The sequence below is a fragment of the Colossoma macropomum genome, unplaced genomic scaffold (assembly GCF_904425465.1).
Source record: "Colossoma macropomum unplaced genomic scaffold, Colossoma_macropomum, whole genome shotgun sequence".
In the NCBI taxonomy this organism is placed as follows: Eukaryota; Metazoa; Chordata; class Actinopteri; order Characiformes; family Serrasalmidae; genus Colossoma; species Colossoma macropomum.
This window is the reverse complement of record NW_023494789.1, coordinates 41,430,191-41,574,369: the sequence shown is the minus strand read 5'-3', so window position 1 is coordinate 41,574,369 and position 144,179 is coordinate 41,430,191. Positions and strand designations below refer to the sequence as shown.

The following is a 144,179-nucleotide window of genomic DNA, read 5'->3' as shown; positions in this document are numbered from 1 at the left end:
ACATGAGTGAAGATGGTGAAGCCGTTTCCTGTGTTTTCAGCAGGAGTAACACTGCTGGCCATCTTGATCACAAGCTGCTAAGCTGTTAATGACCAAAAGTAAATGAATGAAAGACTGAATGAGTACATTTTATTATATTGATTATATCTTGTGATGACGGTTGGACAAGTGGCAATAAAAGTCAATAAAATAAAAAAAAATCTATTAATCAAATCTATTCATTTAGTCTAATCTTACAATCCATTCGAAGTCTTAATCGTTGCTAAGCAAACATCTGTGAGAAGAGTAAATAATGTTTGAACAGTGCATGCAATGCACGTGAATGGAGACTTCACAAATAAAAACTTTACAACTACTAGCATGGTGATATACATACATACATACCTACATGCATACCATACTGTACAATTTGTCCCTAAGAGAATTGTATAAACCTCAACTCAGCAATTAGTGTGCTTCTGCTACTATATGTTATTAGAACAAATATAAATAAGTATGAAGACACTAAAATTAACTATTTGTTTGCATAAAAGTAGTTGATATCTTGTGGGCTAGTTAGAGTCAGTCAGATTTGGTTCTTGACTTCTCACTGCACTCTAGTCAGAAGATTCCATCTGCAGAAGATTTAATATGACATAATAAAGTATTGAAGCAGGTATTGGATGATACTTACAAATAGAAAAATAAATAATTGTACATATTTTACTTAAATTTAAAGAGAGAGAGAAAGAGAGAGAGAGAGAGAGAGAGAGTACAGTAGAAGATAAAAACGTACTTTATTTTTGATGTAAGTCAATGGAACCAGACGTTTTTCCAAGTAATTGTAAAGAGCAACCGGAATTGTCAAATTATGTCAAAAACTGAAAAACACCAAAAATGGAAATATAAGGTTTTGTTCTGACATTTCCTCCAGGTCACACCTCATGCTTTATGTCTTTTTTCTGTAATCTATATTACATGCAACAGTTGAATAATACAATTACAACTTAAAAGTTAAGTGTATAAGCATTTTCAAACCTCTCCTCAAGGAGGCCCAGTATTTTTTGTTGTTGTCATCAAGTCCATAGTTTATCAAATTAATATTTAATTTTGTTAAATGCTGCTGATGGAATTTAACAAATCCATGTGGTGGCTGGAGGCGTTCAGGAGAAATCTGGACCCAATTATTGTTCTTCAAGCTATATTACAAGCAAAACAATCCCAAACACACATACTGACAAAATAAACAGTTTTGAATAATGTGCTCGGGCGCCAAATGTTAAAATCAAACCTGAAAGAAGAGAATCAACATAAATATTTACCAGAAAATGAAAGACTTACTCTCCTAATGCTGTTAGTTCAGCGCTCGTCATCTGCAGGAAGCTGCTGGAGCTTTTGAAACTACACAACTGTTTATCTGGGGGAGGTTGTGGCTAACTGACCTAAATGCTCCATTTGTTGCCTTTTCTTTACATTTTGTTCATTATTTTACTGTTAGAGCACTTTATTCTGTTACCTTTGCCCATCACTGAACATAGAATTGCAACAATTTGAATATATTAGAATCTTGGTCAAATTTATGCCTGAATTTAAAGGTGAAGGAAAATGCAAACCAGGCCGCAAGCTGCCCAAACTTTAGTCAGTCGAGTGGAATATGTAATGAGCTGCATGTGTAATATCTCCACGCACTTTTTTGCATGATCCTCCCATTTTTTGTACAAAGCATCCATGTACAAAGTTTTAGTAATCATATTATGTCACCTATAACATTTTGCATCATGAAATAGTGCAGTTTTCATGTTTGCCTTATAAAAAGTCCATATCTTACATTTCTCTCATATTTGACAAATGTCAACTTATGACGGACTGAGCCAAAAAACTGCCGCAATATCAAGTTTAGCTCAGATTTGTCATTTTTTGCTAGATTAATATAAATATTGTTTTGTTCCAGCCAGTCTGTAAAGCATCTCACAACCCATTTTGTTTAGCAAATGGTATTGGGTTCATTTCATGCTAATTCCAGGTTGTTTAGCTGTTCTTCTGTCACAGCTGCTGACTGAAAAGCTGCTCAGTGGTAATGACAGTTTTAGAATTTAGTGTAGTCTCATCTTCAGAGTCTGACCAAATCGGCTGTCTGTCAAATGTAATCTTAAAAGTATCCATTTTCTGTTTGTGCTGAATGGTTTGAGCTTCTCCTACAGTTGTCAAGTCATTGCTTAGCGACAGCGTCTCAGTAGAGTCATACAGTGTTTGTGAAAAAAACCATGCTGTTATTTCGACATAGGTTAGAACGCTTATCAACGAATCACTTTGCCAGGCTGGAACTAACGGTTGTATAAAATTACACAATGCATATGTAAACAAGCTCTGTTCTGATTTGCAATGGATGGAGCTAAACTGCTTTATGCTAAATAATCTTTAACTGATTTGGTTCTCATGACATAAGAATGTGCTTCCTGAGGAAGATGAAGAACTTCAAACTGCCACAGTCTCTGATGATCCAGTTTAACAAAGTGCTCATCGAGTCCATTCTCACTTTACAGCCTTTGTAAAATCTTCCTAGGAGAGTGGAGGCTGTTATTGGTCCAAAAGCCATATAATGGGGCAAGGTGGTAAGTAATAGTGGGGCAAAAGGTCCCATTTCAAGGTATTCTTTTGTGTGCTTGCTTGTTTGTTTTGCAAGGCGATGCTGTTGACAGGTGCTGATTGATACAGGTTCTGCAGGTTAGTTACAAGACTTCTGCATTCAAAACTCTCTGTTAGTATAGTTTCATTACAATTTTTAAGCAGTACTTTGAATAACTCCACCTTCCATTGCTCACTCCTGCTTAAATCGTAGTATTGTGGTGATGCTCTGACATTTTGTTTTCCCTCATCTGACATAGTTGTTTATGATGTGGAAGAGCCATGTCAGTGTCTCTGATGTAACCTGGTAGCTGACGTTAGCTATTCATACCAAGTTGATGTAGGAGAAATTACAATTTTTTGATGGTTTATTGCCTGTAATATTAGCTTTTTAAAGACATGAATACAAAATCTGCTGGTAAATGTGGTGCAGAAAGCTGCTTTAGCCAAATGTTTGGCATAAAAGCTGTTGTTAGCACTGGCTGCTACCTAGCATAGCTAGTTAAATATAAACAATGTCTGTCAAATTCATACCACATATGTTAGGTCCACTTTCTCTTTAACCTTCTGGGGTCTGAGGTCGTTCTCTCAATCTGTGCTTATCTTCTTATAATATGATCCTCATATGTTTCCTATCAAAATGCTCTGTTATCTTCATCACTACTTTCCAAAACCGCTGCAGCAGCTGTAAACTCTCTGCATGCCATTTCATATGTGTCTCCGATGTGGACTGAATGAAGAGTGAAGGCTTTCCGGTGTGATGGGTCAGTCCTTAGTGATTTTCTGAGTGTCCATTGGTCAGTTTCACACAGAATGTTGACGGACACACGAATCCACCAGTTCCACATGGTGAGAGGCAGATGACGTGTATCTCAGCCCCACTTCACAGCCTCATAACTCTGGATGTGAGTCACCTATGATCTCATGATAAGATGCCATGGAAAGTGCGACTCTACAGATTCAGGAAATGTTTGCACCGTATTTCTGCACTGTATTATCACAAAGATACAGAAACATATATGGAAACATCAAATTTTATGCACAGGCGAGTTCATGGACCGCAGAGGGTTAAAATAGAAATATTACAGAAATCGCTGATATTTTGTACAAAGACACAGAGCCTGCTTGATGTGAGCAGCTGTAGCAGCAGGAAACAGGGCTACACCACACATCATAGCATTTTAGCTCTGTTTAATGTACAGGAAAACGCTAGTAACCCTAGCTAATGTTACACTGTTTGGGAAGCATCTTTCCATGAAAATGACCCACCCATAATTACATCACAGCGACCAGCAGCCATTACTCCAGGGACTCCAAAGGAGCACAGAGAAAGGAGGCGGGGCTAAAAGGCTGTTGGTGTTCTTCTTTAATTGACAACCGTTTTCTGAAGTATTTCTGAGAACATGTCACTATATTTAAAACACTAGCATGACGGATTCTCATGCAATACCGTCTGAGGGTTCAAAGGTCACGCACATTCAACAGTGGTTTCTGGTCTTGCCCTCACTGGCTGAGATTTCTCTGGATGGTAAAGTGCAGGCATTCAAATTCAAAACGTGTTGACATTTACAAAACACAATCAAGTTGGACAGGTCAAACATAAAAGTAATTTCTTTGTCAGTTAAATCAAGGTTCAAGAGAATAAACAAATCACAGATTCTTGTCTGTTGCCTTTTACAAAATGTCCTACGTTTTCCAGAAATGTGGTTTGTACAAATCTGACGAATTTCTGACATTTAAAGAAAGGTAACACTGTCTCTGTCAGTTCTTTAAGTAGGTATCACCCAGGTAAGAGGGTACCTGTGGGTATGTTCATACACATGTACATCACCTGTAACTCTAAACAGTCATGAGATATCTTACTTTGTCTTACACACCGACCAGCCAGTTCATTAATTACAACCTCAGCCTGGGCTTATATACTATCTAACAAATGACATGGACATGGTGAACAGATGTGTGAGCTCAAACTGTGGTGATGTGGAGTGCTGGAAAAAGGTTCTATTGGATGAAGTGGTTTTCAGGTGATTCCCCACTGTATCTTGGGAAATGGAGTTCTCAGCACAGTCTTTATACTAAAATTAGCCTGCAGGAGAGAGAGAACATGCAGGGAAGGCATTCTCTGTGGAAGGCGTGATGTATTTGAATTTGAATTGAGCTAGGATTAAATATGTTTTAATGCATTTAGTATGTACCCACTTAACTGTTTAATACATACTTAAGAGACTGTAAAAGAGAGTGTTACCCTCTTTTAAATCAGAAGGTCAGTAAATATGTACTTTTATTAACATAATTAAATATAGATATTACATATATTAAATATGAATTAAATATATTTTAGGAGTACTCAACTCCAATTGACTCTTTTAATATCATATTTAATCACTGTAGAAATACATCTTCTATGTCTGCAAGTCCTTTTTTGTTCCAAATTGGAGCAACTTATGTTGCAAAGAAGTTATCTTAAGCAATTTGTTAAGATACAAATTCTATTACATATATATTTTCAATGTGCACTCTTGGATATACAGACATATATGTTTGATTGCAAGTTGTGTTATATTGCAACAAAAATGCTATGGAAATTTACTGAAACATTATTTAAAATAAACTTATAAATAATACAACTTAAGGTGATGGCAATTATACACTTTACAATCGACAATATATATGCTAATATACTTTTATTTAAGTGCCACATTTTGTGTTAAAAGTAACCCAAAAATGGGTTACGTGCCTTTGAATTAAATACATGACATTTTAAAAAAATATTTTTAGTATTCTCTTTATACTTTAAGTATACTCTTGATGTACTTAAGCATGCTTTTTTCACAAGAGGAAGCAGTCACACTGCCACATTGCTCATGGAATGCAGGGGTAGCATGCATGAAAGAGCTGCTCTTAAGTGCTGTCGCTGAGATTTTGAGAGAAGAAACGTGAAAATTAGAATGACTTTAATGAATTCACAATGCTGTCTTGAAGACAATATAAACAGAGCAAACTGACCCCAGTTTTAAAAATGTACAGGGTGGTTTTACAACAAGTAAATATCATGTGTGATATGCAATATTACAAGATGATATTATTTGAGAGATCCACAGAAATAAAAGATGTTTTTCATACATCACAATGATGACTTTACTTCATACTACTTTAATTTGCTTTAATTTACTTATTTATGCCAGTAAATAATTGGAATATAGTCAGTAAACAGGAGGTTACATTTGTTGATATTGTGGGGGATTTTCTAAAGGACGGTCAGTCACGTTGGGGTTACTGACCACAAACATAACCTGGAAAAGAATAAAAAACAGGTTACAGACAAATGATCATCATCAATGATGATGTTGTGTTTACCAGTACTCCATATATTAATATTTAAAGGCAGTGTAAATCTTACCATAGGCTGACTGCTGCAGGTGGCTTTGCATCCAAAAGCTGAGATGGAGATGGAGATGCAGAATTCCAGCAGAGTGAAAATCAGGAGAATTGTGAGAAGCACATAGGATGATACCTGAAAAAATAACCCACCTCATTTTCAGTTCGGTTTAATTAAATTCATTCATTCCATTCTATTCAATTTATTAACTCATTTATTTCTGCAGTAGACTTTGTCCCTTTTTCAGATTGATCAGAGACACAAGGACTCCCTAAGGAGACACTGCCTAAGAGCATGAGGAAGAACCACTGAGAGGAACCAAAGGAAACTCTTTAAGAGCATGAGGAAGAACTACTGAGAGCAACCAAGACGCTAAAGGAGAAACTCCCCAAAAGCATAAGGAAGAACCACAGAGAGGAACCAAGACTCAAAAATAAAAATTCCTTAAGACCATGAGAAAGAACAACTTTGGTTAAATCACGTTCTTTACAAATTTGGTAATGAACAAGAGTAGGTTAAACAGCAAATAGCTGTTTTTTGTCCAAGTTTTTTGTCAAGTAAAAATTGGTCATAAAGAGCAGTCAGCTCAAGCACTGTAGACCCAATGTCCTGCTTAATTAGAAGGAAGTAAATCATTTTGAAGAAACAATAAATAGTAAATAATAAAGCATTATAAGTCAATGTCATGACACATACTTACACAATAGACAGAGGAATAGGAATAGGAATTGGAATAGTGATAGCAAATATGCCCTGTTATTAAATCTGCACTCAGAATAAAGACGGCTATTCCTGCAGTTATAGCGCTGATCACATTCATGCCCAGAGAACCTTTCACCTACCAGAGAGAGAACAGAGAAAAACAAACGACAAACACCCACCATCAATTTACACATCAACAAGTAATTTACTTTACATTGTATGAACATTTTATAATAAATGGAATGGAAACATAAATATTTTTTTGTATTAATGAAGTGAAAGTTAGCTCATCCTCTACAGGGAACAAACTTCAACTGTTTGTTTTACCAACGGTATATACAAAAGTTTGGCCACACAGACAAAATTTTGTTGAATTATTTGATTAATTCAAAAAATAGTAGAACAGTAATTTTGGGATGTCCAGCGTGTCGACACTTTAGTCTCTACTTAGTAACTTGGCAGATATGAAAGCTTGCAAATGCTTCCATGCAGAACACTTGCAGTTCTAAAATACTCTTGGGCTTTCTTGCATGCACCCTAAGCTTAACAGTTGGCAAGGTGTCTTTTCATCAAATGCTTTTCATATTTCCCCCTTAAGTTGGAGGTCAATTTAGATGTCCACAGTTGTTTCAATATCTCTGGCCTATCTAGATTTTATTTTGCATACTGTAGACATTGACATTTGTGATGAGTTTGCAGGTGAGGTTTCCATCTGATAGCTCTTTTATGTAGATCGTGTTTGTGCAAGCAATGATGCACAGTAGAATGCTCCAGCCATATGTCAGCTGAAACTTCTTGCAGGCTCTTTGGTGTCATATGGGGGTTTTGCTTTGCCACTCTGGCCAGAATATGCTCATTTCTTTCTGAGATTTCTTTTAGACTTCCACAGTTGCCGTTCCATGTTTAAGGACATTTTGGGCAGTGGAGATAAGCAGTCAAATGTACTAACAGACTAATGTCAAATGCCTTGACCCTGACAACATGTTTTATACAAACAAATAAACAAACTAACAAGCTAATAAACATTCTGAAACAATGCAGTGTATCGATACGTCTACAGCGTAGTCTGCAAATAAGTGGATAGTGATAATATGTTGGCTTTGTTTCTTAAAATAAAATATAGATGATAAATTTTAATCTGAAATTTGAGACATGGCAGAAGTTGTTTACTTTTATTTTCTTTTGGCAGTTTTTTTACAGGATGTTCAATATTTTCAGGCTACACTGCATGGAAAGATTAGAAGTCATTCTCTGATAAATGTGTTAAGACTGTAAGAACTGTTGATGATTTACATACCGTACAGGGGTTTAGCTTTTTCTCTGCTGCAACAGTCAGAGAGCCAGTGCTGATGTACTGAGAAAAGGAAGATGTAGCAGTTTTAAATGGTGATTTGTGCATGTAAGATTTTATGTTGTATGTTAATTCGATAAATGGAAAAAAGCTTACAATCAAAGCTCCCCAGAAAGCAATGCCACTGTCGACAAAAGCTGTTCTAATCACAACGAAGGCAGACAAAATTGTGAACACACCAATCATTATTTGGACAGTCTGTGGGGGAGGAGGCAAATAAATTGTCGGTGTAAGTGTTTTGGCAAGATTTGAACAATAATACAAAGTTTCATACTTCACCCAATATAGTTAACAAGCGTCATGAATTTGAGTATTTTCACTGTAATGATACAAATGTGAATTACGATCTCACTTTATTTGGATAGTCTCCTATAAGTCATCTACAGACGTTCAAAGAGTTAACAAACTATCTGTTGATTCTAAACAGTGGTGAGGTTAGGGTTAGGATTTGGACCAGGGTGAGGGTTGGGTTTAGGTTTTGAGTTGAGGTTAACGTTAGGGTTGGGGTTGGAGCCAGGCTTAGAGTTCAAGAAAATAATGGTCAATTTAGTAGATATTTAGCTGAATTTAACTGAAAAGTAAATTAAGTATCTTCAAATCATCTAAAGTGGACCATCCAAATAAAGTTTTACCTGAATTACAAGTCGAAAACACTATGTGGGTTAAATGTTTACACTCTTTTAGGCCATAAAGTCTTGCATGTTCTCCACCTACTTCGTTCCAGCATTAAGTCTTTGTAAATATGATCGCCTGCTCTGTGAATGGAAATCCAATTTTCCAATAAATGGAAAATGAAACACACAAATGTGATTTTACCCCCAGTGCTTTTGGCTCTCCTTTCAGAAACTTCACAAGAAAGCCAGGAGGGGAGCTGTTTCCAACACTGCTGACTTGTACTGGTGTGGCAGTGGAGAGTACTTGTCCAGTCACATTTTGCATCACCTGAGTGGTTGGAATGGTTTGTGTGATCACATGGGTGATGACTGGAACTGTCCCGGCTGACATTCTGTAAAAGGGATTTGCATTTAATTTCATTACATTTGCATAGAAAAGTTTAACTGTGAATTCCAGGCTTGGAAACATTTCCTCCTGTCCAGAAGGATGAGTGAGAGTATTTTAAATTCTTTTTTATGGCACAAAACTTCATAATTATGGTAAATTACTATGCAAATATAATACTAATATACAATTTATCATTTGATTTTTGTTGTTTACAGAATACTTGAAATGTTGAAGAAGCATCAAAAAATGTACTAAAAAAATAGCAAAGCATATTAAAATATGATTTCACATGTTTCAGTGTTATTGTGCTACTATAAAATAATGCACTTCTGAATTATAAACTATAAAAAAATAAATGATCATTGTATATACAACCATATTCAAAAATTTGTGCACCCTGGTTGAAGTTCCATGTTTTGTTTCTAGTGTAAATAAGTTAACATGACCTCTACAGAGAAAACTCTTCTGCACTTTCGCTGAATTGATCATATTGGGAAAAAAATAAAACACAAAATGTGGCCTGTGCAAAAGTTATGGCACATTTCATATATAATATGTTACATTTCATTTTTTTCCAACATGTAAAACTCAGCAAATACATAGAATTTGTGGACTAAAACTTGCAGAAAGATGGCATATTTGAGTGTGTCTCTGTAGAGAATGTGTTAACTTAGTTACATTTAGAAAATAAATAACGTCATTTGACCTGAAAGTGTTTAAACTTATGCATATCATCACTTTCAGAAAAAAACACTCATTTTTGTTCATCCCTTTTTTTAACCTAATTGAAAATCACCAGCTGCTCTTTACATTGTATCAAAATTTCATAATGAATGGATCAATTGAAATCCCCAAAAACTTATTTGCTATGAATTATTTCTCCATTAACTATCATTAAATATTATTTATTATTTTTTTCTTTTCAAAGAAAAAGAGAAAAACTGAAAGGAATGTAAAATGTTTACCTGAAAATACAAATAGCAGTCCTTCCTCTTGCTGGCTCTGTAGTGTGACTGTTTGTCCTATCAGTTCTAGACTGACTAACAGAGAGTTCTAAATGAAGAAGCCCTGTAATTAACCTGCAGAACCTGTATCAACCAGCACCTGTCAACAGCATCATCATGCAAAACAAACAAGCAAACAAAAGAATACCTTGTAATGAGACTTCTTGCTCCACTGTCACCTACTATCGATATGTATATTGTATATGCATACAAATATATACCCCATATCTCCTAAAAGGTAACTTAACGGAGAAAGTTATTTTGGATGGTTTCTATTAATCTATTTTTTGAACAGAGATTATTTCTGAGTTTGTTAATACACCATTAACAGTTCGCTACAGAGACACATTCAGACTGATAAACACCTCCCCTCCCATAGTATCATTCAGAGAGTATACAACTCCAATTAAACATAAATAAATAGAGTAATCATGCTTAAATGTCTGTATAAAATTAACATGACAAATAAATAAATAAATAAATAAATAAAATCAACAAGGTCCTAACACAATATATCCTATTATTTAAGTCACTAAAGTATATAAAGAATACAGGAGGAAGAAGAGAGCCAAGATATATAGGTAATACTTTGCTTGAAGGGTGTCTACATAATACATTCATAACATCTTATATAAACACTTTATAACATGTTGATGAAGGTTTAAGTCAACCTTTATAAAGTAAACACATTTCAAATTATATTAATATGGACTACTATGGGGCGGCACGGTGGCGCAGTGGGTAGCGCTGTCACCTCACAGTAAGGAGGGCCTGGGTTTGATTCCCGGCCGGGTGACCAGGGTCCTTTCTGTGTGGAGTTTGCATGTTCTCCCCGTGTCTGCGTGGGTTTCCTCCGGCTACTCTGGTTTCCTCCCACAGTCCAAAAACATGTAGTCAGGCCAATTGGACATGCTAAATTGCCCCTAGGTGTGAATGTGTATGTATGTCTGTCTGTCTATCTATCTGCCCTGTGATGGACTGGCGACCTGTCTGGGGTGTATCCTGCCTTCCGCCCAATGACAGCTGGGATAGGCTCCAGCACTCCACCGCGACCCTGAGGGATAAGTGGTTTAGATGATGATGTGTGTGTGTGTGTGTGCACTACTCTGTCATTTTATTGAGATACATTTTTCAAAATAAAAATCCTTATCTTTTATTTTGAAGAAGTAAATTTTTTTCAGTAAAACATCTCTTTTCTGGACATCCAGAATAATACCATTGGTCATTAAATGCTTTGACACTCAGGCATGTATATAAAGCTATACTTTTAAGTACTTTTTAATTGTTTGTTTTTTCTTAAGCATTTGTTGCTTTGTATGTCACTTTACTATACAGACAGTAAATCACTTCTAAATATGCTTAGGAACAATCATTTTACTGAATCTTAGTGTGGTGCTGTGCCAAATTGTTAAAGCACTTAATGACCAAAGGGGTAAAGTGAGGTCATTTTGGCTGTCCAGAAATGAGGCATTTTACTGAAAATACTATAGTTTTTCAATAAAAAATCTGAGCTTTTTTTTTTTGAAAAATGTCTCTCAGTAAAATGACATCGCATTCCATATTAATATCATGTAAAACACATATGCTTTATGAATGTTGATTTAAACATTCATGAAAATGTTATAAGGCATCTATGTAAGATGTTATAACTATGTTATGTAGTCACCCTTCAACCGAAGTGTTACTGACATATCAGTGCTCTACCAGGGTTTGTTTCTGACTCATAGTCACATAATATAAACCAACAACTTGACTCCACCATAAAATTAAAGCCTCCACATAACATAACACATATAGAAAAACGTTGCCATATCAATGTGAACTTATCAACTGAACTTATCCCCAGTATTTGTGATGACTGGGGACATTGAGGAGGAGAGATTTGGAGCCAAAAATGTTTTTTCAAACTAGCTCACAAGATATGTAACTACTTTTTATTGTGTATCTTATCTATAGATCACATTATAGTTCACATTATTATGTTAAAATCCAGTTGATTTTCAACAATGTTTAGGTCAGGGTTAGTATTAGTACTAGGGTACAGTTTAGGACCAGAGTAAGGTTTGGTTTTGAGGATGGGGCAGGGTTAGTGTTAGGAAAACTAAGGGTGAATTCAATAGATATTTACAGTGTAAAATGTAACAATTGCACTAACTTAACTTTTTTGGGTTTACTTTACTCATCTGTTATACTAATTAATGCAAATTTAGTAACACATACTATTTCTTGTATAATCCTTAGTTACTTAGGTAAAGTTAGTTCAGATCATTTAATTTGTCCTACAGACTGAAAAGTTAACACAACTGATATACTACATGGAGTAACTTAATCTGATCAATTCAAACCAAATTAAAAATGTATTGTTTACTTGATGAAAGCTTGGTCAATGCATTCTTGAGTAAAACTTGCATCATTCCTATTGGCTCTTGGTAGCATGCATATAGGCTGTGTCTTTCCACCTTCTTTAACCTACCATCTCTGTGCTGTCATTCTCCCCAGCCTACCTTCCCTTGCGAGCTCATCTAATCTCAGTCAGTACTGACTGTAGATCAGTGCTGAGTAAGCTGAGCTGCTATGACCCCACCTGCTGAGTGTGGTTCTGAACACTCCAGACTGTTTCTGCATTCTGGTCTGAATTATCAGTATTAGGCAAGATGGTCCAGAGCAGTATTAAGTTAAACTGTTTAAGGCATTCTTGTCAAAAATGTTCTGCCATTCAGTATAAATGCATAACATTTTAGCCCAGTTTAGCTTGAAAAAAAAACTGAGTTAGCTGAACTTCAGTGGCTAGAGCTGTGTAAAGACAGTAAATATAAGTTAGAATGACTTAATTGTATTGAGGTAGTACCATTATTATATACGTCCATAATACTCAATCATTTTAAGATAAAAGGAGTAAATTACTCAATTTCAAAGTGTATACAACAATAAACAAATGTGTTGTTCATACTCAGTTTAGGGGATTACTCATGCTCAAATGATTCTAATAATCTAAACTTAAATGGTTCAAGACAATCGGTTTCCTTAAACCATTTGAGTTTTAGGGACTGTCCAAATTAAATATTACCACTTTTCACTTACTTTAATGATATAAGCAAAATCACATGAATTTCCAAGATTTTAAATAATGTGCTTGTGACTTTTACACTTCTTAGTGCATGTATTCTGCTTTAATTCCTGAATAAAGTTAAATAAATTAGACACAAAACAACATACAACAATACAAACACCAACAATGCAATGAATGTTAATGTAGAAATCTTAATTATTAATAGTTAGACTTAAATATTTTCAGTACACTTTTCTGTTCTGTAACCTTTAAACTTTAGAGTGAATTTCTTACTCTATTGTCAACCCTTTACCAACCTAGCCACCATCACTTTTCAAAAACTATTGTATTAGAAGCATAATTTATGAGCATTACACCTTCATACAGGCTGCATTAGAGCAGGCCTGTAACTGGCAGTGCATTACAGCTGTTTAAACAAAATAGAAGCATGAAAAGTATTTGTGTCAGTGTCATTTGCACATGCCTTTAATTTGCATGACTATCATCTATCATTAGCCCAGGAAACAGGAAATGTTACAACGAAGGCAGTCAAAGCAGATCAAATTCATCTCAAACTCCCCCAGCTCTATGTGCTGACTATATTTACATAGTCTTTTTTTTTCTTTCTGGAATGTTGGGATCTGGTCCAAAACTCCTCTTCATATGGAAAATTGTTGCATTTACAAATTGTGTTCAATTCCAAATACCTGTGGTTGGTTCCAAAAACACCAAGCCCAAAATGGCTTTTAATGGTCTTTACAGGAAAGACTTTTACAGAAAGAAGAGTCTGTATTTTTCCATTCAGCACTGATGGCTTCAAACAGCTGAAAAACATTGCCAGATACTCTTTATAGGGTTTATTTGTGGATTTTGGGGTCTGCCTTTTATTTATTTACTTTTTTGTGTACATTTGTTTTCGAGTGTACGTTGGTTTAGCATGAATGAAATACGTTATATCAAAATAATGACTAAGTGTGATATAACTTACTTAATCTAAGCTGACGTAGCATGTTTCATTTGTGTGGAACTGATGTAAACTCAACTTTTCAATGTAGTTGCCGAAGAAATCTTAGTAGTTTCTGAAAAATATGCCTTAAAGTCTCAAAATTGAATAATAAGCCAGGAGGTTTAAGGGTTATATTCCAGTCAGGTTTAACCATTGTGTGGTGTTCAGGTTGGTGGGACCCATTTTCAGTCTTTACTAAAAGAAAGAATGATGCAATTTATTATTATTTCAACCTCAGATTCCTTGGTCTTTGCTCATTTTCTGTGAAGAACATATAAAATAACACATTTCCAATGATTTCACACTGTTCACCACACACACACACACACACATTTATATTACACGTGGTGTTGGAGGGGAATCTGCAAGGAATGAAAGTGTGGAGGTACTGTGTCCCTTCACTCTGTTCTCCTTCTATATGGCCTGCTGTTAAGGTGTGTGTGTGTGTGTGTGTGTGTCTGTGTGTGTGGGGGGGTCTGTGTGTGTATGTATTTGTATATGTGTGTGTGTGTGTGTGAGGGTGGACAACATGGACAGGCTGCTGACTGGCTACAGCTGCTAAAGGGGAACCCTACGCTGACCACTTGTAATATTTTAAACATCTGGTATTGTTATATAAATTGTTACGGCTATATTGATTACTGAAAAAAAACAAACAATAATGTGGTGGGTCCAACAGACCACTGAGTAACAAAAACAACATGTGGGTGTGGGAGAGTTTTTACCTTTGATGTCTATAAATGTTGGAGTCTTGTGTGTAAACTTGCCGACATACTTTTACAGAAAGAAGAGTCAGTATTTTTCCACTCTGCACTGACGGCTTCAAACAGCTGAAAAACATAACCAAATATTCGTAATAGGGCTTAAATCTGGACTATGATCTGCCAAACCCATCAGTAAAAACCACAAAATTTTGGGAGTGTACACTGGCTTAACATAAATGAAATTTTATACCAAGATAATTACTATGTGTGTGTACTAAATTTAATTTAAATAACTTAAATTCAGGAAGCAAATTTCATTTGTATGGAAATGATATAAAAAATATGCCTTTAAGGTTCATAACTGAATAAGAAGCCAGGAGGTTTAAGGCTTAAATATATACTGGTTAAGCTTAAATTACCATTAAAAACTCTATCAGATGCTGTAAATCCTTTAATGCAAAAACTCTTTCAGGATTTTTTTTACAAATATCACTGAGAAGGATTAAATGAAACAGGAGTGACCTGAATAATTTAGTAAAATTAGTAAAGAAGAAAAAAGCATCACCAGCGCTTCGGTTTTAGTTCACAAGAAGCTCCTCCTGCTTTGAGAGGCAAATATTGTGGCTGTGATGTGGATCAGATCATCTTGTAGAACAAAAGAGTCAAAAGAGTTTCTGTTTCTGTTATGAACTAATGTTTGTCCTCAGTATGCTTATCACAAAACACAAACAATCAGAATCATTTGCTGGTTAACATGTAAACATCATCCCTCATCTTTCATCTCATATTTCCAAAATGATAACATTTCTTCTTAATTTTACTCAGAAGGATTTTGATTATTTCTATTGACCCATTTATCATAAAATTTTGAAACAATGTAAATGGCAAATCACATTATTAAAAAAAAGATAAAAATGGAAAGACAAAGATGAAAACTTAGTGATATTTTAACATTTCTACATTTGTATTGTATACATTACTTTTGTGTCAATATTTTGGTACTACTTTATTTGAAATCTACCTACATAAGAATATCATTACACATGCATAAGCCATGAATGACATATTTATAAAGCAGTAATTTGAATATTTATGAAAAGCTTATGTCAGTAACCACAAGATGCCATAAGCCAGACTAAGAGTTCTACTGAAGTAGGACTATGTGGAACTGGTACATGATGTTTTAAATTAGACCTTCCTAGAGTTCCATTACTACTTGAAAATGATGCTTCATAATATTGTTATAAATGGAACAAATGCCCATCACTTTAGTTTAATGCCATGTATGTCAATGCAATGTCATTTACTGCATAGAACATCTCATGGCATCTTGCGGTTGCTTGAAAAAACTGGTCATATGTACTCAAATATTGCTTCCTAAATATGTTATTCAGTGCTTATACATGTGTTATATAGTCCTTCTGTAGGTAGCCTTCATATAAAGTTTTACCAATATTTTTATCATTAACTAAGCAGCTCTTTCTATGCATTCCCACTGGTGACATCCTCTCTTAATTAAAATAATGTGTGGCCACAATTTACTGACAATTTTGATGCTGTAAGAACAAAGCTGTGGACATCAAATCTCTTTATTTCTGTCCATCCTTCCACTGCCAGAAGATGACTCAGCACTGTGGGTCTGAAAGGATGTCTAGCTGTCAAGAAGTGAAAGATGAGGAGATGAAATTACAAATCCATTTCCAAAATAGTTGAGATGCTGTGCAAAATGTAAATAAAACAAAAGTGCAAATCATTTAAACCCTATAAGTCATTGAAAAGACAACATATCAAATGTTGAAACTGAGAATTTTTATTGTTTTTTGAAAAATATGTGCCCATTTTGAATTTTATGCGAACAACGCATTCCAAAAAAGTTGGGATGGGGGCATGTTTACCACTAGGGTTTCATCACTTCTTCTTTTAACAGCACTCTGTGAGCGTTTGGGAACTGAGGAGACCGACTGCTGTAGTTTTGACAGGGAAATGTTTTCCCATTCTTGTTTGATACAGGATTTCAGCTGCTCAACAGTTCAGGGTCTCATTTGTCATATTTTTTTCATTTTATAATGTGCTAAATGTTTCCAGTGGTGACAGATCTGGACTGCAAGCAGGCCAGTTTAGCACCTGGACTTTTTAAATACAGAGCCATGTTGTTGTAATATATGCAGAAGGTGGTTTGGCGTTGTCTTGCTGAAATAATCAAGGCCTTCCCTGAAAAAGATTTCATCTGGATGGCAGCATATGTTGCCAAAACATGTATATATCGCTCAGCATCAATGATGCCATCACAGATGTGCACATCACCCATGCCATGTGCACTAATGCCCCCTATACCATCATGAATACTGGCATTTGAACTGTGCACTGATAACAAGCTGAGTGGTCTTTAGCCTGGAGGACACAGTGTCAATGATTTCCACAAAGAAGTCCAAATGTTTTGTCAGACCAAAGAACATTTTTCCACTTCCCCTCAGTCCATTTTAAATGAGCTTGGGCCCAGAGAAGGTGGCAGCGTTCCTGGATCCTGTATATATATGTTTTCTTCTTTGCATTTAAGAGTTTTAACTAGCATTTGTGGATGCAGTGATTGTTCACAGACAATGGTTTTCACAAGCGTTCCTGAGTGATTTCCATTACTCATGTCTGTTAATGCAGTGCTGCCTGAGGACCCAAAAATGCCTTTAAAAGTCTAAGTGCTTGTTTTTTTTTTGGAATCTTTTTATAGATAACTTACTAAAGGTATAGATCATTGCTGTCAGAAATAAAACCTTGTGGTGAAATAAAACTTTGGTGGTGGGTCATTTTCAGCACTGCAGTAACACTGACGTGGTGGTAGAGTGTTAGTGTGTGCTGTGCTGGTACGAGTGGATCAGACACAGCAATGCTGCTGGAGTTCACTGTCCACTCTATTAGACACTTCTACCTTGTCAGTCAACCTTGGTGGACTATTCTCAGTCCAGCAGTGACACTGAGATGTTTAAAAACTCCAGCAGCACTGCTGTGTCTGATCCAGTCATACAAGCACAGCACACATTGACTCACCACTATCATGTCATTGTTACTGCAGTGCTGAGAATGATCCACCACCCAAATAGTACCTGCTCTGTGAGGGTCCATGAGGGTCCTGACCACTGAAGAAAAGGGTAAAAGGGGGCTAACAAAGTATGCAGAGAAACAGATGGACTACAGTCTGTAATTGTAGAACTACAAAGTGCACCTATATACGAAGTAGAGCTGCTAAAATGGACAATGAGCGTAGAAACAAGGATCATAATGTTATGCCTGATCGGTGTATATTGTACTTTTTATATAGCACTGTAAACAACTATTTGCCCTCTCTTGATTTCCTCTATTTTTGCTATTTTTTTACACTAATTGGTTTTAGATTCTGATAACAATTTAATTTTTAATGATCATTTTTTCACTGATGAAAAATCACAACACCTATATCACCTATGTGCCCAACTAAACTTACCTTTACAGCAAATGTATTGGGACCCCTGTCTTTCAGAAAGTTCCACTTTTAACTCATAAGTCAACAAAACATGATTCCAAAAAGCTGTGGGGTCATCAAGGTGGTTTTTGACCCATTTTGCCCAGTCCTTCCCAGTCCTGCTCTTTCTAATAGTGCAATCATGAATGCTGACCTTATCTGAGGCGAGTGAGGCCTGCAGTTCTTTTGATCTTAGTTTCTTTTGGGACTTCCTGAATGAATCATGGCTGTGCTTTTGGAGGAATTTAGTAGGCTGGCAGGTTCTGAGAAGAAGCACCATTTTTCCAAGATTTTCCTCATTTGTAGATGACGGCTCTCACTGTGGATTGTTTCAGCTGCAGAGATTTAGGAATGACTTTGCAACCTTTTTCAGGCTGATATGCTGAATAACTTAAAAATTATGGATCACTTAAAAATTATATTTGGTGTTTGCTCAGAGTGTCTTTGTCTTACATTAACATTTACTTGAAAATCTGCAAAACTAGAAAAAATAAGGAGTAACAAATATATATTTTATAACAAATATAAAAATGTCACTATAATATATGGATGTATCTTTTTTTCACAGTTCCTGCAAATACTGGTTGGGTTGGCACATCTTTTTTGTGGCATCATGATGACACTTTCCATCCCATCAGTTTCTTTCTATATTGGAGTTTATTTCTGGGGTGGTCTGACTGTAAGCTGAGATTATTTGTTATATCATACAAAAAGTATTAAATAAATCCAGAGTGTTCCAGTTTTGCTCACTGAGCATCCTGTAACTCCTTTCTGTTAAGACATTTCAGAGGATAAAACTGGTCTTTTGGATCAGTTGGGTGCTCAAATGCGCAGGGGGATTTCAGGTGTATGATTGGGATACACTGGAATTAATCATTTGAGTGTGAATATTGATTGAATATGATACATTGGAGTGTGAATATTTTCAGTTTTTTTTCATTCTTTCAGTATATCATCACTGGCTTTCTAACTGCTGCAGACAAAAGAAATAATGAACATTTGGTATGTTAACATCTTGATTCCTTACAGTGTTATTAACCATAAGAAGTTGCAGTTTTTGTGGACAAAGAGAAAGAATGTTATTACTGGCAATGCATTTTTTTAATTTTTTAATAATAGATTACTCATGGCTAAATCTATAGCCTAAATTTTTCAGCCCAAACCAAATTTGTGTCTGTATGTTAAAGATGACATGTAAATACTCAGACAGTGATTAATCCAGATTTATATACTCAAGCTGTGATCAGTCCAGGTTTAGATACTTAAACTGTGATTAATCCAAGTTTAGGCACTCAGACTGTGATTAATTCAGCTTTATATGCTTAGACTGTAGTTAATCCAGGATTGCATTCTTAAACTGAGGTTGATCCAAGTTTGGATGCTCAGACTGTGGTCAATCCAGGTTTAGATGCTCGGACTGTGATTAGTCCAGATTTAGATACTCAGGTTGTGATTAATCCAGGATTAGATACTTAAACTGTGATTAATTCAAGTTTACTTAGACTGTGATCAATCCAGGATTGGATACTTAAACTGTGACTAATCCAAGTTTAGACACTCAGACTGGGATTAATCCAGGTTTATATGCTCAGACTGTGATTAACCCAGATTTATATACCCAGGCTGTGATGAATCCAGGTTTGATAACAAAGAAGGAAAATGGTTTAAATGCCAAAGAAGGAAAAATAAATGATACTACCTAAATATGGAGAAAGTAAAACATTTGTAGCAGTCAAAAAAGCAACACTGTCACTTCTGCCACCAGGGTTAGATCAAACTATGCTTCAAATTAACTGGATTAGCAGGAAATGTTTCACAGTGAGACAGAGCTCTGGATAGAGAATGCTGAGAAGGTGATGTCATTTCAATTGCAACTTATTAGAACTCCAACTGAGCATCCATTCATCAGCAAAACGCAATTAGCCAGTTCTAAATTCACTTTATTTAGACAGCTGGTGATCATCATTGTTATTATTTAGCCTCTTATTTTACAGCACATCAGCTAGCAAGACGGAGGCCCTCAAAAACATCCTGCTTATGACCTCCAAAAGGCTAGAGCCAGTGCTGGCTTTTGGGGTGCTGTCCCTTATTGCCACTACATGTCTAAATTCCTGGACACATCACTGGACAGTGGCATTCATACATAATGCTCACTTTCACTACCTTTCAAACACAATGTTAGTTCCAGATTAGTAAAAAACAAGTTGCACAGTAAACAGCAATACAGTTAATCTGTAAATCTATTCTGCTCTACTCCTCCGTCTCCTGCAGATTTACATCTCTGTGGGAATGAATGTGCTCAGCATTGTAACTGCAGGAATAATCGTCACTCTACTGGTGGTAGATATGGCAGATAGTCTAGGATTCAGCCCTTGCAATTCCTTCTGGATTACCTCTGAATGCCGTGATTTTAAGGTATGTATTAGATTCTTGTAGTTGTTGTAAGTTTAAATGACTTTGATTTAATTTTCTTTTTATGTTCTTTTGTGTGTTCTCCTCAAAGTACTGTTACCCACAGAGCATTCAGAACCATTGATTTGGTTGGCAAGAGTTTGTAACTATTTCTCACATGCCCAATCTGAATAAAATCAAACAGGATGTCTGTGAGCCTAGGATGTTACGATTTTATGATACTCATTTCATTCTACACTCAGAAATGGGCCGAACCGACCAGGGTAGCGTTGCTGATGACATCTGCGTTTCATTTGGTCATCTCCTTCTTAATGTCAGTGGAGGGATGCAAAGCCACCTGTTTATCTGAGTCAGTGGTGAGTATCACAGAACCACAGAGAACATGAACTACTACGTTTCATAAACACCAAATTGCAGTGCCTTGTAGTGATGAGTACCATAGAACCAGACATAGTCTCTTTGGCTAATCTCTCCATTGAAATGATTTCTTTTCCTCTACCTGTAATTGGGTAATAATCCTCAGCTCTGTTGGAGACGAAATAGCTTCTAGTATCAGAGTTTTAATAGATCATTTTTTAAATGTCTTCATCCTTTTAATACCCAGTGCACCACCAAGTAATGAAAACAATACATGCAAAATATCTGATTTAGCAGAAAAACTGCCATCCTATTAACAATAATGCATTATAATGCAACATGTCTGCACACGTTTAGACATTTGAGGTAAAAAGTCCCCTTTGAGCAAAGAGACCCCCTTAGATAGATAGATAGATAGATAGATAGATAGATAGATAGATAGATCACTTTATTAATCCCAGAGGGAAAGTCATCTGTATTTACAGCAGCACAAAGTACACACACATACACATACACACACACATTCTCTAAGCTGCTTATCCTACTGGGTCACTTGTTACCTCATTCTACCTATAAAAATGAGGTAACAAGTAAATTAATTAGTTTTTGAGTCATTGTTTAGGTTGATCTGTTCTTTAAGAGCCATTCTTTACAGTGTCCTTAGTAAATATAACATCTATCAGCACAGGAGCACTGAAGATTATTACACTCTATTCTTCTGTTGTTGGGCTTCTTTAAGCCAAATCGTCAATGCTGTCACCAAAAAAACAGGATGAAATTAAACACAAGAAAGAAATGATAAACTAAATATGAATGAATTTTAGGGCCACTGTTAATAAAAATAAAAATATTAGACTGGCTCTTTCATCGAAATAAACACAGTTTCAGCCATTTCTCATACTAATAACAGTCTAGTGCTGATGTGCCAGGAGAGACAGGGAGATGAGTATATCTTTATGGGAAATTGATCTGAAAGTATAACTCAACCAAATCAGCACTCTCATTTTAACACAAGGAGGTGCTGCTTTCCGTTTGCAAAGTCTTTAGCCACAATATTGCGACCTTCCTGATATTAATTTTAATATCATAATTCTATGACTTTTTTCTCTAAACATTATGACTTTTTACTTGAAATATTATGATTTTTTCTCGAAATATTACGACTTTTTTCTCAAAGTCTACTATTTTTATTTTTATTAACAGTGGCCCTAAAATGCCATCGTCAAAACAAAAACTAGTTTGATTCAACCTAAATAAATACTTTGAATGAACGGTTCTTTTAATCAAAGAAGTTTTTGAAGTTGAATAAAACCAGTTCAATTGCTTGTTACTACATGAAGGTGGATCTGATGATAACTTGACTTGAAAAGCACTGATCTATCTATATTAATCTGTACATGAGATAATTAAACTCCATCTCTCTCGTCATTTTAAAGGTCACTGCTGTAAGTGTGGTTCCAAACCAGGCAGCATGTTCTACAGTGGTTAGTCCATTCCAAACTCACAGTGGTCAACAGGTAAGAGAGCTTATAGGCTGTAAAATAGGAGGGTCAACTTCATAAGATCCTTTTTCTGTTGAATGCAGAGATTTAGTGATGACCAGTCCAGACAGATTTATTATTTTTAACCTTGTGGTGCTGTTCTGTTATGAATAAGACTTTATTTTGACAAAATCAGTTATCATCCAGAGAAAATACGCCACTATTTCAGCTTCATCAGTCACAATGATAAGAAGTCAAAATATTGATAAAACCAGCAATGATTTTGACATAATCAGTGAAAATCTTGAGAAAACAACCAAATATAAATTGTGAAAAAAGCTTTTAATTTAACACATGAAGTCAAAATCTCAAAAAAACAAGCAATTACATAAACATGGTCAAATTCCTGAGAAAAGAAGACATACATTTCTCCTCCAGCACCTTTAGGTGCAGTGGGCTTCCAAATGAATGTGTTCTTCTCCATTTGGCCTGCCATTTTCTGGCTTAAATATGAAACATTTTCATTGACCTCCTTCTCCAATCACATTTTTGTTTCGCAGAAGGCTGATAAAATTACATGAATTGACATTTGTAAACTCGTGCTCATGCAGTCATTTCCTCTGGACATCAAATTTTCATTTAAATAAAAGCAATGCTAGGAAATGTGTACGACTGCTCCCTGTCCAATAAATGTGGGGGTAGACATTAGGCTTGGGCAATAATGTAAATTTAGACAAACGATTATCGTCTCCAGAATTATTGCGATAAACCATATTATCGTGTTAAAAATTAATTTCCAAAGAAAACTCAAGTGAGTGGGCCTTTCAGTCACTTGATCATTTTATTGCAGCCTATGTAAGTGAACTGCTGCATAGTGGGGGGAGGCTGCAGAGCGCAAAGCCCGAGCTTCGCCGAGGGTCACGAGTCTCGCAAGTGACGGCGGGAGGAGGAGGAGGACGACGGCGCCAGCCACAAGGGGCACCAGGGCAAGCCCGGGCCCAGGCCCTGCTGCCTGTTCCGCAGCGAGGCCACTTCACTACACCTCACATTCGACTCGGGCGGCCGAGCTGCAAGCTGGGGGCAGTGACGAGGAGACGGAGCAGCGAGCTCTTGGCTCGGGTGCTTTTAAAAAGAGCAGAGAGGGAACAGAAAGAGAGAGACGAGCAGCAGCAACAGAGACTGACTGAAGAGCTGGTTGGTTTTGTTGAGTTTATTTTGTGCAAATATTAAAGGAATGGCTGCTGCAAAAGTTTTTCATGCCTCCAGCGTCCTCGAGCCCGGGTTAGCGCATGACGTGCTACAAATAATTATTAATATCATTATGATTATAGTCTTTAACATCCTAGTTTGTTTCATACACAACATTATTACACATCTCAGGCGCCGCTGTCTTGCTGAAGTACTTACGGCTTGGCAGCTTGTACTGTGGATTCAAGGTCTGTATTGCCGCCTTTGATGGTGATCAGTTTTCTGATAGATGGCATGTGACACTGTTAACATCTAACGGTTCTCTGTGTTCGTCTGGTTGGAAACCAAAATATTGCCAAACGGGTGCGGTAACACCCTTCTTCTGTACAAGCTCAACCATTTTTCACCGTATAGGGAGAAGGTCACATGTAGCAGAGTGTTTCATTTGCATATACCCAGCATTCTTTGCCAGACTGAAACACTTCATTCTAATCTTTTCAAGTGCCATTTTAAAACACATATTTGTAGTTAATTAGTTGTGTTTGCGTGGTCTATACTTAAATGCCGTCTTTGCTGTTATAGCTTAGGTCTAAAATTTTAACCTACCATAGATTAGAATGCTTGTACAAAGTCAGAAATAATTCACATGGCAAGGATACATGATAAAAAATAAAACGATAATTTAATTCATATCGTCACTGGTTGAAATTATCGCGATATTCGATAATATCGTTTACCGTCCCAAGGCTAGTTGACATGCTCCACTTCCTCCATTGCTCAGGAATATTCCACAAAACACATATTCAACAGGAATTTGCATCATTTGAATTTCCTGAAGAGGCAATGAAAGGAGGAAAAATGTTGTATTTCTTTCTGCATTTTCAGTGACAACATGATATTGAGTGATGAGGTCACCTTTAAACCTACTGCTCATATTTTAGACTGAAAGTAAATTATTCATTACTATCATTATCATTATTAATAAAAAGAATTGAATAAATCTTGTAAAAATGAGATTTTATTGATTGGTTAAATTTATGTTTTCCTAGATCCAGTGTTGAAAGATGATTACAAAAATCTTTCGTTTTTATAAGTTTGTCAAATTGGCGCCTCAATCATGGAATCAACCATCTATAATTTGTTACTTAACTATATAATTAATTAAATCCAAATAATTACTCATGATTAACCAACAGCTCTCCATTTATCCTCACTTTAAAGAGGACCCAGCACACAGAGCAGAATGAATGATAAATATCTCTCTTTTCACAGGATGTGTTTCACATCACAAACACCAACACAACTCTGAACAACCCATGAACAGAAGATCCTCCAATGTACAGTGTATGTGTTGCATAAACCAAATAACTGGAAACGATGGGGAAAAATGTCTTGGAGAAGAGCTAGAAATCTGATCATGCTGTTTACAGATGCTTTAGTTTGGTATATAGTCTTCTGAAGAATTGTATAGTACTGTGTAAAAATCAGACCAACATTATGCAATTTTCAGTTAGAATGTTCATCAAATGAAAGTTATTGTTATTTTTTCAGGAGATATTTCTGTACAGAATAGATATAAGATCATTCATTTGCATTAGGAAGGAGAAAGTCAAATAAAAATAAGTGTAAAAAAGCAAAACAAAAACAGGAGTTTCTAAAACTGCAGTTTATAAATGCATAAAAGCTACAGAGAAAATGAGCCTCCTAACAACCACCTGGAAGACCTGGTCAACAGCAAAACTGTTCCCTATCAGATAAACAGCACTTAAAGCTTTCCTCATTAGAGAGAGGAGAAAATTAAGCTTCTTCAGATCTGAAAACATCCACAGGAGTTTCTGTCCATCCTTCCACTGTGAGCTGTTCTGTTATGAATAAGACTTTATTTTGACAAAATCAGTTATCATTCAGAGAAAATAAGGCATTATTTCAACTTAATCAGTCAAAATGATAACCAGCAATTATTGTGACATAATCAGGCAAAATCTTGAGAAAACAACCAAATATAAATTGTCAGAAAAGCAATTTATTTGACACATGAAGTCAAAATCTCAAGAAAACAAGCAATTACTTAAACATGATAAGTCAAATTCCTGAGAAAAGAAGACATTATTTTGACATAATCACAATCACGTTAAATAAATTATTTTGAGATGAAAAGATGAGAGGGGGAAACAAGTGATACTTTTCTCTGCCAGCTCCTTTAGGTGCAGTGGGCTTCCAAATAAATGCATTCTTCTGCATTTGGTCTACTTTATTTTGGCTTAAATATGAAACATTTTCATTGATCTCCTTCTCCAGTCACATTTTTGTTTTGCAGAAGGCTGACAAAATTACATGAAATGTTAAAACGGGAATATTCCGGAAGACACATGTTCAACAGGAATTTACATCATTCGAATTTCCGGTCCCATTTTATATTGTCTCTAATAACTGTGTAGTTACACATGAATACCAAATGCAAACAACACTGTAATTACTGATGATTTAGGCAATGTTACAGATGGATTACAGAAGTACAGCCTATGTAATTACACATGTGTATCAACTTCAGTTTTGCTTGATGTAATTACACAAGGGTATCTTCTACACAGGAACTTTCCTGTAGTGTAAAGTTACACTTTAAAATAAGTGGACAGTTCCTGTGTAGTTGTTATATAGGTACTGTGTAATAACGGAGTGGTAACATAGACATTACTTTGGGGGAAATGCAACACATTTAATTAATGTCATAAAAGTTACATTTTAAGATAAGGGGTCATCTACTGTAGCGTCACATTACAGAATGGTTTAAAGTTGAAACTGGTTACATTGTCACAGCACCAGCAACATAAATGCTAGCTAAATGTTAGGAAAGCTGGCAGATACAGTCTTAATGTATGTTATAAAATACTTCCTTTTACTGCTGTAAAAAAAACTTCTAAAACATGCTGTTCCAGTATGATTTCAGATGTACATTTGTGTTATTACACTTGTGTAATTACGTGAGAGAGAATAGGCTGTTACAAATATTAAGATACACTTGTGTAATTACATTAGATAAAACAAGCTGAAACACATGTGTAATTACATAAGATGTACTTCTGTAGTCCATCTGTAAGTCACTAAATCATTAGTAGTTACAATGTTGTTACATATATAACTACACAGTTATTAGAGACATTTAACATAAAGTGGGGCCAAATCTCCTTAAGACAATGAGAGGAAGAAAAATGTATTTCTTTCTGCATTTTCAGTTAAAATGTGATATTCAGTGATGAGGTCACCTTTAAACCTGCTACTCATATTTTAGACAGAAAGTAAATCATTCATTATTATCATTATTATTATTAATAAAAGGAATAAAATAAACCTTGTAAAAATGAGATTTTGTTAAATGGTACAATGCATGTTTTCTTAGACCCAGTGTGTTAAAGATGATTACAAAAATCTTTCGTTTTTATAAGTTTGTGAAAATGGCACCTCAAATATGGAATCAACTGTCTATAATTTGTTACTTACCTATGTAATAAATAAATCCAAATAATTACTCATGATTAACCAACGGCTCTCCATTTATCCTACCTTTAAAGAAGACCCAGCACACAGAGCAGAATGAATGATAAATATCTCTCTTTTCACAGGATGTGTTTCACATCACAAACACCAACACAACTCTGAACAACCCACCAACAGAAGATCCTCCAACATACAGTGTATGTGTTGCATAAACCAAATAACTGGAAAGAGTGGGAAAAATGTCTTGGAGAAGAGCTAGAAGTCTGATCATGCTGTTTACAGATGCTTTAGTTTGGTTTATAGTCTTCTGAAGAATTGTATAGTACTGTGTAAAAATCTGGCCAAAACTATACAATTTTCAGTTAGAATGTTCATCAAATGAAAGTTATTGTTATTTTTTCAGGAGATATTTCTGTAAAGATTAGATATAAGATCGTTCATTTGCATTAGGAAGGAGAAAGTCAATGAAAAAAAAAACGAGTTTCTAAAACTACAGTTTTAAAAGGACTAAAACCTATAGAGAAAATGTGACTCCTAACAACTACCTGAAAGACCTTGTAGACAGCAACCCTGTCCCCATCAGATAAACAGCACTTAAAGCTTTCATCTTTGAGAGAGAGGAGAAAATCAAGCTGCTTCAGATCTGAAAACATCCACAGGTTGTCCAGAGGACACTGGAACTTGTCTTTCACACTGGAAATCTGTTCTCATCCTGCTAATGTTTCAAATGAGCTGTAACCTACTTTACTGTTTTCAGTAGAAATGTTACATTATGGCTAAAAGAGAAACAATACTGGTCTCACACTTGATAGTCTCACATTGATACACTTGTATTTTATTTTATTTGTACTTGTATTGTACATACGTATCTTTGCATTGCACATTATATTTTATGGTTGTTGTATATTTTATTTTATATCTTTACTTTTTCTATTTATGCATTTGTAAATAGTGTATGGCAATATTTTTGCTGTGGTTTTCTTTTCTTTGCTCTTGTTTTGCTCTTTACTGTACTTTGTGCTGCTGTGATGAACATATAAATGAAGTGATCTGTCTCTCTACCTGTTTTCTTTTTTCTTTATCATTTTAACTTCTAAAAAGCCTCCTTTGGGCAGGTGTTGTAAATGTGCCCTGTGATATTTCCCGATAAACACTAAACACAGTGCATCTGGTACTTGAGCATAATTGTATGTTGCTGTTTCCAAAGTTAGAGTTATGTCCATGTCAAGTAAATAAACTATGAATTCTAAACTATATCAGAAAATGAGTTAATGCTATGTAGAATGGGTCAAATTCCAAATATCTGATCTCCAAATATCTCTCATACCTTACATGTAGGTTTTGTTTCAGAGTAGGTTGATTTAATTGACATGATTCACTTTTTTTATACTCCCATGAAAAAAAAAAAAGGGCCAAAAATGGCTTATAACAATAACAATAAAATTTTATTGGTCTTCACAGTAAATCATTTAACAGATAGATGCAGTATGTGAGTGTGGGAGAGTTTTTCCCTTTGATTTCTTTAAATGTTGGAGTCTTGTCTGTAAACTAGCAGACAGACTTTTACAGAAAGAAGAGTTAATATTGCTCCACTCAGCACTGACGGCTTCAAACAGCTGGAAACCAATGCCGAGCTAGTTTGTGTTAAATGTGAGACCAAATATTCTCTACAGGGTTTAAATCTGGACTCTGACCAGCCACAACCATAAATAAGTCAATATATTTTGGGCTTGGCCTACTTGTTTATGCATGGGAGTGTACGTTGGCTTAAAATAAATGAAATAAGTTATATCTACATAACTACTATGTTTACGTACTTATTTAATTTAAAGTGATGTAGCATGGCTTACTTGTGTGGAACCAATAGGCACATTTGAATCAACTTCTTTTTCAGTGTAGTTGCTGAATAAATCCAGTAGTTGCTCAATAATATGCCTTAAAGTCTCATAACTGAATAAGAAGAGGGAGGTTTAAGGGTTAAATATACACAGATCTGGTTTAAATGATCATTTGAAACTCTAAGAGATGCTGTAAGTTCTTTCAATGCAACAACACCTTCAGGAAACTATCAGAAAAATCCAGTTTTGAGATGGACTACATGAAATTAGACTTTCATAATGTATGACCTGCTGATTTGTATTAGTAAAAAAGAAAAAAAAACATCACTAGTGCTTCTGTTGTAGTTCACAAGAAGCTCCTCCTGCTTTGAGGGGCAAATGTGGAGCAGATACTCTTATAGAACAGGTCATAAGGGTTTTCTGTTATAAACTAATGTTTGTCCTCACTAAACAAATATTTATCACAAAACAATCAGAACAATTTGCTGGTAAACATGTAAAGAGTTTTTATCATTTTGTCCCTCATATTTCTCCACATCGTTCTCATATATTTCTTTATTTTTAATATAACTTAATGGAAAAACATTTAACTCGGTGGGATTTTAATCATTTTTATTGATCTATTTATCATGACATTTTGACACAATGCAAATGGCAGATCACATTATTAAAGAGGACAACAATGGAGAGACTTTTGTTTTTACTTTTATGTCAATAGTTTGGTAACACTATTTGAAAGCTGCCTATATATAGATGTCATAACGCATGCATAAGCACTGAATAACCTATAACCTAAAATATCTAAAAAAGCAGTAATTTGAACATTTATGAATTGTTTACATGAGTAATCACGCAATGCCATAAGCTGGAATAAGAATCATTGTATTAACATAAGTGTTGTACTGTAACTCATGTAGAACTACATTGAACTGATATATGGTGTTCTAAACTAAATCTTCCAAGTTCCATTACTTCAAAATGATGCTTCATAACACTGTTATAAATGGAGCAAATGCCCATCACTTTAGTTTAAGATCACTTATGTCAATATAATGTCATTTACTTTATAGAACATCTTATGTCAATGTGCAGTTACTATAATAAGCTGGTCATAAATACACAAATATTGCTTACTAAATATGTTATTCAGTGCTTATCCATGTGTTATGTAGTCTTTATATAGGTAGCCTTCAAATAAAGTATTACCAATATTTTTACCTTTAACTAAGCAGCTCATTCTATGCATTCCCACTGGAGCATCCTTTTTAAAATAATGCATGGCCACAGCTTACCAACAAGTTTGACTTTATAAGTTTGAAATAAAACCTCTCTGAATGGCTTTGTTTCTGTCTATCCTTCCACTGTGAGGAGACAACTCAGCGGTATGGGTCTGAAAGGATATGTAGCTGCCAAGAAGCCCAAGCATGCAGAATCTGGACATCTGAGATGTGGAGGAAGGTTTTATAGACTGATTAGTCAAAATCTGACTTGTGAGGAGCCAAAAATACAACCACCTTTTACGACTCTTTCAGTCTTAAAAACTTTCAGAGTTTTCAGATTATTATTACTGTCCAAAATGTTAATTTTACAGGAAAAGGAAACAATATTCTAAACTTGTGCTGAAAGCTAATGTAAAAAGATGTTTTTCCAAGTATTTTTGGACGATTTCTGTTGGCCTGGTTATCATGACATTTTAACACAGTTTTCAAATTATGCAAAAAAGGACAGACAATATTTTTGTGCAACAGATAGGATAGACATGTACATACAGGAAATGCATGCATGATTACTGTCAGGTGTGTTTCAAACCTTTACATTATGATTCCAAAGGTCACCAAAATCTTGGAGCTTTAAAAAGAGGCCAAGAGAATGAAAGAAGATAAAACACTGAGCTACTCCTGAGGATCTTTACTAAGAGGAACAGTGAATTCCATTTCAGGTAAGGAAAAGGACAAAATATTTTACTTATTTAAACCTTCATCTCAATGACTGGCTTTTATGTTTTGCTATATTTGTTTGCTGTAGAAGTGGATGTACATGATTAAATGTTTACTAGTTTCATAAAAGCACATTAACCATGATCTTAGGCTGATAAGATCATGATTAACATGCTGTCTGTTTTTGTGCGTTATAACAGATCAGCTAATGACGTCATACTTCGTCAAGATTCTTTAAATGCTATAAAACTGAACTAAACTTTACAGTTGCTGGGTCTACTTTTGCTCACTCTTCTGTTGCAGTACTTGTTAAATTGCTGTCATTACAGACATTATTTTATTTTGATAGCAAATTAGATTTATAAAAACCTGTTTTGTTTTATTATTAGCTTTGTCTATTAGCAACATTTTGTCCTGACAGTGAGGTGAAACACACCATTAAGGATGTCCCATGCTACCATAATGGGCAATTACCCACAAAATGACTTCATGGTGGTGACCCATGGGATCCCACTAGCTACAACAGGGCAGAATGGTGCAGAGGCTAGGCCAGGGGTCCTGACTTTTGAGGCCCCATCATGGAGATATCAGAGAGCAAATCCAATGGGAGTGGGGGTAAGACCTTTCATTCAATCAAATGTGGTATCAAAAAGAGTCATTTTAAATCCCTGTTTTTTGGTCTGTAAATGTAATGCCTGTAAAATTGAACAAAAAATGAACAGTAAAGGGATAGTTTAAGAAAGACTATAATGGTATATAATGATATAACCATTGTATATAACCATAAAAATGACTATAATGATAATGGTAATTAACACATCACTAAAGCCATCAGTTCTAATGTTTTTTTGTACTCTGAAAGCTTGTTGTATAACAAATGTAGTAATGAATGAGGAAATCAGGCCACATTCTTTCTTAAGCTGCAATAAAGACTTAATGAGTTCATTGCAGATTAACAGAGAATTCAAAGAAGGCTACCAAAGGTATAGTAAGATAAACAGAAGAAAAGTTAAATAATAATAATAATAATAATAATAATAATAATAATAATATATGAAGACAAAGAGAATGTGAAGCAACATAAAATACTGCTTTTAAATGATCAATTCATGTATTGAAAGAAAAAATTGCAACAGCTAGGTCAGCCCTGTGCCCACCTTAACCCTTAAAAACCCACCCTTAGCAACAGCTAAGTGCTTCCTATAACTGAAGATCAGTCTTACAGATCTCTGTGGAGGAATTCTGGCCCAATCTTCCTCTCAGGATTGCTGTCCTTCAGCCAGAAAGAAGAGCTGTTGAGTTTGATCTGATCATTTAAGATCCTGCCATAGCATCTCAATGGAGATCAAGTTTGTTCTTTGGATCGTTGTCTTGCTGAATGACAAATATAAGATTCATGTCCCTGATGACCTGACATTCCTGCATGATTTTCTGGTCGAGTGCAGATTTCAAGGTTCTGAGAATTATGGTGAGTCATCCTGGCCCTGAAACAGCAACACACCCCCACACCATCGCACTACCACCACCATGTTTCACTGATGGCATGACATTATTATGGTGGAATGCTGTGTTAGCTTCACCGCAGATGTAACGGGACCCCTGTCTATCAAAAAGTTCCATTCTTGACTCATTAGTCCTCAGAACATTATTCCAAAAGGCTTTAGGGTCATCAAGGTTGTTTTTGGCCCATTTTGCCCAGTCCTGCCCAGTCCTGCCTTTTCTAAATGTAGGATCATGAAAGCTGACCTTATCTGAGGTGAGCGAGGCCTGCAGTTCCTTAAATCTTCATCTGGGTTCTTTTGGGACTTCCTGAAGGAGTCATCACCATGCTTTTGGAGGAGTTTAGTAGGCTGGGCACTTAGGAAGCACCTCTGTTCCAAGTCTTTCCTCATTTGAAGATAATGGCTTTCGCTGTGGTTCATTTGAGCCACAAAGCCTTAGGAATGGCTTTTGTAACGTTTTTAAGGCTGATATGCTGAATAACTTTTTTTCTTTCAATAAATAAAAACTTAAAAACTGTATTTTGTGTTTCCCCAGGTTGTTTTGTCTTACATTAACATTAAATGATCTGAAAGAACTAAGAGTGACTATCACACAAAATTACAGGAAATCAGGAGGAAGCAAATCCAAAAATGTTAGTATAATATCTGGATGTATCTTTTTTCACAGGTGTTGCAAATACTTTTTGGATTCATACATTTTGTGTGTGGCATTGTGATGACAGCTTCCATCACAGACGTTTCTTTCTACACTGGAATTTATCTCTGGGGCGCTCTGACTGTAAGATGAGATTAATTGTAATATTATGCAAAAAAGTTTTAAATAAATTCAGTGTTTTACATTTCAGCTCACTGAGCGGCCTGTAACTCATCTTTGTTAAGCCATTGAGCCTAAACCTAGTCTGTTGGATCAGGTGGGCCCGAAAATGAGCAGGGCAGCGGGATTCTAGGTGCATGTTTGGAATACATGGAAATGCATAATTTCCTGAGTCTAAATATTTTCAGTTAATTATATTTTTTTTCACTCTTTCAGTACATCATCACTGGCTATCTAAATGTTGCAGCACACAACAGCAGTAATCGACTTTTGGTATGTTAACATCTCTACTTCTTACAGTGTTACTAACCATTGAAAATTGCAGTTAATGTGGACAAATAAGAGATTGTCATCACTGTCATCACTACATTTTCCTGTGATTTATTTAATATTAGATTACTCACAACTAAATCAATACTCTAAATTTTCAGCCCATATCCAAATTCTGTTTGTGTATTAAGGGGGTGTGTTATTAAGGTTTGAATTTGACCAAATACATCAGATACATAGTCGTGTGGAAAGAGTGGTTGTTTACATGGTTTGTCTTTTTTATTTAATTATTTATTGAAATAGAAACAAAGTGCAGACTTGAATCTGTTGATTCAGAATATAAATGGAAAGTAAATGTGATTAATTTGGTGATTCACTTTGTAATTAATTACAAAGTCATATTTGAATGGATATTTGAATGAATACAGCAACACAAATGTTATGACTCAACATCTAAAGGTTAAGCTGATCTTTTATTATTTAGAAATACATGACTATGGTAGGGGTGTGGCTACATGGGTGGCATAAGGCAGCACCCTTAAAAACCCTTGCCACCCTAACCACTCTGATCTCAATATAAATCTTATAATGTTGCCGGTTAATTACATAAAGTTACTATTGAAACAAAACCTTGTATGTCCATTTGACAATGCTTTAGACAAAATTTTGTGATGATTGGATGAAAAAAAAAAAAGATATAAAAAATGTTCTGCTCCTTGTTTTCCTTCTCTCAGAAAGTTACCATATTAGAGGTTCAAAGTTTTCATAAAGCATTTTCATAAAGCAAACTCACTAAAATATTGTGCTGCGAACTGTAGACTACATTTTTCACTTCATTGTAAAAGATCATGATCATTTTCATAATATAGGCTATGAATTCAGTAGTGTTCTTTCATCAATAATTTGCATGTCATCAAATTAAATAATACCAACACGGCCATGATTATTAACATTAATGTTAAATTTGTCCAAGAAAATGCTGGATATCATTCACACAGATAAGGATATTTCTGTGGCTAGATAGCTTTATTATACCAAAACATTGAACGAGTAGATAGACACCTAACCAACATTTGCTCTGAGGGGACAATAGATATTTAGGTTGTGATCAATCCACATTTAGATACTCATACTATGATTAATCCAGGTTTAGATACCTAGACTGTGATTAATCCACATTTCAATACTAAGGTTGTGATTACTCCAGGTTTAGATACTCAGAATGTGATTAATCCAGGTTTACATATTCAGATTGTGATTAATCCAAGTTTAGATACTCAGACTGTGATTAATCCAGGTTTAGACACTCATACTGTGATCAATTCAGGTTTACATACTCAGACTGTGATTAATTCAGGTTTAGATTTTCAGGCTGTGATTAACCCAGGTTTAGATACTCAGACTGTAATTAATTCAGGTTCAGATACTCAGACTGTGATTAATCCAAGTTTCAATACTCAGACTGTGTTTAATTCAAGTTAAGATACTCAGACTGTGATTAATCAAGGTTAAGATATTCAGACTTTGATTAATCCAGGTTTAGACACCTAGACTGTGATTAATCCAGGTTTAGATACTCAGATTTTGATTAATCCAAGTTTAGATACTCAGGCTGTGATTAATCAGGGTTAAGATACTCAGACTGTGATTAATCCAGGTTTTTATACCCAGGCTGTGATTAATCCAGGTTTAGATACTCAGACTGAGATTAATCAAGGTTTACATACTCAGACTGTGAATAATCCAGGTTTATATGCTCAGGCTGTGATTAATCCATCTTTAGATACTCAGACTGTGATAAATCAGAGTTAAGATACTCAGATTGTGATTACTCCAAGTTTAGATACTCAGACTGTGATTAATCAGAGTTAAGATACTCAGACTGTGATTAATCTAGGTTTTTATACTCAGGCTGTGATTATTCCAGGTTTAGATACTCAGACTGTGCTTAATCCAAGTTACGATACTCAGACTGTGATTAATCAAGGTTTACATACTCACACTGTGAATAATCCAGGTTTATATGCTCAGGCTGTGATTAATCCAGCTTTAGATACTCAGACTGTGATAATCAGAGTTAAGATACTCAGATTGTGATTACTCCAAGTTTAGATACTCAGACTGTGATTAATCAGAGTTAAGATACTCAGACTATGATTAATCTAGGTTTTTATACTCAGGCTGTGATTATTCCAGGTTTAGATACTCAGACTGTGCTTAATCCAAGTTACGATACTCAGACTGTGATTAATCAAGGTTTACATACTCACACTGTGAATAATCCAGGTTTATATGCTCAGGCTGTGATTAATCCAGCTTTAGATACTCAGACTGTGATAAATCAGAGTTAAGATACTCAGACTGTGCTTAATCCAAGTTACGATACTCAGACTGTGATTAATCAAGGTTAAAATACTCAGACTGTGATTAATCCAGATTCAGATATTCAGACTGTGATCCATCCAGGTTTTGATACTCAGACTGTGTTCAATTTAGGTTTAGATAAAAAGATTGTGATTAATTCAAAGTTAGATACTCAGACTGTGATTAATCTAGGTTTAGATTCCTGGACACATCACTGGAAAATGAGATTTATGCACAATAGTTACTCAATACCTTTCAAACACAATATCATTTCCAAATTAATAGAGAAAACCTTGTGCAGTAAACAGCGATGCAGTTATTCTGTAAATCTGTTCTGCTCTACTCCTCTGTCTCCTGCAGATATACATCTCTGTGGGAATGAACATTCTCAGCTTCGTAACTGCAGGAATAATTGTCATTCTACTGGCGGTAGATATGGCAGAAGGTCTAGGATTCAGCCCTTGCAATTTCTTCTGGATTTCCTCTCAATGCCGTGATTTTAGGGTATGTATTAGATTCTGGTAATTATAAGTCTAAATTACTTTAATTGAATTTTCTTTTTATATATTTTTGCGTGTTTTCCTCCAAGAAACATTGTTTTTGTTGACAAAAGGGTTTATAGCAATTTCTCACATCCCCAGTCTCAATAAAATCAGGACAATTATGTAATGATGCTATGAAATTCTTGATTTTTTATATTTATCTATATTTTATTTTACACTCAGAAATGGGGCGAACCGATCAGGGGAGTGTTGATGGGAATGTCTACATTTCTTTTGGTCATCTCCATCTTTATGTCAGTATTAGGATGCAAAGCCACTTGTTTCACTGAACCAACTGTGAGTATCATAGTACCATAGAGACCATGAACATCACTGCTACATTTCATTAACACCAAATTGCACTGTCTTGTAGTGATAAGATAGAATCATTTAAAGTATTTTGGTTAATAAGGTGTGTGCATGTGAAGAGTTTTTTTGAAGTTTAAAGAACCTGTATGTTATAGAAATGTTCTATATGCTCTTCTTTCTATCAGCCACTAAGGAAAGCAAATTCAAGGAACATTTCTTTGTTGTCAGATCACCTCTGTTTTTCTATTTTTTTACAAACCAGCAGGCTGTTTACACTTTGTTAAAAGTTCATGATGAATGGACCAACAGTTAATGCTCCAAAACATTGGTCCACTGACTTCCATTCAAATTGAGCAATGTTTTCTACTCCTCACTTAGAAAATTAACAAAGCATGTCATTTGGCTGTGCATGTTTTTTGGATATAACTGTACCTTTTACTTGCACATTTATCTTGACTAATTTATCCTTTAAAATGATTTCTGTTACTTATTATTGAATAATAATCATCAGCTTTGTTGGAGATGAAATAGCATCTCATATTAGTTATAATAAATTGTTAGAATAGATTAGTTTTTAAAAGTCTTCATCCTTTTAATACCCAGTACGCCACCAAGTAACCAAAATAATACATGCAAAATACATGTTTTTGCAGAAAAAACTGCCATCCTCATCTTTTCTTGCCTTCTGAAACTTTATTAATGATAATGCATTATAATGCAACATGTCTGCACAAAAAGTCCACCCAGACAGGTAGCAAAAAGACCCCTTTAGCATACTGCCACAAAAATACACTGTAAAAAGTGGTTCGTCAGATCTACCTAAAAAAATTACTTCATGTGGTAACAAGTAACTGAACTAGTTTTATTCAACTCAAAAACTACAACCCTACATTTCCAAAAAAGTTGGGATGTGCTGCAAAATGTAAACAAAAAAAAAATGCAATGATGTGCAAATCATTTAAACCCTATATTTAATTGAAAATAATACAAAGATAACATATCAAATGTTGAAACTGAGAAATTGTATTATTTTTTTAAAATATATGCTCCTTTGAATTTGATGCCAACAACACATTCCAAAAAAGTTGGGGCAGGGCAACAAAAGACTGGTAAAGTTGTGTAATGCTTAAAAAAAAAACACCTGGTGGTTAATTGGCAACAGGTCAGTAACATGATTGGGTATAAAAAAGTATCCCAACGAGGCTGAATCTTTCAGAAGTACAGATGAGGAGGGGTTCACCACTCTGTGAAAGACTGCATGAGCAAATAGTGCAACAATTCACGAATAAAGTTTCTCAACATAAAATAGCAAAGAACTTTTGCTTTTCATCATTTACAAAACATAATAACATAAAAGATTCAGAGAATCTGGAGAAATCTCTGTATGCAAGTGACAAGGCTGAAAGCCAGTATTTGCTGGCCATGATCTTTGAGCCCTCAGACGGCACTGCATTAAAAACAGACACGATTCTGTAGTGGAAATCACTACATGGGCTCAGAAAAACCTCTGAAAATCACTGTCTGAGAAAACAGTTTGTCGCTGTATCCACAAATACTAGTTAAAACTTTAAAATGCAATCAAGAAATCGTATATATAAACAGAATCCAGGAATGCTGACACCTTCTCTGGGCCCGAGCTCATTTAAAATGGACTGAGGGGAAGTGGAAAAGTGTCCTGTGGTCTGATAAATCAACATTTGAAATTCTTTTTGGAAATCGTGGACACTGTGTCCTCCAGGCTAAAGACCACGCAATTGCCACATGAAATAATTAGGTAGATTAGGTAGATCTGACAATCCACTTTTTACAGTGTGGCACAAAACCATTAATTGGAGTTTCACTGACCAGCTCACGTTAAGCATTACACAAATTAGGCCTTATTTTAGCTGTTTAGCTGGAGAAGAGTTTGGCTGGTGGTTTTGCAAGTCAGTACACTATAAAATGTGGCTCATCAGATCTACCTAAAAAAACACTTCATGTGGTAACAAGTAAATAAACTTTTACTCAATTTAAATTTTATATAACCTAAATAAATACTAGAATGAACATTTCTTTCAATCAAAGCAATTTTTTGAGTTTATTTAAACTAGTTCAATTGTTTGTTGCTACATGAAGTAATTTTTAGGTAGATCTGATGAGACACTTTTTACAGTGTATATTCATCTGTATGTGAGATAGTGGTGCTGTTTGAAACTCCATCTTTCTTGACATTTTAAAGGTCATTGCTGTAAGGGTGGTTCCAAGCCAAACAGCATGTTCTACAATGGTTACTCCATTCCAAACTCACAGTGGTCAACAGGTAAGAGAGTCTGTAGGCTGTTAAAAGGAGGGTCGACTTCATAACGTCATGAGATCTTTTTTTCTGTTGAATGCAAATCAAATGTAAATGCCATTTACTTTACATCTAACATCAGCCTCGAGATCACAAAAAAGCTTTTTATATCTTTTTTCTTTATTATCAGTGATGATGTGATATTGAGTGATGAGAACAATATCGATAAATACATTTTATTGATATAGCAAATACATTTTATTGATATAACAAGCTTTTCATAGCAACATCAAGTAAACTCAAAGTGCTTTACAGAAAGATGAACAAAACCAAATTCATAAAAACACATCTAAAAAGAAGTCTTACTATTTTTCTTAAGAAAAGTGATCCAGTATTTTACATTTTAGATTGAAAGTAAATCATAAATTAATAAAAATAAAAGAAACCTTGTAAAAATGAGATTTTGTTCAGGATACCTTGTTTTGAATGGTTAAATGCATGTTTTCCTAGATCCAATATTAAAAAAGTTGCAAAACAAGTTAAATTTTTGTACGTTTGGCTAAATGGCACCCCAATCATTGAATCAATGATTTACAATTTGTTACTTAACTATGTAATTAATTCAATTCAAATAACCACTCATGATTAACCAACAGCTCTCAATTTATCCTACCTTTAAAGAAGACCCAGCACACAGAGCAGAATGAATGATAAATATCTCTCTTTTCACAGGATGTGTTTTACATCACAAACACCAACACAACTCTGAACAACCCACCAACAGAAGATCCTCCAGCGTACAGTACGTGTGTTGCATAAAGCATATAACTGAGAACGATGGGGGAAAATGTCTCGGAGAAGAGCTAGAAGTTCTAACTTGCTGTTTAAAGATGCTTTATTTATTTTATCTTCTGAATAACTGTATAGTACTGTGCAATCATCCAGTGTAATTTCCAGTTAAAACATTGATTAAGTAAAATTGATTCTTTTTGCAGGAGATATTTCGGTAACACTTTACTGTACGGTGCTGTTCATAAGGCTACATGACACCTACATAAGGTTGTCATTACAACTGACATAACCCTACATAACTGTTTATAAATGCTAATTAGAGCAGGCATCATCTGTCATAAAGGCTATTTTAGCTGGCCTTGATCAAAATTGGCAACTGTAACCTTTATAGCAAATGACGCTTATTGGAACAAGCATTTATAAGCAGTTATGTAGGGTTATGTCAGTTGCAATGACAACCTTATGTAGGTGTCATGTAGCCTCATGAACAGCACGCTACAGTAAAGTGTTACCAATATTTCTTTAGAGAGTAGACATAGTTTCTAGAACTACAGTTTAAAAAGGACTAAAAGGTCTAGGAGGAGAGAGGAACAGTAACTAGAGGATGGAGGAGCACAATAAAGGGGTACAGAGACCAGTGTAAAGCAGCTAAAGTTTAGCAGTTTTATTACACAGACAAATAAACAACACACACACACATGTTAAGCTACAAATAACAGGGTACTGTAGTAAAGTTGTTACAGTGCCAAGCAGCATGGCTAAAAGAGAAACAATATTGTCCTCACACTTAATATTCTCTTATCGATGGACAAGCTGGGCAATCTACCCAGACAGTACCAAAGGAAAGAAATAAACAAAAAGTAACTATTCTAAACTAAGAGCTAAACAGCTCTAGCTACCACCCTATGCTAAGCTAATAAGACATACAGGAGGTGGTACCTGCCTCTAATCTAGTGTGTTTAAACAATCATATACCTACTGATGTGAATGTAGGTGCACACACAGTCTAACCTGCCCTCCCTCTCAGGAGAAAAGCACCAGTTTAAAAGACTTTAAAGCTAGTACACTCGGACAAACAACAAAAGCTAACAAATGCTAGCAAAGCTAAATCTAATAAGCAGAGGCTAAAGCAAGCTAGCTTTACTAAAGAGAGCCAAGACCACAGCAAGCCAGGAACCAAACAAATGGGCCAAATGCTGAGACATAGGTCACATGATGCCCAGGGCAGATGACAAACTCTTGCACACTGCTTTTAAAGTCCAAGCTCCAACTCCTTGGGCTCAAATCTGCAGGCTGAAGAGCAACAGAGAGGGGAGAAAAAACAAACACACACATGCACAGGCACTGACACGTAACAGCTACAGAGAAAATGGGACTCCTAACAAGCACCTGGAAGACCTGTTAGACACCAAAACTGTCCCCATCAGATAAACAGCACTTAAAGCTTCCATCTTTGAGAGAGAGGAGAAAATCAAGCTGCTTCAGGTCTGAAACAATCCACAAGTGTCTCTGTTCATCCTTCCACTGTGAGAAGACAACTCAGCGCTATGGGTCTGAAAGGATGTGTAGCTGTTCAAGAAGCCTCACTGAGAAAAGGAGACGGACACATCAAACAAAGAAGCTGAACAATGGACTGACCACCCCAGAGTCCAGACCTCAACATCACTGGATGTGTTTGGATTACTTCAGAAAATGATCAACCAACTTCTAAGACTGAACTTTGGAGGTGTGTCTGGAAGCCTGGGTGTGAAGTGGAGTTTTGGCTCAGATAGTGGCATTCCCAATAGAAAAAAAAAAAACAAAAACCACATTATGCAAATATAGTCTAGAGATAGTGGAATTTAAGAAGAATTTGATCTGCTTTCACTGTACACTGTAGAAAGTGGCTTGTCAGATCTACCTAAAGTTTTTTTTCAACTCAAAAAATGACTTTGATTGAAAGAATCGTTCATTTAAAGTTTTTATTTAGGTTGAATAAAACTAGTTAATTTACTTTTTACCACAAAGTAATTTTTTATGTAGATCTGACGAGCCACTTGATGGATGATAGCCATGCAAATTCAAGACATGTGCAAATGACACTGACACAAATACCTTTCATGTTTAGACCAATTCTAATGCAGTGCCAGTTCAAGGCCAGCTCTAATGTAGCCTATATGAAAGTGTAGTGGTAATATATTGTTTTTTAGTATATCTGTTGTGAAAATTGATGGTGTCTTGATTGGTAAAGGGTGGAATTTTTGAAAATATGTGAAGAAAGCCATGTTTAAGGTCTAAAGAAGTGAAAAAGTCATGATTAAATTGTTTAAAGTCAAGAATTTATGTGATTTTGCTTGTAAAAACCCCATGTGCAGCCTGACTTTACTGTTTTCAATAGAGGTATTAAATCATGGCTAAAAGACAAACAATGCTGCTCTCACACTTAATATTCTCCCATTGACACACTTGTATTTTATTGTATCTGTAAAGTATCTCTTGTTATGTTTTTTATGTATATATATTTAAAAAGTCTCTCATGGGCAGGTGTTGTAAATTAGCTTTTGGCTATAAACACTAAACACAATGTATCCGGTGCTTGAGCACAATTGTATGTTGCTGTTCCAATGCTACTTTCATGTCCATATCAAATAAATAAATTATAAACTATATCAGAAAAGGGGTCAATTTCATGTTGTAGAATTCACAAATTAAATGGGTTAAATTTCAAACATCTGTGGTTTCTCATAATTACATAACTTAAATGTTGGTTTGGTCCACTCAGCATTAATGGCTACAAATGGCTGAAAAATGCTGCTGAGCTAGTTTGAGTTAAATGTGAGATGAAATATACTCTATAGGGTTTAAATCTGGACTCTGACCAGCCCAAAACCATCAGTAAAACTCAATGAATTTTAGACATGGGAGTATACATTGGCATAACATGAGTGAAATGTTATATCAATGTAATTACCATGTTTACCTACTTCATTTAACTTGCTTAATTCAAAGTGATGTAGCAGGTTTCACTTGTGTGGAACTGATGTGCACATTTGAATCACCTTTTTTTAGTGTAGTTGCTGAATAAATTTAGTAGTTGCTCAGTAATATACCTTAAAGTCTCATAACTGAATAATAAGCCAGGAGGTTTGAGGGTTAAATATTCAATGGTCCGGTTAAATGATCTGTCCCACTTTATATTGTGTCTCTAATAAATGTGTAGTTACACATGAATAACATATGCAACAATAGTGTAACTATCGATGATTTAGTTAGTGTTACAGATAGATTACAGAGGAACAGCCTATGTAATTACACACGTTTCAACATCAGTTTTGCCTCATACACTACAGATCAGAAGTCTTTTCCAGCAGTAAAAGGAAGTATGTTTTACATAACATTAAATTTATGTTTTGCATAATTACTGTGGTATAACTTTGTTGTAACATGGTGTCCTAATCACATCACATTGATTAATACCATTCTGTTATTACACTGTACCTACATAACAACTACACAGGAACTTTCCTGCATTGTAGTGTTAAAGTAACACTTTAAAATAAGTGGACAGGTCCTGTGTAGTTGGTATATAAGTACTGTGTAATAATGGAGGGGTGATATAGACGTTGTGTTGGGGGTAATGCAACATATTTAACTGATCACATTTAAATGATAAGAGGTCATCTGCTGTACTGTCACATGTACAGAATAGTTTAAAGTGGAAACTGGCTACAATGTCACAGCACTAGCAACATAAATGCTAGCCAAATGTTAGGAAAGCTGGCAGATACAGTGCAAATAATGTCTTAATGTAAGTTATTACATACTTATTTTAACTGCTGAAAAAAAAAAACTTCTTAAAAAAGAACCACTGTTCCAGTATGATTACAAATTTAATTACATTTGTTATTACCCTACGTAATTACATGAGAGAGAATAGGTTGTTACAACTTTTAAGATTCACTTGTGTAATTACATGAGGCCAAACTGAAGTTGATACATGTGTAATTACATAAGATGTACTACTGTAATCCATCTGTAAAAGTGACTAAATCATTAGTAGTTACAGTGTTGTTGCATATGTTATTCACATTTAACTGCACAGTTATTAGAGACACTTAATATAAAGTGGGACCAAATTATAATTTGAACATCTTAACAGATGCTGTAAGGTTTTTTAACACCACAACACCTTGTCAGAAATATCTAATTTTGAGAAGGATTACTTGAAATTAGGCTTTTATAATATATGACCTGCATCATTTATATTAGTAAAGAAGAAAAAAAACATCACCAGTGCTTCTGTTTTCATTCATAAATAGCTCCTCCTGCTTTGAGAGGTAAATATATTGTGGCTGTGATGTGGAGCAGATGCTCTCATAGAACAGATCATTTTCTGTTTCTGTTATGAACTAATGTCTGTCCTTTCTATATATATATTTTTAAACAATAAAATTTTCCTTTTACTTGGTGTGATCTTGATTATTTGTATTCATTTGTAATGAAAATCTGATACAATGCAGAACATTATTAAAAAAATGACAAAAATCGAGAAACAGTGATAAAAACAAAGCAAAAATTTAGCACTTTAACATTTGTATTGTGTACATTACTTCTTTATCAATATTTTGTTAACACTTTATTTGAAAGCTACCTACACAAGGATGCCATAACACATGCATAAGAATTGAATAATGCATCTATAAAGCAGTAATTTGAATTTTTATGAACAGCTTGTGTCAGTAATCATAAGATGCCATAAGTCGGAGTAATAACATGAGTTTTGTACTGTACTCATGTAGAATTATGTCAACTCTACATAGAACTACATCAAGTCTATGTTCATCAATGTTCTCAATTCCAGTACTTAAAAATGATGCTTCATAATACTGTTATAAATGGAACAAGTGCCCATTACTTTAATTTAAGGTTACTTATGTCATTGTAATCTCATTTACTTCCTCAAACATCGTATGTCATCTTACTAGAAAAGGCTGGTCATAAATATTCTTTCTAAATATGTTATTCAGTGTTAATGCCTGTGTTATGTGGTCCTTATGTAGGAAGCCTTCAAATAAAGTATTACTAATATTTTTAACATTAACTAAGCAGCTCGTTCTATGCTTTCCCACTGGTGAGATCCTTTCTAAATTAATGTGGAGCCACAGTTTACTGACAAGCTTAACTCTGTAAGCTTTACTAGAATGAAGCTTTTGAAATAACACCACAACAAATGACTTTGTTTCTGTCCATCCTTCTACTGTGAGGAGACAACTCAGTGCTATGGTTCTGAAAGCATGTGTAGCTGCCAAGAAGCCCAAGAATGCAGAATCTGGACATCTGAGATGTGGAGGTTTTATAGATTGTGAGGAGCCAAAAATACAAGCAAAAAAAAAAAAATATTTCTAAATCGTAATGAAAGCTAATGTAAAAAAAAAAAAAGTATTTTTGGACAATTTCAATTGGCTCAGTTTTTTAATTATCCAAAAAAAAGGACACACAAGATTTTTGTGTGACAGATAAGATAAACATGTACACACAGTAAATGCATGCAAGATTATTGTCAACCTTTCCATTATGATTCCAAAGATCACCATAATTTGTGCAATTTAAAACAGGGCCAAGAGAATGAAGCAAGATAAAACACTGAGCTATTCCTGAGGATCTTCACCAAGAGGAACAGTGAATTCCTTTTCAGGTAAAAAAAAAAAAAAGGAAAAAATATTTTACTTATTTAAACCTTTATCTTTTATGTTTTTTATGCTTTTATGTTTTGCTAAATGTGTTTGCTGTAGAAGCTGCTGTTTAAAAGTTTCAAAAAAGCACATTAACCATGATCCTAGGCTTATAAGATCATGATTAACATGCTGTCTGTTTATATGCGTTATAACAGATCACTTAATGACTTTATACTTCATCAAGATTCTTTAAATGCTATAAAACTGAACTAAACTTTACTGTTGCTGGGTCTACTTTTGTTCACTCGCTGAATTCCTGTTAAACTACTGTCATTTCAGACATTACTTTGATATTTTCTTTCATACAAACTATTTTGTTTTATTATTAGCTTTGTTTATTAGTAGCATTTTGTCCTGACAGTGAGGTAAAACCGATGGTTTCACGCAGGTGAATACATCTCCATTAAGGATGTCCAGCGCTACCGTAATGGACAATTACCCAAGAAATGACTTTATGGTGGTGACCCATGGGATCCCACCAGCTATAACAGGGCAAAATGGTGCAGGGGCTGGGCCAGGGGTCCTGACTCTTGAGGCCCCATCATGGAGATTTGAGAGAGCAGAGTCAAAGGCACTGGGGGTAAGACCTTTCATTCAATCAAATGTGGCATCAAAAAGATTCATTTTAAATCCCTGTTTTTGGCCTGTAAATGTTGTACTTGCTGTAGCTGTAAAACTGACTTAACAATGAATGATCAGTAAAATGACAAATTAAGAAGACTCTAGGAGGGATAATGGTGATTAAAACATAACTAAAGCCATCAGTTCAATTTTTTTTTTGTGCTCTAAAACCTTGTTGTATAACAAATGTAGTAATAACTAAGGAAATGAGGCCACAGTCTTTCTTAAGCTGCCATGAAGATTTTATGAGTTTATTGCAGATTAACAGAGAATTCAAAGACCAGTCTTATACATCTCTGTGGAGGAATTCTGGCCCTCTCAGGATTGCTTTCTTTCAGCCACATAGGAGAGCTGTTGAGCATGAACTACCTATTTGAGATCCTGCCAAAGCATCTTAATGGAGATCAAGTCAGGCTTTGACCAGTCCACCCCATTGGACTTTTGAGACATGCAGTTGTTCTTGTGCTTTGGATCATTGTCCTACTGCATGACACAAATGAGATTCACATCTCTGGTGACCTGACATTCAGGCAGTATTTTCTAGTCGACTGCAGAATTCAAGGTTCTGAGGTTCTTATGGCGAGTCCCTGCAGGCCCTGAAACAAAAAAGCATCCCCACACCATCACACTACCACCACCATGTTTTACTGTTGGCATGATGTTCTTATTCTGAAATGCTGTGTGAGCTTCACTGCACATGTAACAGGACCCATGTAAGCCAAAACGTTCCATTCTTGACTTATCAGTCCACAAAACATTATTCCAAAAGGGGTCATCAAGGTGGTTTTTGGCCCATCATGAATGCTGACCTTATTTGAGGTGAGCGAGGCCTGCAGTTCCTTAGATCTTCATCTAGGTTCTTTCGGGACTTCCTGGATGAGTCATCCCTGTGCTAAATAGGAATTTAGCAGGCTGGCCACTTCTAAAAAGAAGCATCACTGTTCCAAGGTTTTACTCAATTGGAGATAATGGCTCTCACTCAGGTTCACTGGAACCACAGAGCTTAGGATTTGTATCTATTTTTAGACTGAGATGCTGGATAACCTGTCTCCTTCAATATGTGTTTTGTGTTGGCTCAAGTTGCCCTTTGTTATACTAAAAATTTCTTAAAGATCTGAATTTATGCAGAACTAGAAGAAGTCAGGAGGAGGCAAATACAAAAATGTCCCTATAACATCTGGATGTATCTTTTTTTTCCACAGTCCATGCAAATAGTGATTGGATTCATATATTTTGTGTGTGGCATTGTGATGGCAGCTTCCACCTCACCAATTTCTTTCTATATTGGAGTTTACTTCTGGGGCGCTCTGACTGTAAGCAGAGATTATTTGTTACATTATGCAAAAACAATTAAATAAATCCATTATTTTCCAGTTCTGCTCACTAAGTGTCCTGTAACTCCTTTCCATAAAGACATTCCAGAGGTTAAAATGGTCTGTTGGATCAGGCGGGCACTAAAATGAGCAGGGCAGGGGGATTTCAGGTGCACGATTGGGATATATTGGAATGGATAATTTCCTGACCGCAAATATTTCCAGTTATTTATAGTGTTTTCACTTTTTCAGTACATCATCACTGGCTCTCTGACTGTTACAGCAAACAACAGCAGTAATCGGTGTTTGGTACGTTAACATTTTTATTACTCACAGTGTTATTACCCATTGGAAGATACAGTTATTGTGGCCAAAACTAGAGAATGTTATTACTGTTAATATATTTTTATATTTTTTATTTATTTTTAGGTAATTCATAAATAAGTCTAAATTTTTAGTCTGTACCAAATTTGTGTTTGTTTATTAAAGAGGAGATGTGTTCTTAAGGTTTGAATTTGATGTAATACATGACACACAGTGTTTTTGTGCAAGGAGGAGCTATTGTTTACATTTTTCATTTTTTTAACAAAGTTTATGTACTTATTTACATAATCATATTTGAAAGATACAGCAAAATAAAGGTTATAACTTCAACATCTAAGGGTAAAATTGATTATTTTGAAATGTATGACTGTGGTAGGGGTGTGGCTACATGGGTGGTATGCAGTTGCAGCTGCAACCCTTGCAAAAAGCTTTGCCACCCCACCCATTCAAAATAATTAATACAATAAAAACTTACATTGGTGTAGGTTGATTAAATACCATTGCTATAGAAACAAAGCCTTGTATCTACATTGGACCATGTGTTTGACAAAATGTCATGATGAATACATCACTAAAATTGATGACTTCAAATCCTAGTTTAAAAATTTAGGTTGTAATTAATCCAGCTTTAGACAACCAGCCTGAGAATATTTCAGGTTTAGATACTCAGGCTGTGCTTAAACCAGGTTTACATACTCAGGCTGTGATTAATCCAGGTTTACATACTCAAACTGAGATTATTCTAGGTTTACGTAATCAAGTTGAGATTATTCCTGGTTTACATACTCAGATTGTTATTAATCCAGGTTTACATACTCAGGTTTAGATACCCAGGCTGAGATTATTATATCAGGCTGTAAGCAATTCACAGTCACCTGATTAAAAATATTTATAATTATGCAGCGTGAGGTCATCATTGTGATTAGTTTTGCTCTAATTTTACAGCACATGAGCTAGCAAGATGGACGCCCCTCAAAAAATCTTACTTAGGTCATCTGAAAGGCCATAGCTGGCCCTGGCCATTAGTGTGCTGCTTTTTGTCACACATGTCCAAATGGACACATCACTTGATGATGGAATTCGTTTACAACAGTTACTTACTTTCAATGCTTTTCAAACTTAAAATCATCTCCAAATTAGCACTTTAGCATTTGTATTGTGTACATTACTTCTTTATCAATATTTTGGTAATACTTTATTTGAAAGCTACCTACACAAGGATGTCATAACACATGGATAAAAATATATGAATAATGCATCTATAAAGCAGTAATTTGAATTTTTATGAACAGCTTGTGTCAGTAATCACAAGATGCCATAAGTCAGAGGATTTGTGTCTATTTTTAGACTGAAATGCTGGATAACCTGTCTCCTTCAATAAAAGAAATGCTCATGAAATTGTGTTTTGTGTTGACTCAAGTTGCCCTTTGTTATACTAAAAATTTCTTAAAGATCTGAGTTTAGCAAGAGTGACAAGTATGCAGAACTAGAAGAAGTCAGGAGGAGGCAAATACAAAAATGTCCCTATAACATCTGGATGTATCTTTTTTTTCCACAGTCCATGCAAATAGTAGAGGAAGAAATTGTGCAGTAAACAGCAACACAGTTATCCATTCTGCTCTACTCCTCCATCTCCTGCAGGTGAACAGCTCTGTGGGAATGAACGTGCTCAGCGTTGTAACTGCGGGAATCATCGTCACTCTGCTGGCGGTGGATATTGCAGATGGTCTAGGATTCAAATCATGCCATAACATCTGGAACTCTCAATGCTTTAATTTTAAGGTATGATGGATTCCTTCCATTTCTGTAGTTAACTGGTATAGTTTCTATAGTTAAGTATAGTTACAAATTTAAATGACTTTGACTAGATTTCAACTTTCATATGTTCTCCTCAAGTAAAACTGCTGTTGCCCACAGAGCATTAGGAAACATAATGTTTTTGTTGCAGCCATTTCTCACATCCACACTGGTCTCAATAAAATCAATCAGATTCTAGGACTGTAATATTTTGACATTGTTTCTTTTACGATTTTTCAGATTTGTTTATATTTTATTTTACACAGCACAACGCGATTAGGTTACTGTTGCTGGGAGTATCTGCATTTCAGTTGATCGTCTCCATCACAATGTCAGTGTTTGGATGCAAAGCCGCTTGTTTCACTGAACCAGTGGTGAGTATAAATTCCACCATACCATGCTGAACATGAACATCACTGTTACTTTACATGAACACTTCTGTCCACCCAAGCTGAGGTGCCTTATAGTGATGGGACAGAACCATGTTTAACCATTTTGGTTGATGAAATGTGTGCAGTGTTGTAAATGCTCTTCTTGCTATCTGCTACTAAGGAAAGCAAGTAAAAGGATATTTCATCATTGTCAGAACATCTCTGTTTATCCATATTTCTATTTTTTTTAAGAATGTTGAAAACACCAGCTGCCCGTTTACACTGTTTTAAAATTTCATGATGAATGGACCAACAGTTAATGCTCCAAAATGTTGTTTCGTTGACTTTCATTGAAAGTGAATAATTTTTCCTTTGCCTGAAAAGTGACCACTATGGAGATACAAGGTCTCAACTTGCATACAGTCCCCGGTCAAATTACATCTTTTACTGATTTTCTAAAAGAAAATAAATTAACACATCCTCTACAGAGAACACACTTACCAAGAAAATAAATTAACACATCCTCTACAGAGAACACAATTTTTAATGCAAAATTACTGGTTATTTACTGAATTTAACATATAGCAGGAAAAAAAACATAACTTGTGACCTGTGCAAAAGTTATGGAACATTTTATACTTTCTGTTTTATGCATTTTCCAATATGCTAAATTCAGCAAATAAGTAAAAATTGTGCACTAAAGTTTGCAGCAAAAATATTTTAGTTTGTTTTCTGTAGAACAAAGGTGCTCAAACCCGGTCCAAGAGATCTACCACCCTGAAGAGTTTAGCTCCAACCAGCATTGTCCATTTTATCAGCTCCACTGACCACATAGGGGCACTTTGTAGTTCTACAGTTACAGACTGTAGTCCATCTGTTTCTCTGCATACTTTTCCCTGTTCTTTTTTATGGTGTTTTTATGCATTAATGTCAAACATAAGGTTGGGCTCAATATTTAGGTCTCCAATGCAAAATCAACACTATACTGAAGATAAAATGACAGAAATAGATCATTTACTTTGAAGACACGTCTTTCACCAAGTTTTGAGTGTCCTATTTGAATTCTCTTTTAACGTACATGCAAACATCAGACTAATCCAGTCAGGGAAGGGGTCTGAAGCACAACCCACCTTACAAAGTGTTCTTCCACATGTTGCATGCAGTTACCCATTTCTACCAGAGAGGTCTCCAAATCCTCAAAATGTACAGAGGGCAGCTTTTTTTTTTCTTTAGCTATGAAAACAAATAAATTATGTTGGTCCAAAACTAGAGCGCTAACGTTTTTCTACAGAACTGTGAACAGTTGAACTTCTTAGTCCATGAAAAGCACTGATCTATGTTAAACATCTGTATGTGAGATAATGCTGTTGTTTGAAACTCCATCTCTCTCCATTTTAAAGGTCACTGCTGTAAGTGTGGTTCCAAGCCAGGCAGCATGTTCTACAGTGGTTAGTCCATTCCTAGCTCACAGTAGTCAACAGGTAAGAGAGTCTGTAGGCTGTTAAAAGGAGGTTTGACTTTATAAATTTATGAGATCCAATTTATTTTAAAAAGATGGTTCTTTATTAAAGGCAGTGGTTCTATAAAGAAACAAAAACACTCAAAGAATCATTTGCATGCTTGGTGAAATTCATGCAAAGATTGATGGAGAATGTGTTATTTATAGTTCTATACAGAACCTTTTTGAAAACTGTTCTATAAAGCACCAAAAAAAAAGTGTTCTGCCACTAAAAGAAGAACCCTTTTTGGTGCCATATAGGACCATTTACAACACATTCTCCACCAATCTGCAGCACCATTTGAATATGTAAAGAATCATTTATTCATGCAGATTGTTCTTTGAGTGTTCATCGTTCTATATAGAACCGTTGTCTTTACCAAAGAACCCTTAAAGCATCATCTTTTTTAAGAGTGTGCATGGCTGGAATAGGCCTTAAATGTATGTATGTATCTGTGTTGTGGGGCAACTGCTTGAACATCACAGCAAAATTTGAGGCATTTTCACTGATTTCCTTCTCAAGTAACAATTTAGTTTTGCAACATTAATAAAATTACATAAAAATCGAAATTTGTAAACTGTAAAAGTGAAAGAGAAGACACATTTGATTTGTCCACCTCTAATTAGAGTGGGCATGCTGCACTGCCCAGATGCCTAAGATCTGAAACACTGCACAAGTCACATGTTCAACAGGAATTTGCATCACCTCAATTTCTTGATCATGGGAAAAAGAAAAGTACATTTTGTAATGTCTTTTTTTTCTTTATTCTTACTGATTTTATGATATTGACTCATGAAGTCTACTTAAAAGTTCAAACCTGTCACTCAAATTTTAGTTTGAAAAGAAATATATTCAAATTAAAAACTGCATGGTAACCACATATTTTGTAATTGCTGAATCTGTGTTAAAATAATAATAATAATAAAAAAAAATGTCCTGTTACTTATTTAAACCACTGTCAGCAAAGAAACCTCATAAAAATGAAATATTGTTCTGGACATTTTTTGAATGGTTAAATGCTTTTTTTTTTAGATTCCGTGTTGAAGAATGATAAAAGTAGACTTTTTTATTTAAGTTACAAGGGCTAAATGGCACCTCGGTCATGGAATCATTCATATAAAATTCAATACAAACGCTATGATTAACAAGCAACACTATACTAACTCAGCACTTTATACTAATACCAAAGAAGACCCAGCACACAGAGCAGAATCAGTGATTAATATCTCTCTCTTTTCACAGGATGTGTTTTACATCACAAACACCGACACAAACCTGAACTGCCCACCAACAGAAGATCCTCCAGCGTACAGCGTGTGTGTTACACAAAGCAAATGACTGAGAGCGAAGTGAGAAAACGACCTGGAAAAGAACTAGAAGTCCTAACATGCTGTTTAAGATTGCTTTGTTTTAATATACTGTCTTTTCAATAATTGTATAGTAGAGTGCAAAAATCAGGCCACCCCTCCTTTATTTAATATACAGCCATTAAGTACAAGGTATTTATATGTCAGGAGATATTCCTGAGGAGATCAGACAAAAGATAATCCACTTGCACAAGGAAGCAGAAAGTCAACCACCTGGAAGACCTGGTAGATGACCAACACTGTCCTAATCAGATAAACAGCACCCAAAGCTTTCATATTTGTGAGAGAGGTGAAAATCAAGCTGCTTGAGATCTGAAAACCTTATTGAAAGTGTTTGGGATTACTTGGACTGTGAGAAGAAGAAACTTCAACCAACTTCTTAGACTGTACTTTGGTTCAAATGAAGGGTGGCCTTTGACATTTTCCCAGTACTCTCTATTTGTACTTTTACTGTCATTTATTGTCACTGTCGCATCAATACTTTGGCTCCTTTTTTTTAAATTGTGGTTACCTAATGACAAATGGACCAATAGAAATGCTTCAGAAGTAGTTGGAATAAAATCTTTCTACATTAACGTTAAGAACATCTATTCTTCTTATCTGAAGTCCCTCCTCAATTTTTTTATTATGAAGTTTTGCTACAACAATAAAGTTATATTCCATGTTTACATATACAGTGTTATGTAAACATTTGAACCCCTTCTGTTCAAATGAGATTTTTTATTGTTTTTCTTACACATCCTCTACAGGGAACAAACATAAATGTGGCACTTTTTCAGCAAATTTTCAGCAATTTCTGTTTATTTACTGGAAAACATAAAAGGTAGCATTATGTGGTAATGAGCAGGACAGTATTGTAATAATGAAAGTCTGTGAAATTAAGGTGATTGGTTTTAAAAGAGGAAGAAAAATAGTTGTTAAATAGTTTTCAACTGTCCAGGCTAATTTGCTCAGTTTAGGCTTACTGCAAACTCCAAGGATTTCTTACAGCTCAGTTAGTGGGAGATTCTTTTCTTGTGTAATTCCTAAACTCTGCAATAGCGTTCCAGGGAATATTAGGAATGTAAGCTTGATAGGTATTTAATCCACATTAAAAACAGATTTACTTAAGATGACATATGGCAGTGTAATGAACGAAATTATATTTTAGTTTTTTTCTTCTTTTGTTTATGTTATACTTTTTTTTTCATATCTTACCATCTACCTTGAATTTTCATTGCTACCAAATTGAAAATGCTTTCATATCAAAATATTTCATATCAAATTTGATTACTAAACCAAATTAAACCATGCTGTTGCTAAATGATGCAGGTTGTCTGTTTTTCCTCCCTGAGATTAGCACTTCCAGAAACATTTCGCAGACTTTTTGAGGCAACTTTCATAAAATGATACACTCAGAAAATGTTTTATTGTCAACCTGTTATTGATGGCCACTACTGTGTTAAAAAACACATAAAACAGGAAAGTGTGAGTTTTTCTCACAGGATTAAGAAAAATAAATCACACAAAATAAATTAAAGAGGCTTGTGCATTTCAGCATTTGATTCACTAACACCATATATCAATACCTACATTTAATATTGAGTATATTCTGAATAATATGCTTGGAGGTTTAGGGGTTACATGTATAATGTTAAGGTTGAAATGACTACAAAAGTTTGTTTTTAGGCAAATATGTCAAATGTATAAAATTTTGATATGGATTTTGAGTCTGTTGTAAAATTTTATTTTTATATTTGATATATATGTATATATATATATATATATATATATATATATATATATATATATATATATATATATATATATATACATTTTGAGTGCAATTTATAAAAACAGTAGTCAAAAACATCATAAACATTGTGTATATTAACATGCTTGCATACCTGTTATGGTCCACAAATAGCACCTCCTGCTTTGGACTGTGATGTGGGTGCACCTTCCTAAATGCACTAAACATATACCGTCACATGTTCAAACGCCCCTGGTCAAATTCCATGCAGTGTTGATTTTTTAAACGTAAAAAAGTTAACACATCCTCCACAATGAACAAATATTTCTGCTATGTTCTGAAATTTTTAATTTATTGAAATCAACAAAGCATGAAATTTGGCTGGGGCTGTTCAAACTTTTGCATACCAAAAAAGCTGCAGGATCTCCACATATCCATCTAAAAGCTGATGGTTCAACATATTTGATCTAAAAGCTTCATATATTCACCTAAAATCTGCTGGAACTCTATGTTTCATATAAAAGCTGCTCATTTTCCATATTACCCAAACTAAATTATCCAAAAGTTGCTGGATCGCCATATATCTGCCTAAAAGCTGCTGGATCTCCATATATACATCCAAAAGCTGCTTGATCACCATATATCCACCTAAAAGCTACTGGGTCTTCATATATCTACTTAAAAGCTGTTGGATCTTCATATGTCCACCTATAAGCTGCTGGATCTCTAAACTTAAATCTAAAAGCCTATTGATCTCCACATATTAGCTAAAAGCTGCTGAATATGCATAGTTCCAACTAAATGCTGTTGGATGTTCATCTCATTTAAAAGTTGCTGGATGTCTGTATCTCATTTAAAACCTGCTGGATGTCCATTTATGGCATTAATGGCAATAAAACAGGCTGAATTAGACTTTTACTAGGCTTCAATATAGATATCACATGACTATTGTCAGGTGTGTTTGCAATCCATTTATCATCACTTTCTTTATGATTCCAAAGGTCGCACAAACCAAAGAAGTTAAAAAGGGGCCAGGTGAATGAAACAGACGATAAAACGCCAAACGTTCATTTGGATCTACACGAAGCAAGCTGAATTCCACTTCAGGTAAAAAATGAAAATACCTTTCCTTAATGACTGGCTTTTGTGATTTGCCAAATGTTTTAGTTGTCAAACTGCAGTTAAGATTGTTTTAAATACAATTTTAACCAAAGCGTGCTGGTCCATGGTTTTAGTAGAAAACATATCATCACTGTCCAAAGAAAACAAGTGTCTCTAAAATGGCGATTTTACAGGAGAAGACAAAAATGTTCCATCTTTCAATGTAAGTTACGTTAAAGAGATTTTATCCCAAGTAATTTGGAGCATTTCTTTTTGTGCATTCGTCATGGAGCTTCCACCCAATGTAGTCATTTTCTCAAATTATTTTTAAAAAGTTAAAAAATTGAGAGACTGTTTTTTTTTTTTGACATCGATAGTATTTAACAGTAAATTACACACACATAAGATACATATAGATAAATCACTTGGGGTGTGAAAAGCAGAAAAAGCAACCCGCTTCTAAGACTGAACTTTGCAGCTATTTGGTTTGGCTGTGCTACTCATATGTTTTATTGTTTTTTTGTTATTGATGTGTTTTTAAGATGTGTTTTTTAAACCCTGTTAAACTTTAAGGGTCAGTATTTTGACCCACATTTCAGTTTCTGTGTCTCATAACTCCAAAACACATTAGTTTCCTAATAGATTTATGATAGTTATTGAAACATTTACAGTAACTGAATGATATAAGACACGATGCCTGCATTAAACGGGTTAATCTGAAAAAAAGGACTCTCATCACAGATATGCTGAGAGTAAGGTGAAAATTCTGGTTTCTCGCAGGTGAACACATCTCCATTAAGGATGTCCACTGCTGCCATACCAGACAATAACCCAAGAAATGGCTTCATGGTGGTGACCCAACTGATCCCAACAGGGCAAAATGCAGTTGGGGCTGGACCAGGGGTCTCTGCCGTTGGAGTCCCTGTTGTCACACCTGTCAATAACATCAACACAGTAACATCTGGTCCAGGCCCACTTCAGAAATTTCTGAAATCCCAGCCACAAGCTCTCGGGGTAAGAGATTCCATTCATAATGGTACATTCTTTTGTTTGGTCTATAAATGTAGTGCTTCTTATTTGCTGTTAAATTGACTTAAAACAGCAGGACTATGAAATGGATAGTTGTAGCTAGCAGGTCACAGAAACTATTAGATTTGTTGTTGCTCTGAAAGCTTTAATTCATTGTTAGGAACATATGATACATATATACATATATACATCAGCATTTGTGGACGATATATATATATATATCTATATATATATATATATATATATAGATATACATACATATATATATATATATATATATATATATATATATATATATATATATATATATATATGTCTAATATATATATATCGTCCACAAATGCTGATGCTATTAAAGCTAGTTTTATTGACAGATGTGTGTGTGTGTGTTTGTGTCTGTGTGTATGTGTCAGTCATTGTGCAAGGCAGTATCAGTGAATTTCGTACCAGTACAGTAATAAACAAAGTAATAAATGCCTGTAATGAGGAAATGAAACAGTTTCCGCTAAGCAATCTCAAGCGACTTGTCATATTCTGACATCAGAGGCTGAGCAGTGGGGCTCTTGGGTGTGTGTGTGTGTGTTAGGGTAGTTGCCCTAGGCCTGCCCTTGACATAATCAGAAGTAGACATTAGTAGTAAAATATGTAAAACATTCTTATCAGAATTCTAATACAGGGATATACAGTCCTATGCAAAAGTTGTGGCACCCCCGACAAATGATGTTTTGTTGATTTTCTGACTGAAAATAAGAGAATACTTCTGCACATTTTAATGCACAGTTACTGTTTATTTTTTGCTGAATTCAACATAAAATCAAAAAGTAAAACAAAATATGGCCTTTGCAAAAGTTACATTTTTTTCGAACATGGTACATGCAGAAAACAAATAGAAATTACGCATTGTTCCCTTTATAAACGTGTCCTCTATAGAGGATGTGCTAACTTATTTTCACTTAGAAAATCAACAAAAACATGTCATTTTAATGGGGGGTGTTCAAAGTTTTGCTTGAATGACTGTAAATGGGTCATTCTCACAAAACCACCACAAACCATCTCCATAAATATTTGAATGTCATAAGCATCATGTAGATAAAAAAATATTCATTTAATTTACAAAAAGTACATCATTTTTCTATCAAAGTTTTTTGGATTTTGGCTGACAACAAGAGGGTGAGAAAAAAAGCTGATGAATGATGAAATGATGAAATGATGAAATCAATCCATCAAAACACAAAGCACAGCGAGTGTAGGCAGCAGGATGGTAGCAATCAGGGAAATCACTATCAAATATCTGTTAACACAAAATGATACCTGTTCAGCTGAAAAGTTTTGAGATTTGTTTTCACTGAGAGGGAGAAGTTTTGTTTGCTATTTTTATGTACAATGGCAGGCGGTTTGTGTAAAAACACACAAACAAAAACATCTGGAGTTGTCAATTTAGCTTATAGGTAATTTTTCATCCTCTAGAAAAAAGGCAATGCAATCCTCCTCCACACTGTTATCAATGTAGCATTTTGTCTGCATTTGTAATAAAAGTATAATCTATATAATCAAGGTAAAGACCAGATAACAGTCGTGTTATTTTCTTACTAGCTGTTCTTCAAATGTAAATGATGGCATTCCTGTCTAGTGAAAGATAGATTTAGATTTTGGAGACCCTTCTGACGGAAATATGTAATTGCAAGCAAAGAACCTTTTGTAACATGGGTTGTGTCTCAAACCCCTCTTCGAAATGGATGAATCTGATGATTGAAAGAGAATTCAAAAAGAACTCAGTTAAAACTTGGTGAAGGACACGTCTTTTGAGGATGTGAGTGAATTATCTACTCTTGTCATCATATCATCATCAGTACAAAGCTGATTTTGCATTGGAGACCTAAACATTGAGCCGGACCTTCTTTTTGAGCCAGTACATGTGACATTAATACCTAAAGACATCTGATGTTGTCTAAAAGAATACTGACCTTGACTCAGTATTAATGCTCCTTTAAAAAAAATGTAACAACGCAAATAGAGCAGCTTTAGGTGAATTATCTACTAATCATCACATCTTCATCAGTATAATGTTGATTTTGAGATCATTTGGGACCTAAACATCAAGCCGGACCTTCTTTTTGAGATGAAGACGTATGATGTGGTATGAAAATCTCCCGACCCGACGCCTCTGACCTTTACATGATTATTTCAGGCTTTAGAGGACGACTCATAGCAGCACACACTCACTATATTTTAGCCTGTTTTTAATCTTCTGGCTCAGCAATGACACTTTTAAGCTTTAATCAAAATATTACTGTATAGATAAGCAAAGAATTCAAATAATGCTATCAAAAGGTTTAGTTTCGGTACCAGTAATAATAAATTATTATTATTATTATTATCATTATTATTATTATTATTATTAGCTTATTTTACACTTTTTTTATACTTTTAACTATAAAAATGTAACCAGAATGTCTTGATGTTTGTTTTTTCCACAGACTGTCCAAATAATGATTGGAATCATAACTTTCCTGTTCGGCATCGTGTTGTCAGTCGTCGAGCCAATGATTTCCGTCTACAGTGGAGTTGTTTACTGGGGCTCTCTGTTCGTAAGTTCTGAGATTCTTTGTTATATTAAAAAGCAGCAATACTAGTTCATATTTTCCAGTCCAGCTCTGTAACTTTTCACTACTCAGCCCTTCCTGAGGTTAAAATGGGTCAGCTGGATCTGTAAACTGTGCAGGACAGGGGGATTCCAGGAACAGGACTGGGATACACTGGAATAGATCATTTCATAATTGTTCAGTTGTTTGCAAATGTTTGGGCACCCATGGTCAAATTCCATGTAGACTTGCGCACATTTGAATGCACAAAGAGGAATAAAAGTGAAATAAAACACAAAATGGCCTGTGCAAAAGTTATGGCACATTTTATGTTTTAGATTTATTGTTTTCTAAAAGAGCGGCACTGTCACCTCACACCAAGAGGGGCCTGGGTTCCATTCCCGGGCCAGGCGACCAGGGTCCTTTCTGTGTGGAGTTTGTATGTTTTCCCTATGTCTGTGTGGGTCCCCCCCCACAGTCCGAAGACATGCAGTCAGGACAATTGGAGACGCTGAATTGCCCCTAGGTGTGAATGTGTATGTCTGTGTGTCTGCCCTGAGATGAATGATGACCTGTGCAGGGTGTTTCCTGCCTTCTGCCCGATGACTGCTGGGATAGGCTGCAGCACCCTCTGCGACCCAGGAGGATAAGTGGCATAGAGTGTGTGTGTGTGTGTGTGTGTGTGCGTGCATGTGCATTTGTGTTTTCTAATATGTGTAAATTTAGCAAATAAACAAATCTTTCCCTAAAATTTACAGACAAATACCACGTTTGTTCCCTGTAGAGTGTGTAATTTGTTTACACATTTTTTTTGTTTGAACATCAGCAAAACATGTAATTTGACAAGGGGTGTTCACATTTTTGCATATGACTATAATAAATTCCAATAAACGTATCTTTTTCTTACCCTTGCAGTACATCATCACTGGCTCTCTGACTGTTGCAGCAGAGAAGAATCTTCATCCCTGTTTGGTATGTCAACGTCAGTATTTCTTAAATAGTTAACATTAGCAGTTGTAGTTATCAGTAGTAACAATAAGAGCATGTCATCATACTTATTATGATTCTAAGCTTTCCATCCAAACCACATTCGTGTTTGTAAGTAGAAGGGGAGAATTCTTTATTATTATTTGGATTTGATAAAGTTCTTCATGCAGTCTTGTTCTGTGGAAAGAGAAGCTTATTGATTCATATACATATGCACATTTTCATTATATACATATACACTCACACATTTTCATCATTTTTACCATAGAAATGAACTAAAAGAATCAAAAGTGAGCACTAACTTGGATATGATATGGAATTAATAAAATATAAAATGTCATTCATTGCATAACTGCATAATTTCAAAAACTTGTATGACTAAATAATTGTGTAAATGTGAAATGATCAAAAATAGGCACCTCAACTTCTAACAGCTAAACTTATACAAAATAATCACAGCATTTGTGCAAAATACTCTTTTGTATATTTTCAAAAGGCTAATCTCAGTTCCAGTTTAGCAGAGAAACAGTTGTGCAGTAAACAGTGATGCAGTTATTCTTTAAATCCGTTCTGCTCTAATCATCTCTGTCCTGCAGGTGAAAGGCTCTCTGGGAATGAATGTGGTCAATGCTATAATTGCAGCAACATCTTTCATTCTACTGTTAATGGATTTCATAGTATATCGATACGGCCCTTGCTACGACTACCACTACGGCTCCTATAATTGTGATGAGGTTTACAGGAGATTTTTGGTAAGTGCTGGATGATTTTTTTGTACAAGATGCTTAGTTTAAATCATTTTGACTGGATTTAAACGTGCCGTATCCAAGTGAGAAATTACATGTTTACATTATGTTTTTGATGGTCAAATCAGTGTTTGTATCTATTTCCCACTGTCAGAAGTCAGTCTTAATTAAATCAATTTACAATGCAGTGTGTGAAATGCTAATCAAAACCGGAAACTGTGACTTGTAAATCCACTTTGACCTGTAGTAACAGTACAAAAACATGATATTTGATGTATTATTGTATGAACTATGTTTTTTTTTTTCTTGAAAATACATGGTTATGTTATGAACAGTCAACATTTTAAAGAATGTCTAGTTTTTGAAATTGAGTTTTGTAAATCAAACAGACTGTGTGAAGTTGTGGGTCTAAGATATTAGTTGATTTTTTTGTTATTAACAAATGATGTCACACTGAATACCAGACTAGGACCTTTGGGATCAGTGGAGTGCTGCTGGTTTTGTCTCTGCTTCAGTTCATCATCTCCATCTTCATCTCAGCGTTTGGATGCAAAGCCACCTGCTGCACTGAACCAGTGGTGAGCATCACAGTAACACGGAACATTTTTGGATTTGAACATGTACATTTCGTAAACACTTCTGCCACCTAAATAATAATGTCAAAAGGTTCTTTTGGACCTTGTAAATGGTCCTTTTTTTGGCAATTTAATGAACTTACACAATGTAAAGTACAGTTATAGTTTGTTTCCTAGAAATGTACATTCAATATAATAATGACTAACTTCAGAGCTTAATAAAACCTAAAATTGTATTAATCTAAATAAAACATTAAAATAGAGTGAAGTTAAAAACATTAACTGACTAATTGTGGAAGGTATTCAGTTCCACAGTAGTAGCATACCAGAAAGAGGCCTCTCCACTTTTTCTGTAATTTATGGAGAGGAATTACAGAAGAGCAGTATATGCAGATCTAAGTTGGAACATGAATAGAGAGGTATTCTGTGAGATATGTAGGTGCTAGGCCATTTAGAGCTTTAGAAACAAATACAAGCACTTCAATTTCAACCCCTGGTCAGTGCAGTTTCTTCAAAAAGGGGTGATATGTGTTGTCTTTTTGCACGAGTTGTAGAAGATGTACTATTTTCATAGGAAGCCTGCTAAAAGAGCATCGTGACAATGAATTCTGTCTGAAACAAATGAATAGACAAGTTTTTCTGTATCTCTCTGAAATAGAAAATTCCAAAATTTAATAATATTTCTTAATCTACCAACTGTTTTGCAACATCCACTGAGAAATATCTGACACAATTTACAACCCCAATTCCAAAAAAGTTTAGACGCTGTGAAAACGTAAATATATGTAAATAAAAACAGAATGTAATGATTTGCAAATCTCACAGCCTCATATTTTATTAACAACAGAACATAGAACACATATCAGATGTTGAAAGTGAGCCATTTTACCATTTCATGAAAAACATTAACTCATTTAGAACTTGATGGCAGCAATGCATCTCAAAAAAGTTGGGACGGGGCCACGTCTACCATTGGGTAGCATCCCCTCTTCTTTCAAAAACAGTCTGTAAATATCAAGTCAAGTCAAGAGGCTTTTATTGTCATTCTGTCTATGTACAAGTACACAGTGGAGCAGAATTACGTTCCTCCAGGAACAACAAGGTGCAACAAGGAACAAAAGTACAAAAGTACAAAGTACAAAATTACAAAGTGTGAACGTGCAGACAGTGTGCAAACAAAATTTAAGCTAGAAACAATACAATAAATACGATAAATTAAACAGACATTAGACACAGTAAACAGACAGGACAGTGTAGCACCGACACAGCACAGATTTCTGGACATGAGGTAGTGGAATAAGGTGCAGACATATTTAACATGCTGTGACCTGTAAGTTACGTCAGATAACATGTATAAACACAGCAGTTACTGAGGTAGTAAAACAGTGTAAACACAGTATTAGCCGCAATGTTCCCGAAAGACAGTGCAAGTAGAGCATCAAAAGAGGTGTGTGTGTGTGTGTGTGTGTGTGTGTGTGTGTTGGCAGGGGGGGGATTTAGTTCAGTCCTTGTGAATTTAAAAACCTGATTGCTTGGGGGACAAAGCTGTTGCTCCGGTACCTTCTGCCAGATGGCAGCAGTGAAAAAAGTCTGTGTGAGGGACGGATGGGGTAGTTCACGATGCTGGTGGCTTTCCGGATGCAGCGTGTGGTGTAGATGTCTGTGATGGACGGGAGAGAGACCCTGATGATCTTCTCAGCTGTCCTCACTATGCTCTGTAGGGTCGGAGGCAGTGCAATTCCCAAACCAGGCGATGATGCAGCTGCTCAGAATGCCCCCTGTAGAACATGGTGAGGATGGAAGCGGGGAGATGAGCTTTCTTCAGTCTCTGTAGGAAGACTGCTGGGCTCTCTTGGCTATGGAGTTGGTGTTGAGGGACTAGGTGAGGTTCTCTGTAATGTGGACACCAAGGAACTTGGTGCTCTGGAGAATTTCCACAGCAGAGCCAGTGATGTTAACTGGGCGGTGGTCACCTTGCACTCTTCAGAAGTCAAGTATGGTGGTGCTGGAGATGTTATTACCTATCCTGACTAAGAGACCTCAGAGGGAGGTGTTCAGGCCCAGCAGGCTCAGTTTTCCAATCAGCTGCTGAGGGATGATGGTGTCGAATGCTGAACTGAAGTCTATGAACAGAATTCTGACATAAGTGTCTTTATAGTCCAGGTGGGTGAGAGCCAGGTGGAGTGTGGTGGAGATGGCGTCATCTATTGAGCGGTTGGGGCGATATGCAAATTGCAGTGGGTCCAGTGAAGGAGGAAGCTGGTCTTTAATGTGCCTCATGACAAGCCTCTCAAAGCACTTCATGATGATTGGAGTGAGTGCAATGGGATGGTAGTCATTGAGGCAGGACACTGGAGACTTTTTCAGCACAGCATGCGCACCTCTGCAGTCATCCATGGTTTCTGGTTGGGGTGAGATGTGACAGCAGTGTTTTGAAAATGTTAATGGATTTTCTTTGAGTAGGCACGCTTAGCCTCTTTGATGGCCTGGGAAAGCTTGGCTCTTGCTATCCTGAGGCTTGCTCTGTCCCTTGACTTGAAAGCCTCGTCACGGGTTCTCAGCAGCGTGCGCACCTCTGCAGTCATCCATGGTTTCTGGTTGGGGTGAGTTGTGACGAGTTTGGAGACAGTAACATCATCAATGCACTTGCTGATGTAGCCAGTCACTGATTCTGTATACTCCTCCAGATTGATGGAGTCGTCGGAGGTTGCTGCTTCTCTGAACATCTCCCAGTCAGTGTGCTCAAAACAGTCCTGAAGAGCAGAGATAGCTCTCTCTCACTTGCTTCTGGTCTGGTTTGGCACGTCTGATGAGCGGTCACAGAGATGGTCTGAGTAGCCGTAGTGGGGGGCAGGGCTCAGCCCTGTACGTAACATCTGGGAAGTGAGGAGACCAATTGCTGGAGTTTTGGGAGAGGAATGTTGTCCTATTCTTGTCTGATGTAGGATTCTAGCTGCTCAGCAGTCCTGGGTCTTCTTTGCCAGATTTTTCATTTCATGATGCGCCCAATGTTTTCTATTGGTGAAAGATCTGAACTGCAAGCAGGCCAGTTCAGCACCTGGACTCTTCTTCAGTGAAGCTATACTGTTGCAATGGATGCAGTGTGTGGTTTAGCATTGTCTTGCTGAAACATGCAAGGCTTTCCCTGAAAAAAAACGCTGTCTGGATGGGAGCATATGTTGTTCTAAGACCTCTATATACTGTTCAGCATTGATAGTGCCTTTCCAGATGTGTAAGCTGCCCACGCCATAGGCATTATTGCAACCCCATACCATCAGAGACGCAGGCTTTTCACTGTACACTGATAACAAGCTGGATGGTCTCCTCTCCTCTTGAGTCCACAGGACACGGTGTTCGTGGTTTCCAAAAAGAATTTAAAATTTTGATTCATCTGACCACAGAACAGTTTTCCATTTTGCCTCAGTCCATTTTAAATGAGCTTTGGCCCAAAGGAGACGGTGGTGTTTCAGGATTGTGTTGGCATATGGCTTCTTCTTTACATGATACAGCTTTAACTTGCATTTGTGGATTGCACAGTGAACTGTGTTCACAGACAGTGATTTCTAAAAGTGTTCTTGTGCCCATACAGTGATTTCCAGTACAGAATCATGCCTGTTTTCAATGCAGTGCTGGCTGAGGGCCCAAAGATCACAAACATCCAATACTGACCATCGGCCTTGTCCCTTGTGTACAGGGATTTCTTCAGATTCTCTGAATCTTTTGATATCATGCACTGCAGATGGTGGGATATCCAAAGTTTTTGCAATTTTAACATCAAGAAACATTTTTCTGAAACTGTTCCACAATTTTAAGATGCAGTTTTTCGCAGATTGGTGAACCTCTGCCTCTCTAAAATGCTCTTTTTATACCCAGCCATGTGAATTAGTTGCAAATTGCTCCTTCAGCTGTTTAAGCTCTTTAAATTAGTACCACTTACTTTTCCAGCCCCTGTCCAAACTTTTTTGAGATGTGTTGCTGCCATCAAGTTCTAAATGTCATTAGTAAAATATGGGTTTATGAGATTTGCAAATCATTGCATTTTTATTTACATTTATTTAGATTTTAAACAGTGTCCCAACTTTTTTGCAGTTGGGGTTGTACTTGACAGTTAACACTGTCTTGACTTTCCAAATATAGTGTCTATACCTTTATACAAATAAAGGTATAGACACTACTATATAAATGTATAGGTTTAAATTGTCAAAGCGCACATGTAAGTTAATCCCATGTTTCCTCATCACATTTACTAGAGGCAGCATGTACACTGAGAAGAACAGTGGCCCTAAAATGGAACCTTGTGGAACTCCAAAGGAAACTTTTCTTTAGATGAATGATTTTCCAATGCAAAAACAAACTGCCTATTTGTCAAATAAGCTTAACTTTACTTTGTTGTTGTCTTTAATTAATTACACTTGAATAGTATAACTGGCAGAATTGTATTGGAAATCTGTTGCTTTAGGAAATCACAATGTACCTACAATTTATATATTTTTTCTCCACAAATACTTCCAGTACTACAGGTTTCTCTTTGGTGAAAATGGTGAATTTGTCCAAGTGCAAGAACTTTTCTTCCAATCAGCTGTCTCAGAAGTTTAGTATTCGGGGAAAGCTCTGATCTGTGGTTAATAAATCTGTGAGATAGCGCTATGGAATAGAAACCTATGGTGTTAAACTCCATCCCACTCTATTTTAAAGGTCTCTGTTGTAACTGTGGCTCCGAGCTATGCAGCATGCTGTTCAATGGTCAATCCATTCCAAACTCACAGCGGTCAACAGGTAAGAGAAGCTTGTGGGCTATCAGTATAAGGGTCTACTTCACAAAAAAATATGTGGTTTTGGTTTCATATCTATTTTGTGAATGCACTGTACTATACATACATACATGGATATATACATACATATATATGAGTACACAAAATTCACAAGTTTTTGTATGTGACAAAGTAAATGGTTAATAAGGCTTAATTATATGATTAATCACAACTGAAATGGTAGCATTTATGCATGTGTAACCAGGAAATAATTATTAACCATCATTTACAAAAGTATGACATAATGATGAAGTTGTTATTTATGTGGGCCTATTATTTTACTGCAGTCTAAGTCTATGTTTACACTAGATGTTTACACTAGATATCTAATTGACTTTTGAAATCAAATAACTACTTCTAAGGGTTAATTGTCCAGAAGGACCTGATTTATATTAACACAAGCAGAAACCAAGCGTGAATAATGAATATATATTTTATTATTCATAAAATATCATTTTATTTCAGGATGTGCTTCACATCAGAAATCCTGGTGTGAATGTGAACAACCCCCCTACAGAAAATCCTCCAGCATACAGTGTGAGCTTACCAAAACCAGAAGACTGTTATTGAAATCAGAAATAGTCCTGGAGATGAGCTGCAAGTCCTAACATGCTGATTCAGGGTGCTTTATTTAGGTTATAATTTTTTTGAATAATATAAGGTAGGGTCAAAAAGTCTGAGATCATTAGTGAAAACATTTCTATTTTACATTCTATTTTTTTTAACAAATGATATTATCAGCATAACAGTTTGAGTGAAAAGTATCTATGTTCTATGTTCAATTTTGAATAAAATATGGGTTTATGAGATTTGCAAATCATTGCATTCTGTTTTTATTTACATTTATTTAGATTTTAAACAGTGTCCCAACTTTTTTGGAGTTGGGGTTGTACTTGACAGTTAACACTGTCTTGACTTTCCAAATATAGTGTCTATACCTATATACAAATAAAGGTATAGACACTACTATATAAATGTATAGGTATAAATTGTCAAAGCGCACATGTAAGTTAATTCCATGTTTCCTCATCACATTTGCTAGAGGCAGCATGTACACTGAGAAGAACAGTGGCCCTAAAATGGAACCTTGTGGAACTCCAAAGGAAACTTTTCTTTAGAAGAATGATTTTCCAATGCAAAAAAGAAACAGCCTATTTGTCAAATAAGCTTAACTTTACTTTGTTGTTGTCTCTAATTAATTACACTTGAACAGTATAACTGGCAGAATTGTATTGGAAATCTGTTGCTTTAGGAAATCACAATGTACCTACAATTTATATATTTTTTTTCTTCACAAATACTTCCAGTACTACAGGTTTCTCTTTGGTGAAAATGGTGAATTTCTTCATTTGTCTAAGCGCAAGAACTTTTCTTCCAATCAGCTGTCTCTGAAGTTTAGTATTCAGAGAAAGCTCTGACCTGTGATATATAAATCTGAGAGATAGCACTATGGAATAGGGTTAATTGTCCAGAAGGACCTGATTTATATTAACACAAGTGGAAACCAAGTGTGAATAATGAATATATATTTCATAATTCATAAAATATAAGTTTATTTCAGGATGTGTTGAGTATTGAGGTCAGGGCTCTATGCAGGCCACTGGAGTTCCACCACACCAAACTCGTCAAACAGTATCTTTATGGAGCTTGCTTTGTGCACAGGGGCTCAGGAACAGGAAAGGGTCTTCCCCAAACTGCTAATACAAAGCTGGAAGCATATAATTGTGTAAAATGTCTTTGTATGCTGCAGCATTAACATCACCCTTCACTGGAACTAAGGTGCCCAAACCCTGAAAACAACCCCAGCTCACCATCCCTCCTCCACCAAACTTTACTGTTGGCACTGTGCATTCTGGTATGTAGTGTTGTCCTGGCATTTACCAAACCCAGATTCATCCATCAAACTGCCAGATAGTGAAGCATGACTCATCACTCCAGAGCACATGTTTTCACTGCTCCAGCTTGGCAATGCGCATAGTGATCTTAGACTTAAGTGCAGCTGCTTGGCCATGGAAACTTATTCTCTGAAGCTTCTGATGCACAGTTCTTGTGCTGATGTTGCTTTCAGAGGCAGTTTGGAACTCTGTAGTGAGCTAAACATGTTTCAGCACTTGGCAGCCCTGCTTTGTTTGCGTGATCTACTGCTTCGTGGCTGAGCTGTTGTTGCTCCTACATGCTCCCATTTCACAATAATAGCACTTGACAAGGGCAGATCTAGCAAGGCAGTAAATTTCACAAACTAATATGTGGCGAAGGTGGCATCCCATAACCTTGAAATAATTGTTTGAGGATTGAGATCTCTTTAAATAGGTAGAATCAGGGGTGCTCCAGCTTAATTGGACCTGCAGCCACACCGGCCCTCTGTGGATGAAAGTGGTGACCCCTGCTCTACTGCTGATAGCCTATCGTGTCTTGTATTTGCAGCGTGTTTTCTGGATCATTTTCTACAGAAAGTCTGACATACTCACTGTACATACATCATATGCTTTGGTGGACATAGTGGATTACTATAGAACTCAATGCTGATGTGCCATTTCTTGTGAAAAAAAAATTCTCTTCTGAAAAGATGTTTTTAGAAAGCTAAGATTTATTAGTGGCAATAACAGGCTGAACTAGACTTTCACCAGGCTATTCAATAGATACTGTATATTATATGATTATTGTCAGGTGTGTTTGGAGTCCATTTGTCATCATTTGTGTTGTAATTCCAAAGAACACAGAAAATCAAGGAAGTTAAAAAGGGGCCAAGTGAATAAAACAGAAGATAAAACATCAACTGTTCCTTAAGATTCGCAGGAAGAAGCAAGCTGTATTCTACTTCAGGTAAAAAACAAAAATACTCTTCCTTAATGATTGGCTCTTGTGATTTGCCAAATGTTTTTGTTGTAAAAACGGTAGATGAGAATGTTTGCACTGTGCACACTGGTCCATGATCTTTGTAGAAAACATATTACAGCATGATTTACACATGTATAAGATAACTTTGGAAGCATGGATGCAGGTTTCTTTAAAAATTTGAAAGTGAGTCCCTGAAAAGAATGGAAGCTGTAATAAAGGTAAAGAGTGATGCACTAAACACTAAAACAATGTTATGATATCGAGTTGTTGAGGTTAAATGTTTCTTTCCTTGATACTGATGTATTAATAACTTGAGTTTAATGGCCATTTTATCTTGAAGTTAAATAAATGAAAGAGTGGTCTAACAGACAAACAAATTAATTTCCGAAACTAACTTAAATGCTATAGTACCATATAGTGTAGTAACACTATGTATGTATAATTTGTGAAAGAAAGAACTGATAGTCTTGAAGTTTAATTTGTACTATTATTGCATTTTGTTTCTATTTTTATTCACTCACTACCTGATAAATGAGTTCTACATTTTCCACTTATTATTATCATTGGTTTAAAGCAGAGCTATTTGGTTTAGTTGTGCTACTCTTATTTTCATTACTTTTTTGTTATGGATTTGTTTTAAACCACCTTATCACTAATGGTCTGTACGTTGGTCCACACTTTCAGTTTCTGAGTCTTATTACTTCAGAACATAATAGATTCATAGTAGTAATAGTAGTTACTGAAACATTTATAGTAACTGAACAACAAGCCTCAACAGTGATAACAGAACATTATGCTGTTATTAAATGGGTTAATGTGATAAAAAATGACTCTCGTTACAGATCTGCTGATAGTAAGATGAAAATTATGGTTTCTCACAGGTGAACACATCTCCATTAAGGATGTCCACCACTGCTGTACCAGACAATAACCCAAGAAATGGCTTCATGGTGGTCACCCAACTGATCCCAATAGTGGCAAAAACGGCAAAATGTAGTTGGGGCTGGGCCAGGGGTCCCTACTGTTTGAGTCCCTAATCTAGGGGTTCCTATTGTTGGGTTTCCTAATATTGGAGTCCCTAATGTAGGTGTTTCTACTGTTGGAGTTCCTAATGTAGGAGTCCCTAATGTAGGAGTTCCTAATGCAGATGGTTCTACCGTTGGAGTCCCAAATGTAGGGGTCCCTAATGTAGGAGTTCCTACTGTTGGAGTTCCTAATGTAGGGGTCCCTAATGTAGGAGTTACTACTTTTGGAGTACCTAATGTCGGTGTCCCCAGTGTTGGAGTCGAGAATGTTGTAATCCCACCTGTTACTAACATCAATACAGTATCTGCTCCAGGCCCACTTCAGAAATGTATGAAATTCCAGCCAAAAGCTCTGGGGGTAAGACATTCTGTTCATTACAGTACATATCAACTTACATTCTTTTTGTTTGGTCTATAAATGTATTGCTTCTTTATTGCTGTAAAACTGACTAAATATTACAGTAATCATTTGGCAGGACTATTTTCAGATAATGTTAGCTAGCAGGTTTGAAAAATGATCAGTTAGCTGTAATGGCAGATGTGTGCGTGTGCACTAGTTATTGTGAAATGCCTCATCAGTGAACTAGATACCAGTACAGTAATAAACAAGGTAATACATGTAATGAGGAAATAAGACAAGTTCTTGTGAGTGACGTCAAACTGCCTTCTTTGTCATAAACTGTCATCAGAGGTGGAGCCAGCAGGGGTGGGGTGGTGAGGGGATTGACTCAGGTCCTGCTCTTATGGGGGTCCAAATATATTAAATGCAACAAGTAAATAGAATGATGCATTATTCCATATTTAAGTGTGCTCTCTGTAGAGGATGTCTTTTTTCAGTTGTAAAATCAAACGTAATTTTAGTAGTGGTGTTCAAACTTTTGCAATGACTGTAAATGGGTCATTCTCACAAAACTGCCTCAAACTATCTTCTTAAATATTTGAGGGTCATAAGTATCACTTAAACATGTAGTTTAATAGGCCAGTCTTATTATTTTTTCTATTACAATGTTTTTTGGATTAAAATGTTTACCATCATTATTATCATCATTGTTTCTTCTTATATCTGTTTCTAATTACTGATAAAATTAATGTGTTTGCTTTTTTTGTTTTAAAGATTTTTATTACATTTAAAACTATTGAAGATCTGTAATTTAATATCATCCTTGCAACAACAACATAATGTCAAGAGGCGCAAGTGCAAATAAAATCAATGGTTGACAAGGTGTTGCAGTAATGAGAAAATTGCAAAATATTGTATTTTGTAAAATATATGTACAGTACATAGAGTGTGAAAAGAAAAATTGGACAAAAAACATGATTTACAGATGCATCTTCAAATCTTACTGTGTTGCAGTAATGAGAATTTGGTCACTTACATTGAAAAATGGTACTAAAGATCAATTTGAAGTGAGTCATTCAGGCTTCTTTTAATTTGCACATGGTGCCTGACCTCGATGGCAGGCTTTAGTTAATAAAAAAAATCAATCTGAAGTTGTCAAGAAGCTTTTAGGATATTTTTTTAGCCTCCTGTGTTAACAGCACACTCTGATTTCTTAGATCAGAGTAAGGTCTAGAAATCTGATTAAGAAATCTGATGAAGAGAGCTGGAGTTTGGCTCAGTAATCAGATTTCTCAGCGCATGTGAACCCTCACTCTGATTTCTTTCAGATTTCTCAGTCTCAAAACAAAGCGCTGTCCCAGAAACGGCAAGCAGTGTTTAACACAGTATCTGCGAGACGACAACAAAACACTTTAGGATGCATGACATTTGAGTTTTATAATACATTTATGTCGCATCTTCTTCTGTGGGTTTATTGGCTGGTTGCAAAGCAGAAATCTGATCACTGCCCAACTCATGTAGACCTGGAGTTTCCCCGTTATCTGATTACTCAAGTACATGTAAACATGCTGAACCAGCTACTGACAAAATCTGATTTTCTGCAGTAATCAGATTATTAAGTGCCTGTAACACACTCAATGTAAGTACAGACAAGAAAATTATTGTTTTATTTCATCACTAACTCTTATTCAAGCATGAATGATAACATTCCAGTCTAGTTAAAGATATTCATACTCATTTTCAAAAGAGACATTTGGTAAGGTGGATTGCGCTTCGCACCTCTTTCCCGAGCAGATGAATCTGATTACTGAAAGACAACTCAAGGAGAACTCAGTCAAAACTTAGTGAAGGATGTATCTTCTGATACCTCTTTCAGATTTAAAATGACAGCAACAAAAAAAATACATGGTGCAGCTTTAAATTACTGTACTGTACTGTACTGTATTACTGTACAGACTAATTAAGAATTTAAATAATGCTATCAAATGCTTAGTTTCAGTAGCAGTAATACTACTACTATTATTATTATTATTATTATTATTATTATTATTAATAATAATAATAATAATAATAATAATAATAATAATAATAATGATTCCAGCATATATTGCACTTTTTATACTTTTAACTACAAAAACATAACCACAATGTATTGATGTTTGTTTTTTTTCCACAGACTGTACAAATAATGACTGGAGTCATAACGTTCCTGTTTGGCATCGTGGTGACAGTCGTCGAGCCACCATTGTCTGTCTGCAGTGGAGTTGTTTACTGGGGCTCTCTGTTCGTAAGTTCTGAGATTCTTTGTTACATTAAACAAAAGCAATACTAGACCATATTTTCCAGTCCAGCTCTGTAACTTTTCACTACTCAGCCCTTCCTGAGGTTAAAATGGGTCAGTTGGATCTGTAAACTGTGCAGGACAGGGGGATTCCAGAAACAGGACTGGGATACACTGGAATAGATCATTTCATAATTGTTCAGTTGTTTGCAAATGTTTGGGCACCCATGGTCAAATTCCATGTTTTGTAGACTTGTAGAATTCCATGTTATTGTCTTGTAGAGGATGTGATGTACACTTAGAAAACATAAAATCTGACAAGGGCATTCAAACTAAAACAACTGCAATTATTTCCATAAATATGTCTTTCTTCCGACAGCAGCGATATGTTGCTCCAAAATGTGTATGTCTTTCAGTATTAATGGTGCCTTCACAGATGTGCAAGTTACCCACTAATACACCTCCGTACCATAACACAACAGACCCTGGCTTTTGCTTTACGCTGGTGACAAGCAGGATGTTCCTTTTCTTCTTTGGCCTTGAGAACACAACAGCCATTATTTCCATAAACAGTTTGACTTGTCAGACCACAGTACATGTTTCCACTGTGCAACAGTCTATCTCAGATAAGCTCAAGCCCAGAGAAGTCGAATGTGTTTCTGGACATTGGGCCTCATTGGCCAACTGTTCTTAAGAAGTAATTTCTTCTTAAAACCCACTCATGCAATTTTCACACAGATTCTGACATTCTTTAATGTTTTCTTATTTGGGATTTGTTCTTAGGTAAGAACATAACCAATGCACGCTCAAGAGCACAAAGCGGCAAACAATTCTGTAGTTTAAAAATGCGTCATTAATCTGGCATAGACTTTTTTTTATAGGATCGTTCTCAATGCACTGTAGAGCTTGAAATAAATACCTTGCAATTGTTTGATTAAGAACATTGTTCTTAAATTCTTAAATTATTTGCTGGCGCATAATTTGGCAAAGTTGCGAGTCTCCACCCATTGTTGCTAATAAAGACCTATCCTGGATGCTTCATTTATACATATACATGATTGCATTAGCTGTTTAAGTTGTTTATGAACATTTCACAACATTTCTAATTTCAAATTCCTACTGACCCAGCTTTTTTGAATGGTCCAGCTTTTGTGACTGATTGTATGAAACAAATTTGAGATTGCTTTTGTGGCATGGTGCATTATCATTCTGGAAGTAGCCATTAGAAGATGGTAAATTCTAGTCATGAAGGGATGCACATGGTCAGCAACAATACTAGTCTGTGGCATTCAGAGTGGTATTATCAGGCCCAAAATGTGCCAAGAAAACATTCCCCACACCATTACACCATCTCCAACAGCCGACACAAGGCCAGTTGGGTCCATTTCATGAACGCTTAACTATATGAAGTGTACTAAAGTGCATAGAGTAAATGTAAATAGCTTTTACCTACCTGCCATTTGAAGCTTGACTTGGAAAGCGCTGATCTGTAGTATATAAATCTGTGAGATAACCCCATTGAATAGAAACCTATGGTGTTAAACTCAATCCCTCTCCATTTTAATGGTCTCTGTTGTAAATGCAGCTTTAAACCATACAGCATGCTGTTCAATGGTCAATCCATTCCATACTCACAGTGGTCAAGAGGTAAGAGAAGTCTGCAATCTACCAGTATAAGGGTTTACTTCACAAGAATATATGTGGTCTCGCTTTTGTAAATGTTCCTTCTGTTCCAAAAAGATGAATGTATTGGATTAATGGTGACTCGTTTGGGCTTTACAAATAAAAATTCTCTGTTATAAATAATGTTTTTAATATTTTAATGAACTCATTTAATATAGCATATTTTACTCTAGTTGATATTAAAATACAGTTACAACATAATTGCAAAGTATTCATATTAATTATGAAATAGCAGCATGCTTAGGTTAATGATAATTTCAAATGGTAGCGTTTATATATGTGCCACCATGACCATGTAACCATAGTAACAGTCATTAACTACTACATAATGATTAAGTTGTTATTTATTAAAGCATTTATTTAAATGTGTTACCATAAATTTGAATAACTACTTCTTAGGGTTCATTGTCCAGCAGAAACTGATTTATAATAACACATATAGAAAGCAAGTATAAATAATGAATATCCATCCTTTTTTCCCCACAGGATGTGTTTTACATCACAAATCCTGCTGTAAATGTGAACAACCCACCTACAGAACATCTTCCAACATACAGCCCAAACTCAATGAAACCAGAAGGATGAAAGTCAACATTTAAGCTCTGACACAGACACAGCTCTATAGCAGAATCTTCTTTCAAATGACGGGTCAGGTAACCGAGAATGCAACGGAAGCCATGCTGGAAGCAAAGCACCACACTTCCTCATGGATGTCTCCGTTTTAAAAGCAGCTCCCCCTGGTGGTAGCTTTGTGCATCACCCCTCTGTTCTGTTATCAATACAGAAGAAGACACTCTACACACACACAAAAAAAAAAAAATAAATTGTATAGGGTCGTAACAGGCATGTGTGACCGTCCCATGTAAATACAACAGCAATTGCAATTGTAATTGACCCAAATACCACACAATTCCCCCAAATTATCCTAGGATTCTAAGGGTTTAAAAAATATCACAGACATTTTTATTACATCACTGAAGCATCTTTGCATCACAGCATTCTGCCCTATTACTTTGGGAGAAAAAAAAACAAAAAAAAACAAAAAACAAAATGAAACATCACAAAAACTGATAAAAAACATTATATACATAAAATCAAAGGCTGCACAATAAACAATAAAATCAGCAACATAGCATACATTCTGGTACTAAATAAAACATATTTAATGCTGTATAGTTATACAGTGGCATGTACACATAATGTCATTATGGTGATCATCTGGAGATTTTTGTAGTCTCAGTTATCTAGTTGGCCTCAGTGTTCTCTGGAGGACTTTCCATTGGTGGACTGGTCATGGTGGTCAATGCTTGCCAGTAAAGGGCTGTAAATATACAATACAGAACTGTAATACTTTTCAAAGAAATATAACTCTAATTGTACAGTATTTACTCTTAGACTCCAAGGCTAATTTTATATATTATTACCTGTTAATTGGTTTAAGCAGGACATCCTGCTTAGTTTGGAGCCACAGTGATGTTCACCTACAGACATACAGAGAGATTCATAAGCTGCATAGTTTATACAGTGTGAATCACTATACAAGGTCATTACAGCAGATAGAAAACATGTGTAAACCATGTTCACTGACAGTCATCTCTATGCAGTTTCCTACATGCATAGGCTGTTGGCTGCACCACTCTCAACCTAGCAAGTGATTGGTGGTATTTTCTGCCTTCATGATCCCAGTAATCCCATTTACTAATGTTGAGGTCTGGACTCTGGGGTGGTCAGTCCATTATTCAGCTTCTTTGTTTGATGTGTCTTTCTCCTTTTTCTCAGTGAGGACTTCTTGGCAGCTACACATCCTTTCAGATCCATAGCGCTGAGGTGTCTTCTCACATTGGAAGGATGGACAGAAACTCCTGTGGATGTTTTCAGATCTGAAGCAGCTTGATTTTCTCCTCTTGAAAGCTTTAAGTGCTGTTCATCTGATGGGGGCAGTTTTGGTGTCTACCAGGTCTTCCTTACTGGGAATTCTCCTCTCTACAAGTTCTCTGTTACTGCTGCTTTCATTTCATTGCTGCTAGGCTAATCTGGGGGGGTGCGGGTGTGTTTGTAACAGCGTTCCCTGATGCTGGAGCTCCTTATCCAGTATTAGCTGCATAAAGGCGTGTTGGGTTGTATGTCACCTTATTTGTCTTTGCTGAAACACCTGTATTCAGTGATTAAAGTTAGTTTCTTTTCGGCTGTTGCGAGGTATAGATATACATAAACAGATGCCGCGTTAGGTCCAGCCAGACACATCAACAGCACTGCCATTTTGGGGCGGTCAGCATTGCTGCTGGATTGCATTCAGTACCATTACAGAGCAGCAGTGTAAAGCCCTTGGGAACCTAAATCTGAGTTTTCTTTCTGATTAGTTAGTCTGGGTGCCCAGTGTAAATGTACAAAGTATGTCTTATGATTTCTTCCCAAAGTCTAATAAATGTCTGCTGTGTTTCACCAGTATTGCTCTCCCCCCAATGTAGAGTGGGCAGTGATAAAAGTAGGTTAGGCTACCATCAGCATAACCCTGACCAATCAAAAGGCTAACATGGCTCTGCCCTCAATTTGAGTTCGGGTAACTTAAAGATATCTTAGTAAGCACTTTAGTAAGCTAGCTAGCTATCCAGCTATTTGCGGGTTTGGTGCGCCTGAGGTCCATTCAGCCAGCTATGCCAGCATTCCATATATGTGCATTCCCATCCAGTTTTTTAGTTCGTCATTTGCCAGGTGACCGCTGGGATAGGCTCCAGCAACCCAGGAGGAAAAGCGCACAGATAATATGTGTGTTTGTATGTGTGAGCTTCCCTCTAGCATGCTGGCTGTATAGTGCATGAGTATTCAGTGTATTGTGAGTCACTGGCTAGAAAGTCCATTCTTTTCAAATTTACTTTTATTTTCTGTCTTCACTCCAGCCTAGGTGGGATCAAGTCGAGGTGTTGGAATTGATAATTGGGGGTAATTGTGCTGTGTTCACTAGAGTGGCAGAAATTTGCAGTGCAGTGTGTTTAGAGCTCCCCTTTGCTCTAGTTATAAACCAATTGCCAGCTACCTCAGTGGCCTCCACCTGGGAAATGGAGTCTGACACCCCAGCCTCTGGTCACTGGTCCTGACTCCCGTGAGGGAAGCATGTCTCTCGGGTTAAGGAGTTCCTCAAAGTGCTCCTTCCACCGACCAGAAATATTCTCAAAGTCAGAATTTCTCCACCCCTACTGAGTACAGCTTGAGTGAAGCCACTCCAACCGCTCCTGAGTCGCTGGACGGTTGTCCAGAAACTCCTTGAAGCCAACCAGAAGTCTTTTTCCGTGGCCTCTCCAAACTTCTCCCATGTTCTGGATTTTGCTTCTGCCACCACCACCGCTGCTGCCTTTTTTGCCCATCGGTACCTATCTGCCAAGTCAGGAGACCACCAGACCAACCAGTCCCTGAAGGCCTTCTTCTTCAGCTTGACGGCCTCCCTCACCACAGTTGTCCACCCACAGGCTTGGCTACCCAGCCACCAGGTGCTCATCGAGGAACACTATTCCCAGGCCTGGCTCCAGGGGTCGGTCCGGGTAACCCTCTCTCTGGCAGGGTTACACGATATATTGTGTTCACTCATTTTGGATCGTGTTAGTCTTCATTCCAAACCTGTTCACCTTAACAGGACCATACAAGCCCTTCCACAACATCAAGGCCCTGATCCAGGAAGGGTAAAACAGAACAATAAAGTAAAAATGCTGGAGATAAGACAGGGTGTGTGGAGTCAATACAACTTTAAAAATGTCATTTCAATGAAATATGGTGCAATTATGATCCTTAACTAAAAGTATTGAAGACATACACTTGGGCGTACCAGCCCACTGACATTAAAGTACCTTTTTTTCTGAAAGTGTACATGAAAGTCATTTCAACCACTAGTAAACTGTACAAAACTATAATTATAGCATCAGCCTATTGATTCATGTGCAAACATGTATAGGGCTTCATCGTTATTATGTACATTTTTTACTGTGCAAACCATTTAACTTCACACACACATTAAATCTTCATTTCAAGAAGTCTTGAAGTTTCCCTGTATAGAGTAATAGGCATTTTAGCATTCGGCAGCCCTAATCTGTGAGCTTGCATAATCAACCGCTTCGTTTTTGCTCCAAGATGCTTCCATTTCACTATAATAGCACTTAAAGTTAACCATGCAGATCTAGCAGGGTAGACATTTTACAAACCGACTTGTGGCATAGGTATCTTATAAGGTTTAAAATCACTGAGCTAGTTAGTATGACCCATTCTACTGCCAGTGTTTGTCTATATAGACTGAATAGCTATGTGCTTGATTGTGTACACCTGTTAACAAAGGGTGTGATTAAAACTTTAGGCCATTTAGTGTATCAACAGCATCAAGCAAAAATAAACAAGCAAACAAATAGCAAACATTTTTTTCTGTTTGTTTCTATGTCAAATAATGTGAACAATTAGCAAAAACATGGCAAAAATGCATAACAAGTTATCTCTTCTACTTATAGCAGGGAATATTTCAGTCATTTCATAAACCTTTTAAAAAATTGTCATCATATAATCATGAATAAGTTGGTATATAGCAGTGACTACTGTAGCAACTCCAGTATTACATGCACAAACATTTGTGTATGACCCATTCACAATAAATCTGGTGAAAATACATCTAGCAGGGAAGACAATTCTAGCTCTTATAAGACTAAGGGGCAGATTTACTAGGTTTAAATTTAAGACAAGTTTAAGGTTTGCCAGCACAAAAGAACCAAGAGTGATTTGCAGAAGCCTTTATGTGTGTACACACGAGGTCGCCACTGGGCTGCGTGGCACTTCACTTTCTGAATATGCATGTTAGGGAGTGATGCTGTTAAGAGCATAAAGGGAAGGAGGCTATGCAAATTAACAGCCTGTCTGGAGTGATTTACTAACAAGAACTTACTGAAAAAATGGCATCTATTAACAATAAGGAAACTGGCCAAAGACAGAAAAGAGAGAATATTCCATCAGATACCTTTTTAAACTTATTAAGCTCTTGTTTTTATTTCTTCTACACCAACCTTTAAAACTTCAAAATCATTGTTTTCAATTAAACAAAATCTAGGATTTCCTCCATCTTTCTCCATTTAGCAGTTTATTTAAATAATTTTCTTCAGCCAGGCTTTCACTTTGGGCTGAGCATTAGCACTACATTTTTATTTATTTATTAATTGTACTGTTTACTTTATGGAAAAATGTATTTTTATTATTTTCATTTTTTATTTTTATTTTTAACAAGTCCTCAATAACAGTAATATTTACAGTAAGCAAGCCAGTGTGAACACTAGATTAAGGCATTATAGAAACAAAAAAAAACAGGCTTTAGGTAGCATAAATTATCATATTTACATAAATATATATTTAAAAAATGGTGTGGCATGGAAGACAAATCAGTATTTAGATCCAACAATACAAGTGAACTTACATTTTGAAAAACATTATTTAACGTAACTAGTTAGTATGTTGTCCTGCTGAATGCTGAACGCTGAGCGTAGCATAGACTATTAGCCTGGGGGTAACATCTGGAATATACTGGAACAAGTTAACTTACCAAACCAACTTTCTTCAAAATCTTGATACTCTGATCTTGTAATGGTGAGTTTCTTAGCTGAGCTGTGCTGAGTGCTGAGATACACACACACACACATTATATGTATATATATATATATATATATATATATATATATATATATATATACACACACACACACACACACATGGCATTAACAAGCCATGGGCCCACTTCTATAACCTAAGAATAGCTCTATTAGTTTGTATTGAAGTCTCTGTAGTTACTGAATAATAAGCCATAGTATGAAATAAACCTGGATTGTTAAGAGGTTAACAGAATGCAAAACATCTTTACATTTCCTTTTCAGTTATAATTAGATGTTCTGTGAAATCCAAAGTTTAACTCCTGGATTACTTTTTTAAAAGTTAAAAAACGTATAATTTTAAAATGTGTTGCAATAGTTCAGGTGATCTTAGTATATTTGTTATGCTGCCTCTCACAGTTGCCTAGAAAACATTCTCATATCAATAAAAATGGCTTAAAAAAGAAGATAGGGTACCGTTAGGATTTTCTGGCAAGTTATTGTGCATCTGGAATGCTCTTATCAGTAGATAAGATGATAAGACAGTGAACTCAGGAAATTAATGGCTAGTGTCCTAAATTCAATCCTGATTGGAGCTTTTTACAGTGACTAAAGAGATAAGATAAGGTTTAGAGTTTGAATATTTCTGTAACACAGCTTTAGGGCTTGATGGGAATTACTGGGTCAATGTAGGACATGGAAAAGTGTCAGTTTCTCTCAGGGGAATAACATGAGAGGCTGTGGAAAACTCTATGTATTATTACATTAATACTGTGTACAGTATATATACACACAAAAATAGCCAAGCCCAAAATCTAATGGCATGTACTGATGGACTTGGCCGGTAAAAGTCCAGATTTAAAGCCAATAGAGAATATCTGGTCTCACATTAAACACAAACTAGCTCAACAATGTTTTTCAGCTGTTTGAAGCCACCGGTGCTGAGTGGAACAATATTGACTCTTCTTTCTGTAAAAATCTGTCTGCAAGTTTACACAAGACTTCAGTATTGAGAGAAATCAGAGGCCTCCACACTAATTTACTGCATCTATCTGTTTAATTAATGCTTATTTATTGACTAATGATTTGCTGTTAAGACCATTAAAAGCTTAATGTTTTGCCATGTTTGGTTTGGCCCATGTGTTTTTTTTTTCCCTCTAGGGTGTAGTATTGATATTAACTATAGTAGCTGTTCCTCCAGTGGAAAAATGAATAATATCAATAATATAATCAAATTAAATGCTTTTCTCTGCTCTTATCAGGTGAATTAGGACACTGCTATCTCTCTGTGCGTGAAATGACAGTAACAGTAAACATTCACAATATCATATGATTGTCAGGCGTGCTTAGAAAACATTGATTCCAAAGGTCACACAAGACCAAGGAACTTAAAAGAGGCCAAAAGAATAAAACAAGTGATAAAGTATTGAAGAGCTCCTCAAGATCCACATGTAGAAGAGAGAACAGAGTTCTATTTCAGGTAAAATATATATATCAGTATGAGACATTTATCTGATGATTCACTTTTGTGTTTTGCTGAATGTACTTGCTGTGAGAACTGCAGATTAGAGTGTATGCACACTTACAACAGTCCTACCAATTTATGCATTTTTAGATTTGTTTGATGCATTTTCACTTACTGTTTTCATGAATTGTAACAGATCAGCCGATCACTTAATCATGATTCTACCTCACAGGCTTGCACCAATTTGTGAGTTAAACATTTGACTGTTAAAACTCTGCCTGTCATTGCAGACTGGCTCTACTTTTACTGGCTTACTCTCTTATTACCATAAAGGGGAATTCTATCTATTTGTTCTTTAACATTTCTCCATTCTCTTAGTCATTCAGAGTGGTTTGGTGTGAAATGCTCTATTCTAGAGAAACTTACTGAGTCAGAATTGTTCACAGTGGTGGTGACAGGAACCTCAACCTCTAAAAGCTCCCTCACAGAAAGTTATCACATGAAACGGTTATGAGTACGCTACCTGATGTCCGAGACATTATTTCCTGACAGTTTTGAGAAGGCTTTGGCCTAAAACATATTTATAAAGTCTATTAATGGTGGAGAAGTACATACAGGATGTTAGAAGACCAAACAGTCCCCAAAAAGACTTTCTACTGATTTTCTACTATTTTACCATCAGCAACATTACATATAATATCAGAAGACTTGTGTAGGTTCACTGGTGGTTTTGGATAGTACATTTTAGACTCAACTACTGAATTCTCCAGAAATTAACAAATTGGTGGAATTACTCTTTAAATTAGTGTTTAATTTTACAAATCTTATTTTATCTTTATTGGCTTTTTTTTTTTTGGAGGGGTAAAGACAATATTGGTGTATAAACTGAAGTGTCACTGCAGCAGCAGGTGACACCAGCTTGCTAGTCGACAAGAACATATCAAACCTGGGGCTCAAAATAAGAAAAATAATCTTTTTTTAATGTAAAATCTCATACTTTGAACACAATAATAACAAACAAAACCTTCAATATGCTAAGACTGTCTTATGAGTTCTAGAATTTATGTTACCAGTGTTAATGAGCTGGTTGATGATTGTGCCATGTTCAGATTTAGAAAACTGCACTTGAGAAATACAGAATAGATTATTAAAATATTGTTTTGCTGTTTAAGCTAGACATCTCCAGGCATTGTTATTCTGTTACTGTGAAACATTTTGTCATTTTGTAGTATAAAATCAATAATAAATTTAGCTATGACCTTTTGATTAGTAAATCAGTCTATACTATCCTATAATGGGATTAGAAATGAACATACAAGCTGAGATTTTTGGTTCTGAATTTAGAGAAAAGCTGATTTTAAGGAAAAATGGCTTTTGGAATTGGCCTTAGAACTGCAGTGACATCTCAGAAAACGTGCAGCATCTGTGTAAATGCTGTCATTAGTACAAAGAAACCATTGGAAAATACAGTAAGACACCAATGAAGGCAAATTGAAAAACATGTTGAGTTTTGAGATTTTTGTTATGAATTTAAAACGTTAGAGAGAGACAATGTTATATATACACAAAAATGCAAAAGAATGACATTTATTTTGTCATTTCTGCCTGTAGTTTCTGGACTTAAAGGGCCCATATCTCTGGGTTTTTGAAATAAAAGAGTTTGTGTGGCACATAAACCTGGTTAAAGTTTCAAACATACTGGTCACCCCCCAATCCATATCGTCCATAAGGGTTGAGAACCCCCTGCTGCGGAAACAATTCACACCTCTTTACAAAGATGGCCATGCTGAGATAAACCAGACAACTGCAGCTTTCTACAATCAGACAATCTTGTATAATTGACACAATAAACAAACAGCATTTAATCAAAGTAAAAGCACTATAAATGTTAGCTCGCTTGCTCACCCAGAAAAAAACAAAATCCAGTTCACTTCCATTTTTGTAAATAGTATACATTTCCATGGAAATATATTCCACCATTGTTATTGAAGAAGATAGTAGTGCATAGTAGTGAAGGAGCTCCAAAACAGATGGAAATTGAATTTTATGGCTGATGTGAAAAGAGGTTAACAACGTTAACACAGTGAAGTGAGGAGTGCTTTCTAAAGGGTTAAACAGGTGATTGATTGGTTGAATTGATTTTTTATATAGACATTATTTCATAACACTTTACCTAAACTCTCTCTTATGCCAAAAACATGCCATGGCAGAAGCCGTAATTTCTGATCTGTAATATAAAAGCAACCATCACCAACAGTTGTAATATACCCATAACACCACAATGTTTGATGTCATGACATTTTATGTCGCATGCTAATTTTTGCTAAAAGTACTCATGACATACTTATCGGTAACATAATACTATTATATCATTCACAAAATTTCTAATGACAGATCATAACAGCGTATGAAATCTGCTATGAAATGTTTATGACAAGGTTATGTCAACTCTGTGTTTCAGGCATCAAGGGAAGTGTTACATATTTATTTAATAGCAAAAAAACTGTTCTTTTATTATTGACGTGTTCTCCTGATGGTGATTTAAAAGTGATGGTTTCTCACAGGTGAATATATCTCCATTAAGGATGTCCATTGCTGCCATACCGGACAATAATACAAGAAATGGCTTCATGGTGATGACCCAAGTGATCCCACCAGGGCAAAATGCAGTTGGGGCTGGGTCAGGGGTCCCTATTCTTGGAGTCCCTAATGTAGGGGTCCCTACTGTTGGAGCCCATAATGTAGGAGTTCCTACTGTTGGTGTCCCCAGTGCTGGTGTCCCTACTGTTGGAGTTCCTACTGCCGGGGTCCCCATTATCACACCAGTCAGTAATACTGACACAGTAACATCTGCTCAAGGCCGATTTCAGAGATTTCTCAGATCGCAGCCAAAAGCTCTTGGGGTAAGACATTCCAATTACGCTGTCCAACACAGAGAGTACTTTTTACATTCTCTTTATCTCTAAATCTACTGTTTTATTTGCTGTGAAACATGAATTAAATATTAAAGTGATAGTTTTAGACTCTTAAAGGGATAATGATAGCTAGCTGATCATGTAAGTCACCAACTGGAATGTTTTTTTTTGTTTTTTTTTGTGCTCTGAAAGATTTAATTGGTTTTTTTTTTGTTTGTTTTTTATGTTTTTTTATTAGCTGAACTATCCCTGTAATGACAGAGTGTGCTTGTGCACCAGTCATTATTCAAGTGGCAAGTGAGCTAGATAATAGTACAGTAATAAACAAGGTAATAAATGATAAAGAACAATTGCCAGTAAGTACATTTAGTGATCTTGAATTCTACTGATGTCATGAGCTGCCATCAACATTTTACATACTGGGTAAATTCAGAGAGTTTTGTTACAAGAAAATATATATAATATATATATATATATATATATATATATATATATATATATAATAATTTATATAATTTCTTGATTTTTCTTTTTTCACAGACCGTCCAAATAATGAATGGAGTCATAACTCTTGTGTTCGGCACCGTGTTGACAGTCATCGAGCCGCCGTTTTCTGTCTATACTGGAGTTGTTTACTGGGGCTCCATAATCGTAAGATCTAGGATTATTTGCTATATTAAGCAAAAAATATGAAATAAATCCAGTGTTTTCCGGTCCTGCGCACTGAGTGTCCTAAGCCAATCCTGAGTTTAAAACTGGTCTGTTGAATCAAGGGGCACTAAAATGTGCCGGACAGGGGGATTCCAGGTGCATGACTGGGATACACTGGAATAGATAATTTTCAAACTGTAAATATTTGCAATTAATTGTTATTTTCTCATCCTTAAGTACATCATCGCTGGCTCTCTGACTGTTTCGGCAGCAAACAGGCTTACTCCCTGTTTGGTACGTCAACATCTATATTTGTTAAGAGTTATCATTAAAGGTTGCTGTTGCTACTGGCACTATACCTTTCTCACAAATTGTTGTGCTTGTTTCTGGTTAAGATTTAATAGCATTAAATCTAGAATGTTTGATTACAAAAGTCTTGGAGTTGACTTTCCAGTGACTGAACTCGATGAAGTGGAATCCAAGCATTGATTCACAATTCTAAAAACCAAGATGTAGAGAAGGGCAAAAATATCTGATACTCTTGGCAAAAGAGTATCAGATTAATAATATATTTGACCTTGGCAAGGAAAATTGGAGAGCTAACGCTAGCTAAATTAACTTGGTTGACCAGCGGCCACTGGCTGTGTTCCTGATTCTCCTCCTCTGTCAACTCCTTCAAGTTGGTAATTGTTTTGGCACTGGCAATGTTGTTCGGTTGTAAGAAAATTTTTTCATTTTACTTTGTTGGGCAAACATGAACGTCTCTGTGCCAAATCAAGTCCAAGGCTTTGGAGACGACTCTCAATTACCTTGGAATTCCTGTGCAATCTGTTTGTTTTGGGATCAACTCCCAGCCATAGTGACCTCACCTTCTGTCCAATCAACTACGGCACAAGTGGTCTGAAGAAGTGGGTTCACGCAACTCTCTTAAAAAAGATGGTTCTTTGGTAAAGGAAATGGTTTTATTTAGAACCATGAGTTCTATATAGAATCACTTCATTCTTGAATGGTTCTTTACATGGTGAAATAGTTCTTCAGATTGATAGAGAATGTGTTGTATATGGTTCTATATAGCACCAGAAAGGGTTCTGCTATTATTACAATGTCAATCTTCTAATGAGAAAAACCTTTTTGTTGCTATATAGAACCATTTTCAAAAAGATTCTACACAGAAACATAAACAAAACATCCTCCATTAATCTTATGAACCCTTTAATGGTTCAGGGAACCATTTATGGTTCTATATAGAACCATTTTCTTTACTAAATAACCCTTGAAGAACCATCTTCTTCAAGATTGTAACATTGAAAGTATGTATCTAAACCTGGATTCATCACAGCCTGATTAAACCTGGTTATTCTCCTATCTGCAGGTGAAAGGCTCTCTAGGAATGAATGTGTCCAGCGCTGTAGCTGCAGGAATTGCTGTCTCTCTACTGGCGCTTGACTTTGTAATATCTGTAGGAGAAAATCCTTGCTACCCCATGTACAACGAAGTTTGCGAGGCTTACCTCCAGTTTTTAGTATGTATTGGATTTTTTTGCTGTTGTAAGTTGTTATAGGACATAAATTTGATTTTAAGGAACGGAAACTATATGTTTACATGTTTTTGCTGGTAAAACACAAGTTTGTAGCTATTTAACACAATAAAGGTGCTTGTATCACAAATCTTAAATCAAGCAGCTGACATTGCATCTATGATATTCATTTTATTTTTAATTATTTATGTTTACTAATAACCTCATTGTTAGTAATAAAACTTTATTTTTATATTTCAATGTTATGCTGTATACCAGGAGCAAACCCATGGAATTAGTGGAGTGCTGCTGGTTTTCTCTGTGCTTCAGCTCACTGTCTCCATCTGCCTCTCAGTGTTTGGATGCAAGGCCACCTGCTGCACTGAACCAGTGGTGAGTATCCCAGTACCACTGAAAATGACCTTTTCAATTTGGACAGTACTGTTATGTTTCATGAATACTTCGGTAAACCCCAACAATGAGGCTAATAGAGTTCTTTGATACTGTAGAACAATCATTTTTGGTTTTGCTTTCAGTTGATGGTTGTGCATTCAAGCCAAGTAGAATGTAGGAAACTTTATTTATGAATATGTCAAGTAAAAAGAGTTCAAAAAGGTCCCTAAAAGACCAGCAGTGGAACTTCTCAGTCCATCCAAGATCAGCATAGAACATTTTGTTAGTAGTTAAAAATCCACCTATCACTGGGTGTGTCAAGCAGGTATAGAATAGAAAATCAGTGTGATAAACGCCATCTCTCTATTTTAAAGGTCTCTGTTGTAACTGTGGCTCCAAACTATGCAGCATGCTGCTCAATGGTCAATCCATTCCAAGCTCACAGCGGTCAACAGGTAAGAGAAGCCTGTGGGTTATCATGTAATGTTTCTCAGGGCACACTGTGGCTCAGTACAGAACATTCATTTAAAGAAGTGTAGTAGCTGTCGGTAGTTTCGTCTTTTCTCTATGGCGTTTCAAAGCGCCATATTTTTACAACAGCTAGGTGGCTAGGAACCAATCACATACCAATTGGAAGAGGGGGTCATAGAGTTTCTGACTGTCAGTATGGCAGTAATCCAACAGCTCAGAGCATTCGTCGCTGGTACCAACAGTTCCAAGAAAAAGTTCACCAGCATCACCAGATCTCATGCCACCTGTGGGTCGTGAAGGATTCTGATATATATATATAAATATCTCCCAAACTTTTGCCACATTTTGAACACGTAAACACATGAATAGGACTATAAGATCATATGCAAAAGTTTGGATGCACATGTTCATATTTGTTGATTTTCTAAGTCACTAATAACTTAACATGTTCTCTACAGAGAACATTAAATTTGTCTGTACATTTTAGTGCACGATTTCTATTTAACAAAGAACAAAAAGTCAAATATAAAAAAATAAAATGTCAAATTTTGTACATTGCACATTTTATCCCCTCCACTGCAATATATTAAATTCAGCAAACAAACTGTCCATTAAAATGTGCAGAAGTGCGTTCTCTGTAGAGAATGTGTTCACTTATTTGTTATTCCATGAGTGTTCAAGGAGACATATAATGTGTGTATCAAGGTTTCTTTTTCAATACTGTGCATTAAAAGTGTAAGAATGCATTGATATATTATGGCACATAAGTTTGAAGGTGCCGATGCAACTACATTGATTTTGTAATAATCATTAATAAGCATTTTGTGCAGTTTTTCTTTCTTCTAACTGTATCGGTTGCTTGTGCTGCCCACTAGTTGCATTTCTATTCAGACATGGGGATAGAAAAAATCCCACATTTCACCTTTAAATGGCAAATTGAGGGTCTCAAATTGCAATAAGACCACCACTTGAAACTAGGTGGGACAAATTATTGAAAACTTCACTGACAGACTGACTGTTGACACGTCTTCTCACTACGTAATCTAAACAGCTTAAAAAAGGACATGGATATGCAACTTTTAGTGGCCATTCAGCAGACAACAGGAAGTCACTCTGCAGCTCATCAGGAGCTGGATTGACTCTGGAACCCCTTAGTCAGTGATTATGCATTAAAATGTGAAGAAGTGTGTTGTCTGTAGAGGATGTGTTAACTTAGAAAACTAACAAAACATGGAATTTGACTAAGGGCACCCAAACTTCTGTATACAGCTGTACAACAACACAGTCTGGCTCAGCACTGTAGCATTTCAAACTGAAACTGAAACTCCACACTATGTAGCTACTCTAAACAAAGTGCACTACAAGTTTCCATTAGGCTGAATTGATTTTTAGCCAGGCTCTAATTATCTCTCTTTTCACAGGATGTGTTTTACATCACAAACCCCAATGCTGATGTGAACAATCCTTTTGCACAACATCCTTCAGCATACTGCCCAAACTCACAGAAACCAGATAACTGAGAATGATGGAGGAAAATTACCTGGAGATGAGCTACAAGTCCTAACATACTTTTTGAAGATGATTTGTTTTGTGATCTTTTGAATAATTTGTGTATGAACAAACTTATATCACTGCTGTCATAGTACAACCTAATTTGCAAAAAAGTTGGGATGCTATGAAAAATAAATGCAACTATGTGCAAATCATTTAAACCTTATATTTAACTGGACATGCTTCAATGACACTATAAAATGTTGAAACTGAGAAATTATATTGTTTTTTGAAAAATATATGCCCATTTTGAATTTGATGCCTGCAACACATTCCAAAAAAGTTGGGACAGGGCAAAAAAAAAAGGCTGGTAAAGTTGTGTAATGCTACACCTGGTGGTTAATTGGCAATAGGTCAGTAACATGACTGAGTACAACAAGATCATCCCAGAGAGGCTAAGTCTTTCAGAAGTAAAGATGAGGAGGGTTCACCACTCTGTTAAAGACTGCATGATCAAATTCAAGAACAACAATTCAAGAATAAAGTTTCTTAACATAAAATAGCAAAGAACCTTTGTTTTTCATTGTCTACATAATAATGTAGTACATAATAATAACATTAAAAGATTCAGAGACTCTGGAGAAATCTCTGTACGCAAGGAACAAGGCAGAAAACCAGTATTTGCTGTCCACGATCTTTGGGCCCTCAGGTGGAACTACATTAAAAACTGACATGGTTTTGTAGAGGAAATCACTGTATGGGCTCAGGAACACTCCTGAAAACCACTGTCTGTGAAAGCAGTCACTGCATCCAACAAATGCTAATTAAAACTCTTAATTGCAAAAAAGAAACCACATATAAACAGCATCTAGAAATGCTGCCACCTTCTCTGGACTTGAGCTCATTTAAAATGGACTGAGGGGAAGCGGAAAAGTGTCCTGTGGTCCGATGAATCAACATTTGAATTTCTTTTTGGAAATGGACACTGTGTCCTCTGGGCTAAAGACCATTAGGTTGTTATCAGTGCACATTTCAAAAGCCAGTATTCATGATGGTATAGGGGTGCATTAGTGCACATGGCATGGGTGATGTGCACATCTGTGAAGGCAACATTAATGCTGAATGATATATACATGTTTTGGCAGCATATGCTGCTTTCCAGATGATGTCTTTTTCAGGGAAGGCCTTGATTATTTCAGCAAGACAATGCCAAACCACATTCTGCATGTATTAAAACAGCATGGCTCCGTATTAAAAGAGTCCGGGTGCCTGCAGTCCAGACTGTCACCCACTGAAAACATTTGGCACATAATAAAATGTAAAAATACAACAAAGGAGACCCTGTTAAGCAAAAATGGGAAACCAGTTCACTTTCAAAACTACAGCAATTGGTCTCCTCAGTTCCCAAACGCTTATTGAGTGTTGTTAAAAGAAGAGGTGATGAAACATAGTGATAAACATGTCCCTGTCCCCTGTCACTTTTTTTTGGAATGTGCTGTTGGCATCAAATTCAAAATGGGTGTATATTTTTCAAAAAACAATCAAATTTCTCAGTTTCAACATTTAATTTGTTGTCTTTGTACTATTTTCAATGAAATACAGGGTTTAAATGTTTTGCACATCATTGAATTTTGTTTTTATTTACATTTTGCACAGCATCCCAACTTTTTTTTTTTTGGAAACTTTTTATATTGACATCTTGTCTTTTACAGCGCGTAAGCATTTCATGACAACAATAGAAAGTATCACACTTTACATGTCTCTTATGAAGCTTCTGTGTCTGAGATACTATTTTTTTTTTTTGACACTGTATTTCATGGTAATATGAATGTATAGTACTCCTAATTCATCCACCATCCACCACTTAAAAGAGTCATTAGTGAATGGAAATTAGTAGCCCATTAGCATGAAGTAATTCAAGTAATGCTAACTGGTGGCTGATGTAATTTATTGTTAACGGTGTTAGTTTTTTGGACTGAATGTTAGACATATTTTCACACCAAATCTTGAGGTGGATAGGAAAGCTTTTATGTCCGAAACACTTCAAAATATAATGACTTGCCATTTATGTAACACTCAATCCACTTTAAAAATAATAATAAAACGTTTTGAAATTTTTTGATGCTACAGTTACTCAGTGCTCAGCAGGCATCTGGCTGATGGTGCTGTACAGCAGACACACCCTGCATATAGGGGGGTGGGGGGAGGTGGGAGGGGCTGGAAATTTCCATCAAAAGCACAGCACATGCCAAACTATGGGTCGAGAAGAACAGCATTTCAGGTAACATCTTTATATTTAGGTGATTGATTTTATGTTTCATGAATTTCTTTCAGCTTTATGAAATCCTCTGTTACTGCAAAAATAATTATACTTGTAATATCTACAGCCTTTGGCATGTCACTTTATGAACTTAATTAATGCTAAAATTAGTTAATCTAATAAGTAATTTACTTAAAAATAAGTAAATCTATACACATCGATACACCCTCAATGGAAGTTTTATGCCAAAAATTCCTTGAGATACAGGTTAGGGGATACAGGGGAGGGGATACAGGGGAGGACCGATCAGAATGGATAGCTTTATTAAAACATTTGGACTAGGCTTTAGTCATTTAGCAAAGATGGAAAAGGTTAATGAAAGATAATGGGTTTTAAAACATTTAATGGCAGATAATAGCGGCTATATACCTGAAAATGCCCAGATCCCCTGTTAGGGCAATAATTAAAAAGTTTAAAACAAACAGAGTGTAGTGAACCCAGTGGCGATTCTAGGATTACTTTAAGGTGGGGCTATAACGGGGCCATAGCTGCCTTCAAATTCAAAGAGCTTCATAATAATATCATGATATTTCTAATTACAATTGTGATAAAGAACATGCTTTATTAATCATCAACCACAATACAGATAAACTTGTTCCATATATGGTGTGCTTGGTTGCAGGCATAGTAAAATATCTAATCATAAGGCTGATACAATTACAATGTTCAAATACACAAAAGTTCAGAAATCAACCCTCTTTAAGGGAGCCCATAGGCTTTGTCCCCCAGAGAATATTTTATTGATTTAACATGGAAATTAAGCATTCTGGCACACTTTGAGAATTAAATACAGGGAAAGAAGTAAATACTGTTGCATGATTAAGTTTGCTGAATTCAATAACTATGCCAATACAGAGAACATGCTTTCCAGGTTTTTTGTACTTTTTACTTGCTACTGCTTACAACACCAATATCAAAAGGTCAATGAGCATGATGTTTGGCAGACATCTCCTCTTCAATAGTAACTATGAATAGAAGTTATTCTAAAAACTCATAATGCCCATAATTTGTATTCTATCCGTTAAAAGGCCTATATGGGCGCCATATGGCGTGCTTGGACCCCAGTGATCACCACTTGAAAAGTAAGCTCCTGTAGGTGCTTAGTAGAGAACACTGTATGGACAAAAGTATTGGGCCACATTACACCTACAGGAGCTTTTACGACATGCCATTCTAAATCCATAAGCATTGCACTCTTCTGGGAAGCTTTCTTTTCTCTCCAGGATTCTTTTCAAAAGTTTTGTAGTGTGCCTGTGGGGATTTCTGCCAATTCATCCAGAAGAGCGTTTGTGAGGTCAGACACCGATGTTGGACGAGAGGGCCTGGCTCGCAATCACTGTTCTAGTTCATCTCAAAGGTGTTCAATGGGGTTGAGGTCAGGGCTCTGTGAGGGCCGGTCAAGTTCTTCCACACCAAACTCACCCAGTCATGCCTTTATGGACCTTGCTTTGTGCACTGGGGCTCAGCCATGCTGGAACAGAAAAGGTCTTTCCCCAAACTGTTCCCACAAAGTTGGAAGCAGACAACTGTCCAAAATGTCTTGGTCTGGTGAAGCATTAAGATTTACTTTCACTGGAACTAAGGGTTCTAGACCAACCCCTGAAAAACAACCCCATAGCATTATCCCTCCTCCACCAAACTTTACAGTTGGCACAATGCAGTCAGGCAGGTAATGTTCTCCTGGTATTCACCAAATTCAGACTCGTTGATCAGACTGACAGATAGAGAAGCATGATTCGTCATTCCACAGAGTATGTTTCTACTGCTTCAGAGTCCAGTGGCGGCGTGCTTTACACCACTCTATCCGATGCTTGGCGTTGTGCTTGGTGATGTAAGGCTTGCATGCAGCTGCTCGGCCATGGAAACCCATGCCATGAAGCTCCCATACAGTTTTTGTGTTGATGTTAATGCCAGAAGAGGTTTGGAACTCCGCAGTTACTGAGTCAGCAGAGCATTGGTGACTTTTATACACTATGTGCCTCAACACTCGGTGACCCTGCTCTGTAACATTACATGGTCTGACACTTTGTGTCTGAGTACCTGCAGAAGACCAACCAGATAACTGGTCTACAACATCTGCAGATTAAAATACACTATAGCACTTGCAGATACAGTATAAGCTTATTATAAGACACATTATACGCTCTTTCCTGCACATGCTGCTTCATCGTATCATGTGTGGCATCGGTTGTTAAAAAATGTGTTACATTTGAGGCAGCATATTTGAGGGTGAAAGCAGATTAAAGTGCAACTGTTCTGTAATCATACTGTAAGGTTGCCTCATTAAAATTGTGAAACTTATTTATTTGTGTAATAATTACTTTTACAATATGCCTGTTTTTTTATCCTTGTAATTAACTATTGTTAGATTATAAGTTGTATCATTTGGACTCATTCAATAAGCCTATCATTCTGTATATTTTTGGTTATCATTTTTTTATACTATTAACAATATAGTAATTGCCTTAAGCAAAAGAAAACATAGGGGTGCAAAACCATTCCATTCTAATATGCTTGGCCTAATTATTGTCATCAGTTTACTGAAAATGTGCTACTCGTGCTGCTCTTTGAAACCTAAAAATGCTTTACAAAAATGTCAAAGCAAACATCTAATTTTACCTAAAGCAGCACTATGTAATATTCCTGTTTAAACTGAAAGAAGTTTCATGGCTGATTAAGAAGGAAAAAACACACTAAACATGGTCAATGTGTGCTGCTGCAAGCACTATTAAGCCTGAAATTATCATTTCAAAATCAGACATACTGGGACTCATTTGGCAGGATTTTTTCCACATCATACATCTTTATGTATTAACATCACACATACAGCCTCACAAAGAAGGTCCAGCTTGGTGTTTAGGTCTCCAAAGCAAAATCAACATTATACTAATGATGATATGATGACAATAGTAGATAATTCACTCACATCCTCAGAAAACACGTCATTCACCAAGTTTTGACCGAGTTCTCTTCGAATTCTCTTTCAATGCTCTCGCAAAAGTCAAATTAATTCATTTGTAATGGGTCCAAAGCACAACCCATGTTACAAAATGTTCTTCCACACATTGCATGCAATTACACATTTCCACCAGAGAGGTCTCCAAATCCCCAAATCTTACATAGTGTTGCTTTGAATGCAATGAGTCATTACAGGTAAGCCATTACATTTTTTCATACCCACCATTGCAATATGCTTTGGCCTACAATGGTTAGGTTTAGTTGTTAACTTTGCTGTGTCTTTCTATTTTTATCTTTGCATATATCAGCTGTCTAATTTTCTAAGTTTTCTTTTGGCTCCCCCTGTTGTGCTTTAGCCTAGGAGGATTAGGTTTTACATTTTTTAGGTTTGCTTTGTTTTTGTACATCTCAGTGGAAAGGTGATGCAGTGTTGGTTGAGTCCAGGGTTCCAGTTGAATGCTATTGTTTTGTATCATCTTACACTTTAAAAGTAATTTTTTGAGTTGAATGTTAAATTGCTTGTTACTAGAGGAAGTATTTTTCAAGTAGATCTGACGAGCCACTTTTTACAGGGTATGGTAGTTTCTCTGTGTCGCTCTGAGATAGAAAAGGCCAAACTTTAGTGACATTTCTCAAATGATAAAATGCTACTTGTGACTGTGTTTACATGCAGGATAAAACAGAGCTCAGTACTGTGGCTCATGCGCATTTGGAAATTGCATGTATCAAGTTGGTCCCCCTCCTTTTTCACAAGCCTACTCTGCCTGTGCCTCTGCTGTTATCACTGTGTGTGAGTTCATGTGAGTTTCCTTTCAACAGGCTTTCTGAGAAAAAGTAAAGGAAGGCCTGTAGGCCCTCCCTCCCAACCGCCCATGTTCCATTGAGATCTGAGCTCAAGAAGCCAGTCCCCGTGAGGGATACAGTAAGCAAAACAAGCTGCTCTCATAACAGCACAGAGTCTTAGAGAGGGTTTAGTACAGCAGGTCATTGCCTTCATACATTATATACACACCGCTTTACTGGATTTTACCCTTCACAAAAGCCCACTAAGCCGTATAGGAAGAGACATCAAATCTGAAATCCACAATAAATTTGAGACGACTGCAACTTAGAGAAGATTTAAAGAAGAAAAGTCATTCAGAAGAGGACGAAGTACATACCAAACTGCACTCCAAGGAGAAAACAACAGGAGGTAACATTATTGCAGAAGCGGTTGGTTCGATATTTGATACATTTATTTCATTAACACAAGTGTTAATCTGTTAGTCATGTTCATCTCTATATAGTTGTTTCTATGCAGGTGGCTGGTTTAAACAAAAGCAAATGAACTGAAGTGTTTGTTTACAATGACCACTTAAAAAATGGCAGATTTTGAATGTTTTATGATAATGAAGTTTTCACCTTTACAAATATAAAGGAGATATATTATTATATTATTTTCCAGTGTGTTATTTTGGGCATGCACTGTGTTTACTGTCCATGTTTCAACATTTTAGCTTAATTCTCAGTGTTTTAATTTCCTTGTTCATCTGAATAAGACAATTTTAATATAAGATGATGACACTCTGCACCGCTAATTTATTTCTTATAATTAATAACAGTTTTTTTACAGGTGAATAAATCATTTTGTTAAAGATGTCGACCACTGCTGTTCCACTCTCTAACACGGGTAATGGCTACACCATTGTGACCCACGTGATCCCCCCACCAACATCAACTGAAATTGGGGAAAATATCTCCACTGGAGGACCACTTCAGAAATTTCTGAAAGGAGAACCAAAAGCGTTAGGAGTAAGTCATGCAACCTCACGTCTGCTTAAGTCAAATATAGCCCATTTTATTCCAATTGATTTAATCTTTTTATGTTTGCTGTAGTATCAGCACTTTCCATACCCATGCATGGAAACTAAGATCAGCCCATTTTGAATTCATTGTTTTTGTGATGCCACGAAACCAGTGTATTACAATACAGTTTAGCTCTGTCCACTCATGGTGAAGTTCTAATTCCTGGCCCTTGAGATCTACCACATTGTAGTTTAGCTCCACCACTAATCTAACACACCTGATCCAGGTAATGAAGGCCTTCAGGGGCAAATGAATCTTAGAGCCAGGTGGGCTGGATCTGAACTCTCTAGAGTGGTAGATTTCCAGGACTAGGCAGATCACCAGAACAGAGGTAATTTGCATATATATTACTTAAAGGCACAGTAATAATAATAATAATAATAATAATAATATATATATATATATATATATATATATATATATATATATATATATATATATATATATAAAAATTATAGCTGTTTATTGCATAAAACCACACAAACATCATAAGTGGACAAAAACATACAATAAAATCTAGGATATGGACATTTGAATAAAATGATTAATTAATTAATTCCCCCAGAACCTGTAATGCTGCATTACACTGCTCTGGCTATGTTTCCTATTCATTTTCAATGGGAAACATTGCGTCAGTTAGACGCAATGAGTGGCATGAGGGGTCCAGCATGTCGAGTTTGGGGGATGTGGAGCATCAAAAACTTAAGTGAAGCTGAACTTTATGTAAATAAATCCGGCCTACATGATGTGTCTACCCAAACAGGAGGCGGCTGGGGCTAGCATGATTCTGCAGCTCAAAGTATCAAACATCGGTCCCACATGTAAAATGTTCCCACACAACAAGAAAGAGCATCAGCAAAAATTTAATATATTTGAACCCAACTGTTTACATACAAAATTTTACATCTGAGCAGCAAAAAGAACAAATTTTGGTTGTTTAATGTTTGGATGTTTATTTAGAATCAGAATCAAGCTTTATTGGCCAGGTATGCTTACAAGGTTGGTTTTGGTTACAGGAGCTCACAGTGCACAGTATCAGACAGACATTTACTGATGTCTGATGTTGACTGCAAGTGGTAAATCAATGACCTAAATCCTAATTTACCCAAGGTTAACTTTATTAACGTTTTGGAAATTTTGCACTAACATGAGGCCAACTGAAGGGGGAGGATGTGTTCATGTCATGTTCATGTTTAATATTCTGCATGGAATAAATTTTGTTTTATTTTTCCCTTAATATGTTACATTTAGCAAATGAACAGTAATTGTGCATTAAAATGTGCAGAAGTATGTCCTCTGCAAAGAAATTCTTAACTAAATTATGCTTAGAAAATCCACTAAATGTCATTTGAGCAGGGGCACACAAACTTTTACATATGACTGTACAAGTTAAATACACTGCAGCAGATACTAAACATTTGTAAGCCATGTTCATAAACAATACATTGTCACCTCCAGATCAAAAGGACAACATTCCAAACTATTTAAATAAATAAATAAATCAATAAGAAGCTTTCTTTAATCTAATGAAAATGACATTAGAATTTTAGGCTCATTCATGCATATTTTTATAAATATTTTGTATTTTTAATTATTTTTTATTATTTTTATGTGAAGTAATTTATTTAAGTGTGTTCACATAAGCTGCACTAGGCATCTATGACTGCACCTACACTGGGATGCTGTGCAAAATGTAAATGGAAACAAAATGCAATGTTGTGCAAATTATCAAATGCTAAAACTGAGAAATTTCATTGTTTTTTTGAAAAATGTATGTATTTGATGGCAGCAACATGTTCCAAAAAAGTTGGGACAGGGGTATGTTTACCTCTGTGTTGCATCACCTCTTCTTTTAATGACATTCTGTAAGCGTTTGGGAACTGAGGAGACCAACTGCTGTAGTTTTGAAAGGGAAATGTTTTCCTATTCTTGTTTGATATAGGATTTCAGCTGCTCAACAGTTCAGGCTCTTTTGACATATTTCTTGTTTCATAAAGTGCCATATGTTTTTAGTGGGTGACAAGTCTGGGCTGCAGACAGGTCAGTTTAGCACCCTAACTTTTTTACTACAGCCATGCTGTTGTAATATGTGCAGAATGTGGTTTTACATTGTCTTGCTGAAAAAATCAAGGCCTTACCTGAAAAAGACGTCGTCTGAATGGCCGCATATGTTTCCAAAACCTGAATGTATCATTCAGCATTAATGGTGCCTTCACAGATATGCCAGTCACCCATGCCATGTACTCTAATGCACCCCTATACCATCATGAATACTGGCTTGAACCATGCACTGATAACAAGCTGAGTGGTCTTTAGACCCGAGGACACAGTGTCCACGATTTCCAAAAAGAATTTTAAACGTTAATTCGTCAGACCACAGAACACTTTTCCACTTTGCCTCAGTCCATCTTAAATGAGCTCAGGCCCAGAGAAGGTGGCAGCATTTCAGGGTCCTGTTAATATGTGGTTTCTTCTTTTGCATATTAGAGTTTTAGTTTGCTTTTAAGGATGCAGTGATAAACTGTGATCGTGCCTAGCCTATACTGGTTTTTGGCCTTGTACCTTGCATACAGAGATTTCTCCAGGTTCTTTTAATGATATTATGTACAGTAGATGATAAAAACAGCAACAGTTCTTGGCTATTTTATGTTGAGAAATGTTATTCTTGAATTGTTGCACTATTTGCCGGCACAGTCTTAGAGTGGTAAACCCCAGAAAGATGAGGATCTTTACTTCTGAAAGGCTCAGCCTCTCTGAGATGCTCTTTTTCTACCCAGTGTTGTTACAGACCTTTTGCCAATTAACCATCAGGTGTTTTTATAAGCATTACACAACTTAACCATTTTTTTGTTGCCCCATCCGAACTTTTTTGGAATGTGTTGCTGGCATCAAATTCAAAATGGTCAAATATTTTAAAAAAAAAACAATATAATTTCTCAGTTTCAACATTTGATATTTGTCTTGTACTATTTTCAAATAAATATAGGGTTTAAATGATTTGCACATCATTGTATTTTTTTTCATTGTATTTTTTCATTGTATTTTCCATTTACATTTTGCACAGTGTCCCAACTTGTTTGGAAATGGGGTTGTACATCAAATATCTGTTTTTTTTCCACAGACCGTCCAAATAATGATTGGATTGATGACATTCATGTTTGGCATAGTGATAACAATCCATACTGATCTCGTCATCACTGTCTACAGTGGAATTGCATTTTGGGGTGCTTTGATGGTAAGCTTTGTCTTTTTGTATTCCCCCAGATAGAAATACTTACATAGTAAAAAAGATAACTGCTATTACCAGCCAGTGAACTGTTACATTATTTCTCTCATTCAGTACATCATTACTGGCTCTCTTGCTGTTGCTGCAAGTAACAAGCTTCATCGCTGTGTGGTATGTAAACACCAACTACAGTTTTAATGTTTTTATATTGTGCAGAAAGGACTTTATTCAATAACACTTCACACTGAAGGTCACACCTTTGTGTTCGGTTTCTCGTCTAGGTGAAGGGTGCTCTGGTGATGAATGTGTTGAGTTCGATAGTTGCAGGAACAGCCATCATTCTGCTTTCCCTGGATTTCGTCATATCAGCATTATTGACGCACTGCCGTTATGATTATGATGGCAGTTTTAAGTGTAACAAGGTAAGATAATTTGATTTTAATGTGTGGCATATTCAGTTGCGCACTAATTCCTTTTATTTGACCAATGTGCTGTGCAAAGGTCAGAGACCACCCTACAGTTAAAAACGATTATTATAAAAAATTATTATTATCATTTGCTCATTAAAAACAAATTATTTACTGGTTGGGAGAGATTTCAGAGGAGAAAGGATACAAGACAATCCAGTTGCATAAAGAAGAGAAAAGCCAAAGGAAAATGAGTACAAAACTGGACTTCAAAAAATGATTAAAAGCTACAGAGAAAATGGGACTATTAAGAACCACCTGGAAGACCTGGGGACACCAAAACTGTCCCCATCAGATAAACAGCACTTAAAGAAAAGCAGACAGACACAAAAGAAGAATATTTGTACTAGAACACCAAAACTAGACATCTGAGATGTGGAGGAAGGTTTTGTGGGCTAATGAATTGTAAAATTGTAACTAGGGCGGTGACGGAGGCGGAGCAACAAGCTCTCTGTTCCTCTCGGCTCAGGTGCTCATGCTGCCCTTAATGAGAACCAGCTGATGCTGATCTGGTGCTGGCAGCATGAGTACATTTAAAAAAGAGCTGTGAAAGATGGAAAATTTGTTGCTCCACCTCCTCATCACTGCCCCCGCTTCGCAGCTCGTCCGCCTGGATCAAACGTAAGGTGTAGTCTAGCAGCCTAGCTGCAGCACAAGAGGCGGGGCCTGGGTGGTGGAGTTCTGGACGTCCGTTGACGTCCTCCTCCTGCCGTCACTCACATCCCTTGGCAGTGTTTGGGATTCGTGTGGCTGTCTTCGAGGCCTATATATATATATATATATATATATTATATATATATATATATATATATATATTTCTTGCTTTTTCCTGGCATTGAAAAATGAAAAATGAATAACTGGAAATCAAATAAATGAAGGGTGATTTCTAACTTTTGCACAGTAATATAAAAGCCAAAACTGTAAAGCTACCTGCTAGTAATTTTTTGGCTTAGCATAGTTTTTTACACATTAAGAATAAACAGATGTAAATGGAATTATGTTTTTTTCAGAGCCAGACCACTGGGATCAACGCAGTGCTGCTTATTTTCTCTATAATGCAGTTCATCATTTCCATCTGCGTCTCAGCTTTTGCCTATAAATCCACCTGCAAAGCTGAACCTTCTGTGGGTATTAGAATGAATAAAGTCATTTAATACCAAATGGATCTTAGATGAAAAAATTTGTCTTTGTTTACCTTTGTTATTTAGTTTTTTGTTTTGACTATCCTCCCTATCCTCCCTGCTATCTGCTGCGATGACCTTCTGTATTGCCTCACCCTGTACAAACTTTGGAGCTAATTAAACTCCCTGTATGTCTGTAGGTGAATGTCACTGTGGTTCCAAACCGAGTAGGATGTTGTTCAGTGGTCAATCCATTCCCTGCCCACAACATACAACAGGTAAGAGAGGCTTGTACACTTTTGATAAGAGTTCCTATCCTATCCAAAACAATTGATTTTCAACATCTTTTGCATTTGGTACAACCTCATAGTCTCTAATGTAATAATAATAAACCTTATTCATTTAACATATTCACTTATCATTTTTATTTTGCTTCACAAAGTGCTTTACAAGGAGAATGAAATGAAATAATTCAAGATGTATAAATAAAAAACAGTACATTTCCAAATGTGGGGGTGACTGATATTCTAGTGGTAAGAAAGATGACCCTGCAAAGGGAACGCTGTGGGTTCAAATCCCAGGACTGACTATTCAATCTTGGCTGGACACCTAGCTGTGGGCTCGTTAAGTGGAGTACAAAATTCCTTCACAATGAGTTAGCCTGGCTAACGTCCTCAGCCTTTTTAGAAACACAATTTCCTGATGGTAAAATGCTAATCTAAACTAGTTCTTTTATTACCTTGTGTGTCAGACACTAAACACAAAAACTCATGCTTACGTTGTAAAGAACTGATGTAACTTTACAGTAAATATTTACAATAACACTACTTTCTTTAATCATTCTAAATCACACTTATTGTGCTAATACTGTGTTAATTCTGGGAGTTGAGAAGGAAATGTCCAAATGCTGAGTTTCATTTTTAGAGTTATAGTACGAATTCCAGGATCTCTAAAAGATTCCACAAAAGCAATCAGGAAAATTAAGGAACTTGGTTCAAATTCCACAGCATTCAAGCCTTCTTGAAATGAAAATTGAATGAGTATATGTAAAGTTAAATGCTTTACACAATGAACCTAATGAATGAATCTAAAATTTGCATAAATATTTATATAATAGCAATGAAGCACTGTAGATGTTTGTCAGTGAATCAGTAGGCTGATGCTATGGTTATAGTTGTATACAGTGTGAGTCGTGGCTGAGATGATTGGCATAGCAAATACTGTGATTCGTTGTAATTTTTAATTTTGATGAAATACCTTGTTTACTAAATTTGTATAATTTCTTTACACTGTCAGAAAAAACGTTCCAAACTGTGACTGGGGTGATGCCCACATGGGTATGTCCTTATTACCTTTAGTTAAGGAACATAATTGTACCATAATCCATTGAAATTATATTTTCTATATTGTATTGACTCCACACACACCTGTCTTGTCTTCAGGCTTTTTGTTTTAAAACATTAGAGTGTCCAAAGGTACAAATATAGACTTTTCACCTTGGAAAAACCTATTTAAGGTATGCAATTGGACCTCAAAACCACTGTTGTACCTTTGAAGGTACATTTACATGGTTTGTATCATGACGATCAAAAAATGTTCCTGCACAGAACCTTTTTTCTGACACTGCATCATTTACCAGTACAATTATACATTAACAACCCTCTTAAAAGAAAAAGGATTTAAAATTAAGTCTTGGTTTAGACATTTGTACCACGACTCAACTGACCAGATGCTTGCAGATAAAATTTGAAAAGAAGGCTTTACTGGTTAGAACATAATCCAAACTTGTGGTCAGAACACAGGCACATGTCAAACCCAAAACAACCAAAAAATAGGGAAAAACATAACAAACATAATTATAAAAGCAAAGGCAAATCCAAAAACACAGTCCGATACACAAAAAGGTCGTAGGTCATAGGTCAAAAGAAAGAAACAATACCTCGCAAAGATTTAACTAAAAGCCTGGGCTTTAAATACTAACTATCACAAGTCATATGACAAACAAAACAGGTGTATCGGATGAGTATTCAGGCAAGGGGGAATGACGATTGGCTGAGGATGGTGTTGTGACAGTCACCAAGGGAGTTCTGGGAATTGGGGTTCTCTAGAAAGTCAGATACGGAGGGATGTGTGACAACATCAAAAGTCTTTCTTTGGCCTGTAAAAAGGTTCTCATTGACCAAAATCTATAAAATTATATATTTTGTGGGCTGTTTGCATGGCTATCTTCAATACTTTAGATTTTAATAGTAAATTAAAAAGGGCATATCTTGGTCCCGAGGAAGACATTTCAAGGCCTGTCTGTCTGCTTTTAGCAGAGTTTATTCACTAGGCATGGATCCAAGAGGAGAAAGCACAGCTGCTTTAGACTAATCACATGTTTTAAGTTTTTCATATATTAGCCATAAAATAAACCACTAACAAATTTCTTGTATTTTCACAAAGACTGACACTTCTAAAAATGATTTGGTGGTAACAATGTACAACAACAACGTACTTATAAATCACTAAAATAAATTAGGAGGTGATAAATAAATGTTTGATCAAAAATGGCATTACATTACATTAAAATGTGTTCCAGTTCTGTACTGTATATTTACAGCACTTTACCACCAACTAAGCTGCTGGTTACTTGCTATACAGATTTTACAGTATACAGCTTTAACAATGTTTGCCTATTCTTTGCTTTACAGTATCCAATGTACGCAATCAGTGGTGCCACCATGAACAGTCCACCAATGGAAAGTCCTCCAGAGTACACAGAGATAAAATGCCAGCCAGAGAACTGAGACTACACAATTTCCATATGAAACACCACAATAGCTCTATATATGTCACTTCACTATGTACACTTCCTTGTATCTATGCTTACTGACCATTTTATCATATAGGAGCACTTTGTAGTTCTACAATTACTTTGTTACCCTATTCTTCAAAGGTCAGGACCCATTCCTCACTCTTAGTTTAATAATGCCTCAATGATTTTGCATTGGTGACCAAGTAAATACTGAACATTAAGCCTTAAAATGTGGACATACAAAGAATTTTTTAAAAAAAGGGTGATTGGAATGCTGAGAGTAAGAAAATGCAAAAGACAAACCAGTCTACCAATTGGTAGAGCGAAGATCAAGATCAACATTGTACCACTTATAATCCACCGTGTGAGCACTGGGACAGTGGTGATGAACGAGGAGTGGTGGCGCTATCAAGGGGCTCTGGAATGCCAGGAATATGAGTACTGTAAATCCCAGTGTCTGCTGCGTAAGACCCAAGGAGTAGTGTGCATACTCAGCATATGGAGAGGGCATGGCACACATAAATGGAAAAAATGTGAATACTGAGGGGAAACAGAACTGAAGGGTTTACTGCAAGACCACCTTACATAAAAAATGAAAGAAAATGAGAAATACATTTAGTGCATGTCTGATAAATACAAGTAACTGAAACTTTACAGTGTAAGGTAGAGAAAACTACATTTATTCTTTGAAAGAATCTTAGCAGAATTGTTACTTTCAGTGAGCAAATTTCTTTATTTTTGTAATTGTTGAACAATTTTTTTTTTCCTTTTTGTAATTGATGAGCAAATGTCTTCCTTTTTGTAATTGCTGAGCAGATTTCTTCCTTTTTCCAATTAAAAGTCACTAATTCATTTCACTCTTAGCCTAATTGTAATTCACTCTGTAAATGTCTGCTAAATGTTCAGCACTGGGATATAAACATTTAAAATGGTGAACCTGGTTAACTTTGGATTAGGTACTGTAAAATGTTTAAATATGATCAATTAATATTTTTATTTATTAATTACTGTATGGAGATGTCCTACTGACTACGCAGTGTAATTGACAATGTGTTAACACGTATATGACATTAAAATCCATATTCATTAATTGGTTGTGAGCCTCTAAAAATATTAACTAACAGTGAGGAGTTTGGACCTTAGTTCAGATACTGAAAAAAAACTCAGTAACTAATAAATGTATAGCTTCAACATATAGTTTGCAAGCATATATGAACCTCAGACTAATTCTGTACTAATTCTGTTACCTACTTTATGAAATTAAAAAAGGTCTAGAATTAATGAATCCTTTTTTTGATGCAGATCAGTTTTAACTTTACTCGTGAGTTTCCTCAATATTCAGTCATAACACAGACTTACTGTCACTTTATGAGACACATGAAACTTGCTGGAACACACTGTAGGTGAACAGGAGCACAGAGCCGCTCTTGATTCAGTGTAAAAGTGGCTCATCAGATCTACCTAAAAAATATCTTCATGTGGTAACAAGTAAATGAACTAGTTTTATTCAACCTAAATACATACTTTGAATGAACGATTCTTTCAAAGTATTTTTTTGAGTTGAATAAAACTAGTTCAATTACTTGTTACTACATGAAGTAATTTTGTAAGTATATCTAATGAGACACTTTGTACAGTGTTGGATATTTTTGGGTGTTGGACCCTTCTCGACCTAACAGGGACAGCGAGGCATGTAGAACCACAGCAGCACCACTGGGTTTTAAACACTTGTAGTAGCACCACACATACTACCATTTCAGTGTCTTAATGCTGTAAAAAATGGCTCATCAGATCTATTGTGGTAACAAGCAACTGAACTAGTTGTATTGAACCTAAACAACTTTGAACGAATGATTCTTTCAATCAATGTAGTTGTTTAAGTCTAATAAAATGAGTTCAATTGCTTGTTACTACATAATGTTTTTAGGTAGATCTGATGAGCCACTTTTCACAGTGAACCTTTACTTAGGAACATCTGAGTAAATGTAAGTGTCCACTTGTTCACACCTCACAGGTTTTATCATAGTTAGAATCAAGGCTGATGCTTTGTTAAGTAAGTGCAAATTCAAAGAACTAAAGCTACATTTTCTGTTTGAGGAGCCTAATAATTAGGAATTAATGGAACTTCTGCTTTCTAGAGCAAACAATGTGAATATATGTATATGACCACAAACATACATATATGCACTGTAAAAAAAAATAAAAAAAAATAAAAAATGACTTCATGTGGTAACAAGCAACTGAGCTAGTAAAAAAAAAAAATATTTATTTAGTTTGAATAAAACTAGGTAATTTACTTGTTACCAAAAGAAGTAATTTTAAGGTTGAACTGACAAGCCATTTTTTTTACAGTGTGACCACTTTTTCTTTCTTGATTTCTTTTTCCTTTCTTTCTTTCTTTCTTTCTTTTGTCTTTCTTTCCTTCTTTTTTCTGTCTTTTTTCTTATGTTCTTATAATTGATAATACATGACAATTTCTACATTTTTAATTCATCTGAAAATGTTCAAGTTTTCATTATGTATGACGTTATGTGAGGTTACATGAGTTTACTGTTAACAGGCTTTCCAGGAAAAAGCCAGAGAAATGAACCCGCCCCCGAATTCCTTTTCTATGGAAAGCTGAGCAAAAGCTGCTCCTCACTGAGGATGTCGAAAAGAAAACAAGCTGCTTTCGTCACAGCACAGGGGCTTGGGGTGAGATTTAGTAGCACAGCTCACACTGCCTTCATAGATTACATGCACGTCCTTTCCCGGATTCTATGTTTCACAAAAGAGCACAAAGCTGTTCGGTATAAGACACTGAATCTGAAATTTACCATGCATTTCAGATAACAGCAGCTTGGAAGAAAAGTCATTCAGAAGAGGACAAGAGACAGGAAACACCAAACCACACTCCACAAAGAAAACAACAGCACTTCTTTTCAGGAAACTGAGTTTGATTGTCTCCACTGGTGGGCGACTTCAGAGACTTCTGAAAGTAGAACCAAAATCATTAGGAGTAAGTAACCTGTATCAGCCATGTGTTGTACCATTTGTACCACCTTTAGCAGCAACAGCTTGAACCAGACACTTCTTATGGCTGGAGATGAGTCTTTCACATCTCTGTGGAGGAACCACACTGGAAAACTTCTGAGCATGAACTGCCCAGTTACGGTCTTGCCTCAGTAACTCAATGAGGGTTAACTTAGGACTTTCACTAGACCACTCCAAAACATTTGCTCTTGTTCTTCAGAATGTTGTCTTACTTCATAATCCAATTGCTTTAGATGGACTGATGACCAGATTTCTCTGGTAGAGAGCAGAATTCATGGTTCCGTCAAGTCCGGCAAGCCATGAATCATCATTCAATCATCATTCCCAAGCCATTACACTGCCACCACGTTTCGCTGTTGGTGAGTTGTGTGAATTGTGGAATACACACAACATTATGGCAAAAGTGTTGGGGGTAATCAGGGTGTTTTCTGGCAAATGTAAAATGAGCCTTTATGTTCCTCTTGGTTTGCAGTGGTTGTTGCATGTGAAGAGAGCTGCATTTCCTTAAGTGTTCATCTGAGTTATTTTGTGATGTCCTGAATGAGTCATCAGTGAACCCTGGGAGGGATTCTGCTAGGTTCGCCACTTCTGGAAGATTCGTCATTCTTCCAGGTTTTCTATATTTGGAGATAATGGCTCTCATTGTGGTTTAATGGAGTCTTGGAGCCTTAGGAATGTCTTCTTTTCCAGACTGATATAGTTCAATAACTTTCTTTCCTACTTCTTCCTGAATTTCTTGTCCGCGATGTAGTGTCCTGCTAGCCCGCTTTACACTGCAGGAAAGTTTCTGTTTAGGTGATGTTAAGATATTACCAGAGCCGGCAGTAATTAAGCCTCGTTGAGTCTAGTCTAAGTAATCAACTAAACTTGGTTGATTGTTTGGTTGAGAAACTAATTATTTACACAGGGCCAGTTGGTGTTGGATAACTTTCTTCCCTCATTAAATGAAATTGTCTCTTTTGTGTTTACTCAGGTGGCTTAAATTACATTTTGATTGAAGATCTAAAACAAGTATTTATATAGTATTTGCTCCCCATCTTCCAGGTTTTCCCTGGACATGTATTCTCATTAAAAGATCTCATTTGGCCCCACAACACTAAGCAACATGATGCTAGAGGGCTTTGTTTATAGAAATAATACAGCAGATGAGGTGAGGTACAGTGTGAAGTACAGTTTTTATAACTCTTGTGTCTGTACATTAAGACATAATTAATATTGCTGCTGTTGCATATACATTTTACATTTTTCATTTGATACAAATCCGTTTTTCATTGCTCTTGTCAGTGATCAGGCTTTTGTCAGTGCTAGTATATTGCAAATGATCCTCCACACAAATAATATCCCTACAAATTCTTAATAAGAGAAGCTCCCCACTTTACATTAAGAATCTTTGATAACTGTGTAGTTACACATTAACAATAATCTACTGGTGATGTATTCAGTGTTAGAGATGGATTACAGTAGTACAGCTTTTGTAAGTACACATGTACCATGACTGTTTAACAGCATAAGTTCTCCCATGTTATTAGATTCGCATAATATAAAGTGTAATTACATGTTTGTGAACATCTTTGTTCAGAATCCTTTTCTGATTGTGATCCAAGAATAGAAAATACCACTGCCTTATTCGTATTCATATGCCACAGAATGTACCACCAACAAAATTCTTGTATTTCACAAACACTTCTAAAAATGATCTTCAGTGACAACTTTTTATAGCATATATATGCAAATCACACAAACAAGGAGGTGCTGAACAAATATTTGATGAAAAACAGCATTATATTCCATTAAAATGTGCTATAGTTCTGTACTGTATATTTACACTGGCAAGCTGCCGACAACTTGCTATACAAATTTTACACTTTGCAACTTTAACAATTCGTGCATATTCTTTGCTTTACAGTATTTAATGTATGCAATCAATGGTGCCACCATGAACAGTTCACCAGTGGAAAGTCCTCCAGAGCACAGTGAGATAAAAGGCCAACCAGAGAACTGAGAAAAACACAATCTCTACCTGAAACAACACAATAACACAATATATGCACTGAGTGGAGGATGAAGGATTATTCTCAGCACTGCAGTGACACTGACGTGATGGTGGCATGTTTAGGTGTGTTGTGCTAGTGCGAGTGGATCCGACACAGCAGCGCTGCTGGAGTTCTTACGCACTCTGTCCACTCTATTAGACACTCCTACCTTGTTGGTCCACCTTGTAGATGTAAAGTCAGAGACAGTGTGTGTTGCTCATCCTTTTTCCTTCAAAAGTGGTCAATCATTCAAATAAAGGAGGACAAATGGCAGGCAGGTGCGGGAAAAAAAGGGCGTTGCTGGGAGTAAGAAAATGCAACAGACAAACCGGTCTTCAGTTGGTAGAGCGAAGATCAAGAACTCACATCGTATCACTTACTATCCACCATGTGAGCAATGGGACAGCGGTGATAAGTGAGGAGTGGTGGGGCTATCAAGGTGCTCTGGCATGCCTGGAATATGATCACTTCACTGTAAACCACAATGTCTGCTACGTAGACCCCAGGAGTGGTGCCCATTCTCAGAATATATGTACACGTATGCAAACACGCTTTTTCTTTCTTTTTTGTGGTGCTGCCTTCATGTAAACCAGGCTATGCCACCCCTTGGTTTATAGCTAGAGCAAAGGGGAGCTCTCTCCACAAGAAATTCACAAACACAGGTTTAAAAAAATTCAAAACATAGCCTTTATTTAATGTACTTGAAGTCATACAATCACAGGAGTATCAAAAATATAAATAAAAACAATAATAAAAGATTCAAAGCATCTCTGGTGATAATCAAGCATTATGAAATAATAATATAACTACCAAATATTATGATTAGTATCACTTGAGAATAAATTCTAAAAGCAGATATTGATGAAAAAAATTCCAAACAATATACACTAATCCTTTAATCATTCCAAACACACTGCACTGCAAATGTCTGCCACTTTAGTGAATACAGCACAATTACCCTCAGTTATCCATTAGACCCCAACCTCCCCTGACTTGATCCCACCTGAACTGCAGTAAACATAGAAAATAAAAATAAATAAAAAAAAAAAAAAAAAAACACAGCAAACCTATCTAGCCAGTGGCTCACAATACACTAAATACTCATTTACACCTTCACTATACAGCCAACAGGCTAGACGGAAGTTTAATACTCTCTTTAAATTTTAGAACAGCATGTCCAGTAAAATTTAAAAGCTATTATAACAGTTGTGATAGAACAGCATCTGGCACAGTGTATAAGCTGTATCAATCTATGAAAATACGAACATTTTTAACATTCACCTCATGTAACACACACAAATACACTAACTTAGTGAACTTATCACCAAATATGAACAATGTAAAGCAGAACGTACCAAATTCTCAGGAACAACTTGTTAGCATGGCTCAGGAAAATGTACTTACATCTAAAACTAGAAAGAGAAAGTTCGTGAACAAACTTTAAGTTGGCTTGAACAAGCCAGTTAATTATGTTAAAACATTAAAATGGTTAAAGACTGCTGATAGTTGTTAAAATGTTGCACAAATTTTGTTGAGCAGAAGCTGCAGAATCCGTGGTGGATGGAAATTTTTTGCTAAGTTCTACAGTGAATGAAGTTCCACCTTAAATTCTGTGCCATGTTAATTTTAGAGCTACTTTAAACTAAGTTCCACCTTAAAGTCTGTGCCACCTTAAATTTAGTGCTATGTTCATAGTGGTTCCACCTTAAATTTAATGCTATGTTAATTGAAATTCCAACTCAAATTCTGTGACACCTTAAATTCAGTGCTATGTTAATTCCAGTTCCACCTTTAATTCTGTGCCACCTTAAATTTAGTGCTATGGTAATTGCAGTTCCATCTTAAATTTATTGCCACCTTAAAAAGAGTTCCATTTTAAATTCAGTGCCACCTTAAAAGAAATTCCACCTTAAATTCTGTGCCACCTCAATTTTATTGCTATGTTAATTAAAATTCCACCTTAAGTTCAGTGCTAACATAAATGCAGTTCCACCTTAATTTCAGTGTCAGTGTAAACTCAGTGCTACCTTAAAAGAAGTTCCACCTTAAAATTAATGCTATTTTAATTGAAGTTCCACCTTAAATGCAGTGCCATGTTAAATTTAGTGCTATTGTATGCCACCTTAATTTTAGTACAATGTTAATTAAAGCTCTACGTTCATTTCTGTTCCACCTTAAATTTAGTGATATTAGCAGTTCTAGCTTAAATTGTTTGCTATGTTAATTGAAATTCCACCTTAAATTCTGTTCCACCTTAAATTTAGTGATGTTAATAGCAGTTCCACTTTAAATTTACTGCTATGTTAACTGAAGTTCCACCTTAAAAATGTTTACTGAAGTTCCACCTTAAATTCTGTGCCATCTTAAATTTAGTGCTATGTTAATACCGGTTCCACCTTAAATTTAATGCTATTTTAATTGAAATTCCACCTTAAATTCTTTGCCATCTTAAATTTTGTGCTAGTTTAATTGAAGTTCCACCTTAAATTCCCTTCCACCTTAAATTTAGTGATTACGTTAATAGCAGTTCCACCTTAAATTTAATGCTATGTTAATTGAAGTTCCACCTTAAAATAAGTCCTATGTTAATAGCAGTTCCACCTTCATTTTAATGCTAGGTTAATTGAAATTCCACCTTAAATTCTGTGTCATCTTTAGTGTTATGTTCATTGAAGTTCCACCTTAAATTTATTGTTATGCTAATTGAAGTTCCACCTTAAATTCAGTGCTAGCTAAGTGCAATTCCACCTTAAAAAATCATTATGTGTGCTGATACTGCTGAGCATTAGGCTGAGAGCATGTGAGACATTGTGCTCCGTGCGAGTTTGTGTGTGTGTGTGAGGGAGGTGGCCATTGTGACATCATGTTTGGCATGCTGCCAACAGTTCGCCCATTCATGGGAAAAAATATCGGCTTTGAACGTTAATTTTTCCGGAAACCGTACGTCGGATCGGTCCAAAAAGCACAAGCGCACTATTCTCGTATATGAGGAACGTTTGTGCAAAATTTGGTGGTTGTACGTCAAAAACTGCGGGCTGTGAAAAGTTTACAAAATTTGAGCACAGAATAATAATAATAATAATAATAATAATAATAATAATAATAATAATAATAATAAGATTACGAAGAACAGTAAGTTGGCTTTTTCAAGCCAACTTAATAAATAATTAGTCTTCTGTATAGTCCATATTAGCATATTTATTTGCAGTAAAAACAACTAGCAGCAGTGATTATAAGCAGCAATAAGGCTAGCAGTAAAAGCTGGAAGCTACATTCAAATGCTGTGTGAACCTCCACAAAGCAGCAGTGTTACTTAGCTGAATGCTAATGAAGATTAAAAAAAAAAAAATACCCACCAAAACAAAAAACAGAAGCATTTGGACAATACAAAACATACCTGGTACAGTAATACGGCGGACGATGTAAATCAGAAGCTACACTTGGTGTTTGTTCCCTCGAGAGTAGCCATGCTAGCTACTTGGCTGAATGTTAATAGAACACAAACCAACATCAAATTACTGGCCGTAGCCGAGCAAACAGAAACCATAGCAATACAGGTGGTGCTCTCGGCAGCACATCTTATCGTACTTAGTCACACTAAACAAATTAAAACGTTTAAAATGTACACCACCGCTGAGTCGCCAATCACACTAACGTTAGCTTAACTCAGCTCCAAGAGGCTACTGCTAACAGGACCCAACGCGTCTCATTGGTGCCCGTCCGCCTGTACCGCGCACTAGCCGAAAAGAAACACACTTTAATTACTGAATACTGACATAACAGCAAAGACAAAGAAGGCGACATACAACCCAACACACCTTTATGCAGCCAATGCTGGATAAGGAGCTCCAGCATCAGGGAACACTGTTATAAACACCCCCGTCCCCCGCTAGCTTAGCCTAGAAGCAATGAAACGAAACTACTCCCAGAACCCCAAGGTGGCTACACATATGCCTGCTCTTAATACCCCAGCTGGCTCAGTACGTGTCTGCTCCCCTAATGAATGACATACACCCGACAGGAAAGGTCTTGTACTGCACAGCCTACATGTCTTTTTTGCTTTCTTTCTTTATTATGTTCTTGCAATTAATGCTATATTTCAAATTTGTCCATTTTTAATTTACTTGAACTTTGTTCAAGTTATTATTGTGTATGACGTTATGTGAGGTTACTTGAGTGTAACAGGCTTTCCGGGAAAAGCCAGTAAAAGGAACACTGCCCCCGTCCTCTACGCCCTCATCCCCCGCCCTCTACATTTTCTTTGGAAAGCTGAGCACCAGCTACTCCTCACTGAGGATGCACGATGCAGTAACAGAAACAAGCTGCTTTCGTCACAGCACAGAGGCTCAGGGTAAGTTTTAGTATCAGCTCACACTGCCTTCATAGATTACATGCACGCCCCTTTCCCGGATTCTACGTTTCACAAAAGAACACAGAGCTGTTTCTGAAATTTACCATGAATTCCAGATAACCTCAGCTTGGAAGGAAAGTCATTCAGAAGAGGAAACAAAGAAAACAACAGCACTTCTTTTCAGGACACTGAGGTTGATTTTATATTTCATAAATTTCCATGAACATGTAATTTTTTTATTATTATCTATGTATCATAATAATCTACTTATAACAGGTTTGTGCTGGTTTCATGCTCATTTTGGTGTTTCACATAAGCAAAAAATAAGTTTATTTCACTGTAGCTGCCTAATATATAGCGCTTATCTGAATGTTTTATCATATTGACCGTTTTTTTACCAATCTAAATACACAGTAGATGTATTATTGGTTTATTTTTCAGTGTGACATGCCATTCACGTGTGTACTTCATGTATGCTGTTCATGTTTCATTTGTCTTAGTTTACTTAGTTTATTTTAATCTTGTTTTCAGTATTTCTGCATTAAGGACAATATTAATTTAAGATGATGTAGCTCTGTGAAACAACCATATTTGAACATTGTGAACAATTCCAGTATTTGAACAAAGATGAGAACACAACAGTAAGAGAGCAGCAGGTCCTGTTTAAAATGAACAGAAATTGAGAATTCAAATTAGGAAATTCAAAATCTTTTAACTGCTGCCAGATATCAGTGTTCTGTAGTGCTGACACTGTGAGGAATGTTTGGTTTTTCACAGGTGAATAATTCAGTTCACTGTAAAGATGTCTGACACTGCTGCTTCGCTCTCTAACACGGGGGGTGGCTACACCATTGTGACCCACGTGATCTCCCCACCAACATCAACTGAACCTGGGCAAATTGTCTCCACTGGAGGTCCGCTTCAGAAATTTCTGAAAGGAGAACCAAAAGCATTAGGAGTAAGTCATTGAAGCAAGTCATGTGCTACCCTGGGCACAAGGAGGATGCTGGAGGCAGGGTGCAGAGTTGCAGCAGGCATTTCACTATAATTCGAAGCTCAAACACAGCCACAACAATGAAACAAAACCAAAGACACTCAAGCCACTTTTCATTAGCTTCTAGCTAGATTTTTCAGTTCTTTTCTTACTCAAGCTTTTCAGCTCTTCAGTTCTCCTGGGCTTCTGCTCACCCCTGTTCTCTCGAGTTCGGGCTGGGACTGGAGGCTTGAGGGGGGTGAGACACATGTACACTGAAGGTTGCCGCTCCACCAGCAGGCTCCTGACCATCTGGTCACCACCTGATGCTCCTCAAGCTGTTTCCATCACTTTTCAGCGTCATGGAAGACAGCTTGCAGCTCCCGCCAGCTGGTCAACGTGAGGCAAAGTGAAGCAGCCTCGCTGCAGAACAGGGGGCGGGGCCCAGGCAGCCGAGTTTGGGAGTTGCTTCCCACCTTTGTGCCTCTCGTTATAAAAATACATACATGGGCGCTAGTTGAAGAGAGTAGGTCAAAAACATGTGTGAGTCAAAGCCAGTATAACAAACAGTCTGAAACAACAGTACCAAAAAGAGGAACCAAGAAACGAGAAACCAAAAAAAAAAAGATACAAAAAGGAAAATGAAGGCTCGATATGCAACAGGTAAAGCTGCAGTGTTTCGCAATATGTATGCTTAGCAACAAGTATGACAAACAAACATGTATTTGGGTCATTCTACAGAAACATCCATTTTTGTGTCCCTTGTGTTTACAGTTATAGTACTTTTGAAAAACATGTTAAGGTTCCAATTTATTTAGAACCCATTTCCAACGAAGTTGGGATGCTGCACAAAATGCAATAATATGCAAATCATTTAAACCCTATATTTCATTGAAAATAGTACAAAGACAACACATCAAATGTTGAAACTGAGAAATTTGATTGTTTTTCAAAAATATGTGCCCATTTTAAATTTGATCCCAACAACACATTTCAAAAAAGTTGGGATGGGGGCAACAAAAGGCTGGTAAGGTAAAACACCTGGTGGTTAATTGGCAACAGGTCAGTAACGTGATTGAGTATAAAATTACCTTCTCAGAGAGGCTGAGTCTTTAAGAAGTAAAAATGTAGAGGGATTCACCACCCTGTGAAAGACTGCACAGGCAAATTGTGCAACAATTCAAGAATAATGTATCTCAATGTAAACTAGCAAAGAACTTGGGGATTTATCATCTACAGTGTATAATGTCATTAAAAGGTTCAGAGAACCTGGAGAAATCTCCGTATGCAAGGGACAAGGCAAAAATACAATTAAAAAAGACATGATTCTGTAGTGTAAATTACTGCATGAGCTCAGAAACACTTCTGAAAAACCACTGTCTGTGAAAACAATTCATTACTGCATCCACAAATGCAAGTTAAAACTCTAAAACACAAAGAAGAAATCTTATATAAAAAGGATCCAGAAATGCTGCCGCCTTCTCTGGGCCCAAGCTCATTTAAAATGGACTGACAAATCAAAATGTGAAAATTTGAAAATCATGGACAATTTGTGCTCTGGGCTATAGAGCACTCAGCTTTTTATCCGTGCACAGTTCAAAAGCCAGTATTCATGTTGGTATATGGGGGGCATTATTGCACATGGCATGGGTGATGTGCACATCTGTGAAGGCACCATCAATGCTGAACAATGGATACATGTTTTGGCAACATATGCTGCCATCCAAACAATGTCTTTTTTTCAGAGAAGGCCCTGCTTATTTCAGCAAGACAATGACAAACTACATGCTGCATGTATTACAGCCTCATGGCTCCATATTAAATGAGTCTGGGTGCTAAACCTGCCTGCCTGCAGTCCAGACCTGACATCCACTGAGAACATTTTGCGCTTTATGAAATGAAAAATACTCTAAATGAGATGCTGAACTATTAAGCAGCTGAAATCCTATATCAAACAAGAACGGGAAAACATTTCACTTTTAAACCATTGCAGTTGGTCTCCTCAGTTCCCAAATGCTTGCAGATTGTTGTCAAAAGAAGAGGTGATGTAACATAGTGGTAAACATGCCCTCTTTTTTGGAACATGTTGTTGGCATCAAATTCAAAATGGGCATATATTTTTCAAAAAACAATCCAATTTCTCAGTTTCAACATTTGATATATTGTCTTTGTAGTATTTTCTTTTAAAAAATTGGTTTACATGATTTGCATATCATTGCATTCCATTTTTATTTACATTCTGCACAGTGTCCCAACTTTTGTATCTTTTAAAATAATACATTATTTTAACAATTACACCTTCTTAAGCCATCAATTTAGCAATATTGTTTTTTAAATCACTTATATAGAATTCCAAGCACAACAGAAGCGCTTGTCCTCACAGTCATATGTGCATCAAGGGTAAGTGCCATATTTTCATGATTAACAATCACAATACACAGTTTTTAATATGAAAATTTTATGTACTGAAGGAAAAAGTTTTGCAACATCCATATCACTCACCTGTTGTACCACCACTCCTGCCAATTTTATCAGCAACTGCTTCAACCAAGCACTTCTTATGACTGGAGATGGGTCTTTCATATGTCAAGACTTTCAAGCATGAATTGCCCATTTAACGTCCTGCCTCAGCAACTCAATGAGGTTCAAGTTAGCCGCTCTAAAATCTTTGCTCATTGCTGCATAGCCCAGTTGTAATTGTTCTTCACATCGTGAACTGGTTACCAGACATTGTCCTGCAGGATTTTATGGTAGAGAGCAGAATACATGGTTCCGTCAATTATGGCAAGCCACAAATCAGCAATTTATCCCCACGCCATCACACTGCCACCACCATGTTTCTCTGTTGGTATGATGTTCTCATTGTGGAATACTGTGTTAGCTTTATGCCTGATGTACTTTTTGACTTTTGACTTATCAGTCCACTGAACATTATTCCAAAAGCCTTTGTACATCTGAGTTGACCAGGACCTGTGGTTCTATAGATGTTCATTGGGGTCCTTTTGTGATTTCCTAAATGAATCTTCTTTGTGCTTTTTGGTTTGATTGGCTGGTCACTTCTGGAAGATTCACCACTCTTCCACATTGTGACGATGCAACAGAATTCAGACGCTCGTGCATGAAAAATGTGAACAGGGCTTTATTCACGTTCGACAAAGGCGTGGTCAAAAAACATGCGTGGGTCATAACCAGAAAGCAGCAAAATATCACCGAAGTGATCATAACCAAAAGCAAACAAAACCAAGGGAGTGATCAGATATCGTCGTCAAAAACCAGGCCAAAAAGTCAAAACACAGATCCAAAAACAGTCAGCAAAGGTACAAGAAGGGACAGGCAAAAATCATGGTCAGTTACACAAAACGGAGGTCATAACAGGCAGTCGCAAATAGATCATAGAAACGCTCAGCAAGTTCAAATAGAAACAATACCTCGCAACGACTAAGACTAAAGCCCGGGCTTATAAACTATACTAGATGAATCATATGACAACAAACACAGGTGCATATATTTAGTACTCAGGTGATTGTGAGCGCTGATAGGTGCGTGCATGACCATCCAAAGTCATATGATCTCCCGAGGGATTGTGGGCAATGGAGTCCGTTCTGGACTCCGCGTCCGAGGTAAGTTGCTCAGTCACATGATCTCCTAATGCACTGTGGGAAATGTAGTCTGAGTCCGCCTGAGGCGTGACACACATTTTCTCCATTTGGACATAATGGTTTTGCTTTTGGGTTAAAGGAGTCTCAAAGCCTCAGAAATGGCTGTGTAACCCTTGATGGACTGATATGTTTCAGTAACTTTCTTTCTCAATTCTTCCTAATTACTTTTTTTTTTGTGTTGTAGTGTGCTGCTGGCTTACTTCACACTGCTTGAAAGGTTCAATTTAAGTGATATTTAGATTAAACAAAGCCAGCAGTAATGAAGCCAGGGTGAGTCTATTTAAGGGGTTGGCAACTCAGATGTTAAGAAGAGCCATTCTGTCTTTTCAATAACAATCAAATCACCTTGGGAGCCACAATATTTTATGTCCGTTTTACCATATTGGCTGTAAATATGTTTCAGTATGTGCTAATGTCTTAGTATAGGCCAAAAATATTAATGAAAAAATGCTTACCTCAACTTACTTTCCTCTTTTGCGACTTTTTAGAGTTTCACAGTTTCTCGTTGCAGCTTAAACATATTAGGAAACCAACTGGAGTGATTATAAATGCAAATAAGTCCAATTGTCTCCAAATTATTAAGTGTCTTGGGTGTTTTGGGTGTTGAGCTAGAGAATACAAATTTATGTATATCCTGTTCAATGGTTTCCCACCAGTATCTGTTACCAGTAATTGTTGTGTACAAAGCTCACCAGGATGACCGTAACTAAGAGAGGAGTGAGCCCAGGTAATCAAACAGGCACGAAATTGACTAGTACATAAAGCTTATCAGGTGGACAGTTAGCAGAGACATTAACTCTTTCAAGTGTTTTAGTTATCTCATCATCAATTTCTCAACGAATGGATGAGATAGGATAGCACCAACTCTGTAAGCATGAAGTGTCTACCTCAACTATGAATGGCTTTGAAGGATCTGGGTGTTTTAGAATGGGTGAAGACTTTTTTTAGATTGTGAAAAGCTTTCTCTTCTGCTGCACCCCATGCTAACTTTTTAGATTCTCCCTTAAGAAGAACTGTGAGAGGTGCGGAGATAGAACTGAAGTTGCTTCAACTGCTTCAACTTTCTGCCCATCCATGAGAATTCCCTGTGCGCTGATTATGTTCCCTAGAAAGGAGACTCTTTCTAAATGAAATTCACATTTCTCTCCCTTGACGAACAAATCATTCTCTTGTAGGAATTGCAAACTTGATAGACTTGATGTATATAGGTGTCATAGTCGGGTGAATAGATCATGATGTCATCGATGTACGCAATGACAAATTTTCCTATCATGTCACCGAAGATGTTGTTGATGAAAGATTGAAAGACTGACGGGGCATTAGACAGACCAAAAGGCATGACTGAATACTCGTAGTGCGCCCTAAAGGTAATGAACGCACTTTTCCATTCATCCCCCTCCTTGATGCGTATCAAATTGTAGGCATTATGAATGTCTAATTTGGTGAAAAAACTGGGCACCCCGAAGTTGTTCAAGGGCGACAGGCATAAGAGGTCAGGGATAGGCAAATGTTTCAGTGATGTTGTTGAGAGCTCGATAGTCAATACAAGGCCTGAGACTTCTTGACAAAGAAGAACCCTGATGCAGCTGGGGAAGTTGATGGACAGATAAAACCTTGAGCTAACGCCTCATCAATGTACTCTCCCATACATCTCTCTTCTTCTTGCATTAGTGGGTACGCACATGGTTTAAGCAAAGTAGCACCTTCTATGATATCTATAGAGCAATCATTAGGATAGTGAGGGGTAAGTTTAGTGGTATTCTTCTTGTTGAAAACTTCAAGCAGATCATAGTAATCAGGGGGAATTTATGTAATGTGAGTGGGTTCTGGACTCTCAAGGGTGGACTGAGACCTGAAGTTGAGCCACCACATCTAAACAAAGGAAGTTTCTCTCAGTTCCAGAGTCGATTAGCGCTGTAACAACAGAGAGAGAAGAATGACGGTAGAGGATGGTAACAGAAGTGCATACTTCGAAACCAACCCCTTTGTGGGAGCACTTACCACTGGATTTTAATCCATGTAATTGCGACTGGATAATCTCCTCACTGGATAGCCTGGAAGAGTCACACTGCATGGGTTCTGGAACCGAATTGGAGCAAGCACTGGACTGGTAGCAGGAGTTGGAACTGGAGCTGAAGCTGGGACTGGAACAGGAACAACTGAGTATGGGGAAAACTTTTATGCAAGGGTCACTTTTGTAGAAGTTGATCTAAGCATATGGAAGGGTCTACGAGCTGGTCAGGAGGCAGATTGTCATCTTTACATGCTAATTCGGTCAGAACTTCAGGATTGAGTCAGTTGCTAAATGCTACAAAAAGTGCAGGTTCATTCCAGTCACTGGCGGCTAGTGTACTGCCTTGCTTTAGCTTGCACAGAAGTTCTCTGTTTGAACGTCCTTTTTGAGGATGGTTGAAAATTGTCTTAAAGTCTTTCAAAAATTGCTCATGAGATAGATCTTGCAAACGAGACTACTCTGCGGTAGCCTATTCGAATACATTTTCCGAAAGACATGAAATAACAAAAACAATTTTAGCCTGGTCAGTACTAGCAGGGGTATTACTGAAACACACAGAGCACTGTAACAAAAACCCTCTACATTTATTAGGAGATCCATCAAACTTGTTGGATTCACTCATGGGGAATGTTGGGGTCTGTCTCACAGAAACTGGCTTGTTAGTAGTGGAAACTGAGAGTAGATGCAGGAGCTGTTTTAAAAACGGTTAGATCTCACAGCTGAGCAGCGATATCATTTATTCCAGACAGGAGCTGGGGAGCTGGGTCTGCTGCTCGGCATGTTGCTGAGTCAGGTTGCTGACTGACCGAATAACATCCACCAGCACTTGCTGATGATGACCCAGGAGCTGACCTTGTTTGTTAAGGACCTTCTGCACAGCCTCCATGTCTGCTGTCTGCGTGGTGGCGAAGTATCCTGTAACGGTGGCAGATGGAACCAGGCGCTCACTTTAGAGGCTTGAGTCAAGATCTTTAATGCCGAAGTGGTTGTCCAAAATCAAAGTTGGTAAAGAGAAGCAGAAAGTCAAAAATCAGAAAACCAATATAGAACAAAAGGGTAAAGCTAGAGTCAAGATCATAAATGGAAAATGGATCATACACAGGATAGCAGTCAGGAACATGGGAGGAACGCACATCAGTATGCACATGGACATGACAATACTTCTCAATGAGGGCTTACAAAGAGACTGGTTAAATACAGAGTGACAAAAGTGTGCAATTAGAAGTCCGGAGATGAAGAACGCTGATAGGTGGATTGGTGAGAGTCCTGAGTCATGTGATGCAGCAAGGAGTTCTGGGAATTGGAGTCCCGAGCGACCTCACTGGTTGTAGTTTCAGCCAGGCCAGAGGGAGGTGTGAGAGTATATTTGCTGTTATGATCTATATTTTTCTGCATTATTTTACTGATTTGACATGGAATGACATACAGAAACATTCCAAATCCTTATTTTATTTATATATCCTACATGCGCTTAAAGTTTCATTAAAATTCACTCATTTGAGTGCTACTGAAAATGTGTTTGCATAAGCTGCAATAGAGGTCTACAGTTTTCAGTATTCAAATGCAGTAAGTACTGATATCAATCAAATATCTGTTTTTTTTTTTTTCTTCCACAGATTGTTCAAATAATGATCGGTTTGTTGACATTCTTGCTTGGTATTCTGATAACCTACTACAGACCCGCATTGTCTGCCTACAGTGGAATTGTATTTTGGGGTGCTTTGGTGGTAAGCTTTATTCATTTATTCTATCACATAGAAATACTTCTATAAATATTCCCCAATACCAGGGGTATTGCAGATGAAACATATCAGAAAACCAGCTGAGTGTTTGTAAACGCAAATATGTAAGTTTTGCTCCAAATTACCGATGTTTGTCTTAAATCTTTCTCTGTGACTTTTCATTAGCTACTAGCTAGGCCAGACTGTTGTCTGTGTTGCTAAAGTGATCAGCAGTCTGCTTGCCAACCTTCAGGATTAAAGGGTGAATTAGCAATTATATATTAACTCCAGCATTTAAGACCATTTATTGTTAAAACTGTATTAGAACAATCAGCAGAGCTTTATTTTACTACAAAGGATTATTTTATTTTTACCTAAAAATGTAATTCTGTTGTGGAGCCACAACAGGGCAGTAAAAGAGCTGCATGTTGCTGACCCCTGCTCAATACCAATTTAAATGAAAACTGTTGCATTTTTCCTCTCATTCAGTACATCAGCACTGGCTCTCTGGCTGTTTCAGCAAGTAACAAGCTTCATCACTGTGTGGTATGTAAACACTAACTACAGTTTTAGTGTTTTTATGTTCATTGCAGAAAGATGCTTTGAGACTTATTACAATATTACTTTACATTAAAACTGTACTGTGTTGTCAATGCATTATTTATTTATAATTGATAAGTGAACTATATTATCTATTACTAAGAAATAATTAGGTCCCACTTTCAAACTGTTTTTTTTTCTCATGTTGTAAAACAAGCATATTCTGGTAGTTGTAACAGCATGTTTCTTCTTATGCAATTAGACATGTGTAACAGTGTGATGGTAATCATGTTTGTATCAACTGAGGTTTAATTACCTACATTATGAGAGTATTTACATTGCATCTGCATAGGAACTGATAACATTCGTAACATTTTGCTTGTTGTATGCTTGTATATTCGGGCATGTTAACCTAATCAAAGTCTGTAATGTTTTAGAATATTAATCCTGTCTTTTTGATGGTCTGTATATAGATGCAGTAAAATTGAAGATTATTAATTCAGATATTGGTTTTAGGGTACTACAAAACAACACCTGTTTTAATGAATTCTATCGAAATGTTACTTTAACAGATATGTGCTGTTGATGTGTAAATACAGTCATAATACATGTGTTTTAAAGCCAGAGGATTGGTTCAGTTACCATGATACAACACAAACTGTACTACTGTAATTCGTCTGTGACAGTGAATACATCACCTGTAGTTACATTGTTGTTACATGATATACATGCCTTTACCTAATACACTGATAACGTACATGACTTAAGAGCAGACATCAAAACAATTATGCTAATGCATTTCAAAAGGAAAGTCTTTTTCCAGATGTGGCAACTTTAAAGGATCTAAATATGAACTTCTGTAAAATTCAGTTTGTGCTTGACAAAAAGAATTTCACATTAATCAGTTTAGTTTACATCTTTAGCATTTTAATTGTGCAGGAATTCCCCTGTAAGGAATATAAAGTTTGATTTTGAACTAATGTGATTATCAGTATAATTATTTATACTAAATAGAGTGCAAATCCATGGATTTCAACAATAGAAATAATAAAAAAAAGTTTGGCAAAATATGGTGAAAAACAAAGTGATGTATATTTAGTTCTGAGCAAATAAATTTAGGCACCTAAGCACACTTTTAAAACCATTTATCTTGGAATTAAATGTGTTTTGCTTGTACACAGTATATCATTAGAATCAGAGTAAACACCAAATACAATAAAAAGTCACATGAGTTTCCTTTTTGAATAAAGTCATTCTTGTGAGCTAGTTTGAAGGAAAACATTCTATGTTTGGCATAGAATTGTGTTGCCTTTTTAAAATAATCCTGCCTAGTTAGACTTATATGTTAAATATCCTTCTATTACAACATGCTATTAAAATAAAAAATTATTTTTTTGATAAATATTCACAGCTTCATTTGAGATGTTTGACACACAGTTGTTGCCATTATTTTTGAGGTTGGTGTATGATGCCACATATTTGAGCAGGAGGTTGTATTGTTCTGTGGAAAAAATATAAGGCAGTGCAGCTTTTTGGTGTAATTTTCAGTCACAGGATTAAAAAGAAACTACTGTTAAACCACACAGGTTTCCTGTCAATAAAAGGAAAGAGTTGGGAAACCTGGGCAACCTTGGCTGTGCCCAACTAGTTGAATAAAACTTCATTCTTATATGACTTTCTTGATTTTCCCTGAGCTCATGAGGTCATGAGGATGAAATCATGAGGATGGCAAGATGCCAGTCATGGAGTCCATGTGCAACAGATCAGCAAAAATCAAGGAAAGGAGATAAGACAGGGCGTTAAATTCCACTACTTGGATACAGAGCAAATGGCAAGACTTGTTATTTCAGACTAAATATAACTGATGTAGAGCAGAGACGCCACATATCTGTGTTTTGTTGCAGTAGATGAGTTATTGTAGTGTTCAGATGTCTTCACTGACCATCAGATCCGATTATCAGATTGGTGAAGAGAGCAATTGAGCTATACAATCTTGACTTTACAAGCTAACTTGCAGGCAGCTCAGTTGAAATTACTTGAAGTCAGCTAGTCTCAAGACTCAAGTACAGTGGATAGCATGTGCTTCCTCTCTGATCATACAATCCCACATTTTATTTAACAAATGTTATTTCAGTTGCCTGTTGTGTTTCAGAATGACTGTAATTTTGGAAATCAAAGTAGTTGAATGAGAATTTGTCTGTCCATCTTTTGCTTTTGTTTTCTGATTCTCATCTAGGTAAGGGGTGCTCTGGTAATGAATGTGTTAAGCACCATAATTGCAGGATTAGCCACCATCCTGCTTTCCCTGGATTTGATGATAGTACCACTGTTAAGTGATTGCATATATGGTTCTAGAGACCCTGATTGCATCTCTGAGGTAAGGTTTTTGGTTTTTTTGTAACATGACAATCAGTTGTGCACTGCATGCTTTTATTATTACACATCTGTGTGTGCCAAAAGTATGTGAACCTTTGCTTTCAGCATCTGGAACAGCTTCACCTCTGTTATGTTGGTGGGTTTCCTCTCATCAACTGCTTGCTTCAAGTCCTTCCACAACATTTCTATAGGATTAAGGTCAGGACTTTGACTTGGCCATACCAAACATCAACTTATTCTTCTTTATCTATTCTTTGGTAGAACGACTTATGTGGTTAGGATTGTTGTCTTGCTGCGTGACCCATGTTTTCCGAAGTTTCAGCTCACAGACAGCTGTCCTGACAGCCTTTCCTCTACAATTTGCTGGCATAATTCAGAGTTCTTTGTTCCATCAGTGATAGCAAGCCATCCTGGCCCAAATGCAGCAAAATAGACCTGAACCATGATACTACCATCACCATGTTTCACAGATGGGATAAGGATTTTATGCTTAATGCAGTGTTGTTCTTTCTCCAAATATAACTCCTCTCATTTAAACCAAAAAGATATATTTTGGTTTTATCTATCCACAATACATTCTTCCAATAGCCTTCTGGCTTGTCAGTGTAATCTTTAGCAAACTGCAGATGAGCAACAATGTTCTTTTTGGAGAGCAGTGGCTTTCTCCTTGCAGCCCTGCCATGCATACCATTTTGTTCTGTGTTCTCCTGATAGTGGACATTAAAAATAGCCACTGTGAGACAGGCTTTTAGATGCTTAGAAGTTACCCTGACTTCCTTAGTGACCTCGCAGACTATTACACACCTTGCTCTTGGTGTGATCTTTGTTGAACGACCACTCCTGGGGAGCGTAACAGTGGTCTTGAATTTCCTCCATTCGTACACAGTCTGTCTGACTGTGGATTTGGAGTCCAAACTCTTTAGAGATGGTTTTGTAACCTTTTCCAGCCTGATGAGCATCAACAACTCTTCTTCTGAGGTCCTCAGAAATCTCCTTTGTTCGTGCCATGATACACTTCCACAACCATGTGTTCTGAAGATCAGACTGTGACAGATCCCTGTTCTCTTAATAAAACAGAGTGGTCACTCACACCTAATTGCCATCCCACTGACTCTAATTTCACCTTCAAATTATCTGGTAATCCTAAAGGTTCACATCCTTTTGCCACTCACAGATATTTAATACTGGATCATTTTCTTCAATACATAAATGACCAAGTCTAAAATTTTTGTCTCATTTGTTTCATTTGGTTCTCTTTATCTACTGTTAGGACTTGTGTGAAAATCTAATGAAGTTTTAGGTCAATTTTTATTTTTTATTATTTTTTTTTTTTGCAGAAATATAATAATAAAGGATTCATAAACTGGTATGAACTGTTATCGCTGTTGTCGGAACCAAACCTTGTATATCCAAAATGACATATATGAGAAAGAAAAAACACACTTTCCTTTTAATGTAGGAAAAGTATGAAACCAGACTTTTTTTCTAAATGACTTTGAGCCATTTCTTTTGGTCTATTCATCACGGAACTTGCACACTATGCAATAGGCATTTTCAAATTATGTCCAAAACTGAAAAACAATAAAAATACAGATATAAGGTTTTGTTCCAATAGCAGCAAATGTGTGTGTTTATACCCTTTTTGCTTTTTACCTGTTGCTAAAAAATACATTTGCCATTTTGTTGAATGAAAGGTGATTTCTTTTTTTCAAAAAAAATTAAATTGTTAATGTTAATCTTGTTAATCAACCAACTAGCATTTGTTTTTGTGGCTATTCACATGGCTTTGGAAACTGCATAGTTCATAAACATTAAAAAGAACCAGATTATGATGAAATTAACTTCTTTTTTATTTTTTTAGGGTCTGACCATGAGCGTTCTTGTAGTGCTGTTGATTTTTTCCATAGTGCAGTTCTTCATCTCCATCTTCGTCTCAACCTTTGCTTGTAAAGCCACCTGCAGCGCTGAACCTTCTGTGGGTATCAGAATTAATAAAGACAATTTTAGAGATGCAATAAAATACCCAATGGGAGTATTTCCTTTTTATTGTTGTTTCTGAGGTTTTGTTGTTTACACTGCCCCCCTTTAACCATAAGATGACTGTCAGTGAACATGGTTTACACGTTTGCTATCTGCTGTAATGACCTTGTAAAGTGTCTCGTCCTATATGAACTATGCAGCTTATGAATCTCTGTATGTCTGTAGGTGAACATCACTGTGGTTTCAAACCAAGCAGGATGTCCTCCTTACACAAGTGAACAGGTACTAATATGTAAAATTAGCCTTGGAGTCTAAGAGTTAATACTGTAAAGTTACATTTAAATATGTTACAGTTCTGTATAGTATAATTACAGCCTTTTGGTAGCAACTAAGCTGCCACTAATTTGCTATATAAAGTTTACAGTCTACAGCTTTTACAATGTGTACATACTCTTTGTTTTACAGTATCCACTGAATGCAGTCAACGGTGCCACCATGAACAATCCACCTGTGGAAAGTCCTCCAGCATACAGTGAGATAAAAGGCCAAACAGATAACTGAGACTAAAAATCTCCAGATGAAACATCACAACAACACTATATATGCACTGCTACTGTAGAACTATACAGTGTTATATATGTTTTATTTATTATCAGAATATATGCTACGTTGCTTATTTTTGTTTTGCAGCCTTTGATGTTATTTATATGATGTTTGTTGTAGGACACTGTATGACATTCACAACATTTAAGAATGGTGAAACTGGTTAGCTTTAGATTAAATACTGTAAAAAGGTTAAAACAAAATCAATTAATGTTTCTTTTATATAAATTACTGTATGTCCAAACCTACATTAATGTATGTAATATAATTGATAATGTGTTAACATGTAAAATCCATATTCATTATTGGTTGTAAACATTTCGAAACATAATTAATAATGATGAGTTTCAACTTTAGTCCAGGTACTGCTAAGAAGTCAATAACTGATGAATGTATAGCTTCGACATACAGTTTGCAAGCATAATCTTATATAATCCTATAATCTTCTTACTAATTCTGAACAGTTACCTACTTTATACAATTAAAAATGTCTAAAACTAATGAATCCTTTTAACTTTACTCATGAGTTTCCTCAATATTTAGCCATAACACATATTTACTGTCACTTTATTAGACACATGTAACTTGCTGGAACACACTGTGGCAGTAGCAGTGACACTGAGGTATGTAGAACCACAACAACACTGTTGTGTATTATCTTGTCTCACATGTCTGTGAAATATCCCCTGGTATTCAGGGGCTCCCATGTTGGCTGGCTAGTTTAAATGCCACCACACACTAGATGTGCCGCATCACATTTCACAGCATCCAAAAATTTGAAACCACTGATTTAAAGAAGGTATGAACACCGTTGCGTGCCAACGCTTGATCTTGAGCACTATTCATCATCTCAGCACTCCATAGCATGCCACGTAGGCCTTTGCTACATTAAATTAAAGCCATATTGAGATCACAGAAAGTCACAGTACATCACATTTGGCTTTCATTTTACACAGACAAAGCAGTTCTTTTAGATAATCAGGTTTTCTCAGCTAACGTTACTATCCTAGACTTTTTCAGCTTTTAACTTTCAGCTTAAAAACAGCCAGTTTGTGAAAAGGTAGTAACCTGATACCAAGTGTGTAAGTGAAGTTGAGCACTTTATTTCATTAAATTTATACACAGAATAATAGTTAACTGGCTCACCCTGCCGGTGAGCAGCACTATCCTACGTGACGCTATGTGACACTATACAACGCTGCACATCTGGCACGATTCTTATGCTTACACAGCAGTGTCACAAAACTCTGTAGATGCGTACAAACCTGAAGTGAACATGTTTGCATTTATAGTTAGCAATTTTGTCATTGCAATATTCTCTATTATATGACAGAGTTCTCAAACAGGCACCTGTAGAGGTGAACCTGCTCTTTTTGAAAGAAGTGCTGCTAATGAGCTCTAATGGACAGCATAACGACAAAATCAGGGACCCCCAGATTTTGAGACATCAGGGGTTCCACGAGGTTAACCAAAACCCCCCGTATTAAGCACCTTGAGAACTGAACACTTATTGCAACACCACACATGCACACTACCATATCAGTGTCACTGCTGTTCTGAGACAGCACGCTGCTGTACACTAGTTGTTAATCATAAACATTTGTACATTTTCAAATTCTGATGGACAAATAAGATGTTAATATATTTCCAAATATGAATGCACACATAGGAAACTAACTGACTGAACTGACATTTGTAACTATTTGTTAATTTTGAAATTTTTATAAACTAATGATTTGTTCATGACTAATAATTATTAGTTAATACTATGTTAAAGTTCTAAAGTGTTATGGGTGTTTGCTGATGTATTTCTATCACAGTGACATTAGAGTGCTTTACAAACTTTTAAACAACCATTTTTAAGCCTTCCTCCATTCATTCATATTAGAAAAAACATACTTTGAATCATTGCTACATTAAAACTGTTTACAAGCCCACCTCTCATAATCAGACTGAACATTCTGGAGTCAGTTCTGATGTCTCAAAAACTGTAGAATGAAAAGCAGACAAAACCACCAGAAAAATTAGAAGAAAATTTAAGAATATTTATATAAATTGAATAAGAAGAGTTATGTGCAGTCAGTAATTAAACCTCAAAAAGAGAACTAGTTGCCCACACCTCACAGGTTTTGTCATAGTTAGAATCAAGGCCAAAACTCGGTTCAGTAAGTGCAAGTTCATAGAAAAGTCAAACTTACCGTATAAGCATACTGGAATTTACATTTAAGCCTAAAAATAAGGTTTCCAAATTAGTGAACTTCTGTCTTCTAGAGCGAACAAGCTGAATATATGTATATGACCAAAATACTCTCTTTTTGTGGCACCCCCTTTGTGTATACCAGAAGACACCACCCCCTGATTTACACTTGGAGCAAAGGGGAGCTCAGTCCACAAGAAACTCACAAACGCAGGTTTAGAAAAATACAAAAATACAATCTTTATTAAATGTGCTTGAGGCCCCACAACCACATTTTGGAGTATTAAAAATAAATAAGAATGACAATAAAAGGTTCACAGCACACACACACACACACACACACACACACACACACACACACACCATTCCAAATATAATGTGCTGCAAATGTCTGCCACTTTAGTGAATACAGCACAATTACCCTCACAATTATCAGTTAGACACCAAACTCCCCTTACTTGAGCCAACCTAAACTGCAGTAAACATAGAAAGTAAATTTAAAAACATAGCAAACATATCTAGCCAGTGGCTCACAATACACTAAATACTCACTTACACATGCACTATACAGCCAACAGGCTAGAGGGAAGCTTAAACCCTAAAATACTCTAAAAATACTTTTTTAAAAATTCAAAAGCTTTTAGAACAGTTTTGATAGAACAGCATCTGACACAGGATATAAGCTCTAGCAATCTATGAAAATACCCACAAGAAAAGTACCTTGCATTTTTAACATTAACCCCATGTGAGGCACACAAATAGGCAAACAAGTGAATTTCTCACCAAATATTAAGAATGTGAGTAAGGCAGAATGTATCAAATTCTCAGACACAACTTGCTAACATGACTCAGAAAAATGTACTTATATCTAAAACAAATGATCATTCTGCATAGCTGCATATTCCACGTAAACATACCTATTAGCAGCAAATAAACTAACAGCAGCGATTAAAAGCAGCAATAAGGCTCCACAAAGCAGCCGTGTTACTTAGCTAGATACAAGTGAAAATAACTAAATATCAAGCAACTGACTAAAACAGGCAAATCTGCACAGTACAGATTCAAAACAAACCTGGTGCAGTGTTAGGGCTGATGATGTAAATCAGAAGCTATACTTTGTGTTTACTCCATCTAAAATAGCCATGCTACTTAGCTGGATGCTAAGACAACACAAACAAACATCAAATTACTGGCCAAAGCCGAGCAAACAGAAACCATAACAACACAGCTGGTTCACTCGGCAGCACATCTTATTGTATTTAGTCACACCAGACAAGTTAAAATCTACACCACCGCTGCCGTCGCCACTCGCACTAGCTTAGCTCAGCTCTAAGGCCTCTCATTGGCCCCCGCTCGCCTGTACCGCGCTCTAGCAGAAAAGAAACACACCTTAATCACTGAATACAGGTATTACAGAAAAGACAAAGTAGGCAACATACAACCAAACATAACCTTATGCAGCCAGTGCTGGATAAGGAGCACCAGCATCAGGAAGCGCTGCTATAAATACACCTGCTCCCCTGCTAGCTTAGCCTAGAAGCAATGAAACAAAACTACTCCCTGGACCCTAAGGTGTCTGTACATACGCCTGCTCTTAATACCCCAGCTGGCTCAGTACGTGTCTGCTCCCATACTAATGAATGACATACACCCACAAAAAGCCCCTGGACTACCCAGGCTACATGCCTTTATTTGTTTCTTTAATGTTAACGGCCTTTCCAGGAAAAGCCACTGGAAGAACCCCCCACACACAGACACACATTTTCTTTGGAAAACTGGCCATGAGCCACTCCTCACTGAGGATGCAGGATGCAGTAACCAAAGCCAGCAGAGTTTTCTTATCAGCTCACACTGCCTTCATAGATTACAAGCACACCCCTTTCCTGGATTCTGCATTTCTACAAGAACACGAAGCTGTTTTGCAAGATCAAATCTGAAATTTACCATGCTAACAACTACATCTTCTACATTAATTTAGATTTCAATAAATGTTAATAAGCAGATATGTGGATTAAAAGAATTTGGACTTTTTTTTTAGCATAGAAAAACAGCAAGCAAAACCATTTTACCTGTAGCACTTTTGGTTTTCATTTAGAAAAGGCAGGACCTGGGTTTGTAGATAGAGGTCTGTTGTCAAATAAAACAATAATCTTTCACATACCTTCTGTTTATAAATATTTCAGGTAATACATATTTTAGTTATTAGAAAAGTCCTCTAAATTGACACAACCACAGCGAGAATTCCATGTTGCTTGAAGCAAACAAGCTTTACAGGCTATATACACACAGGTATGTGCAAATAAATCTGATTAGTGGAAAAAAGGCTCTTAGAAGTTAGAACAAATTTCACAAGCACATTGCATTTGAACTTGTTTAAGTACACGAACAATTAGTATTACATTTCACCCACAGACTGTGCTCCACTTTTCTCTACATAAAGTTGCATCGATCTGAAGATCGAACTATTGATTTGATGTAAGATGTAGATACTCCTCATTTCTAGCATTTCAATAGCATTTTCCTTCACTCCTCTTCATAAACATTTTAAAGCCCAAAATTTTATATGAATGAAGCAAATGCAGTACAAACATTACTAACTGGATACTTAGGGGAGTAAAAGGTGATTAAATGTATGATCACTAATATTATAATTTTTTGACAATCAAAGTAGTGCAGTCGGCTTCTTCTTGTACATCGAGCTTTAAACTGAGATGATAACTTACACCCAGAGACGTGTAGAGTACCACAAATACTTATATTTTTGTGAAAATGGCTTTGATGCTTGGCTGCACTCCTCTGTCCACCATTCCGAGTCACTGGGGTCTGCTGAAGGGCAGATCCTAGCAAATAAAAGGACCTACCTGAGAGGAGTTGTGTGTGTGAGACTTTTAGGTCGCTAGCAGTGTTGTTCTAGGTTGTGCTACTTGATGGTTTTAAAAATGTAGCCAGTAAATGGTTTAGTCTCACTTTGTTGATCCCTCTCTTGTTCTTGCTCTCCCTGTTTTCTCGCTCCAGCGCAACGTGTAGACAGGCAAGTTTGTGGATGCCTATACAGAAATAATAGATATTTCATTGTTTTGAAATAACTACCTGCTATATTTTAGGCTAGGATTAGACCTGGTTAGTCAGGCCAGCTGTTGTTTTATAGTTTTCATTTCATTGGCACCGTCCTCAGTCCATTTTTGCTGTTGGCTGGATAGTCCATGTCAGTATTCATACTAAATCAGTGTTTAGGTGATTCTTACCTCCACACTCATCCTATGTATTGTTGTAATTAGTAGCCCATTGTATAACTACATCTTTCTTGCTCCTTTCTTTTGTAAATACTGTTCTTTGATATGTGGTACCACTTTGTATGATACAACTTTGTAAAGTGGGAAGTAAAGTAAAAAAGCATTGACTGAAATTGCAACTACTGTTGTCCGTGTCCTTCCCTTCCGTCTGCCATCACATACCACATGTTACATCCTCTCTACCCCTAGCTACATTTGAGAGGAATGTAAGAAATGTAATGTTACTTCAGTGAAATAATGACCTTAGCAAAATTACAAGCACATTTACAAAAACACTATGAGTACATTGTAAAAAATGATTCACTGTTTCAACTTAAAAAAGTAAGCTGGTTGCCTTAAAAATTCACTGAATTTTCAAATAATTAGTTGACAGAATGTAAAACACAGATTGCTGTTCCATTACCTCACTATTAGAAGTTCAATTCACTTAAATTTTAAGACAACCTGGATATTTACTGTTTAAGTTAAAACACAATCATGTTTTACAGTGTAGATCGTTGAAGTACACAAACCCATCTTTCAGCATAACAACTAATCTGATCTTTTTGGTCTGAAATAAATGCTACAGCTTTACAGTGAGATGTGTGAGCAGTAGTACAGCCATGCAGGAGCTGAACCAACAAAACAGAATGAAACTAAAAAAAAGTTCATTTCTTACAGAAAATGCAGAGTGATTCCATAGCTTTAGCAATTCCCAGGTATTTTTAAAGTGTTACTAAATGGTTGCTATGGTGTTCCAGGTGTTTGGAAGAGGTTTAGGTGATGGGCTATCCAAAAGGGATTTTTTCTTAAATATGGCATTTTCTGTACATTTTAGTGTGCAATTTGTTTTATATTTAGGTTATTCGTTAAGTTTAACACATAGGGAAAATGTATATGCCATGCATCCCACCAGCTCTGACATTATGAAAGACTCCATTTTCCAGAATTCTTTAGGAGATCACATGACCAATGAACCTCCAGAATCCACCAATCACCATTCCTGTTCAGTACTAACCTGTCTCACCTGTTATGTGCATCATATGTTCAGATCTAGCTTGGTGTTTAAGCCTGGGCTTTAGTATAGGTTCTTTGCAAGGCATTACTTCTCCCTGTAGAGCTGCTGAGCATTTCTGTCTGTGATATTGCCTTCATGTTTTCCTGACTGTATTTTTGGACTTTTTGACTTTGCCTTTTTGTCTTTGCCCTTTTGGACCTGGTTGCGTGATACTGTTTTGTTATGTTTGTCGTTCTCTGTATTTTGGCCTTTTTGAATTTGAAGCTGATGTCCCAACTACAAACTTTTGGTATGTCTGTGAAGTGATAATGTCACCGATGTTTGCATGCCTGTTGATGCATCTAGTTCTGTTTTTTTGGTCAGTAAGCCTATTAAGTTTGATGGGAACCCTGAGAAATGTCGCAGTTTTTACTCCAGCACTTGATTTTTTAAATAACTCTTCTCCAAGCTCTGATCAGACTAAAATATCTTTTTGGCTATCACATCTGACAGACAGAACTTTAGTTTGAGCAACCACAATATGTCCCAAGACCCAGAAATAATTATACAAACAGTTTTTCATATCACCCTCATGATGGAAAAGTCAATGGCAAACTTTTAACAAAACTCCCTCAAGGTAATCGTTCAGTTTAGTTTCAGACTACTAACTTGAATTCCACACTCTGGCAGCTGGTAGTGGATGGAGCAAACCAGCATGATTGGTTATGTTTCGACAAAGACAGAATTCTGAAATTCTCACTGAATTAGCTTGTAGAGAAGAAGACTTAACCCTAGATGAACTCATCAACCTAACCATTCATCTTGAACAATTTATCCATGACCATAGACACCAAAGTGCTAAAAGAGTTAAGCTACCAATCTTGGTGCCTAGTGAAACCAATGAACTGGAAGAACCTCTGTGCCGGAGGAGATAGGGGACATGGAGTCCAAAGGGATGCTGTTCAAAACTTCCTTTGTGGAAGCCGCCAGGTGTAGCTGTGGTCAAAAGCTTGTAGGTGCTTTTCAGGTGGGCAACCCCAGAACCACCTTGTGGATACCAGTCATGAGGGAGGCCTTTAAGCTGAAGAAGGAGGCCTCTAGGGACTAGTTGGTCTGGAGGACTCCCAACTCAGCAGATAGGTACTGATGAGCAAAAAAGACAGCAGTGGTGGTGGTGGCAGAAGCAAAATGCAGAACTGCAGAAATGAGAGGAGTTTGGAGAGGCCGTGGAAAAAAAGTTTTCATTGGCCTCAAGGAGTTTCTGGACAACCATCCGGCAACTCAGGAATTGTTGTAGTGGCTTTGCTCAAGCTGTACTCAGTAGGGGTTGAGAAACTCTGACTTCAAATTAGGATACTTCTGGTCCTTAACCCAAGAGACATACCTCTCTCACAGGAGTCATGGTCAGAGTCTTCTGGGGTGTCGGACTCCATTTCCCTGGTGGAGGTCACTGAGGTAGTTGGCAAGCTTATCAGTGGCAAGGCAATGGTGGTGGATAACATTCATCCAAAAATGCTCTGAATGTTGTGGGGCTGTCAAGGCTGACATGCCTTTGCAATGTCGCACAGACTTCAGGAACTGGTTCCTATTTTTAAGAAAAGTGACTGGACAGTGCACCATTTACTGGGGTATCACAGTTTTTGCGGGGGAATAATAGTTTGCCTACATGGGATTAGTCTACATGGGTTTTATGGACTTGAAAAAGGCTTATGACAGTGTTCCTCTAGATATTCTGTGGGAGGTTCTCCAGGAGTATGAGGGCCCCAGGGCCACTACTGTGGGCCACCCTGTCTCTGTACGCCTGGAGTGAGAGCTGTATCAGTAAACTCAGCATTAAGTTAAGCTTCATCAATGTGGGTGTTGGACTCCACCAAGGTTGTGCCTTATTTTCACTCAATGATTGTGGATGGCATGGATTCCTCCAGCGCTAACTGGAGTGTGAAATGGTCGGTATGTGGATTAGCATCTCCAAGTCTGGGTCCATGGTGCTTTCCTCCGAAAAGGATGGCGTGCCCCTCCAGGTAAGGGGAGAGGACCTGCCACAGGAGAAGTTCCAATATGTTGTTTTTTTTTTTTCTCAAGTGATGAGAGAAGGGATCGTGAGATTGGCCACAGGCTGGGACAGGCAGCAGCAGTAATGCAGTCACTGTAATGGACAGCAGTGTTGAAAAGGGAGCTGAGCCATAAGGCAAAATTCTCTGTTTACTGGTTGGTCTACATCCCAGCCCTCACCAATGGTCATTAGCTTTGGGTAATGACTGAAACTGTGGGCAAAAGCAGCAGAAATGAGCTTTCTTTGCAGGGTGGTGGACTACACTCTACTTGATAGGGCTAGGGGCTCTGACATCCGGGAGGAGCTCAAACTAGAGCCGCTACTCCTCTGCATTTAAAAGAGCCAGTTGAGGTGGTTCAGGCATCTGATTAGGATGCCCCCTGGCCGCCTCTTGTTAGAGGTTTAACTGGAGAAGGCTGATTAGGACATTAGGAGATTATATCTCTATGTTGGCCTCAGAGCAGCTCGGAATTCCAACAAATGAGCTGGAAAAACCCGTGGGGGATAGGTTCATCTGGGATTCTCTGCTTTCTCTACTGCTACCACAACCCTAGCTGGATCAAGCAGTTTAAGATGATAATGATGTTCTGTTATAAAACATTGAGTTGTGAAAATGTAAACATGTTTACCTTCTCCCTGGGAAAAAAAATATTTATTGTACATAGTTGGACCTCAAAACCAGTGCTGTAACTTTGAAGGTACATTTACACTGTTTGTACCTTATGATCAAAAAATATCTGCATAGCACCTTTTATTCTGACAGTGTACTCTTTTCAAATGTACAGTAAGAAACTAAAATCATCTTAATTTAGTTCTTGTCATCAGAGTTTTAGCACTCAGCATATATCCAAGAGAAGAAAATACAGCTGCCTTTTGCTAATCATAACAGCATATATATGCACATCAATTAAACAAATTAGAAGGTACTGAATAAATATTTGATAAAAATTGGAACCGATCTCTCGATTGGTAGGGCAAAGATCAAGAACTCACATTATACCACTTACTATCCAGCATGTGAGCACTGGGACAGCGGTGATAAGCAAGGAGTGGTGGGGCTATCAAGGGGCTCTGGAATGTCTGGTATATTCTCATTGCAATGTAAAGCACAGTGTCTGCTATGTAGACCCCAGGAGTGGTGCCCATACATACTGAGAGGGCATGGTGCGCATATAAGGAAAATTTGTGGATGTTGAGGGGAAACAGAATCAATGGGTTTATTGGAAGACCACCTTAGTTAAAATTGACAAAAAATTAAGAAATACATTTAATCCATTTCTGATAAATACAAATACCTGACACAGCTTTGCTGTCTTAAGGTGCATTGTACATAAAAATATATTTATTCTTTGAAAGAATGTTTGCTGAATTGTTGCTTTCACTAGCAAGTGTCTTTAATTTTTGCAATTGTTTAACAAATTTCTTTTTTACTTGTAATTGTTGAGCTTTTTTTTTCCTTTTTGTGATTGTTGAGCAGATTTCATCCTTTTAAAAGTCACTAATTCATTACACTCTTTGCCTAGTTTGAATTCATTGATGATGTGTAAATGTGTACTATATGTTCATTACTGGGATATAAACATTTACAACTTTTACAAACAGTTAAACTAGTCAGCTTTGGATTAGATGCTGTAAAAAGGTTTATATATAATAAATACCACCATATCAGTGTCACTGCTGTACATGAGCAGTCAATCATAAACATTTGTACATTTTCAAATTCTGATGAACTAATAAGTTGTTAACATATTAGCAAAATGAATGCGCACACTGTCAAATCCATGAACTGTCATTTTAAACATTTGTTAATTTTCACATTTCCATGAACAAATGATTTGTTCATAGCCATTAATCATTAGTTAGTGGTATATTGATTCAAGTTATTATAAAGTGTTATTGGTTTTTAATGTCTCAAAAACTGTGGAATGAGTAAGCAGATAAAATAATCAGCAGAAAAATTAGAAGAAAATGGAATAATGATATAAATTGAATAAGAGGAGTTACATGTTGTGCTGTCAGTAAACCCCAAAAAAGAGAATTAGAAGCTTACACCTCACAGGTGTTACCATAGTTGGAATCAAGCTTAGGGCTGCGTTGAGTAACAATAGCTGAAACAAGCTGAATATATGTATAATACCACAAACACTCTTTCTTCTTTTTTCTTTATTGTGTTTGGTCCCACTTTATATTGTGTGTCTAGTAACTGTGTAGTTACACATGAATAACATATGCAATCACTCTGTAACTACCGATGATTTAGTCACTGTTACAGATGGATTGAAGAAGTACATGTGTATCAACTTCAGTTTTGCTTAATGCAATTACACAAGTGTATCTTCTACCTGTAGTGCAGTGTTAAAGTACTGCAGTGCAGTGTTAAAGTACTGTATTGTAGTGTTAAAGTTATAGTTACACTTTAGAATAAGTGGACAGTTCCTGTGTAGTTAGTATGTAGGTACTGTGTAATAATGGAGTGGTAATATAGACATCGCTTTGGGAGAAATGCATCACATTTAATTAATGTCATAAGAGTTACATTTTAAGGTAAGGGGTCATCTGCAGTACTGTCACATTACAGAATGGTTTAAAGTTGAAACATTTACAATGTCACAGCAACACCAACATAAATGCTAGCTAAATGTTAGGAAAGCTGGCAGACACAGTGTAAACAATGTCTTAATGTACTGCTGGAAAATAAAATCTAAACAAATGCTGTTCCAGTCTAATTACAAATGTAATTACATTTATATTATTAACCTTGTGTAATTACATGAGAGAGAAGAAGCTGTTACAAATATTAAGATACACTTGTGTTATTACATGAGGCAAAACTGAAATTGATTTATGTGTGTAATTACACCTTATGTAATTACACACAAAAATCGATTTATGTGTGTAATTACATAAGGTGTACAGTTGTAATCCATCTGTAACAGTGACATTGTTGTTGCATATGTTGTTCACATGTAACTACACAGTTATTAGAGACATTTAATATAAAGTGGGACCTTGTGGTCTTGGTATAAATGATACATGACAATTAGTAAATATTTGAATTCACTTGAACATGGTCATGGTATCACTATGTGATTATATTATGTGAGGTTACTGTTGACAGGCAATCTGGGAAAAGCCACAGGAAGCCCCCGCCCTTCTCCCCCACCTCTACATTTTCTATGTGAAGCCACTCCTCACTGAGGATGAAGTAACCGAAACAAGCTGCTTTCGTAACAGCACAGAGGCTCAGGCTGAGTTGTAGTAGGACAGCTCACACTGCCCTAATTGTTTTTCTAAATTCTACATTTCACAATAGAACATGAAGCTGTTTAGCAAACTTGAAATTTCCCATGCCTTTCATAACGGCAGCTCAGAGGAAAAGTCATTCAGAAGAAGAAGAGAGACGGGACACACCAAACCACACTCCACAAAGAAAACGACAGCACTTCTTTTCAGGAAACTGAGGTGGATTTTATGTTTCAAACTTATTTCTTGCATATGTGATATCTTTTCATCTATGTATCATAAAGTTCTACTTATAATAGTTATATCTGTTATTTTGTGCCTGCAGGTAATTCTTTGGGCTGGTTTCATGCTCATTTTCTGGTTATTTACAGTAACTGACTGTAACTGACTGTTTTTTTATAAGGACAGTTTTTTGCCAACACAAATATACATTAGATATATTATTAGTTTATTTTCCAGTGTGACATGTTCTCTTGGGGGTATTTCAGGTTTGCTGTTCATGTTACATTTGTCTTGGTTTGCTTAGTTTATTTTAACCTTATTTTCAATATTTTTGCATTGAGCTTTGCTCATCTTAATAGTTCAATATTAATATAAGATGATGTCACTCTGTAAAACAAACCTATCTGAACATTATTCAAAACTCCAGTATTTGAGATGTGAGAATGCAATAGGAAGAGAACAGCAGGTCCATGTTTAAAAAAAATGTTAGAAATTTAAAAGTAGGAGATTCAAAATCTTTAAACTGCTGTCAGGTATCATTGTTCTGTAGTGCTGATAGTGTGATGAATGTTTGATCTTTCACAGGTGAATAATTCAGTTCACTCTAAAGATGTCGGACACTGCTGCTTTGGCCTCTAAAACGGGGAATGACCACATCTTTGTGACCCAAGTGAGCTCCCCACCAACATCAACTGAACTTGGGCAAATTGTCTCCACTGGGGGTTCACTTCAGAAATTTCTGAAAGGGGAACCAAAAGCATTAGGAGTAAGTGACCCAATCTGTTTGATCATGTTTTTGTGTTAAGTAGCCCATATTACAGTTTTTAATATGATCATTTTATGTACTGAAGGAAAAGGTTTGCAACATCCATATCACTCACCTGTTGTACCACCACTCATGCCAACTTTAGCAGCAACTGCTTCAACCAAGCATTTCTTATGACTGGAGATGAGTCTTTCTTATTGCTGTGGGGCAACTACATTACAAGACTTTTGAGCATGACATGCTCATTTCAACCTTAGGAGTAGGCCACTCTAAAACCTTTCCACTTGTGCTTTGGCTTGTCACTACATTGCCCAATTGCAAAATTTCTTCACACATGGTGAGCAGGCATTCTCCTGCAAGAATTTCTGGTAGAGAGCAGAATTCATGGTTACGGCAAGCCATGAATGAGCAGTTTATCCCCACGCCATCACACTGCCACCACCATGTTTCTCTGTTGGTATGATGTTCTTATTGTGGAATGCTGTGTTAGTTTTATGCCCAGATGTAACAGGACCCACACCTTCCAGAAAGTTCCACTTTTGACTCCTCAGCCCACTGAACATTATTCCAAAAGGCTTTGGGGTCATCAAGGTATTTTTGGCAAAGCCTTTATGTTCCTCTTGGGTTGCAGTAATTTTTAGATCTGAGTTGAGCAGGACCTGCAGTTCTTTAGATGTTCATTTGGGTCCTTTTCTGACTTTGAGAGTGAGCCATCATTGTGCTCTTGGAGGAATTTTGATTGGCTGGCAACTTCTGGAAGATTCACCACTGTTCCACATTTCCTCCATTTAGACATTATGGCTCTGCTTTTGGGTTGATGGAGACTCAAAACCCTAGAAATAGCTTTGTAACCCTTTACTGACTGATTATTTCAATGACTTTCATTCTCATCTCTTCCTGACTTTATTTTGTTTGTGGTGTAGTGTGCTACTAGCTTACTTCACCCTGCTTGAAATGTTCTATTTAAGTGATACTTAGATTCAATAGAGCTGTATTAATGAAGCCAGGGTGAGTCTAGTTTAATTAATCACAATTTTCAACTAAATTTGGTTAATTGTAAATAAATGGGATATCATATTTTCACACAGGGCCAGCCTGTGTTGGACACTTTTTTCCCCAAATTTAAATGAAATTATTTGTTTACTCAGGTTGTCCCAAATTACAATTTGAAGATCTACATCAAGAAGGTGTGACAAATATGCAAATATATAACATATCAGGAGGAGTAAACACTTTTTTCACAGCACTATATATTAGTCTATTCTGTATATAGCAGTTTAGCCCCACCCACTCACGAGGATGTCATAAGAAGCGTTTCAGTCTGGACTGCTTTTTAAATGAGGCACAATTCAGGCCAGTCAAGCTGAACAGAGCTCATTTACACAGGGCTCCAGACAGCAAGTAAAATGGTCACAACTACAACCACAATTACTGATTAGCGAGTAATGAAATTAACTTGCCTGTGGTGACAGGTAGCAACTTTGTAATATTATTATCATTTTATGGGTGACTATTTATTACTATTTTTCTGTACTTCTTACTTTTTTAGTGTATTTCCTACTTTTTTAGTGTATTTCCTTTTATCATTTTCCATCTAAAAACGTAACCGATAGACTTAGTCCGCCTATCAAAAAACCAGCTGCATGCTTGCATGATTTCAACAAGCATAGCAAAACATGACCCCAAAAATAATTACTGGGTAGAAAATGGAGAAAATATCAGATTTTTTCATACAATCTACATCTCTGTCAGACCTTAAGAGGTCATCTGCTCAATCCCAGTCTGACCCAGTTAGGACCAGGGAACTAGTGACAGATGCACACGAAGATGTACTTGAGTGACTGTCCACTTCATGCAAAAGTAAAACCACAGAAAGATTTCAGAACTTTTTGGCTTCAGGAATTGGCATGATTCAGGCATGATAACACAAGGCAGACTATATTGCAAATTCTATACGAAAGCAAGCAAAGATGGATTTCTGAACAGGAATGAATCGTTTCAAAAAGAGACAGAAAAAAAAACAAACACTTAAAAATGCATGCAGTTTCATTATTGCAACGAGTGCTTCTAAGGAAGCTCCCTCAGCCTGCGCAGTGTCTCATGCATGTGAAAAAACAGCAGAGAAAGAATTTAAAATTAAATTCCACACAGCCTACATGAACTACGTTTCACCAAATTCACCTCCCAAATCTTGTTAATGAAAAGAGTGGACTGGATATGTATTATTATTATTTGGCACTTAAAAAAGCTAATTTTTTTGTTTGGAGCCCTGTTACATATTCAATTCATGAAGACACAGTAACAAAAACAGCTTATTTAATTCTAATGGATGAGACTGAAAGATGGTCGTATAAAAAAGAAATATTACTGTTTTTTGATACATAAACTGGCAAAAAATCTTAAGGACCTCTGAGAAAATACTATATGAAAATACAAAATAAAAAATATAAGATATTGACTCTTATGTATCATTGAGGTTTGTAATTGAACACATTAATAAATGTATAAAAGAAGAAAATAGACTCCCCACAACCTGTCACAATATCATATACAAGTTATACAGAAGGAAGCGAGAACTAAAGCATTGTAAGTTAAAAACTAGAAAAATGAAAAAGACAAGATAAAATAAAATTAGTTTCCATTTCTTGAAAAGTACTTGGTGGACCAGCAGATTCCCAGAAATAAGATTTACAGTCTCTGCCAAAGTGTAGGAAGGAGAAAGCCTGAGCTTGTTCACTTTATGTTTATTATGGAAGCATAATTATGTTAGTGGAACGTTTAAGTCACATTGAATAAACAGATGGTTACAGTCCTGGTTACATTGGGAAATTTCCTATGGAGTGGGTGGGTTTGATTTTAGGATATTTGCCTGTCTATTTGTGTATATTGCCTCTTGGTAAATGTCATCATCAGAAAACATGAGATCAGTAGTGATAGCCATGCTAATGACACAGAGTTGTGTGCCAGACTTTTGTCAGTGGATGTCAGAATGTAATGCAGTTGCGCATACAGCACTTCGGACCCGAAGCCACCATTTTGCCGGCAAAATGCATAGTTGACTAACCTTTATTACTTAAGAACAGTTTAAGGTACAGAATGGTCCATATATCAGAACACTCAGCAGACCTGGCGGCCCTAACTAGCTAGTGTGACATCATCAAGCATCAGTGAATAATTTGGCTTTGAAAATCTCCCAAAATCCTACTGCTCTGTTCTCAATACAGGGTTAAATCAGTGACATGATTCACACACCAGATACTCATCAGTCTCTGCCCCGAAAAAACGTAGTGATTTCATCCACCTGTGACCATCCATCGGCCAGCAATCGAGCTCCAAAATCACCCAAAATTCACTCACTACTGTCATATCTCTGCTTTTAGCCTTCATATTATAAACAAAGAGTTAAAAAAGTGCCATGATTCACAATAAGAACACTCAGCAGACCATCACAAGCCAGAGTGAGAGAAACCAGCTCTAACGTCCCACAACAAAAAAGGTGGCAAAATGGTGCATTCCAAATCCACTAAACTGGAGTGGACTTAAAACTTAAACAGGCCCTAAAGCACATTTTAACAGATAAATAACAATATATATGATATATATTATTATAAAATTAGTAATATTTGGCGCTGTCTTTCAGTTACATACAGAGACATTCAAAATCCTTATTTTAGTTGTACATCCTACATGCACTTAAAGTTATTAACATTGACTCATCTGAGCTCTATTGAAAATGCATTTGTATAAGCTACAATAGAGGTCTACAACTTTCAGTATTCAAATATAACCAGTATTGAGATCAATCAAATATCTCTGTCTTTCACAGACTGTTCAAATAATGATCGGTTTGTTCACACTCTTGCTCGGTATCTTGATAACCTTCTTTTTTCCTGCCTTCACTGTCTTCAGTGGAATTGTATTTTGGGGTGCTTTCATGGTAAGCTTTATCCATTTCTTCCATCAGATTGAGATATATAAATATTCCCTGATACCAATTTAAACAAAAACTCTTGCATTTTTCCTCTCATTCAGTACATCATCACTGGCTCTCTGGCTGTTTCAGCAAGTAACAAGCTTCATCACTGTGTGGTATGTAAACACCAACTACAGTTTTAGTGTTTTTACATTCATTGCAGAAAGATGCTTCGAGACTTATTTCAATAATGCTTTACATTAAAAATCATTGAAACTGTACCATGTTGTTAACGCATGATTAATTACTCATAAAATAGATAAATAAGTCAACTAATTTTGAGCTAATTTGATTATCAGTATCATTATTTTTAAAAACACCCAAAAAA

At 36.4% G+C, this 144,179-nt stretch overlaps 7 protein-coding genes and 2 long non-coding RNA genes across 17 annotated transcripts in view; 7 read left to right on the top strand and 2 right to left on the bottom strand.

Moving 5' to 3' along the window:
* Positions 1–5,761: 5,761 nt before the first annotated feature.
* LOC118808585 (membrane-spanning 4-domains subfamily A member 15-like) lies at positions 5,762–12,529 on the bottom strand. The gene is made up of 8 exons (XM_036571366.1): positions 12,411–12,529; positions 10,004–10,142; positions 8,853–9,042; positions 8,133–8,234; positions 7,983–8,039; positions 6,684–6,821; positions 6,005–6,118; positions 5,762–5,897 (listed from the first exon to the last, which is right to left on the bottom strand). Exons 3-8 carry the CDS (start codon positions 9,039–9,041, stop codon positions 5,823–5,825), a joined length of 675 nt encoding a protein of 224 aa, XP_036427259.1. The 5' UTR covers position 9,042; positions 10,004–10,142; positions 12,411–12,529; the 3' UTR covers positions 5,762–5,822.
* Positions 12,530–30,918: 18,389 nt separating this feature from the next.
* Positions 30,919–54,100, top strand: LOC118808583 (membrane-spanning 4-domains subfamily A member 4A-like). 4 transcript variants are annotated; one of them, XM_036571361.1, is made up of 8 exons: positions 30,919–31,004; positions 45,970–46,161; positions 47,405–47,515; positions 47,768–47,824; positions 49,481–49,621; positions 49,903–50,010; positions 51,408–51,488; positions 52,749–54,100. In XM_036571361.1, exons 2-8 carry the CDS (start codon positions 45,991–45,993, stop codon positions 52,842–52,844), a joined length of 765 nt encoding a protein of 254 aa, XP_036427254.1. In that variant the 5' UTR covers positions 30,919–31,004; positions 45,970–45,990; the 3' UTR covers positions 52,845–54,100. The 4 variants fall into 4 exon arrangements, with proteins under 4 accessions (XP_036427254.1, XP_036427251.1, XP_036427252.1 ...); XM_036571358.1 differs by lacking the exons at positions 45,970–46,161; positions 47,405–47,515; positions 47,768–47,824; ... (2 more) ...; positions 51,408–51,488; positions 52,749–54,100 and adding exons at positions 31,424–31,617; positions 33,172–33,282; positions 33,535–33,591; ... (2 more) ...; positions 39,022–39,102; positions 39,808–40,109 and having other exon boundaries at positions 30,926–31,004; XM_036571359.1 differs by lacking the exons at positions 45,970–46,161; positions 47,405–47,515; positions 47,768–47,824; ... (2 more) ...; positions 51,408–51,488; positions 52,749–54,100 and adding exons at positions 31,392–31,617; positions 33,172–33,282; positions 33,535–33,591; ... (2 more) ...; positions 39,022–39,102; positions 39,808–40,109 and having other exon boundaries at positions 30,930–31,004.
* Positions 54,101–55,605: 1,505 nt separating this feature from the next.
* LOC118808581 (membrane-spanning 4-domains subfamily A member 4A-like) lies at positions 55,606–67,241 on the top strand. The gene is made up of 8 exons (XM_036571357.1): positions 55,606–55,712; positions 56,487–56,720; positions 59,213–59,323; positions 60,233–60,289; positions 60,901–61,056; positions 61,515–61,628; positions 66,321–66,401; positions 66,902–67,241. Exons 2-8 carry the CDS (start codon positions 56,508–56,510, stop codon positions 67,004–67,006), a joined length of 837 nt encoding a protein of 278 aa, XP_036427250.1. The 5' UTR covers positions 55,606–55,712; positions 56,487–56,507; the 3' UTR covers positions 67,007–67,241.
* A 14,319-nt stretch (positions 67,242–81,560) lies between these two features.
* Positions 81,561–89,459, top strand: LOC118808580 (membrane-spanning 4-domains subfamily A member 4A-like). 2 transcript variants are annotated; one of them, XM_036571356.1, is made up of 8 exons: positions 81,561–81,689; positions 84,259–84,577; positions 85,130–85,240; positions 85,478–85,534; positions 86,613–86,762; positions 87,036–87,149; positions 87,524–87,604; positions 89,042–89,459. In XM_036571356.1, exons 2-8 carry the CDS (start codon positions 84,260–84,262, stop codon positions 89,138–89,140), a joined length of 930 nt encoding a protein of 309 aa, XP_036427249.1. In that variant the 5' UTR covers positions 81,561–81,689; position 84,259; the 3' UTR covers positions 89,141–89,459. The 2 variants fall into 2 exon arrangements, with proteins under 2 accessions (XP_036427249.1, XP_036427248.1); XM_036571355.1 differs by having other exon boundaries at positions 81,563–81,689; positions 84,239–84,577.
* Positions 89,460–94,813: 5,354 nt separating this feature from the next.
* Positions 94,814–105,130, top strand: LOC118808584 (membrane-spanning 4-domains subfamily A member 4A-like). 3 transcript variants are annotated; one of them, XM_036571365.1, is made up of 8 exons: positions 94,814–95,581; positions 95,991–96,180; positions 99,356–99,469; positions 99,575–99,631; positions 99,742–99,882; positions 100,938–101,051; positions 101,249–101,326; positions 103,742–105,130. In XM_036571365.1, the coding sequence occupies exons 2-8, from the start codon at positions 96,025–96,027 to the stop codon at positions 103,835–103,837; spliced, it is 756 nt and encodes a 251-aa protein (XP_036427258.1). In that variant the 5' UTR covers positions 94,814–95,581; positions 95,991–96,024; the 3' UTR covers positions 103,838–105,130. The 3 variants fall into 3 exon arrangements, with proteins under 3 accessions (XP_036427258.1, XP_036427257.1, XP_036427256.1); XM_036571364.1 differs by having other exon boundaries at positions 94,814–95,601; positions 96,002–96,180; XM_036571363.1 differs by having other exon boundaries at positions 94,817–95,581; positions 96,002–96,180.
* Positions 105,131–106,302: 1,172 nt separating this feature from the next.
* LOC118807585 lies at positions 106,303–107,723 on the top strand. Its single transcript, XR_005007234.1, has 3 exons — positions 106,303–106,539; positions 106,674–106,843; positions 107,112–107,723. It is a non-coding gene; the product is annotated as an uncharacterized LOC118807585 (long non-coding RNA).
* Positions 107,724–109,574: 1,851 nt separating this feature from the next.
* LOC118808579 lies at positions 109,575–113,064 on the bottom strand. Its single transcript, XR_005007284.1, has 2 exons — positions 112,309–113,064; positions 109,575–110,323 (listed from the first exon to the last, which is right to left on the bottom strand). It is a non-coding gene; the product is annotated as an uncharacterized LOC118808579 (long non-coding RNA).
* A 92-nt stretch (positions 113,065–113,156) lies between these two features.
* Positions 113,157–128,597, top strand: LOC118808577 (membrane-spanning 4-domains subfamily A member 4D-like). Of its 3 annotated transcripts, XM_036571351.1 has the most exons (10): positions 113,157–113,262; positions 113,379–113,455; positions 114,040–114,220; positions 121,525–121,635; positions 122,119–122,175; positions 124,406–124,546; positions 124,651–124,743; positions 126,407–126,520; positions 126,751–126,807; positions 126,991–128,597. In XM_036571351.1, exons 3-10 carry the CDS (start codon positions 114,065–114,067, stop codon positions 127,084–127,086), a joined length of 825 nt encoding a protein of 274 aa, XP_036427244.1. In that variant the 5' UTR covers positions 113,157–113,262; positions 113,379–113,455; positions 114,040–114,064; the 3' UTR covers positions 127,087–128,597. The 3 variants fall into 3 exon arrangements, with proteins under 3 accessions (XP_036427244.1, XP_036427246.1, XP_036427245.1); XM_036571352.1 differs by lacking the exon at positions 124,651–124,743 and having other exon boundaries at positions 113,160–113,262; XM_036571353.1 differs by lacking the exons at positions 124,406–124,546; positions 124,651–124,743.
* Positions 128,598–138,692: 10,095 nt separating this feature from the next.
* The window catches only part of LOC118808578 (membrane-spanning 4-domains subfamily A member 4A-like), a 10,912-nt gene continuing 5,425 nt past the window's right edge, over positions 138,693–144,179 (top strand). Inside the window, exons 1-4 of the mRNA XM_036571354.1 lie at positions 138,693–139,109; positions 139,698–139,878; positions 143,705–143,815; positions 143,911–143,967. Coding sequence (XP_036427247.1) covers positions 139,723–139,878; positions 143,705–143,815; positions 143,911–143,967 — 324 coding nt within the window. The 5' untranslated portion in view covers positions 138,693–139,109; positions 139,698–139,722. The remainder of the gene's footprint in view (positions 139,110–139,697; positions 139,879–143,704; positions 143,816–143,910; positions 143,968–144,179) is intronic.

Excerpts from the sequence above, each read along its gene's own strand:
- LOC118808585 (XM_036571366.1), bottom strand. The coding sequence starts at position 9,041 with ATGTCAGCCGGGACAGTTCCAGTCATCACCCATGTGATCACACAAACC. Across the intron at positions 6,822-7,982 it reads AAAAGCTAAACCCCTGTACG|GTGAAAGGTTCTCTGGGCAT; the intron begins GTATGTAAATCA and ends TCTCTCTGGTAG. Across the intron at positions 5,898-6,004 it reads CCTGCAGCAGTCAGCCTATG|GTTATGTTTGTGGTCAGTAA; the intron begins GTAAGATTTACA and ends ATTCTTTTCCAG.
- LOC118808583 (XM_036571361.1), top strand. The coding sequence starts at position 45,991 with ATGTCCAGCGCTACCGTAATGGACAATTACCCAAGAAATGACTTTATG. Across the intron at positions 46,162-47,404 it reads CAGAGTCAAAGGCACTGGGG|TCCATGCAAATAGTGATTGG; the intron begins GTAAGACCTTTC and ends TTTTTTCCACAG. Across the intron at positions 51,489-52,748 it reads TAGCTCACAGTAGTCAACAG|GATGTGTTTTACATCACAAA; the intron begins GTAAGAGAGTCT and ends CTCTTTTCACAG.
- LOC118808581 (XM_036571357.1), top strand. The coding sequence starts at position 56,508 with ATGTCCACTGCTGCCATACCAGACAATAACCCAAGAAATGGCTTCATG. Across the intron at positions 61,057-61,514 it reads AGGTTTACAGGAGATTTTTG|ACTAGGACCTTTGGGATCAG; the intron begins GTAAGTGCTGGA and ends ACTGAATACCAG. Across the intron at positions 61,629-66,320 it reads CCTGCTGCACTGAACCAGTG|GTCTCTGTTGTAACTGTGGC; the intron begins GTGAGCATCACA and ends TCTATTTTAAAG.
- LOC118808580 (XM_036571356.1), top strand. The coding sequence starts at position 84,260 with ATGTCCATTGCTGCCATACCGGACAATAATACAAGAAATGGCTTCATG. Across the intron at positions 86,763-87,035 it reads AGGCTTACCTCCAGTTTTTA|GAGCAAACCCATGGAATTAG; the intron begins GTATGTATTGGA and ends GCTGTATACCAG. Across the intron at positions 87,605-89,041 it reads AAGCTCACAGCGGTCAACAG|GATGTGTTTTACATCACAAA; the intron begins GTAAGAGAAGCC and ends CTCTTTTCACAG.
- LOC118808584 (XM_036571365.1), top strand. The coding sequence starts at position 96,025 with ATGTCGACCACTGCTGTTCCACTCTCTAACACGGGTAATGGCTACACC. Across the intron at positions 99,470-99,574 it reads CATTTTGGGGTGCTTTGATG|TACATCATTACTGGCTCTCT; the intron begins GTAAGCTTTGTC and ends TCTCTCATTCAG. Across the intron at positions 99,632-99,741 it reads ACAAGCTTCATCGCTGTGTG|GTGAAGGGTGCTCTGGTGAT; the intron begins GTATGTAAACAC and ends TTTCTCGTCTAG.
- LOC118808577 (XM_036571351.1), top strand. The coding sequence starts at position 114,065 with ATGTCTGACACTGCTGCTTCGCTCTCTAACACGGGGGGTGGCTACACC. Across the intron at positions 114,221-121,524 it reads GAGAACCAAAAGCATTAGGA|ATTGTTCAAATAATGATCGG; the intron begins GTAAGTCATTGA and ends TTTCTTCCACAG. Across the intron at positions 126,521-126,750 it reads CCTGCAGCGCTGAACCTTCT|GTGAACATCACTGTGGTTTC; the intron begins GTGGGTATCAGA and ends GTATGTCTGTAG.